This window comes from Vulpes vulpes, chromosome 2 (genome assembly GCF_048418805.1).
Source record: "Vulpes vulpes isolate BD-2025 chromosome 2, VulVul3, whole genome shotgun sequence".
NCBI classification, from domain to species: domain Eukaryota; kingdom Metazoa; phylum Chordata; class Mammalia; order Carnivora; family Canidae; genus Vulpes; species Vulpes vulpes.
Genome location: NC_132781.1, coordinates 32399926 through 32540106, shown reverse-complemented (window position 1 = coordinate 32540106; position 140181 = coordinate 32399926). Strand labels below are relative to the sequence as shown.

General features: G+C 48.8%; 3 protein-coding genes and 2 long non-coding RNA genes across 20 annotated transcripts; 4 read left to right on the top strand and 1 right to left on the bottom strand.

The window, feature by feature from the left end:
* The first annotated feature begins 4730 nt into the window (after positions 1–4730).
* Positions 4731–8883, top strand: SRSF1 (serine and arginine rich splicing factor 1). Of its 2 annotated transcripts, XR_011999717.1 has the most exons (5): positions 4731–5409; positions 5816–6000; positions 6375–6547; positions 6747–7427; positions 8364–8883. XR_011999717.1 is itself a non-coding variant. In XM_025996011.2 (4 exons), exons 1-4 carry the CDS (start codon positions 5216–5218, stop codon positions 6939–6941), a joined length of 747 nt encoding a protein of 248 aa, XP_025851796.1. In that variant the 5' UTR covers positions 4731–5215; the 3' UTR covers positions 6942–8883. The 2 variants fall into 2 exon arrangements, 1 of the variants encoding a protein (XP_025851796.1); XM_025996011.2 differs by having other exon boundaries at positions 6747–8883.
* A 728-nt stretch (positions 8884–9611) lies between these two features.
* Positions 9612–24324, top strand: LOC140597788 (uncharacterized). Of its 2 annotated transcripts, XR_011999719.1 has the most exons (4): positions 9612–9726; positions 10519–10568; positions 19103–19192; positions 23579–24028. It is a non-coding gene; the product is annotated as an uncharacterized lncRNA (long non-coding RNA). The 2 variants fall into 2 exon arrangements; XR_011999718.1 differs by lacking the exons at positions 9612–9726; positions 10519–10568 and adding an exon at positions 24060–24324 and having other exon boundaries at positions 13932–19192; positions 23579–23729.
* Positions 24325–25053: 729 nt separating this feature from the next.
* VEZF1 (vascular endothelial zinc finger 1) lies at positions 25054–40923 on the top strand. Of its 8 annotated transcripts, none has more exons than XM_072747564.1 (8): positions 25113–25285; positions 27268–27390; positions 28000–28220; positions 30134–30828; positions 31600–31663; positions 32728–32911; positions 34209–34349; positions 37553–40923. In XM_072747564.1, the coding sequence occupies exons 3-8, from the start codon at positions 28215–28217 to the stop codon at positions 37978–37980; spliced, it is 1518 nt and encodes a 505-aa protein (XP_072603665.1). In that variant the 5' UTR covers positions 25113–25285; positions 27268–27390; positions 28000–28214; the 3' UTR covers positions 37981–40923. The 8 variants fall into 8 exon arrangements, with proteins under 8 accessions (XP_072603661.1, XP_072603664.1, XP_072603662.1 ...); XM_072747562.1 differs by having other exon boundaries at positions 25133–25285; positions 32710–32911; XM_072747565.1 differs by lacking the exon at positions 25113–25285 and adding an exon at positions 25537–25688.
* A 14116-nt stretch (positions 40924–55039) lies between these two features.
* CUEDC1 (CUE domain containing 1) lies at positions 55040–137422 on the top strand. Of its 7 annotated transcripts, none has more exons than XM_072747553.1 (13): positions 55230–55316; positions 99999–100135; positions 107163–107259; positions 116794–117436; positions 121559–121686; positions 126686–126812; positions 127476–127668; positions 128411–128497; positions 131008–131079; positions 131873–131966; positions 132660–132718; positions 133519–133589; positions 135755–137422. In XM_072747553.1, exons 4-12 carry the CDS (start codon positions 117062–117064, stop codon positions 133584–133586), a joined length of 1203 nt encoding a protein of 400 aa, XP_072603654.1. In that variant the 5' UTR covers positions 55230–55316; positions 99999–100135; positions 107163–107259; positions 116794–117061; the 3' UTR covers positions 133587–133589; positions 135755–137422. The 7 variants fall into 7 exon arrangements, with proteins under 7 accessions (XP_072603657.1, XP_072603653.1, XP_072603658.1 ...); XM_072747558.1 differs by having other exon boundaries at positions 55234–55316; positions 117227–117436; XM_072747552.1 differs by lacking the exon at positions 99999–100135 and having other exon boundaries at positions 55195–55316.
* Positions 97112–98360, bottom strand: LOC140597787 (uncharacterized). The gene is made up of 2 exons (XR_011999716.1): positions 98327–98360; positions 97112–97548 (listed from the first exon to the last, which is right to left on the bottom strand). It is a non-coding gene; the product is annotated as an uncharacterized lncRNA (long non-coding RNA).
* Positions 137423–140181: the final 2759 nt, after the last annotated feature.

Here is a 140181-nt window from a genome sequence, read left to right as displayed (position 1 = left end):
CGCAGGGAGTCCGATGCGGGGACTCAATCCCGCATCCCCGGGATCACGCCCTGGACTGAAGGCGGCGCTAAACCGCAGAGCCATCCGGGCTGCCCATCCGACATATTTTTAATAAAGTTCCTTAAAGAGGGATCCCAGGATGGCGCAGCGGTTTGGCGCCTGCCTTTGGCCCAGGGCGCGATCGTAGAGAACCAGGATCAAATCCCACATCGGGCTCCCGGTGCATGGAGCCTGCTTCTCCCTCTGCCTGTGTCTCTGCCTCTCTCTCTCTCTCTGTGACTATCATAAAAAAAAAAAAAAAAAAAGTTCCTTAAAGAGCCATTTACTCCAATCAGGAAATGTACAACATGAATTGCAGCTTTACTTTTTAAGGGAAAGAACTAAGCAGAGAGTCATAATATTAATAGGAAGAGGGAGACATGGTGAAAATATATCTATTTGTAACATCATTTTAAGAGCTGGTTTCTGGCAAGATCATATCTTATTGTATTAACGATGGGAATAAATGGCCAAAAACAAAACAAGAAGAGTCAAAGAATAAGGGAAGCCAGTCCTAAAATAAGATTACCCAGACTATATTATTAGAGGACTTATTTGGGCCTGTAAAGTGGCCATCATTTTTATACTGTGAAATGAAAACAATCCTTGTACCCATTGTGTCTATCCACTGGTAGCAACATGATGAGGTTTCCATAGAAACAACATTCTGCTCATCTAACGGCCCACCTCTTTCAAAAGGCAGTTACTAAACTGTCAATAATTTTAACAGAGATTTTACTGGTAATAAAGAAGTTACAGCAGAAATCTGTCCTCCGTAGAGTTTGCTAGAAATGAGACAAATATAAATGAAATAAAAAGATATATACTAGTCCTTCCTTTTTCAGAGAATATTTAGCACTAAAGCAAGTGGAACAAGGGAACAGAGTCATGCAAATGAACTGTTCCTAGAGGGAACTCCTGTACACAGTAGAATCAAATATTCCTCATCTCTGCGTCTCTTTACCCAGTAAAAATAAGGAATCCCCAAGGAAGACAGTAGGGATTGACACATGAATATGGAAAACAGAACTTCCAGATTCAAAAAGCCATATTACAGTGCAAATTATTCTAGAATACTCACTATCCCCAATAATGCCTTTAGAGAAATGCATTAGCGAGTGATTTACCTGATTTTGTAAATATTTTTTCCCCATTTTGAAAAACAATTTTATTGAGTTACAATTTACATACAATTCCCTTGCTTTATGTACGTACAATTCAATGATTTTTAGTATATTTACAGGGTTGCATAACTATCACCACAGGCATAGAGAATAAAGTGTTCGGCAAATAACTGAAAAACTGGGTTGTGTGACTTCAACCTTTTTTTTTCCTCAAGTAATTATTTCCAGGGTAAAATATAGTGCCGACACTAGTATATATTTACTAGATTGAATTGAAAGCATTTAAAATTTTTTGAGGAAAAAAAAAGAAGAAAAAATAAAATAAAATTTTTTGAGGAAGTCACTTTTTATAAACAGCAACAGTGTTAAAAATAAGGCAACTTCTGAGGATTAAGCTAATAAAATATATACTTCATAAATTATCTAGCTGTGGGAGCAGCCCTAAAACTACCAGTGAATGTGTAATTGAGGGGTTGACAAACACTGTGAACCCCTAATTAAGGTGAGGATGTAATCTCAGGAGGAAAACTGGAAATGGTTGTAAATCGGTTAGCAGAAATCTAATCAATTGTCTAGTATGCTGTTCAAAGTTTATGTGAAGATCTGCTACAGAAAGAGACTTGTCAGGGTGCCTAGGTGACTCATTCAGGTGAGCTGACCTGACTCTTGATCTCAGGGTCCTGAATTCAGGTTCTGCATTGGGCTCTGTGCTGGAGGTGGAGCCTACTTAAAAAAAAAAAAAAAAAAAAAATCTCCAGTCTTTACCCAGCATCATTGTCCAGGGAGCAGACACACAAAATCCAAGGGGTATAAATGAAGAGATATACTCTGAAGTGGGGCAGGGGTCATTTTTTAAGGTCTCACCACTATCTGAATGAGATCTCTCAAAACAATTCGCCTCATTTTGCTTTGGTTACTCATTTACTAAGCAACTGCCTAATCTGTTTTCCAGACCTGCCAAAACAGTTGTCTTGGCGTGTACAATCTGAGCATCCTGGCTACCAAAAATGAATCTGTTCCCCCCACTCCCTGCCTCCCCAAAAAAATGAATAAATGGTTTGGTTTGCTTGCTTTCTTGTTTTTTACTCTTGTGGACTAAAATATGTTAATTAACTCTAGGATACTGATATATATTTTTTAAATATTTATTTACTTATTAGACAGAGAGAGAAAGAGAGAGGCAGAGACACAGGAGGAGGGAGAAGCAGGCTCCACACCGGGAGCCGGATGCGGGACTCCATCCCGGGACTCCAGGATTGCGCCCTGGGCCAAAGGCAGGCACTAAACCGCTGAGCCACCCAGGGATCCCCTGGGATACTGTTATTAAGATTACGCCCTTGAGGTTCCCCGGGTGGCTCAGTCTGGTTAAATTTCAGATTCTTGGTTTCGGCTCAGGTCATGATCTCAAAGTCCTAAGATTGAGCCCTGTGGAGGGCTCCGTGCTCAGATGAGAGTTGGCTTGAGATTCTCTCTTTCTTCCTCTGCCCCTCACCCCTACACTCGTGCTCTCTCTCAAATAAATCTTAAAAGAAAAAAAGAGGGGCAGCCCGGGGGGCTCAGCAGTTTAGTGCCGCCTTCTGCCCAGGGCATGATCCTGGAGACCCAGGATGGAGTCCCACATCGAGTTCCCTGTGTGGAGCCTGCTTCTCCCTCTGTCTGTGTCTCTGCCTCTCTCTCTCTCTTTGTGTGCCTCATGAATAAATAAATATTTTTTAAAAAAAGATCACAGCCTTAACTGTAATAATCACCAAACTAATGTCATCCTGGTAGACCTTAAAAAAGAGCCACTCAGACTTTTCCTGCTATATTCTGACCTCATGATGGACCCCAGAATCTCTAACTTGGTTACATCAAATACAATAAAAGAAGCCAAGAGAGGAGCAAGAATATCCTATTCATTCTATATTAAATTCTACTTGTATTCATCTGAACATCAGAAATAACTGCCTGAAATTGGACAAGAATAAATCAAAGCAAATTTACAATTTTCTTATTTTTCTGGAATGAAAATGTCTTGAAATTAATTAATTAATTAATTAATTAATGTCTTTTCTGCTACTAACCGAGTAGCACAGTGCTAAAAACTGAATAAATTTGTTGAAATAGTGTCTTTTTTGGTAAGCTTCTTTGGTCATTTTGAAAATAATCAGGTTTTTTTTTTTTAATTAAAAGCCCAGTTTCAAAAATCCCACTGATGGATAATCAATGAAGGATATTCTAAAAGATAGACAATCTGTCCTTCCCTCTAAAATTTTCAGAGGTTTCTTAGCTTTGGGAATCTACAGACCCCTATAAGAATCTAACTAAAAATTCAAATCCTCTTTGCAGAAAAAGTACATGCATGTATATGCATAATTTTGGAAACCATCACAGAGTTCTAGGACTACCAAAGATCCTCTATGAATCTTTTCAGGATCAAACTGAATTTTTTATTTTGGGATCACTCAGAGACACTGGTAAAATACACTCAATCAACTTTTAGAACGAAGAAAACATGCCCTTCCCCTAAACAGTGTACTTATTTTTTAATCTCAAAGGCACTTAGGATTTTGAATATACTTGTGTTCCCTTCTTTACTATGACTTCTGGAATGACTGGAGTCAAATTTGCAGTCCATCTTTAGTAACTGGGCAGGCAATTACCTCAGGCATTTTGTATAGTAATCTTATCCATGACTTCATCTTAAATTCCTCCCCTCTTATTTTCCCATTCCCCCTGAGTTCTTGGTACAGTTTTAATAATGTTATCTTGTAAACTGCTTCACATCCTTGGGGACCATTGCAAACAAATACATAATATGAAGAAAATCCTCCGTAAACTCAGGGTGCAGATGTTTTAGCATATTTATGACGGCAGGGTTTTCTTAAAAGTTGAATTCATTACAAATATTTTAAAATCCCAACCAGATATTTTTTCAGATATCTCTGAAAAAAATGTTAACAGGTTCTTATTTCCCTGGGCCACCATGCAAGTGGGATCAGTTCTGAGCAGCAACTGTGGTCTCCAGGGGTCACAGTTCTAACACATCCCTGCTCGTTTAAATATTACCTGAGAGGCTCGGGAATGAGGTCAAAAAGAGGAACAAACTCCAGGATTCTGCCAACACACGCGCGCTTTTTCTTGTTTTTTTGAAAGAGTTGGATACATAACAGGCACAATTCACTCTTCAACCTTTCAATGGACCTCACCTCTGCGCTAGGCCCAGTGATGGGCGATTAAAGAGAAGCTGAGGTCTCAGTCCTAGTTGACTGGTCAGGGCTCGGCCACCGCCACTAGGTCAAGGTGTGTTGAGCTGAGCTATACAAAGTTAAGTTCTGAGCCGGCGGTGGAACGGGGTCTAAGCTGGGTTGCCCTAAATGAGACACTTGTCTGAGCAGCCCACCGCCTGAGATCAGAAGGGGCTGGAAGACAAAATCACTACTTGGCTCGGGATTGAAGCACAAACAGCGGAGCTCCGGGACCAGCCTCCCTCTACTAGGATGTTCCCGTTTCCGGAGCAACCGCCAGGTCCCTCCCCCCTTAGCTCCGCCCCCAGCAGTCTTTCCCGCCAAAGGCCGTTAACGCCGCAGAGCATCGTGGGACAAGGCTCCAGGCTAGGTTTCACCCAATGCTTTTAAGGCGCGGACTTGTTTTAAAAGAGACTCATTCCTGAGAAAACGGACTATCCTTTAAGATTCGTCAGGGATTAGTAGCTCCCTTAACGAGGGATCTCTTTTTAATTTTTACCAAACGGCGGGTCACGTCATTTGCGAGCCACTCCACAAATCCAGAACGCGAGGAACTTTTTTCTCCCTTCGCGCGGAGGGTGACGTCGCGCATGCGTGAGCGTACCTTTCGCAGCACCCGTTACGCTCTTGCGCGTGCGTACTGAGATCGTATAGCAGCTTCCTCCCGCTTCTCTTCCTCCCTCCCCCCCATATCCGTGCGCCGAGCTGATAAAGGCGCCATTTTGGAGGGGCCGCGGGAGACGTGGTGTCGCTGCGGGCTCGCTCTGCCGTGCGCTAGGCTTGGTGGGAAGGCCTGTTCTCGAGTCCGCGCTTTTCGTCGCCGCCATGTCGGGAGGTGGTGTGATTCGTGGCCCGGCAGGGAACAACGACTGCCGCATCTATGTGGGTAACTTACCTCCAGACATCCGAACCAAGGACATTGAGGACGTGTTCTACAAATACGGAGCTATCCGCGACATCGATCTCAAGAATCGCCGCGGAGGACCGCCCTTCGCCTTCGTTGAGTTCGAGGACCCTCGGTGAGGCGGCCTGGGCCTTGCCGCCTTGAGGCAATAAGTTGGAGTAGTTGGGGAAAGGCCTTGTTACCGAGAATGGGGAGGTGGGCTTTTAGGTTGGGGGTAAGACTGTGTCGCCCATGCAGGAGCCGAGTAAGAGCCGAGTCGATGTGGTTTCTCTGGTGGCTGGGCCCACGGACGTCCCCAGAGTGGACTCTCCGTCTCGGAGCGGGAAACTGAGGCGCCGAGGGCTGGTGTAGTGGTCGGGAGCCTGGCGTGCTTCTGGGTGGGGGAGGGGCCATTCCTATTATGCAGCGCATGTGGGCTCTTCCACGCTGGGTGCGCATGTGCGGGGGCCGCTAGTTCCGACTGAGTTAGCTGCCCCTCCCGGGCCCTACTCTTACACCTCTTGCTTTCTCTGATCACGCAGAGACGCGGAAGACGCGGTGTACGGTCGCGACGGCTATGATTACGATGGATACCGTCTGCGGGTGGAGTTTCCTCGAAGCGGCCGTGGTACAGGCCGAGGCGGCGGCGGGGGTGGAGGTGGCGGGGCTCCCCGAGGCCGCTATGGGCCCCCATCCAGGCGTTCTGAAAACAGAGTGGTTGTCTCCGGTGAGTTTACTGTTGGTGAGGGATGTTGAGGAGGGACAGGAGCCACTTTTAGGTGTTCCCTTGCGTGAGTGGTTTTGACAAATGCCTGTTTTTGTGGTAGGTCTTAAATTTAGTTTCTCGGGTGAGTTTAGTAAAGGATAACTGTAGTGGAGGTGTACCAATGTGCTAGTTACCTACCATTAGGTTGGATGCCTGGACGATGAAGATCCTTACTTTACAGAGAATTTGGGACTTTGGATTCCAGAATCTTAATTAATGGCTCTCTTACCTACGATCTTGAATCTGATTAATTTTAAAGTGGTTTTCGTTCTACTATAGATTTTAAGTGTAGTGTGAAATTTAGGGTGATTGGTATTGAAAAAATACTTTTTTAGGACTGCCTCCAAGTGGAAGCTGGCAGGATTTGAAGGATCACATGCGTGAAGCAGGTGATGTATGTTATGCTGATGTTTACCGAGATGGCACTGGTGTCGTGGAGTTTGTACGGAAAGAAGATATGACCTATGCAGTTCGAAAACTGGATAACACTAAGTTTAGATCTCATGAGGTAGGTTTTACACTTACTCTTTTCTTTGGCCAGAATTGGATACAGTGGTCTTAACAGTGGAATTTGAAGGTAAGATTCAGGCAAGGGTGTCCAAGTAAAGTACCAGATTTCTGGTTTTAGTTACATTGTATTCGTTCAGCATGCCTGAAGACAGGTGAAAGCTTAGATCTTTCAATCGAAAGTTCTGTCTATTCAATAGGGAGAAACTGCCTACATCCGGGTTAAAGTTGATGGGCCCAGAAGTCCAAGTTATGGAAGATCTCGATCTCGAAGCCGTAGTCGTAGCAGAAGCCGTAGCAGAAGCAACAGCAGGAGTCGCAGTTACTCCCCAAGGAGAAGCAGAGGATCACCACGCTATTCTCCCCGTCATAGCAGATCTCGCTCTCGTACATAAGATGATTGGTGACACTTTTTGTAGAACCCATGTTGTATACAGTTTTCCTTTACTCAGTACAATCTTTTCATTTTTTAATTCAAACTGTTTTGTTCAGAATGGGCTAAAGTGTTGAATTGCATTCTTGTGTAATATCCCCTTGCTCCTAACATCTACATTCCCCTCATGTCTGATAAATTGTATTTTAAGTGATGTCATAGACAGGATTGTTGAAATTTAGTTAATTCTCCATGCTCTTCAGACTGTGATATTGTGTAAATGTCTATTCTGCTCTGGTTTGTGTGAACTGGGATGTTGGGGGTGTTTGTGGTTATCTTACCTGGGGAAGTTCTTATGTTTATCTTGCTTTTCATGTGTCTTTCTGTAGACATATCTGAAGAGATGGATTAAGAATGCTTTGGATTAAGGATTGTGGAGCACATTTCAATCATTTTAGGATTGTCAAAAGGAGGATTGAGGAGGATCAGATCAATAATGGAGGCAATGGTATGACTCCAAGTGCTATTGTCACAGATGAAATTGGCAGTATTGACCTTATACTAAAAGGCAAGGGATAAAAGTGATTATATATATATATTTATATATATACATCTACCTTAAAACACTTGCAAACATCTTGTGCAGTTATCTTTAGCTACAATTGCTTTGCTCTTTAAACCTTGGCAATTGTGGCAAAATTACATTGCCCATTTTGTAACAATTATTTTGCTCCCTTCCCCCCTTTTTTGTTTTAATAGGGACTAATGTGGGAAGAACTGGCTAATTTGTCACAGTGCTTAGTTACAACTGTTAATGTGTGACCTGCTGTTGGTGTACATGTGGGTACAGGGTGTCTTTAATTCCAACCAGATAGAGTATAATATCAATACTGCTAAATCTGCATGTCCTCTGTGTGACTGATATAGCGTTGCTATTTCATTTTTTTAAGACAAAATGAAAGCAAAATAGAATTCCAATGTATTGGTGTAGATAATCTAGTTGGGAATATTTTTAAGTCTCACCTTCCCCTTTAAACTAATATTCATAATTGACTCATGTTTAAAACACTTTAATTTACAAATTAAATTGCAGATGGGAGCATTAGGTTTAGTTTAGACTTAGGGTGGGTAGCAATACGAGTAAACTTTTCAACTACATAACTTTTTGCAACCACAAAACCTGTAATACGCTGTACAGTAACAAGTGTTGGCATTATCAGTTGAACTGTAAATATAAAATGCTTCTTCCAATTAGTCTCTATGATGATTAAGTTTCTAAAATTTATCTGAACACCATTCAGAAACTTGTTTTGGGGAATTTGATAGTTATTGATGTACATCTGTTAAACTGATGACAGACATAACTCATCATTCCCCAGAAACCTTTTTTGATTACAGTATCTAACATTTTGCCTCCTCTTTTTTGGTTTTGCTGGTTATAAAGGTTTGGATTGGAGAGGGCTCACTGGATCCCAATCCTTGGAGCTGGATCATTGGATTCAAATCATAATGTGGATAGGATAGGGAGGATGAATTACAAGGATTCATGGAGCGGGATCAGATTACCAGGAACATAGGAGTGGATTCCTGCCCCAACCAAACCGCATTCGTGTGGATTTTTTTTTTTTTTTATTCAACTTAATTGGCTATTCCAAAGATTTTTTTTTTTTCCTATTTTTGACGATTGGAGCCCTTAAGATGCACGATGGAATTGTGTTTTGCATTTTTTGGTAAAAGGAGCAAAGCGAGGACCTGGAGATAATACGCTGGAGCAATCTCCTTGGAAGGATTCAGCACGAGTAGATGGTAAACATTTAAAGGGGAAAGGGGGGGTTTGTTTAAAATAGTAAATCAGTAAGTCACTTCTAAATTTAAAGAACAAAATTGGAGTTGAAGAATAAGTAGGTTTCCAATTGGCTATTGCCGTTTTTCTTTGAAAAAAATAAACATTTTTTAAAAAACTATGCATGGTTGTCCTTTTTCCTCTTCATGTAAAATTTCAGTTGGGTGACTAGTTTATCAGTTAATACTTTTGATAAGATTATGTTGTGTGTTAGTAAATTAAAGGTTCTTGAAAGGTAATCTAGTAAGTGGAGTTAGCCCTCTCTTATTGTTAATTGTAAAAGACTTCTGGGGGAGATAAGGTTAAGAATAAGGCAATTGTGTATATAATATGGTAAATGGGGGGGTGATCTAGTTTCTGAAAGATAATCTTCCCATACTTTGATAAAAATGATTAAATTTATAGATGTTTAATTTTTGGTGATCATCTAGACAACATAGGCTTTTATGCAAAATTGGGTAGTGACCAGTTAATGTTAACTTGGGGATAGCCTTTGAGATTTTCATGCTCTTCTCAAAAATTGGTAAGTATTAAATGTTAAATTCAGCACAGATTAGCACCCTTAACACAAATTACATTTTTTTCTGAAATGTGAATAATACACTAGAATATTAACTGCTTATTTGTCAATAAAAAGCTGGGCTTTCTTTAGAATTTTGCTTTGCAAAACCCTTCTCAACCATAAGCTGATTCTGTATCCAAAACCTACCAAAGCAGTGATTTATATCTTAGTCTGCTAGTTGTTGTATCTTTTTATTTTGATAGCCCCTTGGTGCTATATTTTCATTTGAGTTGGGGGAGGAGATTTTTACTTAAAATCCCTAATCTTTTTCTTTTGATTTCCTCATAGCTAGTCAAAACCATCAAAACACTTTTTTCTGCACCCAAAAGAAATAACTAAATCTTAAACATTTGCCTTGGATGCTAATCAGAGCTGGAAGCTGAATTTAAGACCACTATGCAGGTGACATAATTTGAAATCTTGGAAAAGCTATACATAGTCTTGGTAATACAAGAAATGGGCCCTAAGAGATTTACATAAGGACACCCAACCGAAACATATAGATGAACCTTGTGGAATGTAAGGAAGAGAGAGGGATATTAAGTTCAAAACCTTAAGAGTCTCCTTTAAGTAAAGAACTTGGTATAAATTAAGGAAGTTACTAGTTTTTATGCAGGGATTTAAAATACAACACTCAAGAAGTGGAAAGATTTTTACTATTTGAAACCGATGTTTCATGTATAGAATATAAATATTTTTAAATGATTAATTTTTGAAAGGTTAGTATGAGTTAGACTTAAGCATGTGTTCATTGAATGTGTTGGAAACCAAGATAAAATTGCCTTCACTGAAGATAGTGCATTTAAGCTAAGTTGAGAGCTGTGCTCTACTAAAAGTTTAAGTAGTCCCAACCTCAGAATTGACGTGGGACACAAAATATTGTCTGATATAAACTGAAGATTAGAGAACTTGGCTGCATATTTATAGAAGGTAGCCAGGTACCAGACCAGGCAGCTAAAACCTCTGAGGGAAGATGCAGACTTTGTTTTTCAGTCTTAGGAAAAGAACCTTAATCTTCTATCCATTTTGACAGCTATTTAAAGAACGTCAGTTTTGGAACTAAAGGTGGCCCTGAATTGTTCCCCTTTTCTCCCTATTTATGTTCCTTTAGAATAGTGTAGGGAGCCTGTAATTAGTTTGTTATTTTCTAACCAAGGAAAAACTTAAGAAGCAATTATTTTTCATTAACATCAGATTGAATAACACACCTTGCTGTTCAGCCCACATCCTTCTGGAAGCAAAAGGTAAGAAACCCATTTTCTGATTCCTAGTTTTTTGGGACCTGAATTTTATTTTTAAAATTGGTTTAATAATTTTTTTAAGGACTGTATGAACATTTTCTTCGTTTAAAAAGTTTCTCCCCTAAGTTTTATACCCACATAAATCTTGAGTGCTCCCATGCCCATTTATTGTAGTCCTTAAGTTCAATATGATTCTAGAATTTCAGCTTTCTTAGTTTTATCTTTGAAACTTCTGGCTCATTACGACTGATGTGGTTTTTTTCTTCAAGTTGTCTGTGTAGATGAATATCTTAGATGTGTCTTTTCATTTTGTATAATGAAGTTGTACCGTAATTACAATTTAAATAACTTTTATGTATGTATTTACCATAAAGTATTAAAGAAACTATTAGACTGACGTTTTGTTGTAACATAACCATCCTGTGGTTTCATTTAGTTCCATCCCAGTATGAAGAGTACAGAGGCAGAAAACAGGTTCACAATCTCTTATCCAAAAAATTCTGAAAACGTTAAATGTGAAACCTGACCAGAATCGATGCCTTTGTTTTGTACTTATTCCATGGTCTTAGCGGAAATACTGAGGCTTCATTACACAGTTGGCATAGGCTTTGCTGGGGCTGTTACATGATACAGACTCTACCATACTTTATAAAGTGAATGGCTCTGAATTACAAATATGCCTGGTCCCTTGAGTTTGGATAAGAGATTATAGAACTCTAATAGAATATAGAGCTAAAGCTTCTGTGTAATTTTGGGCGTGTGAATAAAAACAAACCTGTTAAATGTGGATCCTTTATTAATGGAGATCTGAGTTCCCCGACTTTTTTAGACTGAAGCAGCCACGAGAAAAAAGGTATGACCCACATTTCTTTATATTCTGTTGCTATAGTAGACTCACAGTTGTACTCCACTGGAGGAAATTACTCTGCCATCCTAGTGTATGTAGTGGTATATTCACTTCTTTGAGGTAATTTTTTTTTTCAGTACTTTGCAGGAATATTGGTCACTATGATCCTATAGGAAAAGCTGGGATTGGCATGAAGTGATGAGATTATAATTTTGATTGTTTATTGAATATAAATAGTCCTGGCAAAAATTTGCTTTAAGTAGAGGCCCAATGAGTTACAGTTAGACCAGCACTTATTCCTGTGATTGAGGACTTTGGGGATGCTTCTTGATAACTTCAAAAGCTATATGTGAAGGTGGTGGTGATTTTTGTAGGAATCAAGGAATTTTTCTATTAAAAAAACTATCTGGTGCTTCGTAGTACCCCCCCCCCCAAAAAAAAGAAATTGAATAAATTAAATTAGTCTTTGTCATGTAGAAGTTAATTTAGTTATAAATAACCTCACAGTAATAAGTTCTTCATCTGGGCTATTGGAGAGAGAAAATACATGCATGCCATTGCTTAAGGAGTTGCTGTTTTAGGTAGGTGTACAAAACAACAGAGTTGAAAATACTTCTGGTCTTGAGTTCGGCAGATCCTGGGTGACTGTTACCTATCAACTATTGATAAGAACTATCTGTGAAAATAGCAGAAATTGAGAGCCTCTCTAGAATGCTATACTCATTCAGTATGAACAAAACAACTTAAAAGGGTTGCCAAATGTCTAGTAAGTTTTTTTTTACCATGTTCTATTCCACTCCATTGTTAAATAAATGCTAGGGAAAACTGTGTAGCCACCAGAGGGAGTTATTGTACAAAATCAACCAGGAAAGTATTCCTACTGTAAAACAGCTCTAGCAAAGTGGAAACCAACTCTTTTTTTTTTTTTTTTTTTTTTAAGATTTATTTATTTACTCAGAGAAAGAGGCAGAGATGCAGGCTCCATGCAGGGAGCTTGACATGGGACTCGATCCCGGGTCTCCAGGATCACACCCTGGGCTGCAGGTGGCACTAAACCGCTGTGCCACCGGGGCTGCCCTGGAAACCAACTCTTAATCCTCCTTATCAACTCCAAAGTTAGGTGGGGTGTTTGCGGTGGGTGAGTTTTCTTCCTGTAACTTTACCTCTGCCTTCTCATCTGTTGAGTAAGGATCCATTTAGGTCTTGAACAGAGCTTTATTAGTACTGGACCCTCTAAAGAAAAATATGTCTAGGTTCAGGAAATTAGAAAATGCTGAAGATGTGAATCTGCTTGTTTTTCTGCCTGCCTTGTACAGTTACAGGTATGGATCAGTAAGGCTAGAAGTGTAATAATTGGGTACAGGATGTGCTGCAAAAAGTAATCTAGGCATAAAATTGATCTCATATTAGGAAAAACAAATATGCTTTCAGAGATCTTTGTCATTTGTTTTTATGGCATGAAAAGATTTCTGGATTGTTATTTCTCAGCATTACTAAAAGACTTGGTATTAATGTCTTAAAACCCTGCTTATTTGTCAAGTTGACTGTTACTATATTTTTTATTTCTAGGCTTTGCTTAACTAGGCATAGAGTATCTCATGATTAGAAAGTCCATATACATGGTTCTCTTGTCATGTTTACTTAATGCCATTTTATATTAAGACAGCTGAAAATTTGGGGGGAATTAACACTTTAGCATCCGTCATTCCTGTTATCTCCTTCCCTATAACCTAACATTGCAAAAAATGTAAAGGACACAAACTTATCTCTAAATTCACTGAAAATACTCTTAACATTTCTTAGGCCCACTTGATCTTAGTCAAGAAAATGGTATGGGAGCACCCTTCTTAAAACATTAATGTTAGAAACTTGTCTGCTTTGAAGAATAAGATACTAAGAGCAAATAAAAGTATTTTTCCAGGAGAGAAGAAAATGTTTACACAGTAAAACTTGTCTGCCTGCTTAACATTTTCTGTGGCAAGTGAGGCTGCAGAAGGTGATTGCTGATTAGCAGGCTTGGTGCAAGTTGGATTGAGAATGCTCTAGGTTTGGTTATTGCCTGTCCTTAATCCTAGGAATGTTAGGACCTAGGAGGTCCCAATTTAACTTATGAAGAGATACTCTAAAACTAAAATCGTACAATTGAAAATCCAGAATTCCCTTTGTAAAAGAAAAAGGCTAAAATTTGGAGATTGTAAAGTGCCAGAGGCATGCTGAATTGTGTCCTGAGGTGCTGTTAGGGAAGCCTTAACATACAAAATTTGGGATAAGCTTTCAAGTTGCAGCAATGATTAAGGTTTAAAACAGGAACAGATTGCTGCATCAGTCACAAAAGACCACCTACAGCCTTGAAATACAACTCTGAAGTCCTGGGCTGAATCTCTTCTGCCCCTAAAGTGGCTTGTAGAAATTTGACTTAAACTGTCTACTGTATGGCCTGGGAATGCCAAGTGTGGTCAAAAACTCAGTATCTTCATTCCAAGCCCCAATAGCCCACCAGTTACTATTGCTAGGGCTTTTTTTTTTTTTTTTTTTTTTTTTTAATGAAAAATGTATCCTGTCACTTTCTACTAGAGTTATTTGAAACTGCAGTGCTTGGAAATTACTCTTAGAAATATGGCACCTGAGGCCCTTGGTAACCTAGCTCCCAACCTACTACCTCCGAAGTTTCCTCTCTAGCTAGCCTCCCCCAATATACTCCATATCCCAGGACTTGGCATTCTCCAGCATTTCTCTTGCATTTGGTCCTCCTATTCCTTCCTCCTGTAATGCCTTGTATCTGTTTGTTTAGAGAGGTGGAACTGAAACTTTTGGATAGTACCTCAAAATCACCTCCTGGAAATTTAATACCCATGATAGAGACAGAATCATTCTTTGGTGTGTCGACACAGACTTGTGCATTTTACTTTGGCATAGCCTTGTCACTTAGCTTGCTTGCACTTATCCATTCATCTACTTCAACTTTCTTGCTTCATGAATTTTTATTTTCTGAGGCACCAAGATAATGTTTGGCACGATAGTCACTGAAAGCACCCACTTCAAAAAGAGTAAGCACTATTGGTTCTTCCTCTGTTCCCACAGAGTATTTCTACTGTATTTTAAAACTTTTGCCATTCTGCCTTGATTATCAGTGAGTTGTTTATGTATCTGTCTTTTCTAACAGGTCATAACCTTTCTTCCTCCCCCTTCCAGGTACATAGCACAAAATAGCTATGCACTGAATAGACATTCAAGATAATTAATCAATTGCTTTGGAAGAGAAACCTAGAAATTTGAATTCTTTCCCGTACTGAATATCTTGAATAAGTAACCAGTAAATAGAGGTCTAAGTTTCTTTTGTGTCTAAGTTGGAAATAAATCATTAATTGATATTTATTGTGTAGTAGTAGAAGCTAAATATTTGTATGTAACATTAAAATATCATTTTCCATTCTGTGACCTCCTGGAGTGTTTCTAGTTATTTTTGGAGACTTTTTTTTTTTTTTTTAAGAAATTTGAATTACAAAAGTGTGTCAAGAGTGACATCCACATTTTAAGACCTAAAATGTTGATTAGCAGTACAGCAAGCACACTACAACAAAGAAAACTAAAAATGGTTCCTTTGTCCTCTAAAACTAGATAGTAAACTTGCACCAAGGTGATAATTGAGTTCTATGACTTTCTGTATAACCAGGTCTTAGCCACAGTACCACCACAAAACTAAGAGTTTTGTTTAATTGCCACATCAAAATGCTGTTTAGTTTTGTGTTCCATCTCCATTTGCCATAGCAGCATCCTTACCTGTACATCCAGATTCATTACTAAAGTGTTTTGCTGGTTTCACTGACTCCAGTCTATATCCTGGCCATCAAGTCTGATCTTCCTAAAACATGTTAATTGCCCTAATACAAATCAACAGTGGGTTATAGTCTATTTTCCCAATGTACCACTATTCTCAATCACATCTTCCCTTACTCTGGTTGGTCTGGTAAATACAATGCTTCTATTTGCTTCTGTGTGTTTGTAGACATTTCTCCTTCCTCTTCCCACTTAATCACCCTAAAGCTTCAAATCCTCATTCTCAGTTAAACATAATTCCTGAAACTAAAAAGTAAACTTCTAAGCCCATATAGTAGTTCTCTGTGGTGCATTTAATTTCACAAACTATTGTTACTGTTGAAGATTTTGTGTTAATTTTTCCTACCCATTGAGGTTTCTGTAGCATTTCTATACCATGCAGCCACATGCAGTGCTAACAGTTTGCTAAATGTTGATAAGAGGTGGAAAGAACTTACTCCTTAAAAGCAACCCACTAGAAGCCTGTTTCACAAACTTGGCTAACTAGGTGGATTGTTGGAGAAAATTCTAATTTTAGTACTGTATCAAATAATTCCTTCTTAAATGTGAAGCTAGGAAACTGAAATTGAAGTGCTTGCTTAAGAGCATGTAGGTGGCTCAGTTGAGCATGGGACTCTGTTTCATCTCGGGTCATGAACTCTGGGCTGTGAGGTGGGGTTCAGTGCTCAGCACAGTCTGATTGGGATTCTTTTCCCCCTCCCTTTCCCCGTCTGTTCCTCCCCTGGTCATGTTTTTTTCTCTCAAATGAATAAAATAAATGCTAGCCTAAGCCAAGTATAACAGGAAAAGTAAATATCCCAAAGATGAGTCTTGGAAAGTCAAGGAGAAAGTTGGTTTTTTGCAAGCTGCGCACAGTTCCGGTATCAAGAATTGATCCTGTTGTCTTAAGAGAAATTCCCTCTTGCTTTCTCCTAAGTCTCCTTTTTATATCATTAAGCATTATTCTTAACATGCTTTAAATTACTTACAAACTTAATCGTCATTCCTCAGTGAGAATTCTTTATTATCCTTAAAGGCATAAGGTGAAGATTTATATAGAGTTTAGAAAAGGGATAGTACATTTCCTTGGTTAGGGAATCAACATGACTCCAGGACTCTTGACTAGTACTTAAGTGTCTCAAAGCCAGGAGACTCAACAAACCTCTCCCCACACACACACACACCCTATAAGCATCCCCATTTCTTTTTACTCTAGTTCTTCCACCCTTTCATGATCAGCTAAAGACTTAAATATTCTTGGAGTAATTGCACTATATTTCTGCTTTGCTTTTCTTCGTGTTTATATAGTGTTATGCATAATGTATGCGCTTGTATGTTGCTTTCAGTCTAGTTTCATGTGTATGTGTTTTGCTTCCCCGGGGTACCTGATAAACTCTTTGAGAGCAAGCACAGTTAACTTTTGGACACTTATTCTGAGATATGTGGTATGCTAATGCACACCTTAATGTTTATGAATATGTTCATGAAATCCTAGGTAGGTGCATTGCATAGCTGAGATAAGTAGTATGGTCCTCCAGTCATTGAGCTTATTTCCAAAGTAGTGACTTCAAGGATTCATGTCCTTGCTACCTTTTTTTAATGGAAAGTTTGAAGGAAAAAAATGCAAGAGCATTAAGGCATGTACCTTATTCTCAAGGAAAGTAGTAGCTAATTGTTCCATAAGGTACTTTCACTCATTTTAATCTCCAGTGATTTTAGCTTCATTTTGCAGTTTGAGGAAACAGGCTCAAAGAGGTGAAAGTAACAGGCCCAGAACTTGAATCCTTGTTTTGTGACAGACTTATTTTACTACCACTTTTTAAAAGCCAGCCTGCCTTTTCCAGTAGGGCGGTTTTAGGGGCAGGTTAAGTCTTTGATTCAAGTGAGCATCACCTGTAATATCCACCTGATGCCACCAGGGTGTCCCATTGTGCTGTCTTTGATCCATGTTGTTAGCGTGTTGCTGATGGCTGTTTTGAAGCTGGAGTTCATTTCGTTTCTGTGGTGGTGGCCCAGAACTCAGCAATAAGAAAGTGGGGGTGTTTAGCTTGCTGACTTTCTAGTATACAGTGCCAAGCCAGCATCAGAGTTGCCCTTGCCCTCTTTTAACCTCTTGCTAGTCAGGCTGGCCTCGCAGGACAGCAGGGCTTGGCTAGCAATTCTTAATTAGGCAACAGTCCCACAAAGAACAGTAGTATAGAAAAGACCCCATGAATGGGTAAATGTCCACATATGTATGCATTTGTTTTGGTAGCCGAGTTTACACGTACACAAATTTATATCAATAAAACAGATCCAGGACAGAAAGATTGAATTGCTTTACTTCCCACTCTAGGTAGATGAGTTTTAAAAGACAATGTGTGGTGACTTCCCACTTTACAGTTTATCTTTGGTGTCAAAACCTCACTTACATGAGAACTAACAAGGTGAGGTCTCCTATTTAGTATTAAAGAGCACAAATACCCTTTAATTTTGTTTTCTTCCAGTGCTCTTTAAGCACTTTGTACAAATGTCTATAATACTTCTCAAGCTTTAATTTCATTACTGGAAGAGATCTTTAAAAGTATCCCGGTGACTAGTACAGTTCCAGGCATATAATAGGTGCTCAGTAAATACTTGTATACTAAGCAAAGCCTCCATAGTAGTTATGGGACAGTCATACACATGAGCCATTTCTCTAAGGAAGAGAGTCTACATTAGGCATAGGGAGGTCCTTGTCTTTAAGCTAATTAGAATCCATTATGAACTGAGGAAGTAGTCCCTGGGGTGTCCTGCCTGGCCTTTGTAATCTGAAATATGTCATTCTGGGTTAGAATTAGCACAGCCTGAATTTAACTTTACCCATGCAATGTCTAAGACTGGATGTTCACCAGGGCTCTTAGAGCCACCAGGATAGATTACTAAATTAAATGTTACTGATTTGAGATGTAGGCTTGGTGGTGCCCTTTCCCCTTTCTGCTCCCTGCCTACTCAGATGTGGTTACCTCTCAAAATTCCTGTGGTTTTCAGGAAATCACTGGAATAAATCCTAACCCTACCTCTAGTAGTCTAGCACCCTTTTCAATTATCTCATCTCTAGTGAGAGGGCTAATCCCAGATTATTATAGTACCAACTTAGACCCTTCCATCTGCTTTGCTTAAGTGATTAACTATCTGAGCTAAATTAAATCTATCAAACATATAGGGGCTTCCTCAGGGTTTATGAGTTTTGCTGAGTGTACTATGTAGGAGACTGGATTAATTACTGTAAGGAATAAAGGTTATCAGTTCCAATGTCCCTGCAAAGCATCACTAAGGGATTTTTTTTCATCCCCATATTATGAATCTAGTTTTAGTACATTGGCCTGAAGATGCTCTTCCATATATAAATAGTAAGTATATTATGTCTTATTTAAAAGGCAGAAAGAATGTGTATCCTAACCTTCAGAATGCCTGCTTCTGGGATTACCTTATACCTGATACTCAGGAAGCATTTTCACTGGCTTGGATTGACTACTTGCCTTCTGCTCTCCTAAGTATAAAATCCTGAATGCTGGGATGGAAAGTGAAAGGAAAGGTGTAGTGAGGAGAGGAAGCTGGAAAAATAAGAGGAAACAGCTGGAATCTGAGGGAGGGCTACTTATGTAAGGTCTGTAAAACAAAAGACTAACAGGACAGGATTAGGCCTTGGGGGGGAGAGGGCTAATTTACTTTGGTCAACTAGTTGAGAGCCTTATAATGTTTTGTTAAAAAGACTAAAGTTAATTCAGAAGAAAGATCTAGATTCTCTGAATCTGACCCATCTTCCCTGTTTACCATTGTAAATCCCTTCATGGAGTCAAAATCTAAAAGGCACTATCCTCTAGCATTTCTGGTCTTCATTCTTCAATTCTAGCAAGGAACTTGCTGCTGCTGCTGCTGCTGCTGCTGCTGCTGCTCAGGCAATCAAGGGTGCAACGTTTCCAGTAGTGTTTGTGGATAGCTGGTAAGCTTGATGTTTTATTCACAGCTTAAGGGGTAAATGGCTGAGTCCAGCTCAGTCCCTATGTTGAGCTTTAACAAACAGCTTGCCAGGTTCCTGCACCTGCTTTTATGTCTGGACCCAATGACTGGACTTTACGCAGTGTTGAGTTCAGAGACTTCTCGGGTCTCTGAGAAACATCTTTAAAAGAGTGAATTCCCTCCCCTGGAGCCTTAGCCATATTTTATGCTGTCCTGGCCTTGTGTTGCCATCTTTTGGCATTGCTTTCTAGAACAAAGCAGCCTCTCAAGCTTAGTCTAGCTAGTCTTGTGATGCTGTATCAGTATCTTTGGTCACCACTGCTCACTTCACTCCACAGGGAACATAATGCATCAATTCCTCAACACCTGTTTCGTTATTCCTCTCCCCTTAACAGGAATGAAGGAGTCCTCAGTAGAACATCAGATTGACCCGATGAGGTTTTTTCTTAATTCTAGGCCCATGAAAGGGAGAGGAAGGACTTAGAAAGAGGGAAACCATAAAATCCACATGTACTAATATGCTAACTCTTTGGAGATTTTGAGAAATGAAATCATCCCTGAACTCTAGACAATCCTTCAATCTGTTGTGAAGAAATTACTAAAGAGATATATCTATTGGGGTTTGGGTAAAGAATATTTACTTGGGATCCCTGGGTGGTGCAGCGGTTTGGCGCCTGCCTTTGGCCCAGGGCGCGATCCTGGAGACCCGGGATCGAATCCCACATCAGGCTCCTGGTGCATGGAGCCTGCTTCTCCCTCCGCCTGTGTCTCTGCCTCTGTCTCTCTCTCTCTGTGACTATCATAAATAAATAAGAAATTTAAAAAAAAAAGAATATTTACTTAATTTATGTTTTTCCTCTGCCCCTACTCTTCACAACATTTGGACAGGCACTAATAAGTAGTAATCTTTCTTTGCAAATGAATAGTTTTTCTGATAATGCAGATGGGTAGCACAGTGCTATTTGGTGTTACTACATTCTTTAATCTAGTGGAATGTGTTTGGGGTGGAGGCTAAGGCCACTGAAAAAGAGGTTTACCTCTATACCAGAATAACTGTTCACGTAAGAATTTATGTTTTTTGAACATTAGCATGATGTAACTGAGCTAAGCTTTTATTGGTTCAGGCCCACCAAGTTTGTGTGACTTGTTAGGTATCAACTTTTTTTCGAGCTTAGTCATTACCCTGAGCTTGGGGCATTTGAGGGCAGGGAGGAACAGGTGGCCAAAAGAGAAATGTTGGTGCCTGAGAGTGTTTTCCAGTTGTATTGAATTTCTTACGTGGTGTATTTTTGACCTGTCTTAGTTTCTTTCCTTCTTGTGTCCTATGCTTTTTTGCTTTCTATTTGTTAGATGTCTTCTGTCAGTCATTCAGGAGTTGTACAATGGAAGTTAGTATTTCTACTCAAATGCTTTGTGGATGGAACTGATAGGCTTAGCATTGATTTCTGGTAACTTCTTCCTAAAATTAAAGTAAGAAATGTGTTTCCGTGGCTTTGGACTTGGTTTTGGCACCTTGAGTAATATGACCCTTCTTAGAAAAAATGTTTTAGGGGTGCTGGGTGGCCTAGTTGGTTGAGCATCCAACTCTTGATATCAGCTCATGTCTTGATCTCAGTATGGGGAGTTCAAACCCTGTGTTGGGCTCCACCCTCAACATGGAGCCTACTTAAAACTACAAAAAAAAAAAAAAAGAAAGAAAAAGAAAGAAACAATAGTGTTTTAGAACCCTCAACTGCCAGTTGAACTAAATGTCTATCATGAAAATTGGTAGATTTGCTTCCTTTACTTTTGTTTTCTGTGACTATCCAGATGTCAAGGAACTTAAATAGGTATTCAGGAAAAAAATTCTCCATTGTTTCCCCTTCCTCACCTTACCAGTTAAAGCAGAAATAACTAGTGATGACATTTTAGGTGGTAGAATTGAAACACAAACCCAACTTCTGACCACATGGGCCACAGGCAATTGGCTTAAGCCCTTAGTGTGGTTATGAAGTTGGAGTGGACTGCAAGGGGGTGGGGAGATGACTTCTGCTTTCCTCCCAGAAGCTTTACTGGGTGTTGTTTTGATTTGGGGAGTAGGGGGGATGTTCCCCTTGGTAAAACGTGCTTCCTTTCCTCCTCTGGTCCTCGATTGCATTGAGGCTGGTAACAGTAACATTTCTCTCTGGTCAGGTTTTTTTTTTTTTTTTTGTATTTGCAAATATTGCATTTTTGGTTTTTACTAGTAGTTTTGTTCACTGTCAGTTCTAGTTTTTTTGCATGAAGAATTAGTCCATTAACTTGGCAGATTTGCAGCCTCTTTTTACTTTGAAGTAGATCTTCCCTGCGGAAAGTTTTGAATTTGATTGGTTTTCAATTTGTTGAGCAGTCTTATTTGGGGATAGGTAATTGACAGCAGCAGTGACATTTTCTATTCTTAGGATTCTAAATCTAATTTATAATCCTATTGTACTCACAGATTTTAAAATCCTCTCCAAAACTGGAAGGAAATATCCTGTTGCTTTTTAATTTTTGCTAAAAGTTGCCTTTGAAGAGCTGATCATTTTTAAAGTAATTTCTACGCACAATGTGGGGCTTGAACTCACAACCCCAAGATTAAGAATTACATGAATGCTCCTTGTACTGAGCCAGCAGGCACCTCTAGAAAAACTGATCTTAATAGGCATCTTCCTTTGTCTTGTGTCATTAGCCTTTTGGTCACTTACTTAGGGCTCTTTGGAAGACAGGAGGATGCCTCTGTGGCTCCTTCAGTTGTTTGACTCTTGGTTTCTGCTAGAGAAATGGTCTCTTGGGGTCCTGGGATCCCTGCTCAGCAGGGAGTATGATCAGGATTCTCCCACTCCTCCCATTGAGTGAGCCCCTGCGTGCACTCGCTCTAAAACTAAATCTTTAAAAGGGGCGGGGGGAATTTTGAGGCATGGTGAAAAAATTGTTACTTTGAAAGAGGAGTCATTAAGTGGCTCAGTTATGCACAATTCCCAGCCCCAAAATTAATCTAGAACCACTAAATAGCACCAATAAAAATATTTACTTAGCACTCATTATATTACAGGAAATGTTCTAAGCATTTTACATATATTACTCATTTAATTCACAAGTCACCCCTCTGTAAGATAGGTACTTATTTTGTCCTCATTTTCCAGATGAGGAAATGAGGCCCTGAAAGGTTAAGTAACAGGTTATACAAGCTGGGGCTGAGGTGGGAAAGAGGAACCTTTCCCAAGCAAGGGAAAGGGGGGAGCAAGATGGGGAGGGGATCAAGTTTTATTTGGGTGAATGTAGGCACACTTTTTTTTTTTTTTTTTTTTTTTTTTGCTTAGACACCATATTTTCAGTTATACCAAAAAGTAACACCATTGACTCACCCACTGAAAGTTGTTTACGATACAAAGGATGAATTTACTGTGTTTAGATATCCCCAATCTTTTGACTATGCCCCAGTATGGTTATGGAAGCTGGCTTGAGGAGGGGCTGTTGTTTGTAGTTAAGGATATTGTCTGTCCTAAGGGTAGAAATCCCCCTTCTAAGGATGGAGTCTTTGATCTTACTGGTTTCATTATATTCCTCAAAACATTTGGAGCTAATTGTTTTTGAGTAATTGCTCCAAACTTTTGGATCCAAATTTTCCCTTTGGAAAATCCATGAGATATAAAATTTCATCTGAAATTAAAAAGCTATTAAATTTTCTTTTTAAGGGAGAGTTTGGAGAACAATCAGGAATTCTGATTTCCTCTCATGGTTGGAGATAAAATTAGCCATTTTCCTCAAGAAAAGTGATATCCCAGCTCTTTAGTAATGAGAACTGGACTGTTTTCACTTGACCTCTACTTCCTGTTCAATGGGAAAACCCCTCTCCAGAGATGCTGTGAGAAAGATTGCTGGAGAAGGTTTTCTAGATCCTGGAATAAGAAGTTCAAGAGAGTCCAGCAATTTTATCATTAGGATAATGGTCTTCCTAACTACTAGTTTCATTATCCTCAAGCCTCATTTTCAACACGGTTTGAAAGGCTGCAAAGGAGGAGAGGCTAAACTGGGGAGGAAGAGAACTTAGAGATGAATTACATAGACCTTGAAGGGAATGTGTGCACCAGAAGCAGACACTTGGATACACTGAATGAAAATGAACGAACAGGCAGTATCTAAGGTCAGAACAGAAGGGCTTTAGTTTACCTAGTTAATTCCTTAGATTTACATCTTAGTTCACTCCTTATCTTGCATGTGCATATAAACCTAGGCTTCCTGAAACTTTTTTTTTTCCTCCCCAGAAGAGCAATGGACATTTTTATAGAAGACCTAGGAGCCACTATAGCAGCTTAGCTGAGGGATGTGTGAGAAACTGTTCATCATTTTCTGTCCCCTCCTGTCTTAGGCTGACCTGGTCCTTGATGTGCTACCTGCTTCTGCTACTGATCCATACTGCAGAACTTCTCATTCATCCCCAAGGCCTTGAAGCGATGTCCAATAGGGAATCGACTCTAAAAGGAACCAGACCAACGAACGTTTCCAGCCCCTTCATTCTGGTGACTGAGGGAAGGAAACAGTGGGAGGGGTTATACATGTGTAGTGGATGGAAGGGAAACAGATTGTCAAATTACTCTCTTTAGTTTCTTTTACGAATAGAATTCTACAACCATATTATTTCTATTGTGTAAGTATAGGGGAAGTTCAAGATGGTGACCTTGATTAGAATGTGTCTAGAGAGGAGTAAATGGAGTGTATTAGATAAGAGACAGTTGGTTATGAAAGATGTTGAAGCCTTGAAATAATGTGACCATCTGAGGAATTTTTTTTTAAGCCAGAGTTTATAAAAATATCACTGATATAGCCTGCCCCCTCATTTCCCGCCACAGGAGACTTCTTGGACTGGAGACACTTAAATAGCTTGTCTCTGATATTCCCAGTAGCTACCTCTCTGTGAGGAAAGGATAGCAAACGTTCAGGACATCATCATACAAAGTTCCAGTATCAGTGACGCCTACACGGAAGACGTGGAACTGCAAACAGAGGCCGGGGTCACCTCAGTGACATCTGATGCCCGTCCAACCACAAGTTCAATTTTTGTTTTGTGGGGTGAGGAAGCAAACTGTACTGAAGCACTAAAATGATTTGTCTATACTTTCTCACTCGTTTTTATTTTTAAATTTTTTTTGGCGGGAGAGAGGGATGTTCGGGGAAGATTTCATGTCCTATCTGGAGTTAAAGGGAGGATGAGAAAGCTCAGCCCTTCGCCCAGGAATAAGCCAGTCATGACATCTCTACGCGTGGGAAGTGTTTCCCTCAGCTGGGAGGATCTGAGGCTGCACCCCAGTGGGATTCCTTGCCGCTCAGAGGTAGACGCGTATTGTAGCAGGAGTGCGAGGGTTTAGCTGGCTAGGGACGAACTACCAGGAGGGAGGGACGCGCGAAGTCCTAGGGGTTTCCCCCCAATTTGGAGCCCGCGCCTCCAATTGCTGCGTATATGGGGCTGAAGAGCCGGGTGACCGCCGTGGCCTGCGCCATCCGCCGAGGGTCTGGCAAGGACGCGACGCCGCCGGGCACCGCGTCTGGGTCCCGGGAAACGGCCCCGCCGTGCCCAGCGAGCCCGCGCCAGACCCTGGCGTCCTCCATCTTCTCTCCTGCTCTCCCCCTGCTCCAGCTGCCGGAGCCGCGGACCGCAGCACCACACACCCCCGCGGGGGGGGACGCCGCGCCCCATCCCCGCCCCCGGCCCCACCCCAGCCCCCCCGCGGGGGCCCTGACCCCACCGCCGGCGGGCCCTGGCTGAGCTCCGAGGCGGCGAGCCTGCGGCGGGGACGCCCGGGAGGGGTCCGGGCGGCCGGGGGCGGCGGCGGCCGGGTCGGGGCTCCCCCCCCGCCCGCGCTCGCCGCGGCGGTGGTGCGTCCCGGAGGTTACCGGAAGTGGCCGCGCTCGGCGCTGCCATGTTGAGGAGCCGCCGCTGCCGCTGCCGCCGCCGCCGCCGCCGCCGCTTTGTTGTCGCCTCCTCCGGCTGAGGAGGCTCCCCGAGCGGGGGGAGTGGGGAGGAGGGGGGTCGGCCGCCGCAGCCATGGAGGCCAACTGGACCGCGTTCCTGTTCCAGGTACTGGGGGCCCCCCCGGGGGGGCACGGGGGGGACAGGGGGGCCGGGCCCCGGGCTGGCGGGCGGGCGGGCGGGCGCTCCTCCTCCCCTCCCTCCCGGCTCCGCGCTCCGGCCCGGCCTTAATCCCCCTTTGTTTTTCCGCCCGCCCGCGCCGGCGGAGCGGGGCTGCTGAGGTGAAAGGAGGCGGCCTCACGGGGTGCGGGGGAGAGCGCAGGCCTCGGGGTGAACCCCGGGCCCCCCCCAGCACACTCAGGCACACGCAGACACCCTTCCCTCCCGCCCTGAAGGGGAAGGGAGGAGGCCGGTCGCTGTCACCACCCGCGGCCCAGAGAAAGGAGGGCGCTGGGCCGCTGGCCGCTGGCCGCCTGGCCGCAGCGCGCCCGGCCCGGGCCCGCACGGTGGGGTGAGGGGGTCCCCAGGTCCGACTCCGAGACACTCCCCACACACACGCACTTCATCCATCTTTCGCTCGCTCTCCTTCCTCACCGCCCTCCCCTCTTTTTGTGTGTGTGTGTGTGTGTGTGTGTGTGTGTGTGTGTGTGTGTTGACTTTCTGACCCCCCGTCCCCGCGGCTAGCGGGCATCCCTGGGTTCCCCGCCACTCCCCCTTCCCGCCGCCCCCCTCGTGTTTACCCTGTTGGGGGGTGTTGTGTGTCTCCCCTCCCCAAACTTTTTCACTGGATTTACGTTGTTTTTTTTTTTCTCTCGCAAGCCTTTGCCGAGCCTTGGCAGCTGACACCCTCTCCCTCTGTCCAGCTCTCCCGCCGTCCCATTCAGCCCGGGGAATCCCCCAGCCTGGCCGGGGCGGGAGGAGCGGGGCGGGGGGGCGGGGGGGGCGGGGGGTGCCGGGACTCCTGGAGGCCCGACCTTCTCCCGGAGCGCTTTTCCCTCTCGTCCCACCTCGAACGTTTCCTCCAACCAAGTGGGGGAGACGGAAAGTGGAGAGAGCAAACAAAGTCGGCTTACAAAGCCCCCAGATGAGTCATGCGTTGGGGTGTTGGTCTACACTTTTTTTTTCTTTTTTTTTTGCAAGAAACTTGAAAGTGTAGACGATACGTTGGCAGTCCTCTTGCCCGCCCATTTTAGGTGGGGGACCCCTGTTGGGAAGACCTAGGCTGGAACTTAATTTTTTTCCCTGCTTCATTTCTATTTGCAAACGAAGCACTTAGTGGGCAGTAGTGATGAGCTCACGGGGAAACTTCGAACGGGAGGAGGTTAGGAAGCTTGTCACTTTAAATGCGTTCTTCCCGCCTCTCTGGGTTATTTTCCTTCTTTGAATAACTTCGTGAAATCCCAGACGCGTTACTTGGGCGCTTGAGACCTTTTGAAACTAACCAGGAATGGATGCAGAATTTTCAAAAAATTCGCCCAGCCACGGGAGTCATCCCAGTGGAAGTAATATAGGGAATTGGATAATTCGAACATTACCTATAGTGTAGAGCTGGTTTATTGTTTTAAGACATATTTTCTCACAAATGTGAGTAATTCGATTTTTACGTAGTTGATTGAAATATGTTCCGGCTTCTTAAAATTGAAGATATGCAAAATTATGGAACTCACAAACTTTCTCATTCTGATCTGATACTGTTTTATCATGCTTTAAGTCAACTTTAAAAAAATGCATTGAGAAAAAAAAATGATAAATAACTAGCTGGCATCCAAATTGGTGTAAAGGTGGCAAATGCCCTCTCTAGAAAAAGCTTTCAAATGGTCGTTTTAAATATGGGATTAATGGGCCACCTAAGTGATTTTCATGTGAGGAATGATTTAGATTTACCATATTAAACCTACTGCCCATAAACTTCATGGAGATTGCAAAAAAGAGTTCTTTATGTAAAGAAAAAACCAATAACTGATTTTTGGAAAGCTAATTGAACAATCCTTTGGAATACTTTTATTATTCTTTTTCTGGATAAGACAAATGCCAAGCATTTATTGATCAACTTGTTAATTAGATTTTATATTATTTAATTTTTTTTTCAGCAATTAAAATCTTTTTTTCCACCTGATGGAGAAGTGTGAAAACTAATATTTGATCCTGGGCTTGGCAATGTGTGCAGTGAAAATTGTTGGAAAAATAATTTAGAGCCGAGGACAGTTGAATGGGTAAAGAGAATATTTCAGTCTTTTCTATGGAAAGGTATGAATAGACTTACTCAGTTTCAGTTTTAAGTAATTTTTACTGGGGAAATGGGAGAGTTAAACTCTCTTGTTTGTTTCCTAGAGCATATTATTGAATTTATATTTTAAAACAATTTAATACCTGCTTGCTTTCCAGATAACCTGGTGGAAAGTGAAAGCCATAGCTGTTAAAATGTTTGATGGATGATTCTCCTAACAGGACATTCAAGATATGACTCACTGATGCTAATTTGTTTCAGTACAAAATTTTTTGCCCTCTGGCAGCGGAGATTTCATGGTGCTATATCTTACTACCCTGGGTGATGAAATAACATTTCTGTTTTGTTTTTTGTTTTTTGTTTTTTGTTTTTTTTTTTTTGCCAACTTCAGAAAAAGGAAAGCTTGGGCAGGGTTAAAAAAGCCTTAAAGTTGAAAGAGATGGGAGATAAAATTAAAGCATTGGTTTGATGATACCAGTCAAATAAAAGTCTACCCAGAAGTTCTTTATATTTTTTTTTTTGTTCTTTTTTTTTTTTTTTAATCACTTAACTGAAGGCAGGCCATGGTTGTTATTTTACTCTGTCTCTCCCTCAGAGAACAAGTTGGGAAAACCCAGTTCCCCTCTTAGAAGGCTTCATGTAGAAGTGTGGGGATCCTAGGAATCCTCAGAGAGTGATTCCCGTAGTGGTCGAGGCATTCTACAGCATTTCACCCAAGAAGCAGGGACCTGGTGTGACCCTCGTGTGAGAGTGAGCTTCAGCAATGCTGTAAAAATACTTTATGTTGCCACAGACATCTGAATTGGTAAAATGGCAGTAAGTGCTTTTAGTACTCCATCGAACTAATGGTTGTTTAGAATTGAAAAATGCCTCTAAACACTATAAGTCTGAACTTTGTCCAGAAGATTTGCATTCCCTATTATCTGATCTGTTAGCCTTTGAAATTGTATATCTTGAACTATCTTCAGCTATTAACTGTTTGTATACTGTATGGAAACTTGGGTATCCACAGCCAGGTTGGAAAGGGGATAAGATTTGCATCCAAATTCTGTAAAGTTTCCACTAATGTCTCATGGGCAGACACTGACATTTACAAGAGCTCCAGAAATTAAATTAAAAGTGGACTATAATTCGGTATGATCCCTAAGTCCAGAAAGATACTCAACAGGTCAGCACATAATTTCTGTGAGTACTTCCAGGACTCAAATGGGATTCAACCAAAATTATTAAATTGGAACTGGTAACTCCGAATACCACACCTCCTAATGACTTGGGGGAGACTTGGTTCCAGGCTTAGCTGTTGTGCTGCCATCAAGTAAAAATGGAGCTATGTGTGGTAGATATTTCTATCCATTAGGGGAGAAGAAGCTCTGTGTGAATGTGTGTGTCTGTCTCCTTGTTTTCCTCTTAATCAAGTTAACTGTAGGACTTGTGATTATAGAGTAAGAAGGCTAAATAAGTGACTAGAATGTCTAAGATAATGGGATGGGCCCCTCCTAGGATGTTGTATACTTAAAATATTTGGAACTCTTACCGCTAAGTGCATGTATCCTTTGAGGATTACAAAACTCAAGCATAGGGGCTTGGGTTCACTGTCCAAAAAGTTTCAAAAAATAACGTTGATAAAGTACAACGTACCAGGAAGAACTATTTCAGGAATGTTTCCCATCATTTTCTAAATGTTTATCAGAATGGAGAATTTTGAAAGAATAAAAACCAAGAGAGTAACTAACTATTCATAAATACCAAGAACCTGATCACAAACCTGACGATGAAATTTTGGTTGCAGTGCAGCTAAGGAAAATTTCCAGTGTCCAACTCTAGAGTGGAGAAGCACATCATAACAGCAAATGTTTAATACTTTAACAAAATGTATAAGTGCTGGAAGAGGATGAAAATGAAAGGAATTTTAATTATATTTAGTTTGTTTTTTCTCGCTAGTCTGTCTTAGAGAGTGTAGGGTTTGTTGTTAAAGGATGCAGATTTCTAGTGTAGGATCAAATGAACTGAGAGACAACTGACCAGTGTTTTGCTGTAGGCTATACCTTCACAGATGCCTTCCAGGCTGATTAATAGCAAGTTTCATTTCAATCAGATCTTTTAGTAGGAAAATTAAAAAGTAAACTTTTAAAGAAGTTTTAAAGAAAACTTTAAAAGTAAACTTAACAAATAGTGCAAGTATTCAGAGAGCTAGCTAGCATCCTTTTTATCACTTAGCAACAGCCTCCTTCCTCAGTCACTAAGTTCTGTGATGGGAGACATTGCCTTTCTTTTCCTAGGTAAAATAGACAAATAGATGATTATGTGTATATATGTATATGTGTGTGAGTGTCTAGCGTGTGCATTACTGCAGTAAGGTACTGGTAAATACTTAAGTCTGGAGTGTAATTCTTTTGACAAGTTATTTAAACTTGGTTTCAGCACTGACAGACTATGCAAACTGATTTCATCAGCTGGTGTGTCTCTTATGAACCAGAGTGGTGTGTAGTCAGCTGTTTGAAAGCAAGATCACTGTCAGCAACTTAGTCGTAAAAGTTTTGTGTCTGCACAGTGATTTTTAATGCTTTGTTTTGGGAACTCTGAGGGTAACTAGGTGGTTGCTGGATCTCTGCTGCAGGGAGTAGCTTACAGGCTCTTTGTTTCTTCTGGTCTCTGTTGTCTGGAGCATGTTGAATTTTGAAGGCCATTGTGCGAGGCTGAGTTTCTGAAGTGTAAATGTTTGGTTTTAGGCCCATGAAGCCTCCCATCACCAACAGCAGGCAGCACAGAACAGCTTGCTGCCCCTCCTGAGCTCTGCTGTGGAGCCCCCTGATCAGAAACCATTGCTTCCAATACCAATAACTCAGAAACCTCAAGCAGCACCAGAAACATTAAAGGATGCCATTGGGATTAAAAAAGAAAAACCCAAAACTTCATTTGTGTGCACTTACTGCAGCAAAGCTTTCAGGGACAGCTATCACCTGAGGCGCCATGAGTCCTGCCACACAGGGATCAAGTTGGTGTCCCGGTCAAAGAAAACCCCCACCACGGTGGTTCCCCTCATCTCCACCATTGCTGGGGACAGCAGCAGAACTTCGTTGGTCTCGACCATTGCTGGCATCTTATCAACAGTCACTACATCTTCCTCGGGCACCAACCCCAGCAGCAGTGCCAGCACCACAGCTATGCCCGTGACCCAGTCTGTCAAGAAACCCAGTAAGCCTGTCAAGAAGAACCATGCTTGTGAGATGTGTGGGAAGGCCTTCCGAGATGTGTACCACCTCAATCGGCACAAGCTCTCCCATTCGGACGAAAAGCCCTTCGAGTGTCCTGTTTGTAATCAGCGCTTCAAGAGGAAGGACCGGATGACTTACCATGTGAGGTCTCATGAAGGAGGCATCACCAAACCCTATACTTGCAGTGTTTGTGGGAAAGGCTTCTCGAGGTACTGCATTTTGCTTTGCTTTTGCTTTTATTAGGTATCAGTGAATTTCAGTTTTGTCTTTTTGTGACCCAGAAGGCTTATTAATGTGAGAATAGCTGTGGGCAGGCCTGTGTTATTAGAGGAGATTGATGATAGATAAAGTATTACACTTCCAGGTCTAATTCCAGTTTGGTGTGGTTGACAAGTGGTGACATAGTGATTAGCTTAATATTTCAGTTAAGTAGTGGCCTGGTGGACTCAGGCCTTCATTTGGCACATCTGTAATTCTTATCACTGCAAAACCATTGGTTTCCAATTCAGCTGGGTGACTAGACATGAGGTTCGCTGTGTAAATCAAAGAAACTTATTTCCTGGAAGTTGGGATGACCTTGGATACTCTTAGTATAACTTTTAGGACTTTTTCCCATTTTTCTGTGGTTACTAACCTTTCACTAGTTTCCTTTTTAAAGGCTTTTGAAGTTAATATAGTAGTAACTGTCTCTGCAAGTGTTAGGACTGAAACTTTGGGTATTTTATAATTTAAAGAACCAAGACCTAACATGATTTGATGTTGACTAGAAGAGAAAAATTAACAGGTAAAGGACTAAAAACTTTTGTTTATGGTAACAGAGGTAAGGAGGCTTGCACTGGGGGGAGGGGGAGTTGATAGTTCTGCTAGCTTTCTTTAAAATGCCCTCCACCCAAAGCTGCCAAGCATGTAAACATCACAGTGAGTAGCATTTCTCAATGTGTGTTCCATTACATCTTCTGTTGAAACTCTCTCTTTCACAGGCCTGACCACTTAAGCTGTCACGTAAAACATGTCCATTCAACAGAAAGACCCTTCAAATGCCAAGTAAGAGTTAAAATGACTTATCCTTAGTGTAGCACTTAATGCACAATATCCAGAAGGTCTGAGCCAATCAAATCTCACCGTTCTTGAATAGTCTTAAAATCACTGACTTGAGTAAATGTGGTCCATTTGAATTCTGGTTTTATACAATATAAATGACAGCTTCTATTTCTGTGAGGCAAGAGCATTTAAAAATGTAAATGTGTTGTTTTCGTTAAGCTGCATTTCCCTTTCCTTAGGCAACAGTATTTATCTTACAAGAAAAAAATGTATAGTCTTGCAAAGGTCATTATGTATTTGAAATGAATAAATGAATGAAATGCTTTAAGTTATTTTCTGGGTGGATGATTTTTAACCGTAAAAGAAGAAAATAGGAATTTTCTCCCAAGTGGAGAAAAATTTTTGGATGTTTGTCTGTCAAATTGGAGCCTTTTCTAGTTGTTTGAAAATCTGTTGATTTTATTTGGCCTAAGTTGTGATAATGAAAAGGTTAAGAATCTTGCTAAATCCAATGACTTTTTTTAGACATCAGTAATTTTAGTTTGTTGCTGGAAGTCTTTCTGTGCTCCTTTCAGTTAAATGTGTTAACAACTGACTTTATTGAGTAAATGATTTAAATCCTAAGAAAAATCCAATCCGAGGAAGGAAGCTAGTATCATTTGAGCAAGTGCCTGCTATGTGGGAGGCCTTGGGCCAGGCTCTTAATCTCACCAGTAATTTTGTGAGGTAGGTATTACCCTCCTTTTACAGATGGAGAAACAAATGCAGATAGGTTAATTTGCTTAGTGTTACACTGTTTCATGAATCAAGGAGCTGCATTTATTTCCAGGTTTAACTGACTACAGCTTTTCAGTACTCTGTTATTTTTTCTTCCCCCTAAATGTAAGGGTCTAAAATTCACCAAGTGTTTCCTTACGATTATGATTCTAGGTAACACATGCAGTTAAAATGCAACTAACTCAGTCTGCTTGCAGACATGGATAGGGTTATGCCTAGAATATAACGTACTTTAAAATGAGTAGAACAGGATAGTCTATATTTAAAAAAAGTTTTCCTCCCTCATGCAGACGTGCACTGCTGCCTTTGCCACCAAAGACAGACTGCGGACACACATGGTGCGCCACGAAGGCAAGGTATCGTGTAACATCTGTGGGAAGCTTCTGAGTGCAGCGTACATCACCAGCCACTTAAAGACACATGGGCAGAGCCAAAGTATCAACTGTAATACATGTAAACAAGGCATCAGTAAAAGTAGGTGACACTTCACATTATATTTCTGTTGCATTTCAAATTGATGAAATGGATGTTTTTGATAATGTTTTGAAGATGTTTTTACTGTGCTCTCAGAACTGTGTTCATATTCATCTTACATGTTTTTCTCCTATGACTAAAGCATATAAACACATGTTAATGGAGAGTATATACTGGTATTGGAGATCTACTTCACCTTCGTGGGTGGATACAGACAACACTGACAAGCCCTCCACTAATTTTGCCCAGTACCGTGTCTGTCTACTAATAACAGTCAAGTTAGAAAAACAGAATTTCCCTGTCGCTCTTTTTTCAACGTGTCCCTTCTGTGGAGTTTGAACAAAAAGCTCTGGGGTTTTAGAATTATGGCAACAGAAGCCACACTAGGAAGTTGCAGCTTCTGTGAGACAGTTTTCATTGTTTTTGTTAAGAAAGTTTTATGAGGTTAAGGAAGATTCTTAAGCATCAGTGTCTCCTAGCTCCTGTTTGAGTTAATAAAATGCCCTTGATAACCTTAAAGATGAATGTGGCATCAAGTTTGCTTCTCAAAATCAAATCGGTAAAGTTGGGATATCCTATCCATTTGGTGGAAGTGTAAGTGCTCTGCTTACCTTAAATTCAGAATCAAAGATAGAATATTTCAGGGACTCATGAGTAAAATTCAGTATTTGCATTTACCCAGGCTTTGTCTTTGAGATTGCCCTAACCACCAGAAGAAAATCTATTCCTAATTCTGTATTCTATTTTATATATATGTATATATATACACACACACACTTTATGCTGCAGAAACATTAAATTCTCAGAACAGGTGGCCAAAAGTGAGCAGAAAAGAACACTTAGTTTGTTTTAATTTCATCCATTTTTGCTTCTTTGTAAGTACATTGGGTTTATTATCTGGCATGTCACACTTTTTAACTTTACAAAAATTTGCTTTTAGTGTGCATTGTTGTGGTCAAGTAGCCAACTTGATTAGATATTTCAGTGAGTATAAATTAGTCTATACTATTATTACCCAAGTTCCATTCTAAAAGACACTTTTAATATAGCAAAGAATTATTTTCTCTTTTATATTGATTTTCCCCCAGCTCTCTCCATTTTTCTTGTAGTAATTTATTTATTTTGACCAGTATAGACAGAAGCAGCAAAAGAAGATGCTCTCTAGTAAAAACTATCAAGTCAAATAATATAAAGGTCAGAGAAGCTTGAAGAACCAAAGTATCTAAGTTTCAGATTTTGAAAAAATGGCTACACTTTTTCAAGGTAATGTAGCATCTATGGTTTATCTTTGGAGTAGCATGCATGAGTGAAGAAACCAGCAGCCAGAAGCAGCAGCAGCAGCAGCAGCAACAGCAGCAGCAGCATGTGACAAGCTGGCCAGGGAAGCAGGTGGAGACACTGAGACTGTGGGAGGAAGCTGTCAAGGCAAGAAAGAAAGGTAAGATGAGGGACACCTGGGTGGTTCAGTGGTTGAGCGTCTGCCTTTAGCTTAAATAGCGATCCTGGGGTCCTGGGATCAAGCACTGCATTGGGCTCCCCACAGGGAGCCTGCTTCTCCCTCTGCTTATGTCTCTGCCTCTCTCTCTCTGTATCTCTCATGAATAAATAAATAAAATCCTTCAAAAAAAAAAAAAAAAAAAAGATAAGATGAGGTGGCCAATGCTCATGGTACGGCTGACATGTGTTCACGTAGTATGCCCCAGGCTCCAAGAGAGGCATCCACAGCTTAGGGAATCTGGCTTCCTGGAAACCTGGAAATACTATATGTTGGCCACAAAGCTTCTAAGCTTCCAGATAAGTGTTTTTTGTTTTTGTTTTTTTACTTAAAGAAATAAAAAATCCTAGTGCTTCTGGTCATATTCTTTTGATTGACCTTTTCTTAGAAATTTGGAGCCAGATTTGGTCCTTCACTGTGTATGTTCAGAGTTCCATTTTTATGTCAATCTCCATGCATTATGGGCTCCTCTTTTGCCCTTCTAAAACATTCCCACTTTTGGAGGTGGATGAAATATTCTTTTGGTACACAAGTTTATTTTCTTACAACTTTGCTATTTTCTGTTCTTTAATGTTCTTTCTGTGTTACATTATGTATTACCTGTTTCCGGCTTAACGATGCTGATATTTTTGCTCTTGGTCTTACCTTAATCTCATTCAGTCTCTTACTGGGGCTGGTGTTAGCCTAACATGTGTGTACTTAAGTTGTTAGGGACTTTACTGTCATTGTTACTAAGATTGAGAATGGTTTGCTTTCCTCTCCTAAATCTTGTGAAGAATCAGTTGAAGTATCTGTTTTCCACACAGCTTTTTAACTTAAGACTTAGAGTTTTGGCTTCTGGACTATTGTGGGGGCATTTCAAATCAATCATTTTTTCTGTGTACCATCAGCCACAGGAGAGATTCCTAAATTGCTTCTTTCCTTCCTGACCTCTGCCATGTCTTACTGTTTTATTTCAAATTCATAAGAAATCCTTTGCCTGTAGGCTCCTCTGTAATTCCTTCACTGTGTAGTCTCTTCTCTCCTTTGCTTTCATGTAGTACAGCTCTTCCCTTCCACAGATCCCTTCTAAACACCCTGTATTTGGATAAAGATGAAAGGAATATAGAGTCCTTTTTCATACATCTACTCGCATTGCAGCCAGATAGGCTTTCTCCCCTTCCTCAGCAGCTTCGTGCTCTTCTCTTCCAAGTGAAGATTTGTTATTATTTAATAAAATGTTTTATGGTTAGAAGAGGTGGAGATGAGGGTGTGCAGGAAAATGTCTATGTGCTATGACAGTCGCAAGTAGGTGAAAGCATGTTACGAAGGATGTTTTACTTGAGAAGGAGTAAGAGTAAAATGATTTAAGTCCTAGAAAAGGATGATGTTAGACTGAAAGGAGAGGCAGGGGCGGGTGGGGAGGGGCCAGCACAGGTGAGGGTGAAAGTCCCTTCTTTGGTGGAAACAAGAATACCTTTAGCAGTGCTAACATCACCTCAAAAGTGAGTCAGTTTTCCCTTTCTGCAGTCTTCTTTTTGGTGTTGTATTTCATTTTGCGTGCACAATAAGACTCAATTGTTTAGCTCATCTTTTGACCTCCACGAAACAAAATGCTATTGTATTCCCATTTGTAGCATGAATCTCTCTGGAAATGACCACTAATGTTAGAAACGTCTTTATTCGTGTTAGTAAAATGTCACATCTTGGGGGAGAGGAGATTCCTGCCCTGACAACCTAAACTTGAATCACCAGGTCTCTTTTTTTAAATAAGGTAATATAAAGTCCCCAAACCTGAGTAAGAATCAGATCACCCATCTCAAGAGCTTTTTAAAAATACAGATTTCTAAAGTTCCATCTAAATATCATTGTTGAATTTCCTGGGAAGTTTTGTTTTGGTTTGATTTGGTTTGGTTTGGTTTGGTTTTTGTTTTTGTTTTAAAGCTCCCTAGATAAATGATTTTGATCATCAGCCAGGTTTGGGAATTCCTGACAGAGTATGGAGTTTGCCAGAGTTCCATCATATTGATCAAGGGAGTGCTGCTTATTGACTCCGGGGTCAGCGTGAGGTGATTTGACTCGGATGTGTGGAATGTGTGCAGACCTCTGTCCTTAGTCTTAAATGTATTTTCTCCATTTTGATAGCCAAGTCACATGCATCCAACTAGCCAGCTCATCTGTCTTCTCACTGCTGTTTTCTGACACACCAGCAGGTGGTGCTGAATTTTATTGAGGGGTGGGGTGGGGGGTGTCACCTCGAGGGAAGTTTTCTTTAAGAAGTACCCAGGCTTTGCTGGGTAACAAGCACCGAGGTCCCACAAATCACTGTAGGGTCTTCTTGCTTAATTAGTCCTTGGTATGGTTGATGATGTATAGAATGCACAGTTAAATGACACTGGGTGTAAAGTGGGTGATTCTGTCAGCATCAGAAAGAGAAGAAATAGGAGTAGAGAGGAAAATATAAACCCACTGAGAGATATTTTCTCTTTCTTAGCATAGTTAGGGAACCTAACTAGACACATTAGGATTGTTTAAACGATTTTTCTAAGACTGAAGTAAACAGGTGATATGAAAATAGCTTGTTGGTCAGTCCCTACTTTGGGATTTTTAAAACCTTAACAGAATGTAGCTTCACCTCTGAGGCTGTAGAGTAAATAGCATTGAGGATACACAACTCTCTCCGCTAGTTACAGTGTGCCTTACCAGAAGATTTTTCTGATTACCTGTTCTTGTGTGACCATCGGCCCAGCTCTGTGTAAACAAGCTCTTTCTCCCGGCCTGCCAGTGGTTGGCTCTGCCTGCATGAAATGGTAGTGAGAATACTAAGCCCTGCTTGATATCTCTGCCTCCCAGAGTGCCTAGCAGAAATTAACTGATCTTCCCAGCATCACTGTGAGGTAGGTAAGTAAATCTAAATTTGAAACCAAAAGCGCCAGGCTAAACAAGTTGCCCAAGGCCGTGTGGGAGGAATAGCATTAGAAAAGATTCATGCATCGCCAGTCCTGTACTCAGAAAGAGCCTCCCTTCCTGTTGACCACTTGGTAAAGAACCTGTAATTTCATTCATTAAATGTCCTTTTTAATTAAAAAAAAGTTGGTTCAGAAGTTGTTTGTGAATTTTACTCATTGTTTTGGGAGTCTAAAGGCCATTTTGTCTTCTTATTTTAGAAGCTGCTAACCTGTGCCAAACCTCCACGGCTGCTACGACACCTGTGACTCTCACTACTCCATTCAATATAACGTCCTCTGTGTCGTCTGGGACGATGTCAAACCCAGTCACAGTGGCAGCTGCAATGAGCATGAGAAGTCCAGTAAATGTTTCAAGTGCAGTTAACATAACCAGCCCAATGAACATAGGGCACCCTGTAACTATAACCAGTCCATTATCCATGACCTCTCCTTTAACACTTACTACCCCAGTCAACCTTCCCACCCCAGTCACTGCTCCAGTGAATATAGCACACCCTGTCACCATCACGTCTCCAATGAACCTGCCCACACCTATGACGTTAGCTGCCCCTCTCAATATAGCAATGAGGCCTGTAGAGAGCATGCCTTTCTTACCCCAAGCTTTGCCTACATCACCACCTTGGTAAACAGTATTATAAAATCAAAATATGGGTTAAAGTAAATATTTACCAGCAACTTACTTTTAGTTTATTAAAGCAAAAAGTAAACCATGAAATTGGGAGATTTTATTATATTAGTTAATAATAGTGTAGTGGCATTTTTTTCCAATTTGGCTGGGATTGTTCAAGGTAGGGTGTGTATGTAACTTATCACTGGACCACTTTAGTTTAATCAGAAATTCGTTTTAGCTGACAGCATTGCTTAAACAATAGTAGTTGGCAAGGTAAAATGCCAGAATTAAAACCAATCATAAAAAAGCAAAACCCATTTCAAAATAAAAAAACAGCATTACTGTTTCTAATCCCAATGAATCATTTTATTCTAAACACTAGAACTCTTCTCCCCATACAAGGTGGATGGCTGATTTTAACCCGAAGCTCTAAATCCACAGAGAGCTAGTGTAGAATTGTCTGTGTTTCTTGTTTTTATGAGTAAATACATGCATTGTCATAATAAAATGCATTTCAGAGAATATGCATTTTACCTTTGGGAATATGTTAATTTCAGGCAGCATTCCCTATGGGAAAGGTGATACCAGCTCTGATATGCAAAGCATATGATAATTTATCATTCTAACTTCAACATATAATAGGGATTGTGACCTGATATTTGGAGATGTAAATATTGCTCAGCATATTAATCCTGATGGAATATAGCATTGTAGTAGACTTTTTAAAAAAAAAAAAAAAAAACACCAAAATATACAAATTGTGTTTTGGTAAGAAAAGGCCTCAACTGACAGAGGAGAAGTCAAGTGTGTGGACGGGCAGACTCCTAACAGAGGCCACTGGGACTCCTATTCAGGAGCCAAGGAGTACTTTCGAACAGTTAAAATATATTGCTTTAAATTGGAAGATGCTGGAGGCACTGGGATGTGATATGCCCCTCTCTCTCCCAATCAGAGCCTGTTGATATTACAACAGGGGAAGATGTGTTAGTTGCTCACTAGAGTTTATGTCTTATATTAAATTGTATACAGTTTTTATTCTAACCACTAACTAGGTAGTATACCCCTTCAGAACAAGCAGAGTGTATCTTTTTTTTTAATTTCTCCTTCCGTTTCTTAATCAAGTATTGTGCAGATTTGTTCAACTTTGTAAATATGAACATCACTTTTTTTTTCTTTGAGAAAACACTTGTATCAGCTTTGTGGTGTTTTCAGGGAGACAGCTATCTGTGCTCCCTGTAGAAACCCAGCAATGATTGTGCACGTTAAGACATGTGCTTTTTATTTCTTAGCAGGATGTTTTATTTCTGTACATAAAGTAGAAACCAAAAGTTAGGGAAACAGATACTCTTTACACCATCATGCCACACATTAATGTTTTTAAAACGTTTTTTTTTTTTTTTAAAGTTACTAAAACCAAGATGCTGTGATCTTTTTTTTTAAGTTGCAATATGTTTTTGTTTTTGTTTTTGTTTTCCTTTTTTAATCTTGCAGTTAAGAGAAATGGAATTTAGTTGTATTAATCTTGGAGAATGTTTGCAGGACTGACTATCAAACTGGATGACTTCCGTTTATACCCCACTGTGTCAGTTCAAGCATCCAATACCTTACATCTGAGGCAGACTTCTACATCAGGGACAGGTATCTGTGTGTCATTATACAAAACAGTTCGAGGGGGTTGAACTACATAGTAAAAAATAAAATAGTACTTAGTGTAAAATAATTTTATAAATGATCTTTTGTACTTTAGGACATTAAATTGTACAACTTTTGTATATATAAAAGCTTAGGAACTTTCTGTTTAGCAGGAAGGCAACACATTCCTACACTTTTAATGTATATGTTTGTTATAATGTCCATGTAAACATGCCCTATGTTTGTGCCTTTTAATTAGTTTGTCTCAATAAACAAAATGTAGAGAAAAATATGTAGCTATGACTTTGTTACAACTGTTCCTATCCACAGTACAAAGATGGTTTGTTTTTAATCTGTAGAGCATTATGTGTGGACTACTGGAAGGACTTGTGTAGGGAAGGCCCACACACGGCCCTGCTGAGGCCTAGATTGGGCAGGTAGTGGCCACATTTGGAGGAAGTGTACATTTCCTGGCATGCAGCCCCAGGACCGGGTTCTGGCTCTGCCTGCTAGGACCTGTCATCTCTCTGGCTGGGCTGGCTGTCACCATCCACCCTGATTCAGATAGCCCAGGCTTCCTCCACAGTGGCCCAAGGAGCAGTCCTCAGTGGGGGCACGTGTGGACCCTACCCCCAGGCTAGAGTGTGGTCGTCAGAACCCTGAAAGTATTAGTTCTTAAAAAAAAAAAAAAAGATATATACTAGAAATGATTGTTTTATCAATTCATTGTATAATAAACAGGAGTGAGACTTCATTGTATGACTTCAGTTAAAATGCTATTTTGTATGCATTCTTTATTCACTTAAGAAGCTTGTCTGCAATAATAAAGCCACGTCGTGTCTTCTTTTGGGAGGGAGAGAGTTGGCAGGAAGGGGGTGGTGGCGGCGGCCACTGAAAGGGGGGCCAAATAGGTTGTGTGGTGAGATTCTCCTGTGTCTTGGAACTGGAATTGAGTTTTGATGCTGATGAACTGATTCAACCAAGTGTTGAAGGCACGACGGCCACCACGCTATGAAAAAGCAGTTTTGTTTTTCCCTTCTGGTTGTAACCTGGTTGAGAGCTTCCCCTTTATCAGATTGGCAGCTAAACAGTTGTATTAGATAATCCTCAAATCTGACATCCAGCCTGTTATGCTCTAGGGCTCGCTGCTTGGCCTGCATTTGCCTTTTATTGTATATCCATTTCCCTCCTAAGGTGTGCTCCTAAATGAAGGTTTCTATGTAAGCAGATGATGATTTTTTCCTGTCAATACCAGCACTGTATTACTAACATGCAAAATACTGCAGATTTATTTTGACAAATTAAAGTTAACCAGTCACAAACGTTATGATGGATTGCTTACTATCTCAGAAGCTTCATCAGTTCACTACGATGGTAGAAAGATTTTAAAGCACTGCTTCTCCAGGTGTACACATCTTAGTATGGGGCTGGAGAAAGGGGGAGGGACTGTTATGCTGGTTAGTACTGAGCTGCTACCAAGAAGAGGGTGGAAATGCACCACACTGATCATAGTAGACAGACTCCTGCCAGTCAGCTTGAGGAAAAGCTAGGAACCCAGGCCTTGGGTCCGTGGCCATAGGCATAGGCTCCTGTTCTACCCAACAGAAAAATGGGTTTAGGGCATTTCTCATGCTCTAGAACCCAGTTTCCTTGCTTGTAAAGGGTTTTAGGCTGGGTCTCATACCCATTTGTGTTCAGCTAGATTCATCAGATGTCCGTTGGGTATCAGTAATGTGCCAGGCGCTCCTTGGGCACTCTTGGGTTGTGTAAAGCAATTCCAATGTGGTTGCTATCTCCCAAGGGCACTGGAAGAGGAACATGACAAGCACTCAAGTGACAGTATCCTCACCAGATCAAGTTGAATCTGACCCTTCCTTCATTTAGTGAAAAAGTTTTGGATACTTACTTGTGTTTTATATAGAATTGAAGCTTCCCAAACCTTTTCTGATGATTGCTTTAGTCTCTGTTGACTCAGTGAAAACAGCTGGAGGAAAAGTGTTCCTAGTGTTGCTTCTGCCTGGAAGCGGAAAGTGTTATTTCCCTGAGTTGCTAGCTAGCCTTTAGAGTCCTGGCTGTCCAGGTCTCTGCTCTTTTCAAGGGGCCCAGCAGTTTGGTCCTCTCTAAAGAGACCTGGGTCCAGGATATAGAGGGGATAGTGAAGGTTTTCCCTGAAGTGTCCTCAAGGATCGCTGGACAAAAAGTCCAGTGTGTTCATGGGATATAATTATACATTCCCCCTCCCTACTCTAGTAAATGTGGCTCTCAGTCCTGCACTCTTTGTTTCCCCCTTAAAGAGCCTTGTAGCCTGAACGAATGCCATTTGTCCCCATTTGAGCCTATAAATCTCCCCCACAGCTGGTCTGACCCTGGCAGATTACTGGGATAATCTCCCCCTGGTCTTCTAAAAAGGAGGGGGTGGGGGAGACCAGTGTGTGATGGTTCAGGACTCAATACTGACTGTGCATTGATCTAGATTCCAGCTTCTCTTGGTTGCCCACTGTTGGGCAGTCAACTCATTAGTTCCCAAGGAAAGAATGGAAAGACAGTCAAAGGCTTTGCTTTGGATTTTCATGTAATCTAGCCTTCTTAGGGCAATCTGTCAGGGGCTGGCTAGTTAGCTTTTCCCTTCCCAAAACAGGCACTTGACCCAGATCTTGGCCCTGGACCATGAGGGTCAAGTATACTTCACTTTACAAAAACTGCAATGTCATGGTAAGAGAAGGGATTTTCACACTTCAGATTCTGTATCACCACTGACTTGCATCATAATTTCAGAGCTTTTCTTCATCCTTGATCATCTTAAATTGACATCCCATCCCCTTTCCAATCCCTAAATATCTTTTTGAAGAGTGCATAAAATAATTTAAAATCACTATTCTTACTGGAATTAATCCTTTTTGAGTATGTACTGCCAGCCACGCAGGAGGAATTCTCCGGAATGTTTTTGGAAGTTTATGTTCTTTATGGATTTTTCTCAAAGTGAGGTTGATTTGGCTGCATCAGCCCTGTGACTTGTATGTCACTTTCTCCTAAATACATCTATAAAGAGCCTGAAGCAAGGACTACCAGGCTAAAGATGGACATTTGAGTCCAGCATCCTGTTCTGCCAGTGAGCTCTTCCTTTGGCATGGGAAGTGGAGAGGACAAGGAGACCAAGGGGGCAATGGCAGGGACATGCCCTCCCGGTGACTGGTCCACCAACTCTGTCTGAAAGTCAGTGCCTCGATCCCAGACTGGGAACAGATGTACCAACCCTAGAGGCTGTTCATGGAGAGAGGAGCCAGCCTCAGAGACTCGGATGCAAAGTTAAATCTTTGTCAATCATAGAGGCAATCAGGGGCCACCTAAGCCACAGTGAGCTTAATCCACTGAGAGAGCTGACTTGAAGGAGCCTGGACACCCAAGGCCCTTGGCACACAAGCCAAGAAATTCCTAGCTTTGTTCATGGTGGGAAAAGAGCCAAAGATACATCAACTCTGCTTAATGGGGGGAGGGGTAGAGGGAGGCGGGAATTGAGGGACTTGGAGGTTCTAGGAAGAGGCCCCGGGAAGGGGAGAGATTTGGGAGGAAATGTCTTTGTGCTTCCTGTGGTGTAACTGTCACCCCGAGTCCCCCCCTCTCCATCTATCTGCCTTGGACTGGACATGATTGCTCCAAGGACTGAGACAGGCTACTGGTCCAAGCCAGCAGTGATCATTTTAGCTTCACTAAGCAGAAAAGAAGATGTGTCCTTTAGCCGCCATAAAAAGGACGGCATCAGGAGCTGAATAAATAGGCAAGATTCAAGTGATTAGTATGGAATCCCCCCCAAGATGTGATCCATGAGCCACTTTCAGGTGAAGAGGTGGGGGTCCCCCATCTTGGAATCCCCAGAGCTTCAACCCAAGAGAGTAGGCCCTGTGACTCATGGTGGCCTGCCCAACAGAAGAGAAGTTCTGACACTCGGTCAACACCAGGCACTCTGTGGCTGTCAGGGATCTCCGAGGGGGGAGAATGGGGCAAGGGTAGAGTTGGGGACAGAGAGACAAATGAGACAGAGCCTTTCTATATACTGTTCCCAGGTCTAGAATGTCCTCCCCACAAGCAACCCTGCAACCCATTTGCTCCATTGTGAACCCCTAGATATCCCACAAAACAATTTAAATGTTGCTCTGAAACCTAACCAGTAACATTAGACAGTTGGCTCATTTGTCTGCGGTATAACGAGAGGAGTTGGGAGATGCCCAAATAAAATGGAGGTAGTCTAGCACACTTTGGTTTCTAAGTTCAACTCTAGGGCCCACCCCACCCCCAAATCTCTGATTCCAAATTAGTGGGGCCACGACAGCCTGGGGTTTTGCTGACTTTCCCTTGTATGGACGGGTGCCCATGTCTGGGAAGCCTGAAACACAACAAAGCACCAAGTGCCAAGGCCAGAAACAGCAGCAACAGGTACGTGAGGTCCCCACAGGATCCTGAGCAGGGTGAGAATGGGCATAAGGTCCCCGTAATACAGGGTTGCACTCGAGCAGAGGGTCGGGATCTGACAGGCTTGGGTGTAAATCTAGGCTGTGCCATCTGGAGCTGTGGGATCTTGGGCAAGATGCACAACCTCTCTGGCCTCCGTTTGCTCAGCTGTAAAATAAGAATAATAACAAGAAGGTACCACACCTCCACCTGGTCCTCCTATTCCCTATCTCATTAACAGCGACATCAGTTTGCTCAGGGGCACTAACTCCATTCTCTGTAAGACCTACAAAGTTGCAGAACAGAATGCTTCCCTGCATGGCCTCTGCACCTCAGACTCTCAGATTCTGAGGACTGGCATCCAGCATAGGAACCAGAGCCTCATCCAAGAGTGAGTAAGTTAGACGGAAGACCCGGCTGGGAAAAAGCAGCTAACTGAAGGCTGGCCAGAGATGTGGCAAAGGAGGGTTCAGGTTAGACCCAGGGAAGAACTGCAAGGTTGGGAAACCTGGGAAAGCAGCCACGACCTGGGGATTGTGCATCCTGCTTCAGGCACCTCGTTCTATCTCGCTTCCTTTTCCTACATGCACTACATCCAGACACGATGCCTGGGCCGCCTGGGCCGCTCTTCCCGGTGGTCCCGCCAGCCTGGCACTCAGAGGTAGTTCTTAAAGCCGGCTGCTGCAAGCCTGGCACAGGCCTGACCTCCTGCCCTCCCAAGAGGAAAGGGAGCGCCACCTCACCCCCAGGCAGGACAGGGGAGAGAAGCCTGACAGCCTTCTCACACCTGCTTGCTCCAGAGTCAGTCCTGGGCATCTCCACCTGCTCCCCCGAGGGAAGGCGTCCCGGACTCAAGGCGCTCCGAGACGCGAGCCCCGCAGGGAGCGTGGCACACCTGGCTTTTGCCAGGGCTGCATGGGTCAAGCCACTGTGGTGCCCCGTCCGCCAGGGCTGGCGTCCAGTGCCCTCCACCGTTTGGCCTGATCTACTTTGCCGGCCTCCTCTTGGGGATCCCGCCCCCCCTCGCCCCCCCTCCCCCCAGGGCCCACTGGAGTGACTGCAGGGCGTTGAACGCCCGCCCCGGGCGTTCTGGCCCCGCCCCCACAAAGGGCGTTGCTGAGCCGGGATTGGCTGAAATGTCCTGTCTGCGTTCTGATTGGTCGGCCCAGGGTGTTCATTCATCTAGAGCAGGCCTCTTGCAGAAGTTTCTCCAGGGCTGCTTCACTTTCTTCTCTCCGCACAACAGTTGTACTTTCTAGGTAAATAGATAAAATGCAGGTCTATGCGTCCACAGGTGAGGTGCCGCCGAAAATAGTGTTGGCCCCATCTCTCAGTTTACTGTAAACTGCATCCAAAGCACACAGGTGGGGAACAGGGAGAGGCGTGTGGTGGGGACTGCATTTTGCAGCGCGGGGGGAGGCTGCGCGGTTCATCCCCTTCGCTGGGGCAGCTTCTCAGAAGACTCACGTCGCTAGAACCGGCGCTGTCTACCGACACTTATATTTCACTGCCTTCTGTCATGTTGTTCCATATGCTAGGAATGCTTTTCCTTCTCAAGCATCCAATTTTTTTTTTAAAGATTTTATTTATTTATTCATGAGAGAGAGAGGCAGAGACACAGGCAGAGGGAGAAGCAGGTTCCATGCAGGGAGCCCGACGTGGGACTCGATCCCAAGTCTCCAGGATCACGCCCTGGGCTGAAGGCGGCGCTAAACCGCTGAGCCACCCGGGCTGCCCTTTGTGTGTGTGTGTGTGTGTGTGTGTGTGTGTGTGTGTGTGTGTGTGTCTAAATATTCCTATTCAGGGGGATCCCTGGTGGCTCAGCAGTTTAGTGCCTGCCTTCGGCCCAGGGCATGATCCTGGGGTCCGGGGATCGGGTCCCACATCAGGCTCCCTGCATGGAGCCTGCTTCTCCCTCTGTCTGTGTCTCTTCCTCTCTCTCTCTCTCTCTCTCTCTGCGTCTCTTATGAATAAATAAATAAAATATTTTAAAATAAAAATAAATAAATAAATATTCCTATTCACTAGGATCCTCTGGAGAAAAACCTGATTGCAGGGCTTGGGCACGGAACACATAAAGTGAGCCTGGAACATTTTTGAAAAACTTTTTATTTGGAAATAATTTCAAAATTGCAACACGTTGCAAAAATGAAAATAGTACAAGAAACATCTGTATACCTTTTACCCAGATTCACCTATGGTTAACAGTTTATCCCTTGCTTAACCACATATGGGCTCTCTCTCTCTCTTTTTTAAAAAAATTTCATTTATTCATGAGAGATACAGAAAGAGAGACAGAGACACAGGCAGAGGGAGAAGCAGGCTCTCTGCCAGCAGACACTCAACCACTGAGTCACCCAGGTGCCCATGGACTGTCTCTCTATCTCTAACTTTTTTTTGAACCATTACAGGGTTTCACACATCTCGGCCCCTATCTCTAAATACTTCTGTAGTTCCTAAAAATAGAGAGATGCTCTTACACTCTTATGAACTTTATACACTTACATTTACATAATACTTTTATTTAATCTACTATCCATATTCGAATGTTGTCCGTTGATCTAATTATGTCCTTTTTTTTTTTTTAATTATGTCCTTCATAGCATTTTCTCCCCTCCAATACAAGGTCTAGTTGAGGGTCAGGTATTGCATTTAGTAGTCGTGCTCCTTTCTTTATTTTTTAAGTAGGCTCCATGCCCGGGGAGGAGTTTGAACTCATGACCCTGAGATTGAGACCTAAACTGAGATCAACAGTCACATGTTTAAGGGACTGAGTCACCAAAACACCCCATTGGTTGTATTTCTTTAGATTCCTTAAATCTAGAATATTTACATAACTGGCTTTAAAAAAAATATTATTACAGACCCCTGACTTTTTTTTTTTAAGATTTTATTATTTATTCATGAGAATAGACAGAGAGAGAGAGGCAGAGGCACAGGCGGAGGGAGAAGCAGGCTCCATGCAGGGAGCCTGATGCGGGACTCAATCTGGGGTCTCCAGGGTCACTCCCTGGGATGAAGACAGGGGCTAAACCGCTGAGCCACCGGGCTGCCCACCTGACTTTTTTTTTTTTTTAATAGAGTATTCCTCATTTTCTGTTTATCTGATGTTCCCCCTTGGTATAATTGAGATAATATACTCTCTGCTGGAATACTGCTGAGGCAATGTGTCCTTAGGATATCCTATCTGGAGGCACATGATGTCCCTCTGTCTCCCATAGACAATGTTAATTTTGATCACCCAGCCAAGAAGTTGCCCAGTTTCTCCACTGTGTAATTACTTTCCTCCCTCCCCCTTGCAACTAATAATCGGTCTGTGAGGAAACACTTTAAGGCCCTTTAAATATCCTGCTCCTCATCAAACTTTCTCCCTAGATTTAGCATCCATTGATGGTCTGATTCAATGTTTACCATGGTGGTGTAAACATCTCTTGGCACAAGGAGGTGGGGATGGAAATGTATCAAAGAAAATGGGAACATACTGAAAAAACACAGGAGCAAGCAAATGGCCAAATCTGGAACAATCTAAGCATCAAAGTAAATAATGCTAATAAATTATAAGCCATTGAAGGAAAGTAATAATCCACGAATACACAATAAATAGATGCCCATATCCTCCTGCTCCTTTAAATCTCAGTTCAGGGACACCTGGGTGGCTCAGTGGTTGAGCGCCTGCTTTCGGCCCAGAAGACCTGGGATCAAGTCCCACATCAGGCTCCCTGCAAGTAGGCTGCTTCTCTCTCTGCCTATGTCTCTGCCCTTCTCTCTCTGTGTCTCTCATGAATAAATAAATAAAATATTAAAAAAATAAACAACAACAACTCAGTTCAGCCTTTGAGAGAATTGACCCTGTGGTGGTAGCTGTACCCTTCTGTGCTATTATATGGGCTGTGCCTCTCCTCCTACCGCCACCATCATGTGACACTTTCCTGACTAGGGAATGGAGCTGAATTGAACCCTGGCCTTTACCTGTCCCTGACCCAAAGGGAGCAGGCCCTGCAGGCTCAAGTATGAGACCTGGGGCTGAGGGTCTGGACCCTGGGAACCCGGTCTTGCCATGGCCTCAGGGTCCCCGTGTCCCAAGGGCTCAGCCCTGCCAAAGGATTCTGTTTTCCCTTTTAAAGAGACACCCAGGGATCCCTGGGTGGCTCAGCGGTTTGGCGCCTGCCTTCAGCCCAGGGTGTAGTCCTGGCATCCCAGGATCGAGTCCCACGTCGGGCTCCCTGCGTGGAGCCTGCTTCTCCCTCTGCCTGTGTTTCTGCCCACCCCCCTCTGTCTCTCATGAATAAATAAATAAAATCTTTAAGAAAAAAAAAACTTCAGGAAAAAAAAAGAAAGAAAGAAACACCCAGGGGCACCTGAGTGGCTTAATCAGTTGGGCATTTGCCTTTGGCTCGGGTCATGATCTCAGGGCCCTGGGATTGAGCCCTGCATTGGGCTCCCTGCTCAGTGAGAAGCCTCCTCCCTCTATCTCTGTGTTCTCTCTCTCTCTCAAATAAATAAATAAATAAAATCTTAAAAAAGAGAGAAGAGACCCAGGAAGCAGAATCTTCCTCAGGGATATCACTTGGCCCTCTAGGGTTCTCTGCCCACCACTTTGGAATGGGCTGTGGTACAACCCTAGGGAAGCTCTCCTACCAAAGAATAAGACATTTTTGGATTTCCACTAGTGCCCAGAGCCTCGCTCAGGGGCCAGTGATGTAGTGGCAGCTTCCTCTCCTTCCTCTCCTGGCCATTTACAGGCCCTGCAGAGGGCCCCTCCCTCTAAGCAAGAAGGAACCCTCCCCAGATGTTCTTTCACCTGTAGTTCTGCTCCCCAAATCCCACCTAGGAATACTGCCCCATCCCCAACCTCCTCCATGAATTGTTATCACTGAGAAGAACCAGATTGAAACATCTCTCAGACTCAATTGATCTCAGGCAGGCCTCTTTGGAATTATAAGAATGATAATAAGCAAAACAGGCATCATTCTTTGAGTGCATTAAAGTGACAAGGTACTGACTCTGCAGCCAGGCCACCTGTGTCCTTATCCCCAGCTCTGCAAAGAGGCTTAGACAAGTCACTAATCTCTCTGCGCCTCAGTTTCCTCATCTGTGAACAAGGCCTAGTGGTAGTACCTACCAGAGGGCTGTTGATGAGTAAATGAGGTAAGGATGTGAATGTTGGGGTGCCTGACTGGCTTAGGCAATGGAGTATGATATCCATTCCTGAGTGGATATCATAGTCCTGAGTTCAAGCCCCACGTTGGGTGTAGAGTTTAAAAATAATTATAATGATAATAATAATAATAATAATAAGAAGAAGAAGAAGAAGAAGAAGAAGAATTTTATTTTTTTGAAGATTTTATTTACCTGTACATGAGAGACAGAGATAGGCAGAGACATAGGGAGAGGGAGAAGCAGGCTCCATGCAGGGAGCTAGATGTAGGACCTGATCCTGGGACCCCAGGATCATGACCTGAGCTAAAGGCAGACGCTCAACCACTGAGCCACCCAGGCATCCCAATAAAAAGAGTTTTAAAATAGAATGTAAATGTTGGGGCACCTGGGTGGCTTAGTCGACTGGACATCTAACTTCGGCTGGGATAGATGATCTCTGGGATAGATAGACCCTGATGATCTCAGGGTCCTGGGATAGAGCCTGGTGCTAGAATGCCCCACAACACTCCCACCTTAAGCTGGCCCCCGGATTCAATGCTTTATCCCCAGTTACAATTGTTTTCATCTTTAAAGGCATGGCTCAAAAGCCAGTTCATCAAAGGTGCCCTCTCTGACCTCTCCCCCATGAGAATGAACCACTTCCTCCCCATGGAGCCCCAGAGCCCTCTGCTTACAGTTGACTTTACTGGCCCACGCTGACTTGTATTATTTGCTAGCTGTTCCCCATCGACCCTCCCCTTAAACTTGGGAGGTGAGGAGGGGCTATTACATATTGTTCATTTTGGGGATCTCAGTATGGGTACACAGGAGGTGGTCAAAAATGGTCCTGGTGGGCAGCCCAGGGTGGCTCAGTGGTTTAGCACCACCTTCAGCCCAGGGCGTGATCCTGGAGACCCAGGATCGAGCCCCGCATTGTGCTCCCTGCATGGAGCCTGCTTCTCCCTCTGCCTGTGTCTCTGCCTCTCTGTGTGTGTGTCTCTCATGAATAAATAAATAAAATATTTTTAAAAATCTTAATGGTTACCTGAAATTCCATTTATGTATGCCTGATTTCTGCCCTCAGCTGGCAGCCCCTGTACAGGAGGGCAGGACCCCTGGAGCCTTAGAAACTGGTACCAGTGAAGGGAAGACTGGTGGTCTTTGTAAGGACAAAACATACGCATCTCACTCACCTGTCAGAAGTCTGTCCTCTGGCAAATAGTTACAGACAGTCCCTGACTTTTGATGGTACAGTATGCGAATTTCAACTTTATGATGGTGCGAAGACCTTATGCATTCAGTAGAAACTATACTTCAAATTGTGAATTTGGATCTTTTCCTGGGCTGGTGATATGCGGTATGATGCTCTCCCGTGATGCCAGGCAGCAAGGCTCAGCTCCCAGCCAGCTCCAAGACCAGGAGGGTCATAACCCATGTACTGATAACCAGTCCATATCCACATACCCGTTCTGTTCTTCACTTTTGGCATAGTATTTGATAAATTACATGACATAGTTAAGAACTTATTATAAAATGGGCTTTGTGGAAGACGATTTTGCCCAACTCTAAGTGTTCTGAGCACAGTTAAGGCAGCCTAGGCTAAGCCGTGATGCTCAGTAGGTGAGATGTATTAAATGTGTTTTTTACTTATGATCATTTCAATTTATGATGCCTTTGTCAGGATGTAACTCCACTGTAAGTTGAGGAAGAGCTGTACTCAGCTCATGGGGCCTGCCAGGCTGGGAGGTGTGGGCGTTGAGGCAGAAGGAGCTCCTGCAGAGAGCAACAAGACCCGGGACACGTAGGTGGGCAGGAGGGGCAGAGGGGCCACTAAGGAGCAGCTCGCTATGCAAGGGAAGGACAGTTTACAGAAAGTGCTACAGGCATGACATCTGGTGCTGGCACTCTGGGGGAAGGGGGAAGGAGCCCAGGCTCCTTCTCTCAGATGAAAGTCAGGTGGGCAATCCCACAGGCACCCATTCAGTTACCAATCCCACCATCCTGGGAGGGGGTTTTACTCATTTTTTTAAGTAAAATATGTTTCCACTGTTTCCATGTTTCATCCCTGTATTTTTTCAAAACTCCTAAGTGTTACAACTAATTGTTTGTGTGTCTGAGTTTTCTTGGTCAGATCCATGAAGATGGAGAAAAGGATAGGATTCCCTAAATTATCTGGATGTTCACACCACTTTCTTTGCCACCTCTGGCCCAATGAAGCTGCCTTTGGTGATTCTAGGAGGAGAGGGTTTCTTGGTGGGCAGGACAATGTGGTTGTTGCCAACACCACAGCCACATGTTCTTGTCCTCGATCTGCACCCCATCATGTGTGTGGGGTGGAAGTCTCAGAGGGGATATGGCCCATTTTCCCTGGGGTCCAGCTGGAATCCATTCTCTCCAAGCTGGAGCCCCGCAGCTCTCTAGCAGCCTCAGCCTCATGGCAGAGGTGGGACCCAGCAGACACGCTCCCATGTCTCTGTGCTTAATATAGCCCCAGACTTGGCAAGAAGCTTTCCTCAATTTCCCATTTGCTCTCTGGGAACAGCAAGTGGTCTTAACTGTTCCAGCAGAGGAGTAGGGGGTGAGGACCACAAAGGGGAGAGAGTGAAACATAGTTGGAGGACAGGTTGGGAAGCGCCTCTCGAAGGAGTTTAGATTTTATTCTCCAAGCAGTGGGGAGTCATCCGTCTTTTCTTTCTTTCTTTTTTAATAATAAATTTATTTTTTATTGGTGTTCAATTTGCCAACATACAGAATAACACCCAGTGCTCATCCCGTCAAGTGCCCCCCTCAGTGCCCGTCACGCATTCACCCCCACCCCCCGGCCTCCTCCATCCATCTTTTCAACAAGACAGAGACGTCACCAGTATCTGCTTTAGCAAACAGGGCCTAGCAACCGAGGAGGATGGACGGAAAGGCAGGAGCCCTGGTGGCCAGAATTAGGGCAGAGCAGCGGGAACGGGGATGGGGAGGAGATTCCAGTGAAATTCAGGAAGTAGAAAGCCCTGAATTTACTCAGAGGTTTAATTTTTAGAGACAGGAAGAAAATAGCATTTGAAATTGGTAGCTCAGATGAATGGGAGGTGCCTGTCATCAGGACACAGAATTCTGGCAAAGGAGGACACAGAGATCATGGGTTCCAGGCTTGCCATGCTGGAGGTGAGGTGGCTCTGGGCCAGCCCGTCCAGTGGCAGCCACACATTCCAATCAGGAGCCCAGGAGAGGGAGTGAGTACTAGAATGGGTCACCAGCACAGACGGCTGACAGCAGGCACACTGATCTGATGCCCTTACCGGTAACGACACTAGCAGTTTTTGAACATTCGATGTGCCAGGCGGTGTTCTGGACACCTCACCTGTGTGGATTGGTTTTATCCTCATCACAGTCTTTTGAGATAGGTATGCTGTGAGCTCCGAACACAGGGAAGGAAACCAAGGCACAGAGAAAGTTCAGTAATGAGGACATGCAGCAGGCAAGTGGAGCGGCCAGTATTGGTCCCTGATCCACTCTAGCCCCACTGTGGTAACATCCTGGGAATTGTGGGATCTCAGGGAAACTGAACAGAATTGTACCCTGGAGAAGTTCCTGGTATGGACTGAGTGGAAGAAAGGAAGGAGCTGGCAGGAAAACCAAGAGCATCTGGAGTCATTTCAGGGGCATCCAGGGCTACAAGGGAACAGAGTGGGGCAGGGAGGGGGCCCTCAGGGGAAATGACTAGGGGCTGGCTGGTGACCTCCCCCCCTCCCAGAGCTGTCCCCAGAATGCTGGAGGAAGATACCGCCACCGCAAGATCCAGTGGGGATGAGGAAGCCGACCGAGTATGTCTGGTTTCTTTTTAGAGGAAGTCTATTGAGGAATGGGCAAGAGAGAACCAGGGCATGGCCTGAGGGCAGGGCAGGGCTGGGCTTCAGGCTTCTGGAAAAGGAGACATCCTTCAGGTTTGTAGGTATGAAGTAGAGAGAAAGGGAGAAAGGAAGAACTGATGTAGTCTCCTGGAGCAGGAGGAGGGCTGGGCTTGAAAGCTCAGGGACATCTCATCCTCTGAGCTGAGCATAACCCATAGGGGAGGACCCAGGGCAGAAGGTGGGGAATAAGGTGGGGGTGAGAGTGGAAGAGGAATGAACAGGACTTGATAACCAATAGAACGCAGGCAAGGGACACTGAGGACTGAGCTTTCTAGCTGCCAAGCCAGAGGAGGAGGAGGCTTGAGGAGGGAAGGGCTCTGAGCTGGATTCCAGCCTCCTGCCCGTGAGGAGTGCCAGGGACCTGCAGGCCTGGCCTGGGAACCCAGGAGGAACTTACAGCTTAGAGGCAGTGGTGGGAGTGAGGGAGGTTACCCAGGAGGCTGTGAGGGGCAGGGGAGGGGACCGAGGACAAGTTCTGGGGAGACAACTCTGTGCTCAAGACGTGTCCTTCAAGGAAGAGCATTCAAATGAGTGCCTGGTTTCATCTGATGACTATATTAATAACACATTAAAAGATTTTATGAACACTCGGAGGGGATGCAAACAGGGGTATCTCCATGCATTTTCTGGGCTCCGAAATGCCAAGGTGACAGTGAGGAACTGCAGTAAGTAACTGCTTACTTGCAAGTAAGCAGGAAAGCGACAGATGAAGTGCACGGTGGGCAGCAGTCAGGTAACACCTGTGATGACATAATCTAGAAGACTGGCAAGGAGGATCAATCCCAAGCTCCCAGTGACAACTTCAGGACAAGAGCCAGGAGTCAGCATGGAGGTATGAGTCAGTCTGTCTTGATTATTAAGGATCTTTAACCTGGGGTTTAGGGACTACCTCCTGGTGTGTCAAGGGCCCTCCCGAAATTGAATGTATCACCAAGTGAAGGAGCATGAGGAGAGGGGGTGGAAGGAGAGCGGAGATCCTGAGGATCTGGGAGCCCAGTCCTTGAGCTGGGCTTTTAGGCCAAGCCCATGTCTCCCCAAGGAGGGTGTGGTGCTGAGGTTTCTCTGGCTCCCCAGGTTCCTAGCTTGCTAAAGAAACTCCCTTGACATGCAAATGATGGAAACACACGGTGTCTGGGGCACTTTGGTTTGTGGTTTTTACCATCAGATGTCTCTGTGGCTGAGCACGCTGGTTCATCTCCGCAGAGCTAGGGGACTGCAAGCCCTGGGAAGAAGAGAGAGGGGCTATTATCTGGAGTCGGGGCCCAGATGGGAAGGGAAGCGGGCCTCTAAGGCTGGCTTGTCTCAGACCATGGGCAGACCCTCTGTGCGGCTGCCTGGGGGCAGAGCTGGGACTGTACCTCAGAGCTCCTAGGTAGCTTCTCTTCAGGGCAGGGTGCTGGGCCGTGGCCACCTGCCCCACCCTACCCACCCTCAAACTGGGAGTTTGAACCCAAACCAGGTGGAAAAAGAAGAGTCAAAGTTGATTTCCCATTTATTGAACAAGTTCTTCTCTAGAAAAATCTCGGGGGCTCAGGAGCCTCTGAAGTGACCGGGCATGCTGGGAGGAACTAGGGGAATGGCAGGAGGGATCTGCCGATGTGATGGGTGCGGCTTTGGTCCCTGACCCCCCTCACCACCTCCTCTGACCTTGACACCGGGCTTCCTGTCCCGCGCCGGGACTCCCAGGAGCAGCCCCTCCCCCACACTCGAGCGGTCCCGGGCCCAGAGGTGCGTCCGCGCCCCGCACTCGCGCGGGCCCCCGCCCCCCGCCCCCCGCCGCGTCTCCCGTGCGCCCGGCTGGGCCGACCCCCGCGCCGGGAGGGGCACCGGGGCACCGAGGCTCCTCACCGCGCCCTCGGGCCGGCCAGCGGGGACCGGCGGCGGCCGGGCGGAGGGCGGACACAGAGGACCCCGCCGCGTCCCCACCCCTCCCCGCCCCCTCCCTCCGAGCGGGTCTGGGGGCGCAGCGGCCCGGCCGCGCCCCGCCCGCGGCCCCGCTCCTCCCCGCGCGGCCCCACTTGTGGCCCCGCCGGCGGCCGCGCAGGGACAGCTGCATTTCTCGCCGCCCGCCGCTAGGAAGCCGGCCTCGCCTCGCTTTCTCCGCCTCCCGCGCCCCAGCCGCGCCGCCGCGCCGGGCCCGCCGCCGCCGCCGCCGCCGCCGCCGGATCGCGGCCCCTCCCCCGCCCGCCGGCCCCTCGGCCCGCGGGGAGCGGACGCGCGCGGCGGCTGCTCGGTAAGACCCTCCCTTCGCTCCCCGCGAGCCGGCCCGCCCGGCCCCGCGGCCCCACCTTCTCGGGCGCCGGGCGCGGGGCGCCGCCGGGAGGGCCGGGCCGGGCGGGCGCGAGTTTGATTCCCGGCGCTGCCGCCGCGGCTCCCGGGGAACCCGCGCCGCCCCGGGCGCACGTGGCCGGGTCGCGGCCCTCGCCCCCTCCCCCGCCCCCCACCAGGCCGCGGGCGCGCGGGCCGGGCGGGCACCGGGGGGCGGGGAGTGGGGCCCGGGTGGGGGCGGGGGCGGGGGCGGGGGCGGGGGTGGTCGCGGGCGGGCGGGCGGGCGGACGGGGACGGGCCGCGAGGCCTCCGCGGGCCGGCGCCGCCGCGAGCCCCCGCCCCGAGCCCCCGCCCGGCCGCTCCCCCTTTTGTGTGTGCGCCCCTCGCCGCGCGCCCCGGCCTGGGGGCGCTGGCGGGCGGGGGCGCCGGCTGGGGCAGAGCCCTCCTAGGGGGAGGGGAGGCCGGCCTCCTGTCCCCGCCGGTGTCACAGGTCGGCTCAGCCCTTTCTGGTCCCACCCGGTCCCCTGGGAGCTGCATCTCCCGGTGGCTCGCGAGGGAAAGTTCGGAGCGCGCTGTCCCCGCCCCTGCTCCCCCGCCCTCCCGCCCCGCGCGCCCCGGGCTCTAAGCGCCAGGGGGCTGGTGTTGGCGTCTCCCCATCCTTCCCTCCTCAGTTTCTCCTTGCATTGTTGCCTGACACCCAGCATTGGCGTGGTCATTTCTTTTCCTCTTAGAAGTTTTGGCTGCAGGAAATTTATACTGAAATTAAATTCCCGGGGAGGAATTTGTTTTAGGGGGAAGGAGGTCTTAGATTTTCTTTTTATTATTATTATTAATTAATTAATTAATTAATTAATTAATTTATGTGAGAGTGGAGGGTGAGGTCAAGGACTGGGAGTTTAGAATAAGATGTCCTAGGGGTGGTACAAGATGCAAGGAGACCATCTCACTGCCCACCTGGCCTCCAGGTGGGAGTGCCACTGAGCATGGGGAATAACCCTTCTCTTCTGTTATCCTGCAAATCCTGAGCCAACTGGTCCAGGAGAAAAAGACTCAGGGAGATGTTCTTTGGCAGGCATGCTCATCTTTACAGCCTGGGTGGGGTAACCATGTACGCCTGAAAGAGGTGAGGGACACAGGAATTCTCTCATGCAGGAAGTCATCTTACCATGAGATTTGACTCCCTTGTGGGATCAGGTGTGAAATTGGGCCCTCTCTGTTGTCGAGGGTTGATGCCATTGGGACCTCTATTTTGAATGTAGCGTGGCATCTCTGGGACAGAGAAACCTGGCTCAGGTCACCAAGAGGCTGAAGGGTGTGTGCAGGAGAGTTGGGTCTGAAACCATCCTGTCCCCTTTCTGCAGCGGGAAGGAGCAGGAGACAAAGGAACAGGAGAGGTGCTCCAGGCCTGGGCAAATCCTTAAGCCGGAGAGAAACCTCGGACAACTAGGCTGGCCTAGGAGTGATCATATGACTAGGGGGCACTTGGAGGCCAGAGGTTGGGGTCACCGCCCCCTCTGAGAATATGGTGAAAGCTCCAACTCTTCCTGCCTCACACATGTATGTTGCAGGGACACGTTTTGTACACACTATCAGAGTGTTACTATACCCTTTGGAACTGGAACTCCTTTTAAGACCCCTGACCTATACAGTCTGGCCCAACATAGACCATTCAGAATAGTTTCCTCTTTCGTGGCCAGTCAGTGAGTAATCCCAGGGTGTGAAGAGTAGACATCCCAAGAGGTCTTTTCTCAATGCCCTTCTCGTGCAACTTTGGGCTGGTGGCCATGGAGACCTGGGAACTCTGGACAAGATCCAGCTCCCTACAGTTAGCCAGAGGATGGGGGTGGGTGTATGGGACAGGGGGCTTCTCCAGGGGCTGATTTTGCTGCCTGGGTGGTAGGAAGGCTCTGGGCACTGTGCCAGGGCCACAGTGCTGTTGAATTAGAGGCAAATATAAGGGTTAGGGTATGGGATGGATATTCTGGTATTTCTACTGAGTATAGGAGCCGGGTGCTTTAAGAACCCCAGCTTATTCTTGGGGAAGTGGGGTTGAGGTGGGAGAAGGAGCTTCAGTGGGGAGTGTAAGTGTGAAAACACTCCTCTTGAGGAGGTTTTGGGGAGGAGTTGTCCAAGGCCAGGATCTAGATACTGTAGGTTCCTTAGATCTCTCTGGACTTTAAAAGGCAAGTGGGGGCCAGAGGAGATGGTTGTCACCAACCCCAGTGCCTTCCCAGGAGGAATGGCCTGCCTTTTCTTTCTTAGCCAAAGCTCCCTAGTTGGGCTGCTCAGGTGTTTGTGGCATCTGCACTTGCTGGGGATCCGGAAGAGCCTTTAGTAGGGCCTGTCATCTCTGACTTCTCTGCTTTGGTGTTGGGAGGCTCTTCCTATGCTCAAGTGCCCCCAGACAGAGGTAGCTCATGGGGATTTCACTTTGTTTAACTCGCCTGCACAACGTTTGTCATAGAGTAGCACTCACACTTGTGTCCCCCTTGGGAGCTTCCTATGTTTACTCTGCCTTGATTGATTTCCCCCATCCTAGCATATATGGCAAAAGCACTAGGGGCTGGAAGCTGGGAGTCAGACAGGGATCACCTCTGACTATAGAAGATGGCCTGGAAGAGATGCCTCCATTTCATTGGCTCTTATGCCTACAGGAAGTAAGAACCACAGAGGGTCTTGGAGATGGTGGTGGGCCTGTAGTCCCTGAATTTGGGACTTGAAAGTCGTCTTGGTGAGATGTAAAGGTCCTGTGGCAGTGACTAAAAATTCACATTCCTCAGTGGTCAGGACTTGTCTGCCTGCTGCTGGCCTACAAAACACCTGATGGTGAATTTAGGATGACGTTCCCTGTGGTGGCTCACTCAGCGCTTCTCTGATGGCTCTGCTTTCAGCCTCCCAGGGAACACCTCCCACATGTCAGAGCAGTGTAATGGACTCCGAATCATCCAGCTATTACTCTTACTTTTAAAACAGGTCATAAATGATACATGCTATAACAATGCCTGTAAACATAAATTCCCTTATAAAACATCACCTTTTCCTTTGTGTTACGGTGGCACTAAGTGTCTTTGAGGAATGATTGGTGGGTAAAAAAGTTCCAGCTCCCTCTGACCTCTTTTCCCCAGGAGGTAAGCAGGGCTCATTTTGCAGTTCCCCATCATAGCTCAGTAGAGTTAAGATCAGTAGTTCAGAGGACCCAGTCCTCCATCTTCCATTCTGATTTTGTAAGCACCTCAGTTTCTCAGCTTCAGAAAGTGTGGAAGGAGATCTAATGTGTACGCCAGACAAAGAGTGTAGTGTACTTCTTCAGTGCAGAAGCTATTATTTATTATCATTACTATTATTTCCGTACATGGGTACTAATGGTTTTCAGGCTCCTTATTGTTAAGGAAAATCTTTGGTAAAGACTGTAGAGGTAGAGGCGGGCTTTAGAAGGGGTCTGATGGAGTGGGGTGAGGTTTTAAAATTATGAGCAAAGAGGACTGCATGATGGGGAGATGGGGAGCCTGAAATGTCAGGGGTGATGGACGAGAGAGAAGCATAGTTGAGTGCAGAATGACTCAGCATCAGTATCCCTGCTGTGGACCAACTCTTCTCCCTTCTCTTTGGAGACTTTGCCCTGTAAGCTAGTAGGGATAAGATGGGTGAGGGAGGATCATAATAAGTTAGGAGGGTTGCACAGCTTTTATGTTGATGCTAACATTGGTCCTGGAGGGATGGGGCAAAGGGGGTCTGGAGGAAAGGAGTCAGGTGGGGATGGGGACAGGCCCATGATACAGTCAAGAGTGGAGGGGGATTCTGGGAAGGAAAAGTTTTGGGGAATAGTGATTCCAGCACTCACCGGGCACCTGCTATGGGTCAGATCCTGTTTCAAGTGCTTCTCATGGATCAGCTCATTTCATTCTCATAAGATTCTATGAGATGTTATATCTATTTTTCAGTTAAGAAACAGGACGTAATGAGGTGAAATAACTTGCCCAAGGTCACATGGCTAGAAGGTGGTAGAGCCAGGATTCGAATCCAAGAGGCCTGGCTACAGAGGTTACATCCTTAGAGAAATTCATAGAGGGACCACTCCTGGGCTAGTGGTAGAGAGAGGTGCGGACTGGGGGGTGGGGGTGGGGTAGAGGAGGTGGGAGGTTGAAGGGGCTTGTCCTATGCTTGAAGGGCTGCCCATGCAACGTTCAAACATCACCAGAACATGCCTGAATTGTTCAGTCTGTGGAGAACTGGCCAAGGGCCAGGCATTCTACTGGGGCCTGACGCCAGACACAAAGGTCATTAAGACATGGCCTCTGCCCACAAGATGCCTATGGTCTAGTAGGGGAGACAAATATGTTAGCCTAGAACTCCAGTTCTTGGCCATGGCAAGTACTGCGGTGAGACAAAGTGCTGCAGAGGGGATGCTTTGCCATCCAGTAGAGTTGGGGCAGGGAAGGCCTCCTGCAAGAGTCAGCACTTGAGCTGAGTGAGGGTAAAGAGGGCTCCTGTCTCCAGGGCTTTCGATCTGGCCACAGAGGATGTCACTCTGTGAACTCTGATTAGAACTGAGGGTCAAACGTTCTGGATTTGGCAACATGCTGGCCGAGATGAGGCAGGAACCGGGAAGTGCAGTTGGCTTCCTTGATGTCTTGTGGTTTTTAAGAGTCACCTCCGAAATGCTTGCAGTGAACTTGCTGAAGAAGAAGTAAAAATCTCCTAAGAGTTACTGCCCAGAGGGCGGCCCGGCTGGCTCAGTTGGTAGAGCATAGAGCGGTAGAGCGTGCAGCTCTTGATCTCTGGGTTGTAAGTTCAAGCCCCATGTTGGGTGTAGGGATTACTTAAAAAAAATAATTTTTTTTTTTTTGAAGAAAAGTTACGCTCAGAGCACAGTGATTCACTCTAGTCTCTCTGAACTTAGAGGCAGAACCAGAGGCAAATGGATGTAAGCTGCAAAGGACTCAAGTAAGGTATGAAGAAAATGTTCCTTGCAGATAGGATGTGAGATGTGAGAACAAGTGACTCATAGGAGTGGAGGGGAACGGCCTTCCCCGAAGGTCTTTGAAAATGGGAACAAATTTCATTTGTCTTGGTGGTTGAAGAGGTTTCATCTGGAGACAGGAAGATGAAGTAGAGGCCCCTAGAGGTCTGTGTCAGCTCAGCGATAGGAGGGTAAGAGGAGCTGGAAGTTTTGAGCTAGAAGATTGCTCAAATCTGGCCTCAGTCCTTATTTTACCATGGAAGTGACCACAGCAGATGGCCTGTAATGTGGAGTGGCTCATCCATTAGTCAGTGAGCCAGGACACCACGCACCAAGCACATCTGCCCAACAGCTGAGGTCTTGCCCTGCCCTGATCCCAGTCAGAGGGGATGCTTACTGGGAGCGCCCATAGGGTGAGGTCCAAGCTTTGTGGGAAGGGCTGCAGGAACCCTACAAGGGGCTGACGTTCTGGCTGTTGGCACTATAGAACTAGCGTCAGCTCCACTCAGATGTTTCTGACAATGACGTTCCCTGTTGGAGCTAGGGGGTCATCTTAGTCACCCTGCTAGCCTGGCACCTACAAGAGCTTCAGGTGCGTATTTGGAGCCCCCAATAAACTTTTTTTTTAATATTTATTTATTCATAAGAGACACACAGAGAGGCAGAGACATAGGCAGAGGGAGAAGCAGGCTCCCCATGGGGAGCCTGATGTGGGACTGGATCCCAGGAACCCAGGATAATGATCTGAGCCAAAGGTACTTACTTGCTCAACCACTGAGCCACCCAGCTGCCCCTAAACTTTGCTGAATGAAAAGTAATAGCAGGCAATCCAAAAGTTGTTACTCTTTTACCATGCACTTGCTGGGCTAGTGCATTGTCTCTCCAATTGTGTTTTGCTTAAGCTGACAGTAGAATCATTATCTAATATTCCCAGCCACAGAGAATAAAAGGTGCTACGGCAAGGCTAAGTAACACAACGTGGTTTAGGATCTTCCTCCAAACGTACAATTCTTTGAAAGATAGTCAAGGGCTGACGTTATATTCATTTACAATGTTTTGATGTTCTATGATGTTTTAGGTTTGTTATATTTCCTAGCACAGAAGTAAAGGCTGCATTTTTCAAACTTAGGAAAAGCATATGATACAGTGATCTAAACTGCATTCAGCTAGAAGGCTACAAAAATCTCTGAAGAGAACAAGTCTTGGTCTCAGAAGAGAATCAGTCAGATTGAGCCAACTAGGAATGGATGCTGAACAGTGGGTTTAAAATACTTTACTTGCTGGGGGTCAGTTTAAATGGACCTGTGCCAATTAAAGCAAAGCAGAGGCAGAAAACACTAGGCTTCCTCCTCTGACTGTGTTGTCCCTTGTTAAGGAAGCAGGAGGTTCTAGGGGGAGCCTGACAGAGCTCCGGTTTGAAGCTCTGTTGGAGAGAAGATTCTCTGTGGTCATGTAGGGTGATCACGCATAGGAAATGATTTCATTTTGTTCAGGTCTGAGATTAGTTTCGGTTTCAGGCTGTGCCAGGAGCTGAGCGAGCCAGCGAGCTAGGGCGAGCTCAGGGAGGGGTGAGCTGGGAGACAGTCTCCCCATCGGCCACGTGGGCTAGTGGCAAGGTGGCCGGACAGGGAACTCCTGCGCTGAGGAAGAAGATGAAACAGAGGTGCAGTGGGGCAAGGAAGCCATCGAGTGTCTGTGTGTCTGCAGACTGGGATGGGTGATGAGGGAGGGAGCACGTGAAGATAGCAGTGGGTGTGCGTAGGACACAAGCCTGCATGGGCTGGGAGGTCATAGGGAGGCTGTAAAACACATATTACCTGCACAATATGTGTGGGTTTTCCATGAACAGGTGTAGACCTGAGAGGAAGGCAAGGTATAAGTACACCTTGGACTAGCATCCTTCAAACTAGCCCCCACTGTGCACATTTCCTTGCAATTGACTTTCCTTAAAAAAGAAAAAGAAGTCAAATTAAGTTTTGCAAGCTGACAATTGAGAACTTGTAGACCCTTGCAAGTTGGGGCATCCTGTAAGAACTTCAAGCTGTCATTTTTCCAGAGACGGTATGGGGCCAGTCTGGTTGTTTCCCAGGCATCATTATCCTAGAGAACCAGCAGTACCCCTCCCCAACTGGATCTGGGGGAGGCACACACAGATGTTTTGTCCCTCTTAGCAGTCCCATCTCATCACTGCATTTTATTTCTCCAAGTCATAAATTCATTTTGTCTCTCAGAGAATCACTGGAGTGCCTGGCTAGCTCAGTCTGCAGAGCATGTGACTCTTGATCTTGGAGTTGTGAGTTCAAGCCCCACATTGGGTGTAGAGATTACTTTTTAGGGAAAAAAATTGTTTATTTGAGAGAGAGAGAGTGAGCAAGAGAGAAAGAACATAAGCAAGGGGAGCCGCAGAGGAAGTGGAACAAGCAGGCTCCCAGCTGAGCAGAGAGCCCAGTGAGGGGCTCAATCCCAGGACCCTGAGATCATGACTTGAGCTGAAGGCAGATGCTTAACCAACTTAGCCACCCAGGTACCCCTAGAGATTTCTTTATTTATTTATTTATTTTAAATTTTTTTATTATTATTTATTTATGATAGTCACAGAGAGAGAGAGAGAAAGGTAGAGACACAGGCAGAGGGAGAAGCAGGCTCCATGCACCGGGAGCCCGATGTGGGATTCGATCCCGGGTCTCCAGGATCGCGCCCTGGGCCAAAGGCAGGCGCCGAACCGCTGCACCACCCAGGGATCCCTAGAGATTTCTTTAAAAAAAATCAAAGGTGGCTAGATGGCTTAGTCAGTTGAGCAACTGACTCTTGATTTTGTCGTGGACTGTGGTCTCGGGCCATGAGATTGAGCCCCAGGTCAGGCTCCATACTGGGTGTGGATCTTGCTTGGGATTCTCTCTTTCCCTCTCCATGTGCCCCCCCCACCTTGTGCACACACGTGCTCTCTCTCTCTAAAAGAATTTTTTTTTCTCTAAAAGAATTTAAATAAATTTTTAAAAAATAATAAGTAGATGAAAGAGAGAATTACTGAATTTTAAAGCCAGAAAGAGGGATCTCTGGGTGGCGCAGCGGTTTGGCGCCTGCCTTTGGCCCAGGGCGCGATCCTGGACACCCGGGATCGAATCCCACGTCAGGCTCCCAGTGCATGGAGCCTGCTTCTCCCTCTGCCTATGTCTCTGCCTCTCTCTCTCTCTCTCTCTGTATGACTATCATAAATAAATTTTAAAAATTAAAAAAAAAAAAAAAGCCAGAAAGGATTTTGAAGATCACCCAGACTACTCTTAGAAGAATTTGTAATCCTGGGTCATTCAGGCACTTCAGAGAGACCTATGGTATGTGGTTAAGCACATGAGCTTGAATGCAGCCTCTGCCACTGGCTGATGAGTTCTTGGGGTGAGTTACTCAGTCTCTCAGAGCCTTGGTTTCCTGACTCACACAATGAAAGTATTGATATTGCCTAATGATTGCTAATGAGAATCAAATACTTATTAAGTCCTTAGTGCAATGCTTGGCATATTTGTAAGTTCTCCATAAATGTTCGCTGAGGTTGCTACTGCCGTTTGTCATTGTTTTTATTATCATTTCATGGAATCACATGGTAGTTGGTGGTTGGGCAGGGGCTCCAATGCTGAATGCTCTTCCTGCCTCGCTCTCCAGCTTGGCCAGAAGGTGACTTCATCTGTCTTGATCTACCATGTGAAGGGCATTTATGGAAGCACGTGTGTAGAAATCTTGTAATGAATGTTCACAGCAGAGCTAGGAGAGATGGGCTTAATCCATTTATTAAATATAATTAGACTTTGGGCAGGAGTGTATGTTTACCAAATAATTTATTTCCACAAATATTGTTTACTTGTGTTTAGAGATTCTCTAAAAGCCAGATTGGTTACCTCTGCTGGAAAGGTTTGGGTGTTTTTCAGTGTTTTTATGGAAGAGTTCTCAAACTGGAAACATCCTTTTCGATGAGTTGTGGTGGCAAGCAGGCTTTCGGGTGTAATGGAAATGTTTCTGTAGCCTAGCTGCTATTTATCAAGGGTGAAGACAGTGCGTGTTTTAAAAAACTATGGGCTTGGCAAAAGTCCACATGGCTTAGGCCAGGCCTGCATAAATGTGCTCCCAAACGATTTGCACTGACCTTTTTTGCAAATCGCTGACAGCCTAGGATCCTCCCGAGGGAGCCCTTTTAGTTTGAAACATCCTTGAGGCTGGTACAAGCCTCACCTTGAGGGGGTCTTTTGACACCTTTGATGGAGTGGGCCATCTCCTGTAAGGCTGCTTTGGTATGTTTTCTTGGAATATGAAAACAAATGGAAATTAATTTTATTTGGCAAATTGTACAACATTCCCTTGAGATACTGCTACTCCCTTGGGGTTACAGAATTGAAATCTGTTCTTGATGTTGATCCATGGTACTTCTCAAATTTCCATGCTTGAGGGAGGGAGCACGTGAAAGTGTGAAATTTGTGAGAGTATGATTTGGAGTAAAAAAACAGAGATCTAGTCTCATTCCTGCCACCAGAACTGTGTCATTCTGAGAAGATCACCTAACTTCTTCTTTTTTTTTTAAGTAGAGCTGGGTGTGAAGCCCAATGTGGGGCTTGAACTCACAACCCTGAGATCAAGACCTGAGCTGAAATCAAGAGTCTGTGCTTAACCAACTGAGCCACCCATGTGCCTCTGATCACTCAGCTTTTTAATTTATACTTTTCTTGAGGTTAAGCTATTATATTATAGCCATAAGAACAAATGGCTATTGAACACATCTGTACACAGAGCTGGTAATAATAATCCTACTGTACAGAATTGTTGCAATGGTCTAATATTAATAGTGAACATTTATTACATGGCTTATTGCATGCCAGGCACCTTCTTAAACACATTCATGTATTTATTCAGCTCCATATGAGTCTAGTATTACCACCACTTTACTGAGACACAGAGGGCTGAGTTAACTTGCCCAAGGTCACAGAGCTAGTTGAGGAGTTGGGGTCCGAACTCAGAAAGCCAGGTTGCTGTGTCTGTAGATGGTGTTTACAGGAGAGCTTTATCCTGCGGTAGCGTTGGGCTTCTTCATTCTTTGACTACTCCTCTTCTTATTTGAGGAGCTGAGGGACGGATAAGCTGAGCCTGGAGGTAGATTAAGCGTACAGATCACAGTGTTGGAAAGAATGAGGAGACGGAGCATATGAGAGCTTTTTTTGGAGTTATAGGGAAACAGCTGTTTCTAAGTTTGGGACAGAGCTGAGGAGAGCCGGTAGGGACAGAGAAGGACATTTTCTGGGTGGATTTTTACTATCTCCCATGAGGGAGTGCACCGTCTGGGTTTAAGAGCCACATGCCTCTGTCCTATCACATTTTATCTGAAAGCCTGTCTTTAAATCCCAACTTGGTCCTCAGCTGTGACAGCTTTAGAAACTTAGAAAACTAGCCAAGGGTAGCGAATTCTTGCGACGTGAAAGGAGAGGTGAGGATGGGCTTTTTCACAGAATTTCTTCCTTGCTACTGAATTTCTATGGAGTGCCTGTATGGGGACGAGCCACAGAGTGGCTGGTGTTCAGTAAAGAGACGACTGGAAACTTGTCTGACTTCTTTTTTTCCTCATGAATTGACTTAATAAGGGAATGAATCATCCTATTAGCTAGCATCCTGGAAAAGAAGACAGGAGAGAGCAAGTGAGTGGGATGGCGTTTGACTGGAACCAGAAGCCTGTGGCAGTCTCCTGGGGCAGGGGCCAGGCTGCCACGTGGGGCCTGGGGGTTCAAGCCGAGGCTGAGGTCCCTCCAGGGACTTTGGGAAGGGCTCTCAGCTTCCTGTCACTGCTACCATCAGTGAGCCTCTGGGGAATGAATAGGGGGTGTTTCATCCTTAAATGACAAACCAGTGGTGAAATTCACACACAGCAGTGGTAATTTTGAAGATGCTAACATAAAAATTCATTACGTAAAACTAGACAATTCAAAAATAGCTTTTGACCTTCAGGGATGGGAATGGCTACTTCTATCCCCATCTCGTGAAGGTGGCAGGGGCCTCCCTGTGCTAATACTTGATCCCCAGCCTTCCTTGGGGGATTTCTTGTTCTCCTCTAGGACTCCAGATAGGAGTCTTCAGGGGGTGAGCACTCCCCGCCCGCCCAGCCCCACCCTCAAGTTACCCCGATATCTGAGTTTGCTCGGAGGCTGGGGAACATATCCTTCTCTGAGACATTCTTTGTGACCTTTCTGTGGACCTCTGAGTTGAGGCTGGGGCCCCCAGGGGAATGTGAAGGCTGTGGGGGGAGGAGGGGATGGGGAGGGGTTACAAGGAAACTCCTCAAACCAGCCCCCTGGAAGGTGAAAAGGGTGGTTGTGTTTTTAGACTGTCTTCATGGCACACATTTCCCAGAGCATTGACTTTTCTCAACAATGCCTCTCTGCACCCATTTTGCCTCATTTTCCTTCCTGCCCTGGCCATCAGTGGCAGTTACTGTTAATAGCTCCCATTTGTAAGAGGACTTACTCTGTGTCAAGCATTTCACTTTAAGTAATTCAGTTTAGTCCTATATCAGCCCTATGAACCAGGGATTATTGTCTTTTTAGATGCCGGAGCTGAGGCTGAGGTCTAAGGGGTGAAGCAGCTTCTCCAAGTAACAGCCATTTACTGGGTGGGATGGTTTTTGGTCTTTGATTTAAAATTTTCATTGTGAAAATTTTCAAATATACACAGAAGTAGAGAGACCAGTATAGTACATTCCCATGTATTCATCAAACTTCTCCACTCTTTATGGAGAAGTGCTGGCTCTGGGGCTTCTGTGGCTTCAGCATATAGCAGGATACCTTTGTGTGAGTTAGAAGAAGGGACTCTTTCTCCAGGATACAGAGTTTGGTAAGCAGAGCATAGGCTAGATTCCAGCCCCTTTGGATGGGCGCCTTGTGAAGTGAGCAGCTCACACAACTGTGTATGGCGACCCTGCCAGCTAACTTCTCACCTAGCTTTTGGCATAAAAAAGGAGACCGTAGCCAGGTACCAGTCCCTGACAGTGGTGATGTCTCTGGTTGGTCTTTAGCTATGTGGGGTCATGGGAGAAAAGCTCAGTCATTGGGGATGGCTGCGGCTAAAGTAAATTAAGCAGGGGGTGGGGGGAATCCCCAGAGGAGATACTTCTGCTGCAGAGGAGGGTGAGGGCAGATGAGTGGTGTCTTTTGCTGCTCCCGTTTTCAACCTGCCACCTGCTCTCTTGACAACTCCTCCCCATGCTTTCTCTCCTGTGTCCTGTGCCCAGGGCAAGGGAAGCACTTGTGTGTGGCCATGAGGCTGGCAGTGGGGGAGCTGGTGGCTCGCAGGGTGTGAAAACCTAGTGTGAACTCACTCTTGGCTGCCACCCTCCTGGAGTGGCTGGGACAAGCTGCCTCTGTGTCCTGGCAACATACCTTTGCTCAGCGCTCAGTTCAGCCAGGGTTGGCTGGAAGGTCCTGCTTTCACACCTGTAAAACTATGCTTGTTAGTCCCAGAGTGGAGCCTGTGGGTCACCAGATAAGGAGCTTCTTGAGGGGAGGGACTGGGCCGTTTTTTTACTACCATGCTCCTGGCTCTCCCCATGGCAGCACCTGGCACCGGAGCTCTGGAAATATATATATATTTTTTCCTCTGGAAATATTTGTTAAACAAATGCAGCATCCCGCAGGCCAGGGAAATGTGCTGAGGGGCACAGGTTGAAAAACTTGTGAACTTCAGTCAGGAGAGCCTAGACCGTGCTGGAGCCATAATGGAACCAACCCTACCATGCAAGTGGCTTGACACAATCTAGGTTTAATTTGTGCTCATGGAAAGTCTGATGCAGTTAAGTGGTCCTCCCCCATCTCTAGCCACACCATCTAAAATACGGTGCCTTCAGAGTTACCACAGAAGTGGAAGGCAGAGATGGACACAGCCCCTCGCTTTGGCTGCCTTGCAAGGAACTGACACCCTTAACTTCCGTTTCCATTTCATTGGCCAGTACTCGTCCCATGGCTTCAACCTAACTGCTAGGGAGGCTGGGAAATATAGGCAGACAAGGGACTGCCTTGGTGCTTTCAAAGGTGAGCATTTTGTATTTCTTGCCCATGGCATTAGACCTTTGGAGGGTCTCTGGCCTAATCACTTGTCCTCAGGTACTGTTCTTTTTACACTGACAGGAAGGCAACACCTGCCACTTCCTTTAATCCTTTAAGAGAAAGAGGCATGAGATGGCAGTGAAGGAGACTCACAGCAGTGATTTTAACTTCTTTTTAAAGATTTATTTATTTAAGTAATCTCTGTGCCTGAGAACATGGGGCTCGAACTCAGGACCCAGAGATCCAGGGTGGCAAGCTCTACTGACTGAGCCAACCAGGCTCCCCTTCACCTCTCCTTTATTACACATTGGCCACATGACTTTCATTGCGTCACTTCACCACTTGCGAGTCTGTGAGCCTCCTTTCACATTTGTAAAAGGAGAATAATAACACAGCCCATCTCTTAGTTCAGACTCCACTGATTGCAAGTAACAGAAACCAGCTTGAGCTGTTTGAAGTCTCAAGAGAATGAAAGAATCAAGGACAGGAAACATGGCTGGCCTCCCAAGTGCCTACACCTGCAGGATGCCACTGCTTTTGTGGATGTGTGCCAGATGTCCTGGCCCCTTGGCTTCCAACTAGATGGGGTCTGGTTCCAGGAACCATCAGGCTGAGCAGCTCAGATTCAAATTCCTGGTGATAGACTCTGATTGGCCCATTTGTGCCCACTGTCTCCCGTTGGTCCAATCAGCTGTAGCCAGGAGCACGTGGTCTGTAAGGCATTCCCCAAGGCTTGAGGGTCCTTGGTGCATGGGGGTGGGCGGTCCTCAGAGAGGGGGCCATGCTTACCTGGTTCAGGGATTGTCAAGTCAATTGGGTAGTATCTGGAAGAAAGCTTTGAGCATTGTAAAGTGCTGCATTAAAGGGAACTAGCATGTTGGTGTGGGAGTTCTTGATTTCTCCTTAGGAATCTTGGAGATTGCACTGCCCGGAAGGGGGATGGGAGACATTGTAATGCTGGGAGAGAGAGGCCTACTAAGCAAAACAAAACAAAACAACACAACACAACAACAACAACGACAACAAAACCTAGATAAAACTCCTGTAGCTGCTGCGGAGGGAGCTGGAGCTGTTTGTTAGAAGGTCACACAGAGCCTGGACCAGAGGAAACCGGTGGGACTAGCTTGAGGCATTGCCCCAGGTCAAGCCAAGTTTACAGGCCAGTGGACCTTAACACTGTAAAAGAGGGAGTACTTTGAGTGTGCTCTCCGCTGCGGAAATGTGGATGCTTCTGTAATTGAAGCTGTGATGTGGAAAGGATCATAGCCCAGGTTATGGCACTTTGTTCCTTGTCTGACCGTGTCCCTGCTGGCTGTGTGACTATGAGCAGGTCACTTCCCCTCTCTGGGCTTAGTTCCCTGCAGGCTCTGTTGTGCAGTATATGCATGTGTCTGTGTAATGTGGGAGTTAAGGCCTGGAGTCTGGAATCAACAGAGCTAGGTGTGAACCCTTGTTCTCACTTCACTTGCCAGCTATATGACCTGGGGAAATGTCTTCATCTCCTTGAGTCCGGGGATACTTGTAGTCTTTCCCTCATACGGTTATGGTGGGGATTACATGAAAGGAGTGCTCAGTATCCGCTAGTGTTATATTAATAGAAGCCAGAGCTGGCCAGTTGCAGGGACAGGGACCCCTATGGCATGGTGCTTCTGGGCGCCCAGGCCCTTTGCTTAGAAGAGCTGTGTCCCCTAGTGCGCTGGGGTGCAGGAGAAGCCGGAGGAACCTAGGGGGCTGGAGGGAGCGAGGGGAGACTGCTGACAGAGGCCGGCCTAGCCCGCGGCCTTCTATGAATTCAGTTCTGCCCGCACTGCCAGGTGCAAGGTGAAGCTTACAGCCCCTGGGCGCCGCCCCGCGCCCCCCTCTCCTCCCACGCCCCATCTGCCTGCAGCAGTCTGTTGAGTTGGGGGTGCTCCTGGCCTTCAGCCCCGGGCCGGGGCCGCGGGGTGCCTGGGGAGGCTCCGGGTCCCCCAGCAGCAGGCCGGGGGGGGGGGGGGGGGGGGGGTCACGCGCTCTCCGGGGCGAAGCTGCGGATCCGGGCAGTTGCGGAAGAGACGAAGGAGCCCTTCTGCGCTCGGAGCTCTTCGAGGGCGGAGTTCTTCAGAGGCTGCGCTCCCTCGGGCGGGTCCTGGGGCCCGTGGCCTGGGCGGCCCGGCGGCCCGGGGCTCAGACTGCGGCTCCGGGGCTGGCCTCGCCGGTCCGCTCGGCTCCGGGCTGCGGCCGGGGGGCAGCTGCGGCCGGGGGGCAGCCCCAAGCCTCTGGCTCGTTCCCTTCAGGACCATGTCTTGAGCCGGAGACTTGCGGGAAGTCGGCGGCGGCTCGGCGGGTGCGGGTGCGGGTGCGGGTGCGGGTGCGGGTGCGGGTGCGGGGCCGGCGTCCCCGCGCTGGCGGCCCGCGCGCCCCTGCCGCGGTGCACCGTGGCCATGGCAACCTGTCGGGGCCGCGGGAGGCGCGCTTTCAAAGGGGGCCTTGTTCCAGCCGCCTGGGGCGCCCCCGTCCCGGGGAGGAAAGGGAGGGCCGCGGGGAGGGGCGGGCGGGGCGGCGGGGAAACGTCCCCCGGTCCGGCCCCCGCCCCCGCCCCCGCCCCGCCCCGCCCCGGGCCTGTTTCCTGGAGGCCCGGGTCCCCCAAGCTCCTGCTTCTGCGGAATGAAGGAAGCGTCCGCGTCAGGAATGCGTCCAGTCTCCAGGCAACAGGGTGTGTGTGTGATTGAGGGGAGGGGAAGAAGCTTGGAAAAAACCCCCACTATCCCGCTGCCCCCCCCCCCCATGGAAGCCCTCAGTGCCCTAGACCGCTTCCAGCAAGCCAACCAGGGCCACAGGAAGCGGATCCTTAAGACTTGCTCATCCTTTTGGCCATGAATATCAAATGACAATAACCTCCCAGAAAACATTAAATCATTCATTAAATGTAATGTAATCTCATTGGGAATCTGTATTCTTATGTATGAGCCACTGAATCTTTGTGAGAAGGCTGATCTTGGGAGCTTGAATAGCCTTCACTGTCTTTGGGGGAGCCTGGCCCCTGGATTCCCCTCTCATTGTTTTGTCTTTAAGCTAACCCAAGTGTAAAAACCCGGTAGGATGCATGGCTGCCTGCTAAGCACCTACATCATTTATGAGGTCTCCTCCTTATGTTTGTTACCAAATGAGTGAATGATGAATGCAGTTCCATGTAGGGTAGGTTGGGGTTGTAACTAGATCCTTTCCTTTGACACGGCATTCCTCTCTGGCCTTGTCTGAAGAGGTGGCCAGCAGGGGCCAGGCCTGGGTGTGAGGAGGAGGGGAGGCAGGACACAGATCTGACTGTGTGCCTTAACACTTTAGGATGGCCAACCCACTGTCAGCTCTCCCAGTCCTTCTGGGGATCCTTAAGGGATGTGTGGGGAAAGATCCTAGCCTTTAAGGCTTCAAAAACAGCTGGTTGGGGGCCTGCTTACATTATTTCCAAGTCACTGTAAGTCTGAGGACCACAGTGTCCAGTCTGGTAGACCAGAATGTCTGGTCCTGCTACAACTTCCAGCATCACACCTTCCCATTCTGGTCCAGAGAGGTGGGACTCCACAGAGTTGAGTATATAGAGGTGAGTGGTTCTGGCCGCTGAGCCAAATTTCCTCATACCCAAGGGGGAGCACAAAGGGTTCTCGTTCACAGGTTGGACACTGGGAGCAAAATCAGGTGGCTAGAGTCTCATGGACCCTCATGTTTTCTATCCACTCCTCCTCTTGAAGTTTGAAAGGTTGTAAATTCTTCTTGCCGTAAGCTGTTGAATTGGGGGGAAATGGTGCTATTTGAAATGGCTTCTTCACCTGAAGCTGGAGTGGAGGGAGCTCAATAACTTTCCAAACTTTTCTGATTAGCATAAAATAGGAGGAACCACATGGAGCTTTGTGGAGAGAGAATAAAAGAAGATATAGCTCATGCTTCTGGAGAGATCCAGTCTAATGGATGAACCAACCAACACATTAATAAAAGAATATTAAGGACTTGTAAAGTGACAGACATTCTTATTTCCTTATGGAATCTGAGAACAGAACCAGAAGGTGTGGAGAGTGGGGCTCAGGCATGGGTGAGTTTCATAAGCTCCCCAGGTGTACCACCAGGGTTGCAGCCCATCCCTCCAGTGCAGTGTTCACAAACGGGGATGATTTTGTCCCCCAGAGGACATTGGTTGTGTCCAGAGACATTTTCAGTTGGCACAACCGGGGATAGTATTACTAGTGGCATTTGTGGGTAGATGCCAGGGATGCTGCCAAGCATCTCCCAACATACAGAATAGACACCTTAATCGGAAAATGATCTGGTCCTAAATGTCAGTGGTGCCCAAAGTGAAGAAACCTGGCTCTTGTGCCCATACCAGACTTTCTGGAGATTTGTGCTGAGCAGAATTCTGAGAGAAGGAAGGACGGATGGTCAGTGGAAAGGAGCCAAGTGGGAGCTTGGGAAGTAGGCAAATAGCACACAGCAGGGTTTGGAGGAAGGAGAATGTGATTTGGTTTCTTTTTTTTTTTTTTTTTAAGATTTTATTTATTAACTCATGAGAAACACACACAGAGAGAGAGGCAGACACACAGGCAGAGGGAGAAGCAGGCTCCATGCAGGGAGCCTGACGTGGGACTCGATCCCAGGTCCCCAGGATTATACCCCGGGCCATCAGGGCTGCCCCTGTGATTTGGTTTCTGCAGAGGGAGAAAGAGGCTTGTGGTTTCATGGGAGTCATCTGAGATGTAGAGGATGTTTTCAGCCTGATGCCCCATGGAGTCGGGCTTGCATCTTGTGAAGGGACTACTGGTTGGGACATCAGGCCCTTCTGACTGTGTTGGCTATGAGTGTCAGTACCCTCAGGCCTCTCTCTCCGATCTGTGACAGAAGGAGCTCCCCTCAGGTACCCTTGGCTTCACATGCCCAGTCCCACTCTGGGGCTGCCTTTCCCTAAGCTCCGGCATATGGGAAAGCTGTGCGCTTCCTCTGTGGTGTCAGGAACAGGGCATGCCCTTTGCCTTAGTTAATGGCCCGTTTCATGTATTCCTGCTTCTTAGAGAAGGTGAGGGAAGGCCCTAGTTTGCTGAGTCCATGCTCTATACCCACTTCCTGATGGTCTTACCGTGGCGATTTATCCATATGTTTGTTTTTTAAAAAGATATATTTATTTGAGGTGGGGAGGGGCACAGGCAGAGAATCTTCAAGCGGACTCCCTACTGAGCCCGCAGTCTGATGTGGGGCTTGATCCCTTGACCCTGAGATTATGACCTCAGCTGAAACCAAGATACAGATGCTTAACTGCCTGAGCCTTGCAAGTGTCCCTGGTCTGTAATATTTTTGAATAAATGAGTAAATTTTTGGAGGAATGGAAGATCCGGGCTGCTTCTGTGAACTGCTCCACTTATAAGCACGTAGTCCTCCAGTCCTTGTGCCCTAACTGGAATTAGGAGAGACTGAGATTGACAATAAGAAGGAAGATCTGTATAGTAAGAATTTCCAGGGAGTAGGACACTTAACCTGAGGGTTATCCGAGGGAAGCAGAGACCCTTCCTATTTGGAGGGGAGCTGCTCTTGGTCCTTTCTGGCTGCCGGAGTGGCCACTGAGGGGCCATTTTTGCCCTCCTGGGGTGATGCACATTACACTCCTTCCTCTGAGGCTTCTAGCTCTTAATTAGATTTCTTAGTTTTCCCAGTAGAGTTGACTTTTCTTTTATAAGGAATACAAAGTGCAGTCCGAACACGTGAGCATAATAAGTCTCCCAGGCCTCACTGTTGGACATCCACCGGCTGGCAGCCTGGCATGAGTGGAGCAAGTGAGCATAGTTCCCCCAGAATACCTCATCTCTCAGGTACGCTGGGAGGTAGCATTCCTCTGAATGTTTGCACATGCTTCTGAGCTGCTCTTCTCCACCTTCAGTCAAGCCCTTGTGATATAGAAAAGGGCTTCTATTTCTGCAACTCAGGAGCAAAGGGCCCCGAATGTTCCAGGCTCAGGCTGGAGTGGAAAAAGATGTATTGTGAGAACTGCCTCTGAACCAAGCCTAGTCCCACCAAGGCCTTCTGCCTTCTTCACATCCAGGCCCAGGCGGGGGAGTGAGCCTCTTCCTGGACCCTTTGCTGGAGTCTAGCTGGCTTTGGAAGGCGAAGTTACCAGCACCAGCCTCACCTGCCCTGGTGTGCCCCTGTGGTTAGAACCTTGCCAAGGCCTTGAAGTCCAAACTTCAGACCGGCAGCCCTTATGTCGCCTGGTTAGAAGTGGAGTCTCAGGCCCTCCCTCAGAATGCCTGAGTCAGTCTGCATTTTACCAAGATCCCTGGGGATTCATGTGTACATTGGGGTTTGAGAAGCACCGTGCTGGAAGACTGCTTGCTGAGGGGACAATCAAGGGGATGGCTGGAGTATCACACATGCGCCTGTCTTTGCAGAGTGCTTTAGAAGAAGACTTCTTCAACTAGCTAAGGGGAAGGATGGGTTGTGGTTTTCATTCATTCAGGGATGGGGATGTGGTCCCATGAGTCTGCACATGTCTAACAGTATCTGAACCGGTCTGTATGCATTCCCTGTTTAAAGAGGCAAGTCCACCACCACATGCCTGGATGCTGTTGAAATGTCAAATTGCTAGAAATGTCTTTTAAAAAATGTTTTTTAATCTTTAAAAGATAGATTGATTGATTTGCAAAGAGAGGCAGAGACATAGACAGAGGGAGAAGCAGGCTCCCTATGGGGAGCCTGATGTAGGACTCGATCCCAGGACCCTGGGATCACAACCCGAGCCAAAGGCAGACACTCAACCCCTGAGCCACCCAGGTGCCCCTGTGAACTTGCTTTTAATGGCCCTGGTCTAGAACTCCATGTTTAAGGTCAGATAGATCCGGATTTGAACCCTAGCTCTGTCACTTCTTTGCTGTTCTTAGACGGCTGTTTAACCTCTCTGAGCCATAATTTTGTCGTCTGTAAATCAGAGATGATAATGCCCCTACCTCATAGGATGGGGGTGGGGATTAAATGAGATAAGCAGGGGTAAGGCACAGAGCCCACTGCACAGAAGGCACACTTGATGATGCTGGCTAATCAAATGGCACCATTGTCATTGTTTAATGTCTTGGAGCATCTGACAGTGAAGACAATAGCCCTTGTAAAAGCATGCCCTTGTTCTTAGATAGACAGTGGTCTTTAAAACTAGCAAATTCCTTTGGAACAAAAACTTTTTTCCCCTAGGTTTAGGGCTGCTGATCATGAATTTGCCTGTGTGTGGATCCAAGCAAAATCCAGAATCAGAATTGGGACAATGTTGGAACTTGTTTTCGAGTAATGGAAAGAAGTAATAAACACTGTAGGAAATCCCTGTCATCCCACGGGGCTCTGCTGTTAACTCTTTCCCTCCCGCCCCACCACAGTGTCTCTCCAGGATACCCTCTCCTGAGCGGGCGGGGTGACTCTTCAGTGCCAAGTTCTATATGCTCCGCTTTCTGGAGAAATTCAGGCTGCCCTCTTGACCATTTCCTCAGAGCAGGGAGGTGAAGTCAAGAAATAGAGGGGTCAAGTCAAAAGATGTGTGTTCTGGCATCAAGTTAGCAAGGCATCACCTCACTGGCCCACAGTTCTTACCATCTTCTTGAGTTAGGACCCTTTCCATAATCTATAGAGAACTCAGTCCCTTCCATCTTGAAAAGTAAATGCACACAGCAATGCCGTAAATTCTGGGTTTGATTTTGTGGTGTGTGTGGGAGCCTGGGAAGTAGTCCATGGACTTCATCAAACCCTCAAAGACCCTTGGCTGAGAACCTCAGAGGAGGCTGTAAGCTCCACAAGGCTTGTTTCCTGTCTAATAGAATATCTAGGTGACCTACAGCATGAGACAAGGGACAAATGCAGGGGTTTTGGAGTCCTGAATTCTGGGGTCTGAATCATTCTTCTGCTACTTGCTATCTTGTTGACCTTGGGTGAGTTACTTATCTCCCCAAACCTCAGCTTTCCCATCTTCCAAGTGGGGATAAGAATAATACCTACTTCAATTGGGTAGTTGTGAGATTAGACTAGGTGACATTTGTCAGATGCCCCTGTTACATACATGATTGTTTAGCCTACAGAATGTCCCATTGCCTTCTGGAGGAAGCAAGAACCCACATGGCTCCTGTTTCAGAGCATCCAGTATTTGGACTGAGAACGTGAGGCTTTCCTTTGGGTGCGTGGGGAGCAGACCCCTTGACCTACCTCTGGGAAGTCTTAAGGGCTGGAGAGCTTGGGAGCCAGGCTTCTAGAAGCCAACCCCGCTAGACCTAGCTGCTCCTGTTCTGTAGTTGCCCTGTGCTGTGGTTTGGGGGCGGCACGGAGATCCCTGCATTGGGAGCTTCCCTGAAACTAGATGCCCAACCCAGAGGGTGGGGAGGAGTAGAAATGTAGAATGGAGGAGCAGACTTTTTTTTTTCCTCCCCTTAATTAACTCTGGCTCTTTTGCTCCCCAGGCTCTCTGCGGCCCCAGCAATTAGTGGGAGTGTTAACTGGGGTCAGGGCAGTGGCAGGGCTTGGGGGAACTCCTGGGGACAGTGCTGGGGAGGAGAAGGAGGAGGAGGAGGAAGTGCCTCTTGGGCCAGAATGAGGGCTGTGCCTCCCGCGGTCCTGGCCCTCCGTACCCCTGTACCCCTCGCTGCCCCCTTTTAGCTGAGTTGCCCGGAAAGCCAGGGCCGCCCCCATGACAGCCCCCTGCCCTGGCTCAGCTGTTCTGGGAGAATGGCGAGGAGTTAAAGGACTCCAAACATTGGCCCCCACCGGGCCCTTAATTACATTAGCGCACAAAGCGGCAGTGCCGGCCGGCTGCTCTGGGAGCAGCGCCTGGCCTGGCCCCGAACAATTGCCCTTCTGTTCTCACGGCCTGTTTTCCCCCAGCTGCGCCTCCTTTCATCTGGGCCTCTTTCCCAGGGATGCGGGCGCATTCCCAGGAGGGTGCAATCGCAGCCCTAACCATCTTACTTCTTCCCTGGCTCCCTTGGTTTTGTTTCCTCCCTCCTGGCCATTCCTTTCCCCTCGGGTTCGGGTTCAGTTTGGGAGCCCGCCTCCGGCGCTGCAGACGGGGGCCCATCCAGTCTGAGTTTAGAGCACATGGGGGAATGATTTGGGAAAAAAAAAAAGAAAAAAAAAAGAAAAAAGAAAAAACACGTTAACGTGCTCATCTGTGTTTGCTTCTGGCTGACATGTTGACATGAAAGAGGAGTAAAATGCCCCCCCTTTAATAATGCCACGCCAGTAATCATAATGACAACTTCCATTTGTTTAGAATCTGTTAGTTTTCAGAAGTGCCGTCCCAGGGGCACCTGGGGGGCTCAGTCGGCATCTGCCTTCAGCTCAGGTCATGATCCTGGGGTCCTAGGATAGAGCCCTGCATCAGGCTGGGCTCCCTGCTCAGTGGGGAGTCTGCTTGTCCCTCTTTCCCTCTGCCTCTCCCTCCCCTGCTAATATGCTTACTCGGTCATTCTCTCACTCTCTCTCTTTCTCAAAAATAAATAAATAAAATCTTAAAGGAAAAAAAAAGGAAGTGCTGTCCCATACATTTCTCACTGACCTGGGAACAGCTGCTTACAGTGGCCGGGATGGGTACCACTGATGCCTCCTTCAGGGGAGTGCAGGGGCTAGGGATTTGCAGAGCAGTGAGAGATCAGGGCTGACCCCCAGGCGCCCCTGCCTCCTTGGCTTCCTGAGAGTGGCCCTCTTTCAGGCCTCCCCCATGTCTCAGCACAAGTGCCAGCCACAGGAGGACCTCCCAAGGGGCACCATTGGTGATGGTGAACCCATGCTCCTTGCCATGAGCTGCAAGTGAGGAAGCCTGAGAACTTGCCTTTCTAATCTCTCCACTGGACTCTGCCTCTTCCCCAGCTTCAAGGGATGAAGCTTTTTTTTTTTTTTTCTTTTTTTTCTTTTTAGTGCTGAGCTATTCCAGATGCTTAGGTCTTTAAAATCTCCAGAGAAGGAAATTCTCCAGCCCTGTCCACATTCCAGTGTCACCCGGCCCTGGCACTCGGCACAGGCCTCCTGACCCTGTGATGTGAACTTCCCAGTAAGTGGGACCTGCAGAACCTGCTTTCTGGACCCTGGCTGGCCTTGCCCAGCGAAGAGAGGCAACAGGTCTACGGCCCCAGCCAGGTGCCCTCTTTGCCCCCACCGGGCCAGCCACCAGGCAGCAAAGCACAGGCAGTGGGGTGACTGCTGGGCCCCTGGGAGAATCTCTGCTTGCAGAACCAGGCCTGGTTCAGGCAGTGCAGCCCCTGTAATTAGTGTTCTTTAGGAGACAGCTGGTGCAGCTTTTTCTGCTTTAAACCCCCTTCCTTCTTCGCATTTGCACACGCTTTAGGGACCTGCCATTCTCACTCCCACCGACATTCCCACGAGGTTCCCGAGCCCCATATGGTGAAGCTTGTCTCTTTTATATCCTTGCGCTGGGGTGGGGAACGGTGCGGGCAGGAATCCTTGTCTGCTGGGGGTCTCCAAAGGACCTGGGAGCCCCCGCAGTGCAGCTGTCTTCTGCTTTTCTGCCTGGAGCAGAGCACCTGACTAGGCGGTGTTTCAACACAATCCTGTAGAGCACATTCAGGGCTGATGGACTTTTTGTTCTGTTCCCTGGAGAATTTCAGGCCCTTGGGAAGGGTCCCCCACTGGCTTGCTTGTCCAGGATCAACACAGCAGCCCTGCGGGGGCCTCTGGAGGCAGCTGTGCCTGTTCCATCTCACTGCTGGGGGCTGCCTGTGGTTTATGTCACCCCGGCAGGGCTTCATCCTGACTCTCACACGGATTGTAATCTTATTCCTGCATAGTTTACGTGTTCACCAAAGAAAAACTGGAAAATGCTTCATTTCATTTTTTTAAAAATGTATTTATTTATTCATGAGAGACACAGAAAGGCAGAGACATAGGCAGAGGGAGAAGTAGGCTCCATGCAGGGAGCCCGATGTGGGACTCCATCCCGGGATCCCAGGATCAAAGGCAGATGCTCAACCGCTGAGCCACCCAGGTGTCCCGAAATGCCATAATTTTAAAGCATTATTTCCAACGGCTGTATAATATTTCATCTCATGGCCATACCATCACTCACTTGCACATTCCCCTTTTTTTGACCATCCCCTCCCCAACTCATCTTCATTTTAAGCCTCAGAACTTTATGGAACATGCAGTCAGGAGCCATTTGTTTGGGTTGTACTGGTGTAATATTAATCCAGAGCTGGGGCCTCTGCCAAGGCCTCTTCTTGCCAAGGCGCTGAGAGGAGGGGCCTGGCTATGGTGTAGGTCCAGAGCAGACAGAGGTTCCTAGCACGGCTTCTTTCGTGCTTGGCTTCATAGTCCTTAGAGTGGGGCATTTGTTCCAGTGGCCTTTGGCTGCTTCAGGAAGCTTCTGCGGCTGATGCAGGGGTAAGGTGATGGGACACAGGTTCAGGTTGGGTCTCACAGCCCATCAGGGAATTGGTGGAGTCTCATTTCCAGCCTTGGGCCTAGCAGGGTAGCCCAGGTGCCAGGAACATGCTGCTGTGACCCAGTCTGGTCTTCTTCCTTGAGCTGTTCTGGACTCTTGCCTTGTCCCACAGCAGAGCCTTCCCTCCAGGCCTCCTGGGTATTCACCCCGGAGTCCTCAGATGTTGTTTACCCTTCCACAGAGGGACTGGGGACTGCGGTGGCCTGGGTTGCTGGACACTGTCTAGGGCCACTGCCTTGTTCAGCCACTCCAAATGGCAGGGTAGACACCAGCTTTTTCTCCCAGTGCCTCTTAATTACATGTCTGATGGTGATAATGATTAATAACAGATGTAATAAACATTATCCTTTGTGCTTAAGACCCAAAGCCCTTTTTATTTATTTATTTATTTATTTATTTATTTATCCAAAGCCCTTTCACTTCTCTTGATTCATATCCTTTTTCCTTTCTTCCTGCCCCAGTGAAGGGGTAAATGGAGGCGTTGAGTGATTTGAGAGCTTGGGGCAGCAGTGTAAGGAAGCAGGGAGGATTGGCCAGACTTGGGTTCCAATCCTGGCTCTGTCCTCTGTATGTCCCATAGTCGCTGACCCACAGAGCCTATTTCTTTATCCATCCAACGAAGACATTGATGCCTGACTAGCAAAATTGATACAAGGATAACATGGGATTGTTTCTGTAAAATTCCCTGTGACATAGTAGGTGCCCAGTCAGTATTTTGTGGATATTGTTTAGAGCAACAGAATGCACCGACCTCAAAGCCAGAGAGGGACTTGCTCACCCTCTACGTGCTCAGGTTTTACCGGAGTCTCTTCAACTGTGCGATTACCTGGCCAGCTCTAGGCAGGAAGTGTTCCTGTTTGGCCGATCAGAGAAGTATGGCAGACCAGAGTTGACATTGTTTTCAGCTCCTGGCTGGGACATCCTGCCAAGTCAGGCCCTGTTCTCCTACGCCTTGCTTATCCAAGTGAAAGTAACTAGCGCCCTTTCTTTTTGGCTTTTCCCTTGGCTGGTCTAGAGAAGGCAACTCTGTGAGAATGCAGGGTGTGGCATCATGATTAATTTGCAAGTATGTCTTTGTGGCCACACTTGTCTGCAGGCTCTTGCTAGAACTTAAAAAAGCCAACAGGAAGCCAAAGAGAGAGTCATCTGGGGACAGGCTTTGGTTCTGGGTCCTGGTGCCCCAGTGTGAGGTCACAGAGTTGACTGCTTCCAGGAGGCAGTGAATTCTAGCCTGGCTAGACAGAGCTGGCCCTTGAGACTGTCCAGAGAAGAATCTTAGAAACTTTCCAGCCATCTTCCCAAGGCCTTAAGTTTTGGAGTTTTGGATGCCATTCCTCTGGAGGCCATGGATTGGTGGCATCAGCATCACCTGGGAGCTAGTTGGAAATGCAGACTCTCAGGCCTCAAACCAAACCTGTTGAGTCAGGAGTTGGAGTTTAGCAAGATCCCTAGGAGATTTATGTGCATATTAAATATCCAGGGGCCACTGATTTAGATCAGTTCTCAATCAGGTGCAATTAGAATCAGCTGTAAAAAAATGTACTGCGTCCCTAGGTCCTACCCCAGACCACTGAATCAGAATCACTGTAGGTAAGATTTGGGCACTGTTATTTAAAATAGGAAAAAATTTCCTAGGTGATAATGTGCAGCTGGAGTGGAGAATTAATTTGGACCCGTGTTGGGGCACCTATGTGGCTTGAATTTCTGCCTTTGGCTCAGGTCATGATCCCGGGGTCCTGGGATCGAGTTCTGCATCGAGCTCCTCCATAGGGAGCCTGCTTCTTCCCCTGTCTATTCTGCCTCTCTCTCTCTCTGCATCTCTCATGAATAAATAAATAAGATCTTAAAAAAAAAAAAAAAAAACTTGGACCTGTGTCAAGATCTACATCCAAAAGGATGATGATAGTGATGGTCATAGTTGCTGCTTACTGAGCTTCTACTCTGCATAAGGATCATCACCCTTATCTAGAATCCTGTATGAAGAAGGTCTTTATCTTTGCCTAGAATCTCCGTTTAAACCTGAAGGTGGTAGCTCTCTCACTCTCTCATACTTGAAAAAACTGAGGCTCACAGAGGTGAAGCAAGGCACTTAAGGCCACAGAAATAGTGGGCTGGAAGTGCCTGCCCAGAGGCTTCTTTTGCCATCGCTGTAACTGAAGCTCATAATGGTTTAGATGAATCTCGTTCTCCTTGGAAAATCTGGCAGGGGATTTTTTTTTTTTTTCTGGCTCAGTTTCAATGATACTTTCAGACCCTGTGGTTTTAGGATCATTTAGTTTGAGGAAAAGCACAGTGGCTTTTATTCCTCAGATTCATGCGTCCCCAAGAATGAAGGGACAGGGCAAGATGAGTGACAGACGAGTTGCAAACGAATGATAGAGAAGCCTTAAGGAATTTTCAAAGGTTGGAGAGCCCCAGCCTGGCTTTATCTATTTGAAGCTAGCCTGTGGGTTTGAGCAAGTCACTTTATGCCCCTGTACCCAAACCCCACACTCCCCCAGATGAGCAAGGGCAGAACTCATGCTGCTCTTTCCAGTTCTGCAAATCTAAGATAACAGTGGGGGAAACTGAGGCAGTGGCCAGAAACAAGCCAAACTGCAGACCGCAGGTCATTTGCTCAGGGAATGGCGGGGAGGCCACTTCGCGGGGTTGGTTGCCATGGGGAGTCAAAGAGCATAGCAGCCAGCCAGCACACACAGCCCTGTAGCAGAGCCTCCCCAGGATTTGCGAGGCTGTAAAGAAACCAGGCGAGAAGCACAAAGAAAATGGGCCAGACATTGAGAAATAGCCCTTTCTTTCAGGTTTTGAACCATGTCCAAACCTGACTTCTAAGTTCGAATAAGGGTTTGAAAATCAGCCTGAGGCTCCCACGGAATCTAAATCCAGGTTACTGTGTGCATCTTCCTTATAAAGTCATGGAATAGCTGCATTGAGGGGATGAGAGGAGTGCGGGTGGATGTTTCACGGATTTTTTTTTTTCATCGCTTTTCTTTTCAAGAAAACTCCCTTGCATTATATGGCACCTTGCAGTTTCAGGGGCCTTTATGCATGTCACTGCATTGCTGCTCCTACACTAGCACTATGGGGCGAGACGTGTGGTGGGGCGGGGGACGGGGTGTCTTGCCTTATATAGCAGAGGACACAGAGGCGCACAGATGCTAAGTGAGAGCCTTGAGGTCCCATGGCAAAGTGGAGTAGAGCCTGGCCTTGAATCCAGGTCTTCACACTCCAAGTACAGCATTCCTTGTGTCCCACCAATGCTTCTCTGATGACTCCCTCCTTGGGCCTTCCAGAGTGTGGAGCTGGAAGCTGTCAATAGCCTTGCATAGATATAGCTCATAAAATAGTCAATTTCAGTCGTGTGTGCTTATGTTTTATTTTTATTTTATTTATTTTTTAAGTAGGCTCCATGCCTAGGATGGAGTACAACATGGAGCTTGATCTCACAACTGTGAGAGCGAGACTTAGGCTGAGATCAAGAGTCAGATGCTTAGCTGATTCAGCCACACAGGCGCCCCGTGCTTGTGTTTTATTTTATTTTATTAAAAATTTATGTATTAGTTTTGAGAGAGAGAGAGAGAGAGAGAGAGCACGAGCAGGAGGGGTGGAGGGAGGGGGAGAAAGAATCTCAAGCAGACTCCCTGCTGAGAATAGAGCCCAACATGGGGCTCAATCTCAGGACCCTGAGATCAACGACCTGAGCTGAAACCACGACTCCGACACTTAACCGACTTAGTTAAGCAAACATTCTAATATTACCTTCAGCAAGATAAAACCAGGATGATAAATTAGGATGCGAAATGGACTGGTGGTTTACAGCAATGATTCTCCAACTTGGATGTGTGTATGACTCAATCACCTATAGATTTTTCTAAATTGCAGATTCTGATTCAGTAGGTTTCGTATAGGTCTGAGGGTCCTGCATGTCTAATAAGGTCCCAGTCAGTACAGATTCTTCCAGTCGCAGGCCACATTTTGAATAGGGAGGGTTTAGAGCACCATCTCTGGAATCAAACACACTTGTTGGGCCTTTAATTGCTAGCTGATGGAGCTGGGCAAGGTGTAAGCTTTCTGTGCTTGTAAATGGGGAATAAAAAGGACACCTTATCTACAGGACCATCGTGAAAACAAAATGGTCTGGGGCCCATGAAGCCTGGCACGTAGTGAGCACTCAATAAGTATAAGTTATTAGTAGGATCTGGAGACAAATACCATAAAGCCGTTCAAGCCAAACAGGAAATGCTTGCTGGTTGGCTACTGTTTGGGGCTGTATATGCTGATATAATTTCCATTATTCATTCAGTTCCATCATCATCAGAATTTTTTTTTAAGATTTTATTTATTTATTAGAGACACACTTACACACAGAGAGAGACAGAGACAGAGACAGAGACACAGGCAGAGAGAGAAGCAGGCTCCAAGCAGGGAGCCCAATGTGGGACTCGATCCCCGGACTCTAGGATCATGCTCTGAGCCAAAGGCAGATGCTCAACCACTGAGCCATCCAAGCGTCCCCATCATCAGGATTTTTTAATATGCCTTATATGCTGTTATTTCCATTCACTTGTGAGGAAACAGGCTCAGGGAGTCTGGGTGCCTTAACCAGATCCACACAGCTAAGAAGTAGCAGATACAAAGTTACACCCAGGTCTGGTGCTGGCTGTATACACTCCAGCTGACTTCTCCTGTTGGTGGCATGGAAGCAAGAGCCTCTGAGCCTGGTTCCAGGGAAGTAAAGTGACAGTCTTTAAACTTTTTTTGCTCTTAGATCTGTCAAAAGAATTTTGAAAAACTGTATCTTCTTACACACTTTTAAATTCACATAAAAGAAACTTAAAAAAAAAGATTTTATTTATTTGACAGAGAGAGCACAAGCAGGGGGAGCAGCAGGCAGAGGGAGAGGGAAAAGCAGACTCCCCGCTGAGCAGGGAGCCCCATGTGGGGCTGGATCCCAGGATCTTGGGATCATTACCTGAGCCGGAGGCAGATGCTTAACCGACTGAGTCACCCAGGTGCTCCTAAAAACTTTTATCACAACTTTGGGGCACCTGGGTGGCAGTCAGTTGAGTGTCCAACTCTTGGTTTTGGCTGAGATGGTGATCTTGGGGGTTGTGGGATCGAGCCCCATGTGGGACTCCACACTCAGCCCTCTGTCCCTCCCCCTACTCATGCTCACTCTGTAAATTAAATCTTTAAAAAGAAAATAAAAGCTTTTATCATACTTTTTAGTAGAGTGTATTTTCAGGCTGACTGTATGTCATATACTCACTTCAGATATATTTTTGTTGGGGCGCCTGGGTGGCTCAGTTGGTTGAGTGTTTGCCTTTCAAGGCTCCAGTCGATCCCAGAGTCCCAGGATCAAGCGCCACATCAGGCTCCCTGCTCAGCAGAGAGCCTGCTTCTCCCTCTCCCTCTGCCTGCCGCTCCCCCTGCTTATGTTCTCTCTCTGTCAAATAAATTTAAAAAATCTTAAAAAAAAAAAAAAAATATATATATATATATATATATATATATATATATATATATATATATATATAGGGATCCCTGGGTGGCTTAGCGGTTTAGCGCCTGCCTTTGGCCCAGGGCGTGATCCTGGAGTCCCGGGATTGAGTCCCGGGTCGGGCTCCCTTCATGGAGCCTGCTTCTCCCTCTGCCTGTGTCTCTGCCTCTCTCTCTCTCTCTGTGTCTCTCATGAATAAATAAATAAAAATCTTAAAAAAATATATATATATATATATGTGTGTGTGTGTGTGTATCTGTATATATATATATTTTTGTCAGAGCCTTAAACCAGCAAACTTGGCCCATGCCATTAGGAAAATGTCTGTTGTGATTCCTAAATCGGCAAAGCTGGACCTCGTCGTTGGAGCCGTCAGGCAAATCATACTTTGTGTCAGAAAAAGTCAGATTCTGTTTTGAGATTTGAATAAATGTGTTAAACAGGTGTCCCTGTGTCAGCTTCCTTGCTTCCTGATTCTAACCCTAAAACAAACAGATGGGTAGCTAAGACTGATAAGGCCTTGGCAAAATAAGGCCAGCCCCCTTCTCTCCATGTCCATCTTCTGGGGCCTCCTGCAGGAATGCTGCATTCTCCAGTGACCCCTTTGTCTGGTGAGCTTTCACACCTCAGGGAGAGCACCAGGGTCCAGTTAGGACGGCTGGGGGCAGAGTGGGGGCTCTCTTTGGGGAAATGGTTAGGAGGGGCCATTGTGTAAGGAGAACTACAGACCCAGATGGTTGCCAGCATGGCAGTTTGAGAAAGGACTCCCTGTGGAAGTGGAGGTTTGGCAAATTGATTCCCTGAAAGCCAGCTGTGTCTGAGCACCCCCTGGAAGTCCCCGCATTCCCCAGATGAGTGCTGGTGGGAAGGACACTGAACCATGTGCCCCCTGGAGATGCTGCAGGCGGGGGGGGGGGGGGGGGGGGGGGGGGGGTTGCTCTGTGAGCATTTTATTACTCACTCCAGAGTTTAGGGGCCTTTGGGAATCTTTTGCTGGAGCTGGGATTGAGTCTTCCTCCGGTGACACCTTGGATGCAAGTTGAATGTCTCTTCCCAGCTCCTCTTTTCCCATTGAGGTGGCAGGAGCTCACAATCTAATGATGTCTCCTTGTTATAGGTAAACAGAGGCCCAGAAAAAGACAGTAAGTCCACGGCCACAGAACAATCCATGTACCCCACCAAGAAAGCCACTGACCTTCCCCGGGGAGGCATCACAAGACAAAAAAAAAAAAGCCTTGGGTGGGTCAGAAGAGCTGGTTTTCAAAGCCCATCCCCTGCCCCAGCAGGTCTGCTAAATGGGCTGATGGGGCTGGCACTTAGCCTAATGTTCACAGGCTTTGAAGTTGGGCAGACCTGGCTTTGTCATTCACTAGTCACGTGACCTTGGGCCAGTTACTTGCCTCTCTGTGCCTGTCTCCTCATCAGGAAGCAGGGATGAGGCTAGTGTCTCCCTCACGGGCTGGTTGAGAGGGTAAAGGAAACAATGACTGTATAGTGTCTGGCCCACGCAGCATGCTCGGTAAATATTATTGTTGTGGTGATGCTTGTTTTTGTTCTCTGTAGGAATTCTGGTCAGGGAAAAGCTGAGTGGAATGAAGTCCTGGTAGAGACTGTCCAAGGGCAGAGCCATGCTGGCGTGTGGCATTGTCTCCTTCCCAGGACAGCAACATGTGTGAAGGAGTGCTTACTACATGCCACCTGACGAATGACGAGAGCAAGCCCCGAGGCTCTTAGTACTGCCTCGAGCCCCTGCCACCTGCTGAACCTACTCTTGGCATCTTCCTCTGGCCCTCACCTGAGAGCATTCGAGCCTCTGGCCTTCTTCTTGTCCTGGGAGAATGAGGCCTGCCCTCCCCACGCTCCCCACATCTTCCCTCAGCTAGTAGCTTCAGGAGTGCCCTGTTTACCAGAGTCCACCTTGCCAGACCTGTCGGCCTCTCCCTCGGTGGATTCCTGTGCCGAGGATTCCCTCGGTGGCCAGGGCCCCAGATGCTCAACCAACTCACCTTTCTGTCTGAAAGCTGCCCTGCCTCAATTTCCGTGGGCCTCTCCCAGCAGCTGTTTTATAGAGTCTTGTCCTCACTCCTCCATCCCTTCCCCTTGGGAATTTATTTTGTCGTATTTTCTTATAAGCTTCCAACTGGAAACTACTCCCTTGTCCTCGTCCTCAGCCTCAGCCTCAGCGAAGTAAATAATGAAACAAAAAAGACGCTCCAATCTGCCATGGGGTTTTGCTGTTTCAAGGAATCCCTTTGTCAAGCAGAGAATCCTTTTGTAGAGTGAATAATTGCTCACTTTGGATTTCTGTCCAGGATTTTTTTGTTCAGGAGCTTTCTCAAGAGTGGAGCCAGGCTAGTTGGTAGGCCTGGAGGAGGGGGGGCTTCTCGCCTCCCTCTCTACCAACTGAGGGGGCTCAGGGTATGGCTTCTAGATCTTCTGATTACCGTTAATCCTTCCTGTCAGGGCTCCAGCCCGCCAACATCGATCACGCTGGCCCGGAAGGTGGTGACGGGTTTGTGTTTCTCCCTCTGTTTTGTTCCTTTGCTTTGTCAGTCCTGTCTCCATGGAAACAGGTGCAGCCTTTGTGTTGCCTTTGCTCGGGGCAAATCGATGCCTAGTGGGGATTTTTCTTTGCTATCCTCCCTCCCCAATTTAGCATCAAAGGGAGAGGTGGGGGCAGCGCAGGGATTGACAGGAGGCCTTTCGTGGCTTGGAGAGCCTGGGGCTGGGAGCCACTGTCACTCCTCCAGGCTGGGACTTCAAGGCTTGGTGCCTGGCCTGCATCCCCGCCGTCCCCTTTGTGGTGGCAACGCGTGCATCGTGGTGCCATCAGATAGAGGCGGGTGTGTAGTGGTTTGTAGTCACTCAGCCCTCCTGGGCCCTCGGTGTTCTCAGAGGCAGCTGCTGGCCACCGGGGGCGGGGGGCTGGGTGGGATCACTGGCATCAGCACTGACCCTTTGTCAGGACCTTGTGGGGGGGCAGGATGTTGACCTTTCTGGGCCTTGGTTTCTCCAGAGGGCTTTAAACCTTTTCCATAATGTGACTTCTTTAACCTTAAAGAAACCCCGTATTTGGGTAAATTCTGCTAAGTTACTGTCACAAGCTGTTCTATGGTGACTAGTAAACCCTGTGTTTGATTCAAACCAGTGAGTTGCCTGGTTTGAGATGACACTTGAGAATCAGAAACCTCTCTTTAGACTGAGCATCTTGCTTCTGTACCAGCCCCGCCACAGGCGCCCCCTCCTCTGGCCCAGGGTGTTCTTCGTCCCTGGCTGATCAGGGTCTGTTCCAGGCCAAGCACAAGTGTTAGTCTGAGCAGCCTGGGGCAATAATAGATCTGATGGAGTCCTGCAGTCCTCCCTCAAAGAAGTTCATTGGTGAGGGGGCGAAGGGGGCCCACGTGGGCTGGGGCTTCCGGAGGCGGTGGCCAAGCGGCAGTGCCAAGCGGCAGTGCTCAGCCTGGGGGCCTGGGCCGGCTGCCTGCCGCCAAGGCTCCTGTGGTCACCTCCCTGTGGTCACCTCGGTTGCCTGGGCTTTGCCAAACGCCGTCATTCCCATCATCCGACAGGCGACCCAGTAGGCTTTTAGCAGTTCTGCACTCGTGCTAACTTGAAGGCAGTCACTTAAACCTCATCAATTAAATCAGCAAACTCTAAACTTCATTTTATTTTTTAAAGATTTTATTTATTTTATTTATTCATGAGAGACACACAGAGAGAGGCAGAGACACAGGCAGAGGGAGAAGCAGGCTCCATGTAGGGAGCCCGATGCGGGGCTCGATCCTGGGTCTCTGGGATCAGGCCCTGGGCTGAAGGCGGCGCTAAACTGCTGAGCCACCCAGCTGCCCTAAACTTCATTTTAATATCTGAACTCTCTACCCATGCAGCAGAAGATGCATTTAACCTCAGATTTGCGTTGTCCCAAAGCCTCCCTCCAGATGGGGACCCTCAGTGACTTGCCTGAGGAGACTTCTGAGTGTGTTGGGTGATACACTCATGGTGGTAAAGGTCAAGTTGTCCAGTCTCCTGCCTATAGGATGGGTATATGATGGAGCTGGAACTTCTGGGTTTCTCTCCTGAGAAGTGAACTCTCACATGCCTCCTTATAGTCTGTAAGGTTCTTCTGGACTCGAACTTAATTCCAATTTCATTTTCTCTGGACTTTAAGAAAGACAGAGAACCAAGAGCAAGTATCCTGAATGCTTTACTCAAAGACTCTTCAGTCTCTGCTCAGCTTTGGCCACACACACTCCTGTTTTTGATGGTTGTCTTCTTGCTTTCTCTCCTTCCAGCAGAACAAAGTCTGAGTTTTCTGTTGGTAAGACAGGGGGAATAGTAGCTGTCTCACTGGGTCATTGTGAAAATCAAATGAAGGTTCTAGAGATACACCCCACCATGTACTGTCATATGGCTCATTCTCAGTCGCCCCAGTTGACCCAGACTACATTTTGTTTCCCAGCCACCATGATGTCACTCGGAGATACTGCTTTTCTTCACAGCATCTCTTGAGTAAAGCCCCTGGGCTGGTGGGACATCCTCTTCTTGTTCCTGGGACCAGACAGGCCAGATGGGGCAGGTGCAGGCCACCCCACTGCTGCTCCCAAGCCATTGGGCCAGGAGACATGGACCGGGTGGGACTGCTGATTCCTGGGCTCCCCTAGATGGTTGCAGTAGTGTCCCTGGTCCCTGGCTGTGAGGGGCCTGCAGCAGGGACAAATTGCTCCTGCTCCCATGGACAGCAACCTGGATCCAAGCTTTGTCCAAAGAATGAAGCTTGTATCCACTGGGACCCCTGAACCGCAGGGAGCGAGGGCTTCAGAGGGAGCTAGTTCTTTTTTTTCCAGGTGTTAATCTTTCTCCCTTTGCATGGACTACATCAACCATAGCCCACTGGTGGAGGACAAGGACTCGGGAGCCAGGCTGCCTGGGTGGATACTTGCTTGCCCAGCTCTGCCACTGTGGCCTCCCTGTCTGCCTAATCTCAGCCTTCTCTGTGGCACATAGGAAGTGCCAAAAAAATATTTGCTGTGATTTCTCCAGAGTTTTGAAAAATTTGCCTAGTGGAGCTGTTTGTAGTAAAATTCCGCCCCCCCCCCCCCCTTGTCCTGATTGTCATAAATATCTGTATTGCTGGCTTGTTTTATGCTGGGTCCTGACCTGGGTGTGGGGCTCAAAGAGCTGAATGAGACCAAAACAAATCCTTGCCCTGCGGGTGACCACCGTGTGTCCGGGCCACCCACCGTACACTGGTCATTGTGATATGTGACCTGTGCTGCCACGTTGATGGTGCAAAAAGACTCTGACAGGCCAAGGAGGTGGGGTGTGTGTCAAAAAATGCCTCTGGGAAGGCTTCTTGGAGGAGGAGGACTGCAATCTGAATCCTGAAATTAAAGAGTCATAGTTGGTCAGTGTGAGGCTGTTGGGGCCAAGGCATTAAGAGTACAGGGAAGTGTGCCAGGATCCGTGGTGGTCGGAGGAGGGCACGGCCCAGGACTCAGATGTGCATTGGCTAAAGCAGCAGGTCCCTGGAGGACTGGCCAGCCTGGCCCGAACAGGGAGGATGTTATCTCTTCTCCAGAATCAGATCTCTGAGTGTTAGGGGTGGGTGAGCAGGAGACAAAAGGCACCTACCTCAGTGTTGATATTATTCCTCCTTTCCAGCTGGTCTCTAGGTTCCCTTGGTGTTTTCCCCATGACCACTGTCCCTCCCTCCACTAATTTCCTACTCACCTCTGGGCTGATGTCTCAAGACTAGAAGCCCCCAGAATACCCTGAGCCTCTCTGACTTGCTGTGGAGGGGGTGGGGTGGGGAATGGGAATTGCATGTTCCTTGAGGGACTCTGATTCAGTAGGGGCCCTGCACCTTTGTCTTTCAGAAGCTCCGCAGAGATTCTGCTGCATCCCTACACCTGAGGATCCCTGCTCCAGGGGCCTGAATGCTTATAGCATTTCCGCCACTGAGGCACTGATGGATTTTTCCCTACCTGGTCCCCTTGTGGTTACTTTCTTTTATGTTTACAGATGGCATTATTGTTGCTTGTTTGTTTGTTTGTTTGTTTGTTTGTTTTTAAGTAGGTTCCGCGCTGGGCATGGAGCCCAATGTGGGGCCCGAACTCATGATGTTAAGATCAAGACCTGAGTCTTGATCAAGATTCGGATGCCTGGGGCCCCTGGGTGGCTCTGTCGGTTGAGTGTCTGCCTTCAGCTCAGGTCATGATCATAGGGCTTGGGATCATAGGGCTCGCTGCTCAGCAGGGAGCCTGTTTCTCCCTCTCCCTCTGCTGTTCCCCCTGCTTGTGCTCCCCCCCACCCCCCACCTCGTCAAATAAATAAATAGAGTCTTAAAAAAAAAAGTTGGACACTTAACCAACTGAGCCACCCTGGCGCCCCCATTGCTTGTTTTTAGACCTTTCCTTTTATTCTTCCAATGGGGATCTCTATCATCTTGTTTTGAGCTTTACTATTTTTTAAAAGATATCATTAGATAGTGAAATAAGGGCATGAAGAGTAAAAGTTGTCCTGGGTCACGGAGAAGCCCAACATCTGCCTTAGAGAATCTGTGGTGTCTCCAGCCTGCTCAGAATGTCTTCTGGGGCAGAAGGCCGAAATGTCCAGAGCCCCAGATGTTTGCAGAAATGGGATAAGGATCTTTTAGACATTTGCTACCTTTTTATTAGGAGGTGGTACCTTCTTGTCTCCCTCCAGTGGTTCCAGGCCTGCACAATCACAATTGACCCCCAGAGGGGGCCCCATGGAAAGACCCTCAAGAGGGTCCTTGGCTTTGTGCAGGATAGAAATCAAATGCAAGCCAGGAGGTAATGAAAGCAGAATTTACTGAATAGCGTAAGTGATAGGGCGTAGCAGATGGAGTGTCTGAAAGACTCAGAAAGGAAAGGAGACTACATCTCGTCGCTGGAGTTAGGGGTTCATACAGGAAAGGGGTCCAGGGTATGTGTTCCTTCAGGAATCTCTATAAATCACAGCAAGTGGAGGTTTTGATGCCAGTGTGGGGCAGTTTGTTTGAACCTAATGTCCTGGAAACGTGTTTGGGATCTGGTTCTTCTTAGATGTTATCCAGTGTTTAGGGGGCTGTGATGAGACTCAGAAATGAATCACTCCCTTGCTTCCCCCTTGGAGTGGGAAAGTAGCTTCTTTTTTTAAATTTTTTTTTTAATTATTTTTTTGGGGGGTGGGGGTGGGGAAAGTAGCTTCTTCGGTTTACCCAGATGCTGGGTGAAATAGAGAGTATGACGGGCACCTGGGTAGCTCAGTTAGGTAAGGGTCCAACTCTTGATTTCAGCTCAGGTCATGATCTCAGGGTCCTGGGATTGAGTACAGCATCTCTGTGCTCACCAGAGAGCCTGCCTCTCCCTCTCCCACTGTCCCGCCTCCTGGTCATGCTCTCTCTCTCTCTCTCTCTCAGATAAATAATTAAAATCTCTTAAAAAAAAAAAAAAAGAGAGAGAGAGAGAGAGCGTGTAAATGGGGCCTTTCGAAAATGGAGTCCCTTCTGCTTCCCTGTCTCACCACCATTGTTTCCATTTGTTCGGCCTGCTTACTTAGGCATCTGTTCTCTTGACAATATCTGTCCATAAATCTTGTTTCCGAGTACTGGGTGGCTTAGTGGAGGAAAGACGAAGCCTGCAACTGGCGACCAAACCACCATGGCTACACGTGGGTGTGACCACCACCGTGCGTGCTTGCTGGTGGGCACCAACACCTGCCGCTCGGGCCACGGCTGTGCGTGGGTAGCGGTCTCCAGGGCTGTAGGGGTGGGCCGTTTGGCTGCCTTTGGAAGGAGCCCTTTCTGCAGGCTTCTGTGGTAACAATGCTATTGTAATTCTTGGTTTCCACGAAGAAAATATTTTCATGTTATGCCTCTGGACATGCAGTAGGTGCTCACTAAGGTTTTCTTGGTTTGGTTTGGTTTGGTTTGGTTTTTGACTCACAGTGAATGAATGAGTGAATAATTAGAAGTCTGTGTGTGGAAGAAAAGATTCAATTTGCCCAGGACAGTCAGAGCATCTCCTGGATAATGTAGGGCTGCTGGAGAAGTGCTCCTCCAGGCTGTGCCCGTAAGAGCTGATATGAAGGCAATGAATGGTTGAGTGCCACATTGCCCATCCTCAAGGCCACTTTTCCAAGCCACCAGGAACCATGTTCAGTGCTAAGGACATTAGCTTCAAGAACAGAGGAAAAAAAAAAAAAAAAAAGAACAGAGGAAAGCCAGTATTGGCTGTTGGAAGAGAATGCCTCATGGAAAGGGGAACCTGAACTAGCTCTTGAAAGCTGGACAGGGCTTGTTCAGGAGGACAGAGGAGAGGGACAAGTCGGTATTCTAAAGTGTAGTTTCAGAACCAATGGCACCAGCATCACCTGAGCACTACAAGTTCTTGGGCCCAACCCCAGACCTAGGGGGACAGGAGCTTTGGGGACTGGGTGTGTGGACGACAAGCCCTGCCAGCAACCCCGATGCTTACTGAATGTGGTGAGCGCTCACGCTGCCACCGACAAAGGAAGGAGTGATCTTTACAGGAGAGGGGCCAGAGGACCCGGGAAGTGACCCGGCATATTTCAGATGAGTTCTTCTGCTAGAGGCACAGAGATAAGACCAGAGGGGGACAGGAAGGGCGGCCAGGAGGCATCAGAAAAGCAGACACAGGATGAGCTTGAGGTTTATGGATCTTGGCTGGATTGGCGGTAGCTCTGGGAACAGAGAGCAAAGCCAATTGGTCTTGTGAAGGGAGAGAGGAGAGGACAGCCCCGGTGACACCTTTGATCTCGTGCCCCACTTTAAGAACATCCTTTTCTTTAAAATGTTTAAAAATGTCTTGTGCCCTGTCACATTGTTATGTGCTGATCATGGAAAAATATAAGAAAGAAGAAAGGAGGGACACAGAAATCTACCATCCAGGACAAACTATTGCAGATGATGTGCTACCTGCCAGCCCTTTTTCCTATGCACATTTTCTTGGTGGGGCCCGAAAGCATACCATCTGTTTGTGTCCTGCATTCTTTTTTTTTTTTTTTTTTTTTTTTGCGTCCTGCATTCTTAACAAAACCTCATAAGCATTTCCTGATGTGCTTCCAGGCTGTCTCTTTTTATCATCCTAGGAGTGTGGGTAGGTTGGCCAGGGCAGTGCTGGTAAGGAAGGAGTCACTGAGGCCCTGAGAGAAAAGGAAACTTGGTCCATGACTTTCAGACAGTAGAGAAGACAACTGTCACATGGCCTGGGTGCGTCAACTCACAAATTATAAGGGGGAAAAAAGGAGATGATGGGGGAGGCCGTAGATTAAGACAGACTTAGAGGACAAACGACAGGGAAGACTCAAGTCCAGTGTCCACGGGTGTACATTTGGACAAGAAAGAAAGGCAAGGAAGTGATGATTTCAGAAGTCAGCGTGTGGCATGGGGAGGGGTTGTGGAGTGGCCAGCAATGTCTCCTTTCTTGATGCGGATGCTTGCAAGATGTTGCCTTAGGATAATTAATTAAGCTTACTTATGTTGTTTATAGCAGTTTACTTTAGCAGTTTTATTTTTTATTTTTTGAAGATTTATTTATTTGAGTGATAGTGAGAGAGAGAGAGAGGAGAGAGCAGGGGCCAGAGGGAGAAGCAGGCTTCCCGAGGAGCAGGGAGCATAACACCAGGACCCTGAGATCATGACCTGAGCCAAAGGCAGACACTTATAACCGACTGAGCATCCAGATGCCCCAGTCAGTTTTATTATTTTGTTAAAAGGTTCAAGGAGAGGGATGCCTGGGTGGCTCAGCAGTTGAGTGCTTGCCTTTGGTCCAGGGCATGATCCCGGGGTCCTGGGATCCAGTCCCACATTGGGCTCCCTACATGGAGCCTGCTTCTCCTCTACCTGTGTCTCTGCCATTCTCTCTCTCTCTCTCTCTCTCTGTGTGTCTCTCATGAATAGATAAATAAAATCTTTAAAAATAAAAAATATCAGGGGATCCCTGGGTGGCGCAGTGGTTTAGCGCCTGCCTTTGGCTCAGGGCGCGATCCTGGAGACCCGGGATGGAGTCCCACGTCGGGCTCCCGGTGCATGGAGCCTGCTTCTCCCTCTGCCTGTGTCTCTGCCTCTCTCTCTCTCTCTCTTTGTGTGACTATCGTAAATAAAAATAAATAAATAAATAAATAAATAAATAAATAAATAAATAAAAATTAAAAAAATAAAAATAAAAAATATCAGGAAGGGAGACAGAACATAAAGACTCCTAACTCTGGGAAACGAACTAGGGGTGGTGGAAGGGGAGGAGGGCAGAGGATGGGGGGAATGGGTGACGGGCACTGAGGGGGACACTTGACGGGATGAGCACTGGGTGTTTTTCTGTATGTTGGTAAATTGAACACCAATAAAAATTAATTTATTTAAAAAAATAAAAATAAATAAAAATAAAAAATAAAAGGTTCAAGGAGGGCAGCCTGGATGGCTCAGCGGTTTAGTGCCGCCTTCCGCCCAGGGCGTGATCCTGGAGAACCAGGATGGAGTCCTGCGTCGGGCTCCCTGCATGGAACCTGCTTCTCCCTCTGCCTGTGTCTCTGCACGTCTCTCTCTCTCTCTCTCTCTCTCTCTCTCTCTCTCTCATAGATAGATAGATAGATAGATAGATAGATAGATAGATAGATCAAGGAAAAGCAGATCTTGCCCAAGAGTCCATGTGGCAGAGCCAGGAACAGAATCCAGGCTCAAGGGTTACCCTCCGCTCTTCGATCTCCATTGTCCCCACACTCTATGCGTTGTCTGCTCACCCGGCTCCTGTCCCCAGCCTCCAGTTGGCCACTTGCTGCAACTGCAGATTTGTGAGCTTGGTTCTGGTTGACTTTGAGGGCCAGGCTGAGCTGTGGTTTGGGGAGAACAGTGATGGGTGGCCCTTGCCTGAAATGGGGAAACTCTGAAGTAGATCAATCAGGTTAGGAGTGAAAGTGTGTCAGCCACGTCCTGCCATCATGTGTGGTGTGTGCAGGGCTGGGGGGCGGGGTGCCTCGATCAGTCTTGCTCTCTCTGGTTGGTTCAAAGACACAGACCCAAGCGCCCAACATCACTCACTTTCAGAATCCCCTTCCTCAGCCTGATCCATCAGTTTCCTTGAAATACTGTTTTTTTTTTTCTATATAAGCCCTTACACTCCCAACCCACTCACACCCACGGCCCCTCTGCCTCTGCTTCTCCTTTCCACCGACTCCTTCCCATTGCTCTGGACAAGCCCAAGGAGGCGGTGCTGGGGCCACCATAGGGCATCCCTAGAGAAGGGGACACTGGATAAGCCTTGATGATGCTAAGCATACCCTGTCTCCTGGCAAACAAATTGGAAGGCTTTTTCTGTATCTGGCCTGCCGAGGCCCAGGCCCTCTGAGGAGCCAGGACTTGGGCTTCTATCTGGACTTCTGCTTCTCTCTGCCTGAACTGGCAAGTGTCACAGAACCGGGCCAAGGCTTTAATCTTGGCAGGAGCAGAGGACACCAGTGAGGGGTGCTTACCCCAGCTCTGCTTGCTCAGGAGAAGGGAGCTTTGCCCTTACCCACCCTTTCCAGAAGGATGTGGAAGGGCTTCTCTGTTGGGGATCAGTGACCCATAGTCCTTGGTCTTCCGTGGATAATTGTAATAAAGCACTCCAGGGCTTCACCCTGTCAAGGCAGAGGGGCTCCCCTTTCGTTCTAGAATAGCACTGTCTGTTAGAACTTCCTGCAATGTTGGAAATGTTCTAAAATATATCCTGTTCAATGTGACAACCAGTAGCTGAGGTGGCTCTTGAACATGTGAAATGAGGTAGGATGACTGAGGCACTGAGTTTTAAATTGTATTTTATTTTAATTAATTACAATAGAAATTTATATTGTCACCTGTGATGAGTGGCTACATTATTGAACAGTACGGTTCTAGAAGGAGTGTGTCTCCGATAAGGCCACAGTGGCCAAGCCGAGATGTATCAGAGCTGCCTGCCACCCTCTTTCCTCCACACCTACCCTCCCAGACACACATTACACATTTCAGGAAGGCCCTGGATACAATGTCCTTTTATAACAAAGTCTACTGTTTATATATTTTTATCTCAAGTGAGGCAGAGCTGTCACTGACCACAAATGTGTCCCCACACATGGCTTCTCTTCATCATCCTTGCACCATCGGAGCTATGCAGGGTGGGATATCAGGAAACCCTGCACCTAGGAAGTGTGAATCCTGCCGTTACAGGCCTCAGAGCCCGTTCTGCTCCCTGCTTCTCCCTGTGAGGAGGGAAGAAGCCGGTATCAGCCAATGCCTGGTGTAGCCTGAGGCTGGGCACACTGGTGTGAATGAGGCCGGGTCACCAGGGTGACCTGCCCACACTCTGGCAGTTTTGATCTTACTTCCTATCTGAACATCTTGGTCTTGAGTAAGAAGCATTTTTACTTTCTGTATGAAGGTGGAGGCTGGGGGATCCCTGGGTGGCTCAGTGGTTTGGCGCCTGTCTTTGGCCCAGGGCGTGATCCTGGAGTCCCAGGATCGAGTCCCGTGTCGGCCTCCCTGCGTGGAGCCTGCTTCTCCCTCTGCCTGTGTCTCTGCTTTTCTCTCTCTGTATCTCTCATGAATTAAAAAAAAAAAAATCTTAAAAAAAGAAAGAAAGAAGGTGGAGGCTGGGGGCAGTTTAGGGTTTCTTGGCTTTATATATGAATATATTCTTGAGCAAGCTGGGCAGTGGCCCCAAAGCAGCACCGGTTGTTTATCAGATGAGTTGTTGCTCACCTCACCCTTGCCTGCGTTCTCCCTGTGTCTAGCGCCTGGGAGCGCCCTGTAGTGTCTGCTGAATGAATGAGTGGGTTCCGCCTGCCAGAGCACGGGGGGACAGAGCTCTTCTTAGTCTCTGTGTCTGCTTTCCTTCTGTCTTTTCTTCCTCTGCCCTGCAGTACTGGCAAGCCCTCTATCCTCCCTGCTCCCTTTCAATCCCAGGCTTTCAGATGCAGGCTTCGTATTTCAGCCCACTAACCTTTTCCTGTAGCTGTTCCCTAGAGTGTCATAACCCACCTCTTCCGAACATTCCGGAAAGTATCCTTGCACCGCCATCTCCCCGCTGCCCCGTGGCATGTGTGACTTTGCAGGCCACGTGAACAGTCCTCATCACAGGGGTGTCATTGTCCCCTGGCCTGCTCCATGCAGATGGGGACAGAGCCCCTCTGTGCAGGCAGGATTTCCTGCAGCCTGGTTGCCCGTGTGTGGAGAGCCCTAATAGCGCCCCCTTCTGTCTGCTGGTGCTACCGCTCACTGCCTCCTTGTGCCTGACTTAACTTTCCAGTTCTTTTTTTCTTTTCTTTAGAGAGAGAGCTGGTGGGAGGGCAGAGGGAGAGGGAGAGAGAAGCCTTTGCAGGCTCCACGCCCAGTGCGGAGCCCCACACTGGCCGAGGGCCTTGCTCTCCTGACTCTGGGGTCATGACCCGCTCAGGAATCAAGAGTTAGATGCTCCACCCTCCAACTGAGCCACCCACGCGCTCCTTTAGTTCTTTTCTTGTAGTAAAATGTATAGAACACAACATTTACCATTTTAACCATTTTTCTGGGGCAATTCAGTGGCATTATGTCTGTTCACACTGTTGTATAATCATCAATCACCACCATCCATTTCCAGAACTTGTTCATCATCCCAAACAGAAACTGTGTTCATCAAACAATGACTTCCTCCCCCCATCCCATCAGCCTCTGGTAACCTCTATTCTATTTTCTGTCTCTAAGAATTTGTCGGTTCTAGGTGGTAAGTCATAGAAGTGGAATCATATGGCCTTTGTCCTTTTGTGTCTGGCTTTTAGCGTGTTGTCAAGGTGCATCCGTGTCATAGCATACGACAGAGTTGCATTCCCCTTGGTGGCTGACTAAAACTCCACTTTTCCCTATGTGTACACTACATTTTAAAAAATATTTTATTTATTTATTCATGAGAGACAGAGAGATAGAGAGAGAGAGAGAGAGAGAGAGGCAGAGACACAGGCAGAGGGAAAAGCAGGTTCCCTGAAGGGAGCTCTACATGGGACTCAATTCCAGGACCTCAGGATCAGGCTCTGGGCCAAAGGCAGGCGCTAAACCACTGAGCCACCCAGGCATCCCAATTTTGTGTTTAACTTTGTAAGAAACTACCAAACTGCCCCACCCCCTCACGGAGCACCATTTTATGTTCCCACCAGCAGTGCACCTTATTTTTTTTTTAATTCTTAATTTTCAACTACAGAGATAATGCATGTTTATTGGAAAACTTCAAAGGATGCAGAGCAGCATGAAGTAAACAGAAGCAGAACCCCTCATGCAGCCCTACCTCTAAGTAACTGCTACTTAGTATTTGGTGTGTGTGCTCAGACATCTGCCTGTGCCTGTCCAGATATGCACATACACACTCAGACCCCTCAGCAAAACTAGCACTGTGTGCACATGGCCCGCTAACTTGGTTTTCTCATGTCATTCCATCTCAGCCCCAGAAGGTCTGCATATTTATTGGCTAGTGGGTTCTAAGAGGCAAGTGGGGGTTCTCCCCTCTGTGTTGCTCTTGTGAACTGCTCTGCACTTACAGCTTTGCACACGTGGGCCCCCATCTCACCGGGTCGCAGTCTGTTGGGGGGAAATGTGAGCCAAGCTTGATACTGGGGAGGCCCTGCAGCCCAGGACCACCTTCCCTACCAGGCTCAGCTTTTCCCAACTTGCTCTCCACTCCCAGGGCAGCCAAGCTAAGCTGAGCCGTGAGCTGCTTTGTGAAGGAGGGCCACCCACCTTCGGGAAGAGGCAGCCTTGGCCAGGCACGCCCTTTCCTCTGGGAATTCCCAGGAGTCAAGAAACTTAGAGCTGGATGGAGAGGTGAGCAGTGGCCTGGAGAGAGAGAGTCTGGGCTCTGGTGGTGTGGGGCAGGCAGGGTGGGGTTTCTTTTTGGGGCACCGAGAAGGTGCTTGTGGGCCAGCATGCAGTGCCCTAACACCCCCCCTCCCCCCCCAGGAAAGACCCAGTTTAGGTTTGGCAGAAATCCACCTTTCAAGCTAAGGACCAGCCCGTCTTTTGCCAGCACCTTTTTCTGCAGAGCCCCAGGCAGCTGGTGGGAGAGTACAAAGCGGCCTGGAAAATCCATAAACTGCATAATCAGCCCCTGCATCTTGGCCGCTTGACTCTGTTTATTGCTTCCTGTCCCCGAAAGCCCTTTACAAACAGAGAGGCTTTGAGGGGGGTGAGCTGGACCCAGTGGGTGGCCTGCCCTTGCCAGCCGGCCCCAGACCAGCCCATTCCCTTGTACTTCTTGCTGCTGCCTCCAGTGGAGCTCAGGGAGGGTGGGAGCATGGGAGGGGGTTTGTCTGAGAGTGTGAGAGGACCCCCCCCAAAGGAGGGTGAACCCCCAGAGAACTGTTTACTTTGTAATTGACAAAGGACAAAGACCCCATTTCTACCAGTTTCCTTGAGAGCCTGGAGGTGAAGTTCTGATGAGGTGCAGGAGGGGAGCAGGTGAAAGCCTTAGCCTCCGATTGACCCCTGCAAGGTGGGGAGGGGACCAGGGGCCCATTCCTGGGGATCTAGGGACAGCCCTGGTTCCAAGGCCTTATTGGACTTGCTCAAAACCCGGTTTATTCTTGTATTACTTTTTTTGTTTTTAAGATTGTATTTATTTATTTATGAGAGACACAGAAAGAGAGGCAAAGACATACGCAGAGGGAGAAGCAGGCTTCCCACAGGGAGTCCAATATGGGACTTGATCCCAGGAGCCCAGGATCACAACCAGGGCCAAAGGCAGACGCTCAACCACTGAGCCACCCAGACTCCCTATATTACTTTTTTAAAAGCAGGTTTTTCCCTGTTGACTGACTTTTCTCCCTTTTCTCCTCCTGGCCTCCCTATACTTCAAACTCCCTCCCTGCAGAATTAACTAATTCACCTCGCAGCCCTTACCACCACTGCTGGGAGCCAAGATGTGACTCCTTCAGAGAAGAGCGGGCACCCTGATGCTGCCGGGGTGTCTGTGAGGGCGGTTTGCTGTCCTTTCCTTGCATCTGGGGGACAGCACGGGGTGCAGGGCACCTGCGTGGTTGGAGGAGGGATGCTGCGTTCTGGGAAGGGTAGGCACAGGTAGGTAGTCTCCCCAGGGCTGCCTGTTGCAGCCAGAGGTGGCCCAGTCGTCCCTCTCTCAGACTGGGGCCCTGTGAGGTTGGTTGGAGGCCTAAGTTCCCACCCTGCCTCTGCTGCCACACTAGTGCCTCCCTTTACTTGGCTTCATGAGATGACCGACCACAAGGCCCTGATTTAAGAAGCTGAGGGGATGGCTTGGCCTGTAGCCTCTCTCCGTGCGGACCTGCCATGGGTTTGCTTCTGCTTTTCCGCAGGGGGCTTGTCTAAGCAGACTTCCACGTGGGACTTGTGTGTGTCTGAGCCTGTGTTTTTGGTTGTGCAACTCTGAGCCGGCCCCACCCTCCCAGCTCCTTCCTGAAAGTGAAATGTTACCGTCTTTGCTCAAGAACAAAAGCCCCAAGCTCAGCCCTGCATGTAAATGATTTTCAAGTGTGGCCATTTCCTCCCGTGGGGCTTACAGCTGAGTGGTGAGGACAAGGAGGTCCCGTTGGGGATGGGAGAAGAAGCCTGGCACTGTCCCCTCTAGGCCCAGGGCCACTATGGCAGTGAGGCAAGTGGCAGCCCTGGCTCTGCGTGGAGCGGTGCCCACTTGTTTTGTACTTCCCTGCTCCGGGGCCTGCTCCACGCCGCGGGATACCTGGGGTGGGGGACCATTGCCAGGCAGACCCCATGGCCCAGCCCTTCTGGAGCCTGTTTCTCTCTTTGCCCAGGCAGAGATCAACCCCCCCCCCCCCCCCCCCCCCCCCGTAAGTGCAGTGACAGTGCAGAAAGTGGGTGGTTGGGAGTGTGGGCTTTGGGGAAGATCTCAACTCGCCACTTCCTGGCTGTGAGACCGCAGGCAAGTTAATTCCTCTGTGCCTCAGTCTCTTCATCGACAAAAGAATCTACTTCCTACCCTGTGGGACTGTTTCGAGGATTCCTGTAGGCAGAGCACCTCACACAGTGCCAGAGGAGTCCCCCTGCAGGGTATGCAGAGTACGTGCCCAGCCTGGAGCCTGGCTGAATGGAAAGGGCTTGCACACTCTCCCCTGGCATTGTAAACTGTGAAGAGCTGTGCACATATGTAAAGCACCATCTTTGGGCTGGTTGGCATGCTCAGAGTGAGAAGATGATCTATTTCACTGTCCCTAAATGAGTGGGATCAGCAGACCGTGGCTGTAACTCCCGGCTGCCTCGCCCCATGGAGGTTGGGTTTCCATCCTTGCCCTTCCTGCCCGTCCTTTCCCCTCCGTTAATTTTGCGGGAGCAGACGTGGGCTCACTGTCCGCAAAGGTAGCATGAATCTGAATCCACCTTGTGTCTGTGGGCTGTGGGCCTGAGAATCTCCACAGCTCCACTGCTAAGTATGCATAGTCTTGAAGGACAAATGAACCATGTTTACCGCTAGCAAGCAATGCTTGAGCGCTCACTGGATACACTGTGTGTTAACTAGTGATCATCAAGGAACCCCAGAGACTAAGGAATGTCTAGCTGCTTTTCAAAGTCCCAGCGGTTGCTGGGTGATTCCCATGCTGTTGCCTCACAGCCCTTAAGTCTGGATAACCTTGCAACCCACTTGGAGGGTACGGTGTTTCTGGCCATACCCTCGCTCAGACCTGGTCCCTCATGCCCATTCTGTGATGGGAGGAAGGGTGGGCAGGGTCCCCACATCCCAGGCTGGGTGCTTCTCCTTGAGAGAGCGGGTGCGAGTTTGGGCTTGTGGGGTGACTTGGCAGAGCTTTTGTTTGCTGACTGTTCACTAAGCCCAGGTGTGCAGACCCAGTGTTTACAGAATCCTGCTTGTCTTGGGCTGGCATGAAGCAGATAGATGCTCGGGGAGGGGGAAGTGTTGTGGATTTGTTTAGGGCTGGAGTCAGAGATTAGATATTTTTGCAGATCAGTCAGACTGGGACTCTTTAATGTGTGCCTACAGTGTATACTGCTATAGGGGATGGACAGTCTGCAAAATTCAGTTCATACACATGGGGACCATCTGGGGACTTAGGGCAGACACAGAGGAGGTCGGGGGGAGATAGCCGTGGAGATCATTTTAGTCCTCCTTGCCCATTTCTCAGATAGGAAGCTGGAGGCCCAGGAGGTAAAATGACTTGCCTAAGGTCACTGGGCTGGTTAGTGATAGCACTAAAACTAGAATCCAGGGCTTCTTATTGCATTACCCTGTGAAGTCATGGTCCTCATGCTTTACTGGGCATCAGAATGACCTGGAGAGCTTGTTAAAAAGCAGATTCCCAGGCCAGCACCCCACTCCCACCTTGAGATTCTGATTTATTTATTTATTTTTAAAGATTTTATTTATTTATTCATGAGAGACACAGAGAGAGAGAGAGAGGCAGAGAGGCAGAGACACAGGCAGAGGGAGAAGCAGGCTCCATGCAGGGAGCCCGATGTGGGACTCAATCCCAGGTCTCCAGGATCAGGCCCTGGGCTGAAGGCGGTGCCAAACCGCTGAGCCACCCAGGCCACTCGACATTCTGATTTAATAGTGAGGCAGAGAGTGTGTGTTTTTAGCAAACACCTCAGGGGTCAGGGGAGTCTCATGAAGTCTCCCCACCCTCTGAAATACACTGCTTTTTTTTTTTTAATTTTTTATTTATTTATGATAGGAATACAGTGAGAGAGGCAGAGACACAGGCAGAGGGAGAAGCAGGCTCCATGCACCGGGAGCCCGACGTGGGATTCGATCCCGGATCTCCAGGATCGCGCCCTGGGCCAAAGGCAGGCGCCAAACCGCTGCACCACCCAGGGATCCCTGAAATACACTGCTTTAATGCAAAGAGTATTTGCTTCTGAGACTGATAGAAAAGCACATTAACATTTCCCAAGAGTGGGCTGGTAGCAGGAGAGGAAACGGGCAGAGATGCAAAGAACCCAGAGATGAGAGCATGGAGGTTAAACCCAGGCTTTAAAACTCTTGTGAGCAACTAGTGTGTCCGGAGACTCGACAGGCATACTGCTCTCTGCCGTGTAACGCCATGGGGGTTGGATGTGGCACAGCCCTGAACAACCTCTAGGTCACGTAGGGCTCAGTAAAATGGCTCTGATACTGGTAGAAGGTGATGATTTACACGCTAGGTGCCCGTGAGGCTTACCCAACATCATGCATGGGTAGCATGGCCCGGCACTCAGTAAATGATTATGTATGACTTCCCGGGGAGGGGGCTGAGGGACTTCATGTCCTTAGAGAGTGGACTTCTGCTGAGGATCTCATATGACAAAAGGGGTTCCGCTTCTGTGGCTACGAAAGGCTATAAGTCTTTCCAGCCTCGGGGGACCAGGATACATGACCTCCTCCTGCGGAGGCACCGTCATGTTGTGCCTAGGATGGTAGTGCCTCTCTCTGGCCCTAATTCACCCCCACATCACCATGTCCTGCATCCCTGGGAGGCTTCAGTAATGGGAAAGGTGAGACTAATGAGGGCCTGTTTCTCTTTTCTAGAGGTGGAGACCAAGGGCCTAGGAGGCAAAGAAGGCTGGTTTTGGAATCCTAGGAGTTCCTGCCCTCTTCTGACTATCACAGTAGAGGGCCAGGGCTGCCAGCCCTTGCTGTCCCGAGGCCCTTCCCTGCACTCCATTCCAGGAGCTGATCCTGCAAGCAACCAGGAAGTCGGTGCCTTGGCCAGGGTGTACCGTTTCCTGGTTCTGGGCAGCTGTGCTGCCAGTCAGGTCAACCTGAACTTGCCTTTGCTGACCAGACACTGTAAAAAAACATTTTGGGTACAGATGGGGAAGAGAGAGGGCTTTGGGGCCTCCCAAGGCCTTGCCATCAGCCCAGTGAAGGGAGTGGCTTGCATAGTGGACTGTTAGTGCAATTAGTGCGTGTGGAGGATAGTGTGGCTATAATATTTAAAACACAGCTTCCGGGCAGCCCCGGTGGCCCAGCGGTTTGGCACTGCCTTCGGCCCAGGGTGTGATCCTGGAGACCCAGGATCGAGTCCCACGTCAGGCTCCCTGCATGGAGCCTGCTTCTCTCCCTCTGCCTGTGTCTCTGCCTCTCTCTCTCTCTCTCTCTCTCTCTCTCTCTGTCATGAATAAATAAATCTTAAAAAAAATAAAACACAGCTTCAGAGTTAGGTGAAGAGAGGAATGGACTGAGTACCTGTGCTGGATGACAGTGTTCAGGAAAAACCTAATGAAGGTTGCTTGTGTCCTATGGCCTTATGAGTGAATGAGTTTGAGTGAGCTGGGGCATGTTGCACACGCAGACACATGAGCTGTTTTGGAGTCGCTAGTGTATGCACCACACGGAGAGAGCACTGGCTCAGGAAGCCTGATTCAGATCCCAGCTGGGTTCAAATCACAGGCCAAGGAGCCCTGTGACCTTTGGCAACAAGCACCATCTGGAAGTGAGAACAGGAGATTTCTTCCTGCCTTACGTACCTGGCTTCTCTAAAGGGCATGTGTGGGCACATGGCTATGTGGAGGTGAGGCATTATGGACAAGTGAGGGCCTCAGGTCAGGAGGGGAAGCCTGGAGGCCTGCTTCTGGGTGCCCCAGGCTGTGGAAGGGGAGCTTGGCTGCTGCCCAGACTGAGGAAGGGCGAAAGCAAAGAGGGGATAGCAGCCTGTGGTTGGGGAAAGTAGCTGGCCTGGTAAGTGGCTCTAAACAATTCCATCTGCTGTCTGAGCTGGCCCTTCTTGCTGGGGTGGAATTTCTGATGGTGTCTTAGCTGCCAGAGGGGGAGGGCCTGGCCCTTCTGGCCACAGCTGCTCCCTGTTCTTTTGAAGCTCAGGGCCAACCACCCCCTCCCCAAGCCTCTGTTCCCCAGCCCCAGGCCTGCATTCCTCAGCTGCCAGAGGCGGCACTTCTGAGAAGGCTACTCAGCTTGAGTGCCTGTGTGGCTCCTTCGGCCCTGGGATGGCCCTGGGATCGCCTGGGAGCCTCCTGGCCCCCAGGAGGGGTGGGAGGCCTTGGAGACCCAGGCCCCAGGATATTCCAGTCCCTTCTCCCCTAGGATGCATGGCAGAGTGTGGGCAGGAATGGGGCTGCTGGCCCAGCTCCCTGCTCCGCTCAGGGCCCCAGAGCCCCCCAACCTGAAGTCCTGGAGGCCTCTGATGGGAGACCTTTGTGCTGTACAGTCCCACTTCCGGGGCTGCATTCAAGATTGTAACCCCAGGCCTGACTCGTGGGCTGGGTTCTAGACTCAGCCCCTGACAACCACATGGCCTGAGGGCCTTACCAACAGCCACCCCGGGCTGAGGGCATCTGTGTGGAGCCTGGGTGTGCCCATCGCATGAAATCCCCTGGAGGGGAACCCATCCCCAGAGGAACAGGTATCACATTCTACAGATGAGGAAACTCACTCAGAGATGCTCTACTCACCCAAGCAGTAGTGATGAGAATGCAAGCTGAGATTGGCCCAGAGCTAAAACTCTGGGCTCTGAAGACTTTTACCCCAGACTGTGCCATTCACAATTTGTTTCTCCTCTGCAAGGAGCTTCCTGTCCAGACTTAGCCCTACTTTGCCCCAGAGGACCCCCCTCCCATGCTGTGGTCTGACCTCTGGAACAGCTGTGGCATGGGCCACCACCTTATCCACGGCCCCTGCAAGGCCACCGGGAGAGGGGCGGGCCCTTGAGCAGGAGGGAGCATCGTGGGAGCAGTGGTGCCTAGCTCCCACTGAGGCAGGACTGGAGTGGTAGAGGCAGGAAGGATGGAGCCGGGACTGTAAGGATTACAAAAGTTCTAAAGTCCTAGAGGCTCTGTGGTTTGCTTTTTTCTTAAGACTTTTTTCTGTCACCATTCAAATTTTGTTTTTGTTTTATTTTGTTTTAATTAGAGAGACAGTATAAGGTGGAGGTTAAGAAGAGCATGGACTCTGGGGCCAGACCGTTTGGATTCAAATTTTGGCTCCATCACTGACTGTGTGACCCCACGTAAGTTATTTAAACTCTCTGGGTTGTAGTTCCCTTATCTGTAATTTTTTTTTTAATGGGTATTATAATTGCTTTACTCTGAGTCTTGGATGAGATCATGCATGTCAAGTGCTGAGACAGTGCATGGCCCATAGTTAACGCTCACAGATGTTTGCTATAATTATTATTAAAAAATAGTTCATGTCTGTCGTAGATAATATACATATATGCAAAAGGATTAAAGAATCACTGGCATTGCTGTCATTTTGCTATTCTTTATAGGTTATTTGCTTATTTTATTTTTAAACTAATGAATGAACATGAATCCAAATTTAAAAGATATACAAAGATTTACGTGAGAAAAAGTGAGAATAGTTTCCGTGATCTGTCTCTTACAACTTGATTCTTGCCAGCAGACCATAGGATCAGTTTCTTATGAATGTCCTCTCCATACATACTGACACACACACCAAAACGTACTATATGGTAGTACAGTGACTGTCCTCACTGTGTTTTGTCTTGCATCGCTCCCCTTCGCAATAGGCCTTAGGCGTAGAGACATAGAGATGCTTCATTTTTGTTTACTGTTGTATAGTATTCCATTCTACATATTATACAAATTCCAAAGAAGTGGGCTTCATGGGTCAGTGGGTGGGTGCACAATGTGTCCTGGCATGTGGGGTAGGGGGCAAGAGTTGGACTTCTGTTCTCAGGACCCGCCGCTGCTTGCCCTGAGCACCCCTCCCTAATCTTGGTTCCTTGGCCTGGATTCCCTGGGTGTGCTCAGATAACTAAATTGTGTGGCATCATTGACTGACCACGTGTCCCAAGGGCCCAGGGGCATCTGGGACTGTCCAGACTTGAGAGTTCAGCCCCAGACCAAGCAGGCAGGTCTGTGAAGGGACCTGCAGCCCAGCTGCCTAAAGGAGACGCCCAGGGAGGGGCCGCTGGCCCCCCTTTCCCAAGGAGCTGGACGTGGGCCAGCCATGAGCTCATGCCTGGAGCCAGCCCAGCTTCACTGCCTTGCACCTGAGCTGCGAGTGGCTCCCTTCTGTGAGTTTGGGCCATTGGTTCCAGGTACACAGACATTGCTGCCAGCCCAGAGGGGCTCCCCAGGGCTATGACCCCTGGCTAGGGTATTGGGGAGCAGCACCCCTTCTGTCCACTGACATCTGATCTCCTCCCAGGCTCCTGGGCTGAGTGTCTTGGCTAAGCTGATAGAATTTGTTAAAGGAGAGAGGGATTGTTGTGGAAATAGTTTTTAAGCAACTCAGGTGGAAGTGGAAAACAATTGGTCGTCCAGACAACTAACAACCTAGGTGGGGTGGGGAAAAGGTTTTTGTGAGGAAGCCACTGTGGTTCTTCCTTCAGGATGAGGCTTTGCCTGCAAACTTCTCCCTCTTCCCTCACTCCCCCACCACAGGCCCCAGGACCCCCAGCCTCTGCAAGGGCAGCTCTGCCTTGTGCGGACCCAGTTCAGTACAGTTACTGAGTTCTTGCCATGTGCCTGGCTCTGTGCTCAGCCCTAGGAATACAGAGGGGTGGTGGAGCTGGATGGACTTACAGTGTTCATTCTGGAGTCAGACCCCCTGGGCCCAAATGTTAGGTTGGCCACTTAGCTGTGCGACCTGAACGAGTCCCTCAACTCTTCTCTGCTTCATTTTTCTACCAATAAAGTAGAAATCTAGAAATCACAGTGACAAATATGCATCTTGCAGGCCTCCAAAGAGAAGATGAAAAGAGTTAACATGCAGAAAGCACTTGGAATATGGTTGGCTCGGAAGGAAGCAGGCAACAGTGTTAGGTTATCATTATTACTATTGCCATTATCCTACCAAGATGAGCCAAAGAAATGACATGTGACTCATGCTTGAGGAGCTTCATCATGGACCTTTTCAGCCGGAATGCAGAAGTGGCTTCTCGATGGTGCCTTTTATAGCAGCCAAGCCCTGAACCGGGGCCTCAGGAGCAGAGATGAACCATGGTGTCCTTGGGACTGAGGCTCCAGGGCCAACCCTTCCATAGGGGCGGGACCTTAGTAACTTCCTTTGAAGCCTCTTGCCCTAGGCCCTACGGCAGAGCTCCCATTGACCACAGACCTGGCCATGGAAGTTGAGGCAAGGGAGAGAAAAATGAGGAAAGTAAATGTCTTTCCTTTTCCTTTTCTTTCTTCTGCCGGTTTTTAAAAGATCTTTTTTTCTGGAAAGGGGGGTTTTTGTTCTGCCCCAGCTTTAGATTGAACTAAATGATGGGGATGGCCCAGAAAGGTCAGCAGGCAACCCAAGGTCACCCAGCAGGGCGCAGCAGAGCCGAGTCTGTCTCTCCCCATCTTCCTCTGGCTCCTCCCAGGTCCAGCCAGGCCTCCTTTCCCCGAGGGCTGTGCCCGAGAGTCCTCTCTGCCCGTCGTGCCCCAGAGGTGGGCACCCGTGTGGCTGCCCTGCCTCTCGGTCCCCCTCAGAACGAGGCTGGCTTTGTCCCGCCTCAGCAGCTGTGGTGGGTTGAGTTTTCCATTAAAGCCTTTTCCACGCCTTGGGCAGGAGCAGGAGGCTCAGCATTTAAAGGTCACCCGGCTTTTGAAGCTGCAGCGACATTAATAGCTTGGGAAGAAAACAAGCCTGTGCAGGGGCAGGAGGACAAGGCGCCTCTGTCAGGGCTGCCCCTCCCCTCCCCGCCGGGCGCGCACACGCACACACGCGTGCACCCACACACAGACCCTGAGAGCCTCCATCTGTCTCTTGGCCCCCCCCCTTTTTCTCTCCCCCTTTTGTGGCCTCTGCAGCTCAGAAGCCAAGATGCTCAGCCGGCCTCCCTGCGCCCTGCCCCCACGGCGTCAGAGGTGACAATTGGACAAGGATGCAGCTGCCCTTAGCCCGCAGCCTCTCCATTAGCACTGCCATTACCCACTTGAGCTTTCCCCAGGACTTAGCCATGGTTACACAAGCGTCCCAGGGGTCATATGACCTCATTCTGGCCCTGCTGGCTTTTACAGCCTGGATTCCTGATGAGACAAAGTGAGCCGGGGCCTCGTCTTCTCGTCTTCTCGTCTTCTCGTCTTCCCGTGCGGGGAGGAAAGGGCTGGCAGGCAGGGTGCATCTTGCTTGCCAACTCTAATCACTTGGTAAAGGCTCTGTGGGCTCCACAGGACAATGATAATACCTGGATGGATTCGTGATGTCTGCTGAGGATGGGGGCTGGAAATTGGTGGCGTGTGTGCCTTGTGTCTCCCACTTACAAGATAAATTATTCTGAAATTCTTCCAGTCTTGGGGTCTGAGGCCCTTGGGCTGTTTGGGTTCCTCTCCATTTTGTCCGAGGTGGGGGTGGGGGAGAGAAGCAGCTCTGTTTGCCCTCTCCCGGGAGCAGCCACGGCCTGTGCCCTGAGACACCACCTAGTGGCCTGGCCTGGCGGTGCCACTGGGCTGGGCCCAGGTCTGAGGCGAGATGGACAGTGAGTCCCCTCTGCAGGGCGGGACCACAGCAATCACAGATGGATCAAAAGATCTGGTATGTCCCTTGTCCCTGGGGGATTTTCAGAGGATGGAGCCAGGGGTGTACAGAGACAGAGCTGGCCTCTGGCAGTCCCTCCTCCTAGAGGACAGAGGGTTGGGGAAAGGAAAGTGCTGGCAATTGGTACCTCTGGCCTCTTAACCCCACATCTCTTCCTGAGGCTTCCTGTTCTACCTCTGCCTTTCAGGGTTGGGTCCTCCCAGGGGGCAGTGGAATGTTATGTTGGATCTTGGAGGGGGGGTCAACTTCCTGATCCCTGGAGCTGACACTGGCTTGGCCAGGGATCCATCCTGCCATCAGCCTTGGGTGCCTTGTAAGTGAGGAGGCCCTCAGGCCCTCAGGCCAGGCAGCAGGAGGCTCCTGGGACCTCAACTAGGCACCGACTGCTTTGACCTCAGTTGTTTCATCTCTGAAGTGGGATAATAATGCATGCCCCTATAGAAATGATAGCTTTTTCATGAGGACTAAAGGAAACCATAGAGGAGAAGGGGCTTTGGAAATAGAAAAGTCCTCCCACTATGCCTACCTTGCTAGGAGCCAGAGGAGGAACAGAAGGGAAGACAATCCACACTTCATGGTACTCCTGCCTCTTCCTTTCCTTTCTTTACGCACCTGACAAGTGTCTGTTGTCAGTGCTAGGCACTGTGGAGGCACCCTACCCCAGGGAATAAAGCATAAACCTGGCCCTCATGGAGCTTACAACTGGGTGGCAGGGATGGTCAATGACAAGGAAATATATAATCTCTCAGGTGGTCTGTTCCATGAGGAAAACAAGGCAGGACATACGGTGAGGGGTAAGGTGAGGACCTTGGCAGGCAGGGGTGGTGCTTGCTAAGGTTATGGTTATGCTTGAGTAGAGGCCAGAAGGGAGGGGGGGAGGGAGCATGTCGATGTGTGGGGTAAGATCGGGGCTCCTGGATGCAAGTGTGCATGGCTTGCAGGTGGATGAGCAAGGATCCAGGATGTTCAGAGAGAGTGAGGTTGGAGACAGAGTGGGGTTTGCTGGTATGGGGCCGGGCAGACCACGGTGAGGCTCCAGGTTGTGTTTTGAGGATATGAGGAGCCAAGGGCATGGATGGGTGGTGGGGGAAGGGGGTTGGAGCAGAGGAATGACAGGACCACTGTGCTGAGTTGTCTGTTGGAGGAAGGGGGGACGCAGACCCACAGGGATGGTAGCCATGGAGGTGGTGAGGTGTAGCCAGATTCTGGGATGGTTTTTTTTTTTTAAGATTTTATTTATTTATTCACAATAGACATAGAGAGAGAGAGAGAGAGAGAGAGAGAGAGGCAGAGGCACAGGCAGAGGGAGAAGCAGGCTCCATGCCAGGAGCCTGACGTGGGACTCAATCCTGGGACTCCAGGATCGCACCCTGGGCCAAAGGCAGGCGTCAAACCGCTGAGCCACCCAGGGATGGTTTTGAAGATAGGAGAGACTGGATTTGCTGTGACTGGGTGTGGAGTGTAAGAGAACTGGAGCGCTCAAGGGGACTCCCAGGCTTTGGGCCAGAGTCACATGGAGCTGCTGCTGTTCACAGAGATGAGGAAAGTGGAAGGAGCAGGGTGGGCTTCGAAGGAACCACAAAGTCTGATGACTCGTTATGTCAGAGCTGCTACTGGACATCCAAGTGGGGGCAGCAGGTCAGATGTGCCCAGGTAGAGTTGAAGGGCATATTCCCAGGAGGCCTTGGGGCAAGAGAAATTTGGGAACCTGTATTCAGCGTGTAGATGGTATTTAAAGTCATGAGACTGGGTAAGATTGTTTAGGCTCTAAGTGTAGCCAAGGGCCAAAGTCTGTGCCTAAGACCGCACCAACCTGTCTCCTTGGGTGTTACTAGCTCCAGGCAACCATGTAAGTTCCATCACGACATTCCTTCCAGGTGGTATTACACCTGTTCTTACAAATGAGGAAGCTGAGGTTCAGAGAAGTGAAGTGATTTCTCCAGGTCACACAGCCTTCCTGGGCCCAGTCAGAATAGGAGCCCAAGACTCTGGCGCAGACTCTCACTGCCCCCCGCCCCAGGTGGACCCTACCTGGTCTTGCAGGAGACTGGCTGGGATGACCTTGGGCAAGGTCAGGAGAACAGCACTCGGGCAGCTTGCCCACCTCCCTGGGCCAGGCCAGGAGTGACTCAGGCCTTGGCTGTCTCCTCACACTGAGAGTGAGGATTGGCAGGCTGCTGTCCCCCTCCTCCCAGGCCCGGATTCCTTAGCGGGGGAAGTGGAAGGCCTGGCTCCCTGGGACCTGCGGGAGGACAGGTGTGAGATTTCTGTTTCCCAGTACCCAGGTCACTCACAGACCAGAGTTTAGGGAAAGCTTCGGAGTTGGTCTCCAAGACCCAGACATCTAACAGGCTCAACGGGTTTCGTTCACTTCCTTTTTCAGAAGTGGGTTAGGGGTTATCTCCCTCCGTTGCCCAGCCAGCACCCAGCAGCTGGGGTTCAGAGAGATGGAACGGTTTCCCCAAGGTCACAGGGCCAGCTCTGGGGCAGAGCCAACAGACACCCCTCCCCCAGAGCTGTCTAGGTCATATCTCCTCTGCTGGAATGTCAGCCAGGCTGCGCCTAGTCTTCTGAGCCTGGGCCACATGCAAGGCTGCATTTCTGAGGCTCCTTGGCTCCTAGCCCTCCGAGCCTGACTGGGCATTTTTGGCTCTCAGGGGGTAGGTTCCTAATTCTGGCCCTCTCTAAGCACTGGCTGTGTGACTTCGTACAGGTTACCTGCCTTCTCTGAACTGGTTTCCACAGCTATGCAATGGAGACGATAACATCTATCTCTAGAGTTGTAATAAAGATAAAATGAGAAAGCGCCTGGCACAAGCTCGTAAACCTAAGTCGCCTGCCTTAATTCTTCCATGTGTTTTAAATTGCTTTTCATTTGAGCCATGCTTGTTGCAAAAGGCAGCCCGGTGTGGATGACACTGACCCCGAGGACAGCCCTTCTTCCTGCCTGCTCCCAGCTGTGCCAGCCCACCTTAGCCCTGGCCTCACACTCTGTACTTGAGCTCCGAGAAGGATGGTCCTCAAGGGGTGTGTAGCCCCACCTGCTGCTAATTATAGGCAGCTTGGTTTTTGGGTCTGTGTGTTCTTGCAGAGTCTTGTGGAGATGGTATCTCTGAACAGCCAATTCTGTTTCCTTGCACTTTCCATTAGCCTTTCTGAGCCACTTTCTCCTCATCCGCAGGACGACCTGTGATGGGAAAGTCTAGGCTTTGCCACTACCAGCCATATGTCTTTGAGCCATTCTGACAAGCCTTGGGTGCCACTGTCTTCATCTGACATGTGGAGCAGGCTGTGGGGCTGGCCCGGAGTTGTCAGCCATGCCGTGTAGTGGTACACATGTGCAGGAAAGGCTGTTTTTCCAGGCTTCACACCTGGGGTAGATGGAAGAGGAGGCGGCTTGACCTGTTGTGTCTCCGGCTGCCCAGACCAGCCAGCCTTCCCTGGGGCTTCGAGGATCAGCACTACTTGAGGCCTGAAGGACTCACCCACCCCATCCACTCTGGGTAATGGCTTGGCCAGTGTCCCGACTGATCCTGGCGTTTTGCCAGCCTTCTGGAGGTGGTGGCAAAACCATCCAGGCAGTTCACTGTGTTCCAGGCACTGTGTGGAGGATGATCTTGTTTCATGCTCATTGAAGTCCCGAAGTACAGGTGCGGGCACTGGGAACAGACAGGAGGGGACATTCCTCCAAGATCCCACAGCTGGGGCCTGGCAGAGCAGGGCTGGCAGCCTGGCTCTGAACCCGTTTACTTCCTGTAGACGGTAGGGCCATGGGAATGCCTCTCAGGACCTTCATGACACAGCCTGATGGGCCAATCCAGGGGGCTGGTAAAGCAGAAAATGTGGACCCCATCATCTTCATTCTTCCTCCACCAGGAGTGGGTCAGATCCTGGCTTCTCTCTCCAAGGGTCTGGCCTTGGCAAAGTGAGAGCCAAGTCCCTCAATCTTTTAATAAATTACTTGCAGGGCAGGGAGAAGGTGGCTTTACTCCAGAGAGAGTGTTAACACAAGGCACTGACCTGTGTGTGCGATGACAGCAGGACAGCAGATGGCCGCCCCGGGCACTGGCTTCTGGGGCCACGTGCCCCTGAAGTCTTTGTTAGAGGCCTCAGCAGAGGTTTCCAGAGCCCAGGACAAAGGCAGCAGCTCCAGGGTAGAGTTTTGGCAGAATCAGAGCAGCATCCTCTGACCTTCCGACGTGGCAGGGGTGGTGGAGAGGTGTGGGCATGGGGGTTGGGGTGTCTAAAGCCGGCTGTGGGAGGCCAAGTCATACTTGGCTACCTTCCTGTGCTCATTTTCATCACAGTTCTTGGATTGATCATTTGAGGTCACCTCTCCGTGTCTCCTTGTAAAATGGCCTCTCTGGGCTGTGAGTTGCTCATTTGGGAAGACGGGGTGGAAGAAGTTGGATAATAAATCATGCTTCACCCAGTCATCAACAGAATACTACTCAGGCATTAAAAATGATGAAGTAGATCTATATGTTCTGACATGAGAAGATGGCTGCAATAAATTATTAAGTGGAAAAACAAGTTGCATAGAATTTATGGTTTGATCGCATTTCCATAAAATAAATTCATACATATGGTAGTGGATGCGTAGAGAAAGTATCTAGATGTAGACATACCAGTGTTAATAAATGTTTTCCAGAAGCTGGGAGGGATGGGCAGCCCCGGTGGCGCACCGGTTTGGCGCCACCTGCAGCCCAGGGCATGATCCTGGAGACCCTGGATGAGTCCCACATCGGGCTCTCTGCATGGAGCCTGCTTCTCCCTCTGCCACCCAGGCGTCCCTGAGGTAGAGGTTTAAAGGAGGTTAGAATCTCAATATGGTGGCCCTGGGGAACAATATGCAGTCTCACTTGACCTGTGCAGGGACTAACTGAAAGGGACAGAAAGAATCCATGCTTGCTCTGGATTTTGTGACCTTGGGGTGAGTGAGAGCCCATCTACCGCACCTTCCGCACTCCTCTGCTCTCCTCCTTCTTACACTATCATCTGTTTGTTTGAGATCAGGGCAAGGAAGAGCATCATGATGATTTGGTCACATGACATAGGAACCTATGTCCGCTGTTAAGATTGACCCCACGTCCTAGAAAAGGGAAACAACAGCTTTGCACCTGTTTTGTCAGACTTAAGAAATACCCTTTGATGGAATGGTCCCTTAAAGCTGCCACTTTTCTACAATTAACAAAATTACTGTAAATCTTGGGATCAGCATGAGAAAGCCGGAATTTGAGGTTTTTAGATATATTCAACTCTCAGTTGACCACACTAACAAAAATGTGACCTTGGCAGTGATTTACGTGCTTGGTTGTGAGTGGGCTGGACAGTTTTCTGTTGAAGATTTAATGGCAGTATGCCTGGGTGGCTCTGCAGTGGAGCTCCTGCCTTCCATCCAGGGTATGATCCTGGGGTCCCAGGATCGAGTCCCGCATCTGGCTCCCTGCATGGAACCTGCTTCTCCCTCTGCCTGTGTCTCTGCCTGTCTCTCTCTGTCTCTTCTCTGTGTCTCTCATGAATAAATAAATAATAAAATCTTTAAAAAAAAAAAGTAGAAGAAGATTTACTGGCACCATCCACAAATTGGAGGCCATGATGTAGGCATCATCAAGTTGGTAACATGGTTTGGGATGCAGAGACTGGGTAGGCTGGAGACCAGCGGGCAGGATGGGGCCTGAACGGAGCCCCTCCTGCCTCAGGTCCTCGAGGCTCCTGGGCAGTAGGAGTAGTGGTTGAGACCAGTGGTTCAAATCCGAGTCCCTCCACGTCCTCAGCTTCTATGCCTCAGTCTTCCTACCTGCGAAATGGGGACACTAGCGCCTACCTCGTCGGGGTGTCAGGAGTCGGCCCGCCCAGAACCCGTAGGATGGATGGTGCCCGGCCTAAAGTAAGCCTTGGACGGGTGGCAGTTCTGGGCTAGCACAGAACCGTGGCTGCGGGACTACTGCGGCTGGAGAGGAAGCGCCAAGAAGGGGCTGGCGCGGGCGCGGGCGCGGGCAGGGGTGCCCTGGCATCCCGCCGCTGACTCTGCCCCCCTCTGTTGCAGGTGGCACCGTCGGCGGAGCCGGCCCCAGGATGTCCCCGGGGAGCGGATGAGCGGCTGAGCGGCTGAGCGGCTGCCCAGGCCCGGATGCCGCCGCCCGCCAGGGCCTGCGCCCTAGCCTCGCGCCCCGGGGCCCCGCGCGCCGCCCGCGCCCGGCCGCCCAGCGCCCCCCGAGCGCCCCGAGCGCCCCGAGCGAGCGGCCACGGCGCAGGGACCCCGCGGCAGGGGCTCGGCGCCCGCCGCAAACATTTTCCCGCAGCGGCTCGGCAAAATGACCAGCCTGTTCCGCCGGAGTAGCGGCGGGGGCGGGGGCGGCGGCGGCGGCGGGGGGGGCGGCGGGGGGGGCGGCGGGGGCGCGGCGGGGGCGCGCGGGGCCGGGCCCGGGGGCGACGCGGCCGCCTCGCAGGAGCTCAACAACAGCCGGCCCGCCCGCCAGGTGCGCCGCCTCGAGTTCAACCAGGCCATGGACGACTTCAAGACCATGTTCCCCAGCATGGACTACGACATCATCGAGTGCGTGCTGCGCGCCAACAGCGGTGCGGTGGACGCCACCATCGACCAGCTGCTGCAGATGAACCTGGAGGGCGGCGGCGGCGGCGGCGGCGGCGAGGACAGCTCAGACTCGGAGGGCAGCATCCCCCCGGAGGTAGGGGCACAGCCCCGTGATTCGCCCGGCGCCGTCTCACCTCTTAGAGGACTTGGGTTGTTAGGCCTGGCTGAGTTCTAACTCGTGAACAGCCCCTTTCTCGTAGGAACGCCGTACCCCAGCCAGTCGGTGGCCTTTTATGGGCAGAAATCATACAGCCATTCAACAAACATTGCATACCTACGCAGTGGTGGACCCCAAGTGGGGTCATCAGAATTGAGGAGCTTGCTCGAAATGCAGACACTCGGGCCCTACTCCAACATACCGAGGTCCAGTTCCAGGCTGGGGCCCTCTAGAAAGGCTTTTTAGAAAGGCTTTTTCTAGGAAAAAGGCTTTTTCTAGAAAGGCTCCTTTTACACCTCTGGGTGTCCACCTTGGCCAAGTCAGACCAAGTTTCTCCCGACACAGAGCTCACAAGAGTCAGGCAGTGATAGCCAGAGGCAGTGAGTGCTATGGTAGGAGGAGTGGAAGCAGGAGAGGAAGGATGGCTTCCCAGAGGAAGAGATGGCCAAACTGAGACCCAAAGAAGTGGGGAGTGAGGAAGAGGGTGTGCAGGTGGAAGGAACTGCTCATGCAAAGGTTCAAAGGTGAAACAGAGCGTGAGTCACGAGGAGGCTGGCAGCAGGACCATCTGTCAGGACCTCTGGAGCCTGCAGAGACCGAGAGCTTGAGAAGGCGTGGCCTTCGAGAAAGAACAGGGCTGTATCCTTAGAGCATAGGGAGCCACCGAAGAGGAGTGACCTCAGATTTATTGGCTAAATTCCTCTGACCAAGACATGATGGAGGCAGCAGCAAGCATTGCCGAAGCAGTTTCCTCCTTTCTCAGGGAGGTCGCTGGGGGCGAAGGGACCACCCTGCTGCATCAGGGCCCATCTGGCCCCATCCAAGAGTCCAGTAAATATTTGACCCCCTCCCCTCCAGTCTCTGCAGGACCTGCAGTGCTGGGTACAGAAGGGACACACAGAGTCTTTCCGTGATAGGGTTACTGCCTGCAGGGTTTTCTGGGACATGCGGCTATGGACGAGATGGAAGGGCCCAGTGGATGGCATTTAACTCTGCTCTTCACTGAGTCTCCAGCCTGTGCCAGGCACATCTTACGTGCTTCAGATGTCTCTGTCCTTCCAGTCATATGCTCTGTGAGGTGGCATCATTATTACCTCCATTGACAGAAAACCTAGGCCCCGATATAGCCTCAGGTTCCTTGTCAGCGCAGCCCTGCAAGCATCCACTCTATGAATCAGAGGCCTCCTGCAGGGCGAAGCTACTGGCCCTTCTTCCCTTAGCCGGTGCTGCCTGGGATTTATCCCCCTGGGTGAGATGACAATCTGCCTCATCGCTATGTCACCTGCAGCACCCAGGATAGTCCAGGCCCATCACAGGCACCCAGGGAACACTCGTTGAGTAAATAAATGTTGCTCCTGCCTTTGCACAGGTTTCTTTAGTCTCTTTCCTTGGGAGACCACTCCTTCGATCTGCCTGGATTAGCCAGTGGAAGGAGTCTTAGAAAACCCAGATCCCCTCTTGTGGAAAGGAGGAGTGAGTGTGTGTGTGAGCATGGGTGCTTGTTTGCAAATACATCCTTTAAGTGTGAGCTGGAAGGAAAGTATTCTGTATACTCTGACCCTTTCTACACCCTCACTGAATCTGCAGCCTGGCAAGTAGGATAGAATCGTCTTTCCTCCTTCGTCCACAGCACCCACAGGCCTGTGATCTCCACGGGGCTTCACTATCCCCTAGATAGGCCTGCACTGTGTGTGCTTCTGTTTTTCTAAGACTCGATTTCCAAATTGAGCCCCTTCTTGGCGCCCCTCCTTGGCTCTTTCCCCAAACCCCCACCTCTGGAGCTCTGCTTGGCCCGTCGGCAGGCAGTTCCTGAGCCAGCGGAAAGTGCTTCAGAAAATTTATGAGCAGCAGCTGGAATGACACTAACTGCTGACTGGAGAAAGCCCCCTCGCTGGGCACTGATGGATGGTGGGCTGGCCCCGGGGGGGCATCCTTGCCACAGAGAAATATCTCTTGTCAGATTGGCGGCCTGGCCCCCGGCCCCCAGAACACCTGGCAGGCATCCATCACCCAGACTGAGTTGAGCCAAGGGGCCACGGAGCTGAAAACTTCAGCACCTCGAGAGCCAGAGGAACAACCTCCTTGTGGCTGGTGGGGTTGTGGGGAGAGAGGCTGAGGGAGAGGCCAGGAGCACGGCGGGGCTTACTCTCCCTAGAGACTCGGGATCAGCCTTTCTGGAGCGTGCCTGGCCCGCTGCCTGCCTCCTTGGTGGTTCCTCATTCTGCTCCGGGAGCCTCTGAAGAACGTCTGCTTCCTGCAGCCCCAGGAGGCTGGTCTGAGGAACAGGAGCGCCTGCGAGGGGAGGGGGCCTGATCTCCCTGAGTCTGGAGGCAGGCTGCTGTACAGGCCCACAATCTAGGGAACCCCCCAACAGCTTCCTTCGGGGACATGGCCCTCCCCTCCTCACCCATCACGCATACACCAGCCACGGAAGGAGAAGTTGGCATCAGGGCCCCTGTCTGGAACCCTGTCCCTCAGAGCAGCAGGGACTGAGGGGTAGGGAGTGTGGCCTGGGGGCCAGAAGCAACCTGTTCTCTGGGTGCACCCTGTAGGTACTGAGCCCTGTCCTGTGCCAGGCACCCAAGGTTCCCCAGTGAACTGGACTGGAGCTTGCAGTGTTCTCTCTCTCTGTCTCTTTCGTCTTGTGGAAATTTGGGCTAAGCAGAGCAGTGGCCCACAAAGCAGCTACATTCTTCTTTTTCTGCAAAAGCATCTGTTTAAATACTTTCCGCCTCAAAGGAAAGAACGTTAGTGCATTCCAGGGAGGGAGGCCTCCTTGGGTCAGGCTGGCTGTGTATGCACAAAGTGTGGCAGTGTGTGTGTATGTGTGTGTGCATGTATGCACTCGTGTGTGTGGCTGGGTGTCCCTGTGAGCCCCTGGGTGCCTGGGCATGGGTGGGCTCAGGGCAGAGAGGTGCCAGTGCAGCCAAGCCCCACCCAGGCTTGCAGAAGCAGTTTAGCATGACTTCTGCAAACTCACTCAGGGTTAAAATGCAGGGCCTGGGGTCTCTGGGCCCACGGACAGTCTCTGAGACCTTCTCATGTTCTTTGGTTTTAAAGGAGATGGGAACAGAAGTGGAGAGCAGGGGATAGGGAGCAGGAAGCTAAGGTGTGGTAGGCCAGCTGGGGTGTGTCTGACCTGGTCGATGGTCGCCTCCTTCCTTCCGCCCCAGACTCCTCTGGGGATCTCTGTGGAAGGATCCAGGTCAGTCCACAGAGTAGAAACTCTAGGCCTGGGCCAGGCCTTGGCTTTTCCCTGCCTCTCTTTCTGGCTTCTGGATGAAGAGAAGAGTCCAGGAGGGAGAAGCATCCTGGGTACTCCCCTTGCCACCGTCCATCCTGAGAATCCAACCAAGGCATGTGGGCATTGTGCTTGAAGGATGGATCCTTGCTGTGGAGACTAAGTTGAAGACTCAGTTCCAAAAATAGCATAGGGCTTTGCCATGTCAATGAGCCTGGACCTCAGTTTCCTTGTCTATAAAATGGGAGAATGATCCTTATGCTACCTTGCCAAGTTGTTTGAGGTTCAGGTGAGATAACTGATGTGGAGGTACTTTGAGAGAGAGCATGAATGATGTCAAAGTTATTTATCAGAAGTAACACATGTACCAAAGAGCACACGGATCATATGTGTGCGGCTCAATGACCTTTCCCCCGTGCCCAGGTCAAGAAATATCAACCCAGCCTGGAATCCCCGTGGGGTCCCTTCCCAACCTTCTGCACCCCCACAGAGATCATACTGCTCTGACCTCTAGCCCCGTGATTGGTTTTGCCTGTTTTTAAACCTTGCTAGGGTGGATAATGTTGCTCTGAACATTCTTTTGGGGACATGTGCTTTCATGCCCGTTGAGTATATGAGAATTGGAAGGTCAGAGGCAGCCATGCGTGCAGCTTCATATAAATCCAAACAGTTTGGCAAAGTGGTGGCCATATCAATTTACACTCCCACAGCGACGGAGAGTCCCTTACTACGCATCCTTGCCCATGCTTGATTTTGTCTGAATGTTATTTAAATTCAAAGGATTGTTAACATTTCTTTTTTTATTGTTTCTGATACAGATCTTGGAAAGGACTTTGGAACCTGATAGCTCTGATGAAGAACCCCCGCCTGTCTACTCCCCGCCAGCCTACCACATGCACATGTTTGACAGACCTTACCCTCTGGCTCCCCCTACTCCACCGCCCCGGTGAGAACCCATCTCCCCTTGGAGTGCATGGCAGTGGGGAAAGGGATCTGGGGTGGGGAATGGTGGGGGTGGGTGGGGTTGAGTACAAACACAGTGGGAAACTTGGCTAGAGCCCTCAGGATATTATTTCACCAATAACTGTGGCAAGAGATATCTTAGCTAGATACCAAGAAGAACTTTCACACTGTCAGGATCCCAAGAGCAAACATTCACAGAATTCCTCCTCTTGACTAGGTGTGATGCTGAACACGATGTGGGGCACAGAGTTACATGAGGCTTGGCGCTGCCTTCTGGGATCTTATAGTCAAGGCCCATGCCAGTGGGAGAAACAAACACAGAGCCTATGTACTGGCAATTCCCCTCCTGAGCCTTTGGCAAACATTACTAATTGACCACCAGGCCCTTTCCTGCTCAGTTGAGACAGAACTTCCAAATCCTCTTCCACACAGCAACTCCCAGACAGTCTGCAATAATTGATAGGATGGATATTTGTTTGCCATCCCTAGTCTAGGAATGTTTTGGGGATTTTTAGGCAATGGGAGCAAGTAAGTCTTTTTCTGGGATACTTTGATAACTGAAGGCGGAGGAATAGACTGCTAGGTTCTTGGAAACTTCTTCCACGGGAGGAACTCTGTAATCTGGAAGTTTAACGTGGAGCTGGTTGCCAGCTGGGTCCCTGAGGTGCTTGTTTTTCTGGGCTTCATGATGTTTGTAGTGGGGCTGCTGGAGCCTAGGAACCTCTTTGTCTCAGAGCTGCAGTTCCTTAGAATGGCTCAGGGCTGAGGAGCTAAGGAGTTGGGTGGGGGGTGATGGTGGGACAGGGCACTTGTGCCAGTGGATTTTTCCTTCTGGGGATCTTGGGCACCTCTCCCTGTGGTAGTGGAGACCTCTGCTATGCGGGTAGGGTTAATGACAACAGCCACCATCCACCAAGTGGAGGAAACTGGTGAGACTTTTTATGTACATCACATTCTGATCATTGAAGGACTTATGAATGCACTGTTAGCATCCCCATTTTACAGATGAGGAAGCAAAGCCTAAGAGAAGTTTCATAACTTTCCCAAGACCACAGAGCTGAGCTGTGAGCTGGGGCCATTCTGATTCTAAAACCAATGTCTTCACTGCTGTGTCTTTCACCTCCCTAATGAGAAAATTCGCTGTGATTATAGCTCAGGTTGTTGATGGAAGCCTAGAAGGTTACAGGACAGAGGGAACAGTGTTTTGAGTCAGGGAGGGGAGCAAGCTGGGGTCCTTCCTTTCTTGTGGAGGCTCCAGTGGGGTGGGATGCAAGATGTATGTGGGTTGGTCTAAGTGAGGCCTTGGCAGGACTTGTAGCCTCACATGGGTCATGGAGCCCAGGAGTAAGTGATTAACCTTTGACTTTTTTTTTTTTTTTTAATATTCTAAGATGATTTTGCAAAGCGTTCAGTTTGTACTAGGCAAAGTGATTCTGCCTGTTTTTCAGGAGGCAAAACTGAGGTCATAAGAGACAGAGTCCCAGGGTAAACCTGGCATGGGTACCCAGGCTGCATCCTCCCTCTTTTCCTCTGGCTGGGTGCTCAGCTGCTTGTGAGGGCAGGGGCAGTGGAGCTCAGTGATGGAAGCCACAGTTGGGGCCGAGGTGACCTCAGCACTAAGAGGCCTGAGGTTTAGGGCCCTGACCTAGAAATGAAGGCTGTGCTGGGCCTGGGGAGGACACAGGGCAGAGAACTTGAATTATAGAATCAGAAAAAAGAAAAGTGCACTCCTACCTCCTTCTTTCAGCTGCCCAGCTTCTGATACTTTAGGTGCTTTGGCTGTGTGGCCTCTGGCTCACTATTTAACCTCTCTGAGCTTCACTCTCCTCACCTGTGCAATGGAAATACTAATCCCCACATCAGCACTATTGTGAGGCTCGAACAAAATACTATGCGTGGAGCACTTAGCACAGTCCCAGGCATGGATCAGACCTATCACCTGTGGTGTACTGCTCCTTCCCACTCTGGGCTGTACACCTGGCCTCTGAGTTCTAATGTGGAACATTGAGACCAGTGGTGAGAAGAAGCAGGGCCAGGCTCTGAGCATGTGCCCCCTTTGTCCCAGGATGGCCCTGCTAGGCCGAGGTCCACCCCTAGGTTATTTCCAGGGACTTATTCAGCCTCTCTATCCAGAACATTCATTCCCAGTATCTACTGAGTCTCTTGCAATATGCAGGTGCTGAACCATGTGTGTGATGCTCAGATGAATACAGCACTGCCTAGATCTTCCCACCATTCCCCGAGGAGATCAGAGTCTGGAGGAGGCATAGAGCTGGGGGCAAGAAAGTCTGTCTGGAGGAGCTCATGTCCAAGCTACTCCCAGTGAAGCAGAGGACAGGAAGGCATTTCAGGCAAGGGAAACAGCTTGTGCAAAGGCCAAGAGGCAGGAGAGGGAGAACCGTCCGGGAGCTTCGGGGAACTCCAGAAAATATGGAATGGCCCTGAGGCTGGAGCAGTGAGCTGATCCTGAGGAGCCTTTTGGGTCCTCTGAGGAGCTTTGGCCTTATCTTGCAACCGGCAGGTTTAAGCTGGGGAGTGACAGGATCAGGTTAGTGTTTTAGAATCTCCCTCTGGCTGGTGGGGCTGGTGGGGTGATGGAGGAGGAGAAGGAATAGCAGCAGGCCCCTCTATCGATCTGCCCACCTCCAGTCACCTGAGGGACTGCAGATGGGGTAGGGTTTGGGAACTTGCCCTGCTGAGACAAGAGAGAGGCAGGGTGATCCCAGGAGCGAGGGCCTGCAAAGTCAGAACTCTTGGGCCCAGGCTTGCTTGCGTGATCTGTGTCCCTGGACAGGGCCCGACTCCATCTGGGCCTCAGTGTCCAGTCTTTACAAAGATGCTGCCTAGAAGGTTCATGTCTGAAATCCTTCTGGGGTCTGATGTTCCATGGGTAAGCCTGGGGGTCTGATGGGGTCCTGGAGCAGAGGCCCTGGGCCAGGAGAGCCCCCTAGCCTTCTCTCTGCTTCCCCTCCTCCAGCCAGCCCTTCCCTCTATCTCCGGAATGAAAGAGGTCTCTAAGACCCAGAGTTACCCCTCCGCCCAGGCCACCTGCCGTTTTCTGTTGAAATTACAGCCTTGGAAGTTTTTTATTTGCCTCTCAGCTCATTTCTGACATTCCTTTCCGACCACAATGGAGTTGCCTGGGCCGCCGGGGCTCTGAGCCGCCCCCACTCTGGCTCTTGCAGCTGCGGCTGGGCTGACCTCATCTCTGCCCGGCCAGGCCCGACCTTCCTCAGAACCTTGGGCCCAGCAGCCAGGGAAACCGGGCTGCGGAGGGGTCTCCCGCTCCTTTTTTTTTTTTTTTTTAAAGATTTTATTTATTTATTCATGAGAGACACACACAGAGAGAGAGGCAGAGACACAGGCAGAGAGAGAAGCAGGCTCCATGCAGGGAGCCTGATGTGGGACTTGATCCCGGGTCTCCAGGATCACACTCTGGGCTGAAGGCAGTGCTAAACCGCTGAGCCACCCAGGCTGCCCGGGTCTCCTGTTCCTAGTCCTCCTCCCCTCTTGGGCTCAGTAACAAATGGCTAGAGGGGTCCTAGGGCAACTCCGCACTTTCCCCTGCGGCTCCGGGTGTGAGTGAGTTGGAGTGGGTACCCGAGTCCTGGGGGAAGGCCCTGGAGAGGAATTCTCTGCGCTGGGGCCAACCACGGGGTGGAGGGGGGTGGTCTGCGAGTCCCTACCTCGGGGGCATCGTGGCCCCTGCCTTGGGGCCCTCGGGAGGAATGAAGCCTCGGACAGGGACAGAGGCCTGAGCATGGTGCGGGGAGCTGCCTGGACGGGCCGGCTTGCCTGGCCGCCTTCCCTCCGGGAGCCTCCCCTCACCTGCGGCAGCGGGGGCCGGCGGGTTCCCCGGGCTCCCACCGCCGCTTGGCAGCTTGTTATCCTGTCTGCCGCCCCGCCCCCTCGCCCCGCCAGGCCACCCGCCCAAAATAGAAAAGGAAAGGAAGTTATTTCCACAGTCAGCGGCAGCCCGGAAAAGCTCCCCTCCAGTGAGGGGGCGGCGGGATTCCTGGAGCTGGAGACAAATCAAAGCCGGGGAGAGCGCGCCGCACCCCCAGCCGCAGCCTTCTGTGTGTGTCATTTCCCTGATTCAGCAGAACACGTGTCCTGCGGTTGCCACGCTGCAGGCCACCGGGGAGCTGTGGGGAGCTCCTGGCTGCGCCCCAGGCTGCTCTCAGCCCGGGGATGGCAGGCCGGGGGCCGGTGGGGCGGGCAGGGGGGGCTCGGGCCACCGCTCCTCCTGTTCCCCCCCCACCCCACCCCTGGCCGATGGCCTCAGCCATGGCACCTCCCGCCTTAGGGAGAGCTGCTCTGAGCACCCCGGCCAGAACCCATTCCCACCTTCGGCGTCCCTCTTCAGGACCCCATTCACGACCCAGCCTCGTGAGGGGCTCCGCTTTTCCAGGAGGAAGCGGAGTCCCAGAGGAGAGCCGGGGTCAACCTGCTGGCGGTGACTGAGCCAGACCTGGGGCCTGAATCTGCTCTGCTCTCTAGGGGTCCTGCCATCCCCATGTCCCCACACCCCAACCCAGCAGACCAGCATTCTGGCAGGCTGGGTGTGGCAGCTTTTGTGTCTGGTCATTGGGAGCACGCCTGCTTCTCAGCAGCCAGGAGCTGGCACTGTGCTGGGTGCCAGGGATACACCTGCTGTCTGTAGAGGGCATTCATAAACATCTACAGGGAGATCCATGACGCCCAGCTTGAGCGCCATTAACAGAGTGCTCTAGGCCTAGAGACTTTGAGGGCACAGAGTAGCTGGAGAGCGGTGTGGGTCTGGAGCAGGAGCCCAGGCCCTGGGGCCAGAGACTGAGGTTAGTAGAGGCCCGATTGGGAAGAGAGATAGAGCTCTGGACCTTTGTCCGGGAGGCCCTGGAGGCCCTGGGGAGCTTGGGAGCAGAAATGCCATTCTGAGCAGGATCCTGGTGTGATGGGCTGAGACACCCTTTCCCTCATCATTGTTACCTCTCACCCTCCAGCATCCATGTCCTGGGCTCTGGACCCGCTTCGAGCCAGAGACGCTATCGTAACTGGAACCCACCCCTGCTGGGCAACCTCCCTGATGACTTTCTCCGCATCCTGCCCCAGCAGCTGGACAGCATACAGGTAATGGGGAAAGCCCCCCAGGCAGCTGTGCTTGCCCCCAGTTTGTGCCAGCCAATTTTGCTTCCTGATGTTTGAGTCCAGGCTGAGCTATTTCTGTTGCCCTGGGTTTGCAGGGAAAGAATGCTGAGCTGAAAGCCTCATTTCCTGCCTGGGCCTGGAGGTTTCCTGTTCCACCCAGGGAAGGTGACAGCCCTGAGGAGTCTGTGGCTACAGCCATCACCCCAGGCTGGAGGGAGGTGGGCACGGGGGCAGCCGGTGGCAGAGGGTCCGGGCATCTCCCCACCCTCCTATGGGATAGTTTCTTCCCCTGCTGTTGGCATGGCCCTTGCAAGAAGGAGGCTTCACCCTGACACAGCTAGGACAGGGAGAGTTTTGAATTTCAGCATCCATGTGGAGCTAGCCAAGCTATTGGGCGGCTTGCTGATCACTTTTCAGGACTGTTCAGGTTGTAGATGGGGGCAGGGGTGGCCCACAGGGTAGAAAGAGGAGTCTGGCCTGCTAAGTTGGACTTTGACTGACCACTAGAGCCCAATGGCAGGTGCAGGCCCCAGGGTGTGGCCGGAGGATCCTGGGAAAGGACACTTGTGAGCCCAGTATGCATGGAGGTTTGTGCAGCATGTGCCATTGTGAGCAGCTGTTCAGAGTGCTTGCTTCCCTCCTTAGGGTAACCCTGGGGCCTCCAAGCCTGGGAGCAGAGAGGGAGGCCTACCCCCTGTAGCTGGGCCTGGGTCCCGGGACCAGGAGAACCGCTGGAAGCAGTACCTGGAGGACGAGAGGATTGCGCTCTTCCTGCAGAACGAGGAGTTCATGAAGGAGCTGCAGCGTAACCGGGACTTCCTCCTGGCCCTGGAGAGAGGTGGTGTACTGAGTGGGGGCCCTGTGACCACCTCTTTGTGGCTGGGGAAGGGGGCTGGAGTCAGCTGGAGCCTTGGGGCACAGAGGGAGCAGTGATCTGGTGGCTTCTGTCCTGTTGATACATGCCTCCTACCAGGTTATCCTGTGGGAGCCCCAGAATTCTGCCAACGGGGACACGACTCACCAGCCAATCCTTCTCTCTGGGGTTGATCTTAGGCACCCCTTATTTTTTTTAAAGATTGATTAATTAATTGATTAATTAATTTGAGAGAGAGTGTATGCATGCGTGCAGAGGGAGAAACAAAGGAAGAGGCAGAGAGAATTCCAAGCAGACTCCCCGTAGAGCATGGAGCCCAGACTGTGGGGCTAGATCCCACAACCCCAAGATCATGACCTGGGTGGAAAGAGTCAGATCAAGAGTTGGACACTGAATCAACGGAGCCACCCAGGAACCCCAGGGCTTTTCCTTTTTTTGGGGGGAGGGCTTTTCCTTTTAAATGAAGGATTGGACTGTGTGATCTCAGGGTCCTTCTAATTGTGATGTTCTATTATTGCAGGTGTTTGTCAGGGCTGTAGTTTCTATGGCACAGCTGGTTCTTTGAGAACCGATAGATGCGTGTGCACGTATTTTGTGTGTGTCGCATGAGATGTGGGGGCTCAGCCTCTGTCAGCCCCCTGCATCTCGACGCAGGGTGCCTCCCGGAAAGAGCTCATGCCCTGACTGGAATGTGGTCCTTTTCCAGATCGTTTGAAATACGAGTCCCAGAAATCCAAATCCAGCAGCAGTGTGGCTGTGGGAAATGACTTGGGCTTTCCTCCTCCTGCCCCAGGTAACCTTGCCTTCCTGGGAGAGAGGCCTGGAGGGCAGAGAGGCTCACACCCCAGCTGTGCTTTGCATATCTGAGTTTGGGGGTTGGGTGGGGAAACAGGCTGGGAGGGTTCTGAGCCCACCACCTTGCTTACTTCCAGTGATGGCCCCTCTGCTCAGCAGACCTGGCTCCTTAGGGTCCCCCTGGGATTGACTTACAGGTGGCTAAACTACTCAGAAAGTGCCAGGAGCATAGGCAGGAAGAGGACATGCCACAGCACAAATGTTCCACAATGGGTAGGCTCAAGGAGGATTCAGAGACTTCCAAGGCTTGATCTGTGCCCTGGGGGAGCTTATGGTCTTGTGGGGAATGCAAGAGAACCATCCCAGAAATGGGTAGAACAAACCAGCAAAGCTGGGGACACACCGATTATAGTAAATGCTCATAGTAGGGAGAAGGGCAGGGCAGGGTTCATTCATTCATTATCTGAGGGTGTATCTGCCATGGCTGGTGGCTGGGCCCCACCCCAGTGCTGGAGGAAGAGAATTTTGAGCTTTGTGTACAAGATGATGAGAAGCAAGAATTGCCTCAAAAGAGGGCAGGCCTCTCCAGGAGCCCTAGCCCCTGAAGGAGGGCGAGGAACAGACAGCAGGCTATTGGGATGTATGCACAAGGGTTGAGCTGGAGCTGGGAACATGGGCAGAGAGGTCCAGGAGGCCCAGGTTCCATACTTGATAGTGGGACCCTGTCCCCGTGTCCCTGCGTGTGCCTCAAGGCCCCTAGCCAGCCAGTGCCTCCATCCATGCTTAGGCTGCCCACTGCAGAGAAGGCAGCAGAAGCAGCTTTTGCCCAAAGCAGACCTTACATCACCCAGTGGAGTGGGGTGAGGAGCAGAAGGACAGCGAGCTCAGCTGATCCCAGCTCAAAGAGAGAAAATCCTATGGAACTGACTCATAAGCAACAGGCTTGGAGCTTAGGCCCTACCAGATGTGCATCTGGGAGTTTTAACGACAGTCTCTCACCCTTGATCCTGAATGAACTAGACACACCAGGGCTGCTGAGATGGATCATAATAACCCACAGGGGACTTAGCAGGCAAGGTGACTTGGGATTAGCCGAGTTGCAGGCTGGACAGCAGGGGCTTTAGGAGGGCAGTAGGAGATGTAAGTGGGTGCTGAGTGAGCCGAGAGACTCCGGGTAGCCAGTTGGGGTTTGACTTTGGAACTAGTGCTATTTTCATTCCCACTTAATGTCTAATGAGTCAGAAACTTCATGTCTGGAGGGAATAATGGAGGGGCTGACCCAGGCAGGAAGGAGAAGGGAGGAAAGCCTGGGTGGCTCAGTCGCTCAGTGGCTGAGCATCTTCCTTAGGCTTGGGGCATGATCCAGGGGTCCTGAGATTGAGTCCCACATCGAGCTCCCTGCAAGGAGCCTGCTTCTCCCTCTGCCTCTGTCTCTGTCTCTGTGTGTGTGTGTCTCTTGTGAATAAATAAATAAATAAATAAATAAATAAATAAATAAATAAATCAAATCTTTTTTTTTAAAAAAAAGGAAGGAGAAGGGAATCACCATAAGTGCAAAGGCCTGCTCTTTTGCCTGCACCTCCTTTCCATTCCCTTATTAACTCTCACACCAGGTTGGGGTGCAGGCTAGCCCCTGTGTGCTGGTGAATATTTAATGGCCAATTCAGTATGTCGGGGAAGCCCCAGTGCCTTGCGTTGGGTGACTTCTATGATGTAAATACCCCCACCACAACTGATTTCAAGCCAGCAGCATGACTTCATGGAATGCGGAGTTGTCAGAGAAGCGGATGGTTGGAAGTGTGTGTGAGCCAGCTCTCCGAGCATACACAAAAGAGCCAAGTAAGGCTAAGTGGAGAAAGAAGTCCTCCCCAAATCCCTAGTGTCTTCCTTTCTTAGAGCTCTTTCTTTCTTTTCTTTTTTTAAAGATTTTATTTATTTATTTATTTATTTATTTATTTATTTATATATATATATATATATATTTTTTTTTTAAGATTTTACTTATTCATGAGAGCCGTACACACACAGAGAGAGAAGCAGAGGCACGGGCAGAGGGAGAAGCAGGCTCCATGCAGGGAGCCTAATGTGGGACTCGATCCCAGGGCCCCAGGATCACACCCCAGGGCTGAAGGCTAACCCGCTGCGCCACCGGGGCTGCCCAAGATTTATTTATTTATTCATGAGAGACACAGAGAGAGGCAGAGACACAGGCAGAGGGAGAAGCAGGCTCCCTGTGGGGAGCCTGATGTGGGACTAGATCCCAGGACCCCAGGATCACAACCTGAGCCAAAGGCAGACACTCAAACACTAAACCACCCAGGCACCCCAAAGCTCTTTCTTGGTTAGGGAAGAAGCCTGATCTTTGCCCCATTCCTCAAAAGGAAGAGTTAGGCTGAACCCCTGTCCTGTGGTGACGGCCCTGACACATTGCCCCCCTTCTCCCCGGAGGGCCTTTGGGCAGCCCCTCTCCCTCTCCAGCCTGCCCTCAGAAGTGTCTTCCCCTTTCAGGAACCAGTGATGCCAATCCTGCTGTGTCTGAAGATGCCTTATTCAGGGACAAGTTGAAACATATGGGGAAATGTGAGTCCAGCCTATGCCCTTTCCTCATCTCTTCTAAGACAGGCCTTGTGGCCTCATAGGAGGGAGGGAGCCACCAGGAGCTTTTTAACGTAGCTGACTCTTGGTGAACCAAAGTGACATTTTAATCGCACAGGCTGGCTCCCTCAGCCTTCCTGCCTCTCTTCTCTCTGCAGCTGAGTCTGGCTACAAATTAAGTTTTAAATCCTCTTGAGCCAGCTGTCTGCCGAAAAATAATAATGTGCTGCACCCACCCCACTCCCACCCCAGTTTTAGAGTTCACAGCCTTTGGTGGCTTGAAGGCACTTGGCCAGGCCTGATGAGTGGGGAGGCCCGTGCTAAGCCCCCTTTCTGTGGGCAGGAGGCCCGAGGGGTTGGTGACCTCTCCCACAAAGTCCTGCCAACCAGGACACACCTACCCCCCCACCCCCCCAAGTGTGAATGAGGCTGCCATCCTTCCAGGCTCCATTTCAGGGAAAATCTCGGATTAGTCATGGAAATCCCAGAACCAACTCTGGAGGTGGTGAAGGGGGCGGGGGAGGCGGCGGGAAAGAGCCAAGACACTCGCTCGCTGTCTTTCGCAGCTGGGGCAGGAATACCCGGATCTCGGCCGCCTGCCGGGGCCTGCCCACCGCCCCCCCTCGGTGGCCTCTGCTGCCCCTGCAGGGCCAGCCTGGTATGGCAGCCTCCCTGCTGCCACCCACCCCTCCCTTGCCACCGCATTCCTGTGGCCCGCCGCCTGCTCCCACCCCCGGGACGGCCCTGCGGCTGCGGCTCATGGGTCTCTCTGCCCCAGCCACCCGGAGGAAGTTGTTCGAGCTGGCCAGGGCCTTCTCCGAGAAGACCAGGATGAGGAAGTCAAAGAGGAAACACTTGTCCAAGCACCAGTCGTATCCTTTCTGGCCTGGCTCGGGGGCGCTGAGGGCGCTGACCCCCTGGCCCAACTCGAGGCTGTGCCCTCCCCTCCCCAGGGCTGCGGCTTCCCCTGGCCTGGAGCACCATGGCCTGGAGCACCATGACCAGGCTGGGAGCAGGCCAGCATCTCCACTTCCTTCCGTGGCCTCCTCCCTGCCCAGTTGTCCCACGACATCTCCACTTTCTCATTGGGCTAATCTGCTCTTGAGAGAAAACGTGGTTCTTCCACTGAGCTCAGCAAACCCTTTCCTAATATCTTGAGTTGAATTGATGCATAGATCTTGCTGCCTTCCCATTTCAAGCACATTGGGCCCTGCCTTCTCACTTTCAGGGCCTTGAGTAAAAATAAGGTTCTGCACGTTTTTACACAGACTCCCCACCGATGCTTGTCAAATAGGGCCCAGGATATTTGAAGCTGAACCCCAAAGGGGAATAGGGAGGAAGTCCCTTCTCCATCCCCAGTGATGGGAGCTGGGTGAGAAAGTCAGGGCCTGGCTGCTCACCAGACCCCAAGGAAAGGAGGCTTTGGGGAGCACTGGAGGCTAAGGCTGGTACTGTCCTGAGCTTGGAGTGGGTGGTGGAGGGCCAGAGACAGGGAGTGGTAGACCTAGGAGGACGATGGCAGTGCCCACCCATCTCTGAGACAGTTTTCCTGAATGGCCCGGCAGGCTGGGAGCTGCAGTGTCAACGGCTAATCTTCTGGACGACGTGGAGGGCCACACTTGTGGTGAGGCTAGGAGGGCAGGGGAGCTTGAGCTGTAAATCACTTGTGACTGGTGACCCTCCAAGAGGAGGGTCTGGGTATTTTGTGGGTGGACCCAACCTGGGGGACACATCGTGGGTAGGTGGGCAAGTGACCTGAAGAAATGGGTCCTCCTACTTGGTTTATATTGCCTCTCCCTTCCTTCCACACCCAGAAGGGGGCCCCAGCCGCACCTCCACCTAGATCTCTGCCTGGAGCACCAAGTGTCAGATACTGTTTCTGGGGACTCTTCTCTGAGGTGGGAGGGGGCAGACAGACCTACCCACGTGGAGAAGCCTCACCTCAAGAACCAAGTGCTGTGCAGTTTCAGTCTCTGTGCCCAAAGGACTTTCAGCGTTCATCCAGTCCCTCCCAAAGGCCATGTGGGTTGGGAGACACTGCCTTAGACCCTAGCAGGCCCAGAGCTGAACCTCATCCTCATCCCTCAGAGGCCCTTTAGTGGTCAGGAGACATCCAGAAACAAGGACTAGGAGGGTCTTAGAGGCCACATGGAGGGTATAGCTTCCCCACCCATTCTGCAGATGAGGAAGCTGAGGAAAGAACTTGTCCAGGAGCTCAGTGATGGAACCAGGCCAGCATCCAGTTGTCCTAACCCCACACTGTGCTCTGTGCCTCTGGGCACACCCACACATCCCTGCCCCACTGCAGGATCAGGAGGTGCCCCAGCAAACAAGGGGGATGGAGAGAATTGGGTCAGCCTGGGGGACCTGCCTGAGTGAGGTCCTGCGTGGTGGAGGATGAGGCAACTTCCGTTTGCTTTTCAGATGAAGACTTCCGTGGAAGGAGGCAGGAAGTGCCCAAGGCGGAGGAAGCCCTAAGAGAAGGACAGTAAGAGGTAAGGCCTAGAGCCACAGCTGACCGGAGACTGCCCGAGGCTGGGCCTGCCGTGCCCCGGACCCCAGCTGTCCTCCCAGGGATCCAGAGGCATTGGGTGCAGGCATCTAGATGGCATAGATCCTGGTATTCTTCCCTGTTCTTGTGGCAGGGGACACAGTCTTCTGCATGGAAGCTAGTCTTTTGCGTTTCCTTTCACTTTTTGGTTATTTATTCATTTAGCAAAGTAATCACACCTGCCTGTACCAGACCCTGGGAACAGGAGGGGAAAAAGTCAGGTTTGACCTTAATAGTTTACAGCTTGTTTGAAAGACAGTCCAGGACGCACACTGCACAGTTAGAAGACGACTTGGGAAAAGTTGAAGCGGCCTCACTAGCGCTGTGCTCACATAGACTGTCCCGTTGCCGGCTTGGGGTGGGTGACATAAAGAAACAGTCTCTCTCAAGGCAGCTGTTTCTTGCGAGAGCCCTGGGCCCTCAGGCTGCTTCTCCTCCTCTTCTGTGCATCCCTGGGGGCAAATCAGGGAGTGTCAGCACCCCTCCAGGGCTCAGTGGAACCTATTCCCTGTGCCAGCCCCCCTCCATCAGAGGATTGCCTGTCAACGCTTCCTCAATCTGCTGTCCCCATGGCTAGCATCTACAGGGCTTTCTCAAGTTGACCGTGTGGCAAGGGTAGCACTGTCTCGCAGTATGAAGAAGTGGCTTGCTGCCCTTAGGATAGTTGTAATGGAGCTGGATCAACCAGCCTGAGCACCCAGCCTTCACACCCCTTCTGGGTGACTGCCTCCCACATCCCCCAGGATGGGGAAGCTCGGGCCTTCCTCAGGCACGGAGCTATACCCGCGATTCCCACTGGTCCAGGATGCCCAAATACAGCCAGTGTGGGGAAAGGCCCCCCCTCCCACTCCGTTGTTGCCATTCCATCCCCTTTGCACTGCCCCATCCCTGGAAAACCTGTCTGGTCCAAAGCCACCCCTACATCAGGACCTTGCCATCATTATTCCTCTCCCAAGCCATCCAGCTTTTCCCTTTCCAGTTCCTTCCTCAAGTCCACACCCTTCTCCTCCTCCCCATCTTAAAAACCAAGAGGTTTCACCACTTTCCTTCATTGACCAACTTATGGAAAAAGTGGCATCCTCTTTCACCTGTTGCAGGCTGGCAGTCCTTCCACCACCCCCAGATTGATTCAGGAAGGTCACCTGCCAGGTCCAGGTCCTAACGTTCTGCATCTTCCCATGCTCCTTTCTGCACGCCATGCCCACCGTTTTCTTGAAACTGCCCCCTCTCCCCATTCCTGTGGCCCAGGAGTCCTGGGTCTTCTTCCTCTCTGCTGCTCCCCTATCCCTGCTGCTCCTCGCTACTCTTCCCAGTCCCTGAGTCCCAGCGCTCCCGGGAGCTCTGCACTGGACTTTCTCATTCCCACTGTCTGGCACTTCACCACTGCTTTTACAGCAACAGCAAGGCTTCTGTGCGGTGGGTCCTAACTCTGCCCTCCTCTCTCAGTCCACCAAATCCACTCCGCATCCCTGGGTGCCCATGATCAGATCGTCTTTCCAGCCCTGGGTCTGAAGTTGCTGGAAGCCAGACTGCAACTTCTCTGGACTTCCCCATTTCATTTCTCCTATCCCTTTCACCCCTTCGCTGGTAGACTCTCATTGCCTGGTTCACAGCTGTTAGTCTCTTCATTGCCCCGACTCTGGTCACCCGTCACCAGGATGCCCCTCCTCTGCACTCCTTCCCTTGCTGTTTGAGTGGGCCCTCCTCAGCCTGGTGTGTGGAGCCCACCAAATTCTGACCCCAATTGGTTTCCTGCTCCCACAGGTCCCTTTGGAGTGGCTCATCATAGCTAATGCTGCATCCCAAAATGGGCTGGCCACTTCCCCACCCTGAGCCCCTCCTGTACACTTGCTTCTGCCTGGAATTCCAGCCCCCCTCTCCATCTCTAGCTGCCAGAGGCCCTGCTCCTGCTGTTCTAGGAACTTAGATTGGGGGTGGGGGGAGCAGGACATGACCTCAGGCGGAGTTCCAAGGCTGGCATAGAGTCCTTGGAAGAAGGAGAGAGCGCCTGTCTTTGGTACCTTCTGCCCAAAACCTCTGCGGGGACCGCTGACAAGGAAAGACCACCTGGCTGCATTGAAAACGATTTCTGTCTCTTTTCCCTACCAGATGCCAGCAGTTCCTCCTTGCTGGAGATGGTCTGACCTGGTGGAGGCGGCCGGAGAGCCAAACTGGCCCCCAGCTGAAGGGCCCAGCTGCCGCCGGACAGATGGCGCTGAGGACTGAGGCCTGGTGATTCTCCGGCCACGTTCCAGCCCTACCACTGCCACTGTCACTGCCACTTTCCATGGGACTTAGAACTTCGGAGTTTTGTGCTGTGATTGGGAGAAAGGACCTGGGGTCCTAGGGGCAGCAGCCCATCATAGCCCCTTTTGTAACCAGGCTGTTCTATGGGCAATGGGTGGAAATGCAGGAACCACCACCACCGTGCCCCCGCTCCCTTCTTTAAAAAATCCCAGAAAAAAGACAAAGGTTGGAGCACCCAAAAGGGCAGGATGGTGGAACCCCTGCCCCCATCCTTTCCCCAACTGTCCTTCTGGGCCACGGACACTACCTGAACCCCCCCTGTCCCCACCCCCAGGGCCCTTTATTCCCATGGCTTCCTGCATCTCAGCCTTTCCCCCACGGCTGCGGACCCTTGGTATAACCCCTGGACAGAGCCCCAGGTGGGAGAGCACTGGGCAGTTACTCAGACCCCTTCAGAGGAGTGACGAGCCACTAGGGAGAGCTGGCTGCTGGGCACCCTGCCGGGGCCCCTCCAACTGCCTCTGTTAGGGGCTGGCATGGCCCCCAGCAGGGATGGGGAGGGTGGCCATCCCAGAGCTGGAGCACTGGCTAGGCAGGAGTATTCTCCACGATGGCAGAAGACAGAAGCCAGTCACCCAACAGCGGGGGCTCACAGGGGGCTCTAAGTGGAAGTCCTACTGTCACTGAGGGTGGGCAGCAGCAGGTTCTGAGGTGACCCTTGAGAAAGCACAGGACTAAGGAGCAAAGGTGATGAGGCTGCTGGTCTGGAGTAGGGGGGCGCCTGGGGCAGAAGGGCTTGCTGGGGGCCTCTTGCCAAGAACAAGAAGGTAGATGATCTACAGAGGCACGCTCCAGTTCAAGAGCCTTACTGGGCACCAACCACTGCCAGTGGGAGGGCGGCTGGCCCAGTCTTTGCGGCCAGCCTCGGAGATGGGAACGCGTTGACCTCCGGGGAGAGCTGGGGAGCCTGGCGGGCACGAGGTGTCCCCCTCCCCAGCCTCCACAGTGGGGCACCAGCCCAGTCCAAACGCACAGGATGCGGGGTGTGGGGATTGGGAGCGCCTGGCCTTGGCGGGGCCTGGTGGCCACACGTCACCCCGAGGTAATGAGGGCATGCGGCCGCGGTCATACCTCTCTGCTGAGGCCCGGGCCCACTCGCTGGCCCAGCTTCCCCGGCGCGCTCCGGAGAGGCGGCGGGGCTGGGGCTGGGGCTCCCCTGGAGGGCCGCGGAGCCTGCCTGAGTTTGGCAGCAGCGCGGGGCCTGGGGTGCTGGCGCGGCGCCACTCGCGGTCCGCTGCTCCCCCAGACCTGGCCCGTGGCTCCCCCCAGACCGTCTGGACCCTGGGGGCAGAGGAGAGGCCTCTGGGCTGTGGCCCGGACCCCTCCCAGAGCCTGGCGGGGAAGCCCCAGCCCCAAGTCTGTGCGTGTTGCTTTGTTAGTTGTTTTTTCTCCTATGTGTGGGTTTTTTTTCTTGGAGCTGTTTCATAGGAATTCCTGTAATAAAGACTTGGTGTTCTCTTGGTGCTCTGATGTGGCCGGCGGTGTGGGCTGGACCCTTCTCTTCTCTCTTCTTGCCCTGGGAAGGGCTTGCCGCCGCCCCCAAGCCGGGTCACTTCTGAGGGCCACTCGCCTCGCCCCCTGCCTCCCCGCCACCCCCCCCATCCGTGCCACCCTGTGAACCAGTTAACCTGCAGCCATGTGTAAGGCCCCAAGGGCTCAGCCCCGCCTGCAGTGCACTCAGGAGGTGACACCTGCGACCCACACAGCAACCTGGCCGACCTGCTGGCTTTGCTCAGTGCAGTCTCCTTCCTGTTTGCCCAGGGAAAGTAAACCGCTAGCTGTGAGGCAAAGGAAAACAGCAAGGGGAAAGCCAGTCTGTTGAGAAAGCCCCAGTCCATCACTTCCCCAGATAAACAGAAAGCTTCTGGAGTAACGCTGATGGGAGGCTGCAGGAATGTTGCCGTGTCAGACTTCCAAAGGCCAGCAGAGATCTTCCCATGCAAGTGCCTCTAGCTTTCCCTACTCCTCAGCTCTGCTGGACTACCTCCCGTGCCAGGGAACTCACTTCCAGAAGGGGAAGCTGGTGCCGCTTCCAGACAGGGCAGTTCTCAAGGTTAAAGAGTTCTTCCTCATGCTGAGCCCAAAGGCCTTCCTGTGGCTTCTGCCCACACATTTTGTTTCTGGACTCCCAGTCACCCAGGCGGAGGCCACCGCTTCTTCCCCCTGATGCCATGCTTGAGCACAGTGTCTGGAGGAACAATGCAGGTTCCTCCTGCCCTCCTTATAAAGAGCTTCTCTCTCACCGCCAGTCAGACTGAGGTGGGACAGCTCTTTCCATGTGGGCACACCAAGCTTATTCTTTTTTTAAGATTTTATTTATTTATTCATGAGAGACAGAGAGCGACAGAGAGACAGGCAGAGGGAGAAGCAGGCTCCATGCAGGGAGCTTGATGTGGGACTTGATCCCAGGACTCCAGGATCAGGCCCTGGGCCGAAGGCAGGCGCTAAACCGCTGAGCCACCCAGGGATTCCCCCAAGCTTATTCTTTAACTTAACCCTACTCTGTGCATTTTTTACAAGATTTTATTTTTAAGTAATCTCTATACCCAGCATGGGGCTTGAACTTAAAATCCAGAGATCAAGAATCATATGCTCTACTTGACTGAGTCAGCCAAGCACCCTGGCCCTATGCATTTCTTTACTGATAAGTATGTAATCCCCAGAGGATAGTGCTGACACCTGGGGACTTGTTAGGAATGCCAAGTCTTTGCCCTACCCTCGATATACAGACCCAGACACACAGAAAGTGTAGCCCAGCAATCTGATTCTAGTGTTTGGGAGCCACAGCACCAGGTCACTACCTAGTACTGGCTGCACAGAATGACCTGAGGTGTTTTTTTTTTTTTTAAGATTTTATTTATTCATGAGACACAGAGAGAGAGAGAGGCAGAGACACAGGCAGAGAGAGAGGCAGGCTCCATGCAAGAAGCCCGATGCGGGACTCTATCCTGGGAATCTGAGATCAGGCCCTGTGCAAAGGCAGGTGCTCAACCGCTGAGCCACCCAGGCGTCCCTGACCTGAGTGTTTAAAAAAAAAAAAAAAATCCTGACGCTCAGTACCCCAGACCAATTAAATCAACAACCATAGAGTGATTTATTTAAAGCTCCTTAGGTAATTCAAGGGATGCCTGGGTGGCTCAGCAGTTGAGTGCCTGCCTTTGACTTAGGGCATGATCCTGGGGTCCAGAGATCGAGTTCCACATCGGGCTCTCGGCATGGAGCCTGCTTCTCCCTGCCAGTGTCTCTGCCTCTCTCTGGGTCTCTCATGAATAAACAAATAAAATCTTTAAAAACATAAAATTTAAAAAAGCTCCTCAGGTAATTCAAATTTGCAATCAAGTTTGAGGACCGGCATACTGGGAAGTCTGGTAGGTGTTTCATACTAGCTCAATTAATCTTACCCAACAATGGCCACTTTACGGATGATGAAATAACATTTCAGAAAGGTTAAGTAACTCGCAAGATTACAGAGCTGGCAAGGTGTGGAGCCAGAAACAGGGCCCTGGGCTGCCTGACTCCAAAACCTCTGTTCTATGCTCTTTACCCCTGCTGCTCAAAGTGTGCACATCTACCTGCAGTATCAGTATCACCTGGGGCCCTACTCTGGATCTACCAAATCTGAAACTGCAGTATTTTAACATGCCCTCCAGATGATTCTGATACATGCCAAGTTTAAGAAGCACAGTTCTACAACCTTACTACTCAAAATTTGGTCTACGTACCAGCAGTATTTGTATCATCTGGAGCTTGATAGAAACAAAGAATTTCAGGATCTACCCTAGATCTACTGGACTAGAATGTCCATTTTAATAAACTCATCAGGGTACTTGAGTACACTATGAGGCTGGAGAAACACTACTCTAGAGCACTGGTTCTCAAACTTGCTATACATGGAATTCTTTTTTCTTTTTCTTTTTCCTAAGTAATCTCTACATCCAACGTGGGGCTCAAACTCACAATCCTGAGATCAAGAGTTGTACACTCTTCCAACTGACCCAGCCAGGTGCCCCATATTGGAATTATTTCTGAAATTTGGGTCTCATTCTCAGAGATTCTGATTTTATTGGTTTGGGATTTAGATTGTAAATCTGGGAATCCGATTGTAAAAGATCCTCAGGTGATTCTAATATGCAGCAAAGTTTGAGAATCATTCACCTTTTTGTCTTTTAGTGTAGCTGACTGAAGGGGACTATAACCAGAGAGGGGATGTGGGGAGAGAAGGCAAAGAG

Excerpts from the sequence above, each read along its gene's own strand:
- SRSF1 (XM_025996011.2), top strand. The coding sequence starts at position 5,216 with ATGTCGGGAGGTGGTGTGATTCGTGGCCCGGCAGGGAACAACGACTGC. Across the intron at positions 5,410-5,815 it reads GTTGAGTTCGAGGACCCTCG|AGACGCGGAAGACGCGGTGT; the intron begins GTGAGGCGGCCT and ends CTGATCACGCAG. Across the intron at positions 6,548-6,746 it reads CTAAGTTTAGATCTCATGAG|GGAGAAACTGCCTACATCCG; the intron begins GTAGGTTTTACA and ends TCTATTCAATAG.
- VEZF1 (XM_072747559.1), top strand. The coding sequence starts at position 25,253 with ATGGAGGCCAACTGGACCGCGTTCCTGTTCCAG. Across the intron at positions 30,829-31,599 it reads TGTGGGAAAGGCTTCTCGAG|GCCTGACCACTTAAGCTGTC; the intron begins GTACTGCATTTT and ends TCTCTTTCACAG. Across the intron at positions 31,664-32,709 it reads AAAGACCCTTCAAATGCCAA|TTTTCCTCCCTCATGCAGAC; the intron begins GTAAGAGTTAAA and ends ATTTAAAAAAAG.
- CUEDC1 (XM_072747552.1), top strand. The coding sequence starts at position 117,062 with ATGACCAGCCTGTTCCGCCGGAGTAGCGGCGGGGGCGGGGGCGGCGGC. Across the intron at positions 117,437-121,558 it reads AGGGCAGCATCCCCCCGGAG|ATCTTGGAAAGGACTTTGGA; the intron begins GTAGGGGCACAG and ends TTTCTGATACAG. Across the intron at positions 121,687-126,685 it reads CCCCCTACTCCACCGCCCCG|CATCCATGTCCTGGGCTCTG; the intron begins GTGAGAACCCAT and ends CTCACCCTCCAG.